This window comes from Moschus berezovskii, chromosome X (assembly GCF_049115385.1).
Source record: "Moschus berezovskii isolate FMDL1 chromosome X, NW_MosBer_1.0, whole genome shotgun sequence".
In the NCBI taxonomy this organism is placed as follows: Eukaryota; Metazoa; Chordata; class Mammalia; order Artiodactyla; family Moschidae; genus Moschus; species Moschus berezovskii.
The window spans coordinates 46,616,277-46,760,455 of record NC_142488.1 but is presented as its reverse complement, the minus strand read 5'-3'; the positions used below and the strand labels follow the sequence as shown (position 1 = coordinate 46,760,455).

Here is a 144,179-nt window from a genome sequence, read left to right as displayed (position 1 = left end):
AAACTGTGGAAAATTCTGAAATAGATGGAAATACCAGACCACCTGACCTGCCTCTTGAGAAACCTGTATGCAGGTCAGGAAGAACTGAACATGGAACAACAGACTTTTTCCAAATAGGAAAAAGAGTACATCAAGGTTGTATATTGTCACATTGCTTATTTAACTTATATGCAGAGTAAATCATGAGGAATGCTGGGCTGGAGGAAGCACAAGCTGGAATCAAGATTGCCGGGAGAAATTTCAACAACCTCAGATATGCAGATGACACCACCCTTATGGCAGAAAGTGAAGAGGATCTCAAAAGCCTCTTGATGAAAGTGAAACAGGAGAGTGAAAAGGTTGGCTTGAAGTTCAACATTCAGAAAACAAAGATCTTGGTATCTGGTCCCATCACTTCATGGGAAATATATGGGGAAACAGTGGAAACAGTGTCAGACTTTATTTTTGGGGGCTCCAAAATCACTGCGAATGCTGATTGCAGTCATGAAATTAAAAGACGCTTGCTCCTTGGAAGGAAAGTTATGAGCAACTTTGATAGTATATTAAAAAGCAGAGACATTACGTTGCCAACCAAGGTCCGTCTAGTCAAGGCTATGGTTTTTCCCGTGATCATATATGGATGTGAGAGTTGGACTGTGAAGAAAGCTGATCGCCGAAGAATTGATGCTTTTGAACTGTGGTGCTGGAGAAGACTCTTGAGAGTCCCTTGTACTGCAAGGAGTTCCAACCAGTCCATTCTAAAGGAGATCAATCCTGGGTGTTCATTGGAAGGACTGATGCTGAAGCTGAAACTCCAATACTTTGGGCACCGCATGTGAAGAGTTGACTCACTGGAAAAGACTCTGATGCTGGGAGGGATTGGGGGCAGGAGGAGAAGGTGATGACAGAGAATGAGATGGCTGGATGGCATCACTGACTCGATGGACATGATTGAACTCCAGGAGTTGGTGATGGACAGGGAAGCCTGGTGTGCTGTGATTCATGGGGTCGCAAAGAGTCAGACACGACTGAGGGACTAAACTGAAGTGAACTGGAAAAACAGTATCTTTGATTATATGGACCTTTGTTGGCAAAGTGATGTCTCTATTTCTTAATACATGATTTAGGTTTGTCACAGCTTTCCTTTCAAGGAACAAGCATCTTTCAATTTCATGCCTGTAGTCACCTTCTGAAGGAATTTTTCAGTCAAAAATAATAAAATCAGTCACTGCTACCACTTTGACTCCTTTTATTTGCCATGAAGAGATCGGGCTGCTTGTCATGATCTTAGATTTTCTAATGTACAGATTTAAGTCAGCTAAAGGAGAATTTAACAGCCCATTCACACAAATGGACAAATCATCCAAACAGAAAATAGGGAAACACAAGCTTTAAATGACACATTGGACCAGAAGCCCTAATTGAGAGCTATAAGACATTTCAACCCAAAACAGTAGAATAAACTTTTTTTTTTCTCATATGAACATGGAAAATTCTCCAGGATAGATCACAGACTGGGTCACAAATCAAGCCTTGGTAAATTTAAGAAAACTGAAATTTTATCAAGCATTTTTTCTGACGCCAATGTTATAAGATTAGATAGCAATTACAGTAAGAATCACTGGAGAAGGCAATGGCAAACCCCTTCAGTATTTCTGCCTTGAGAACCGCATGAAGAGTATGAACAGGCAAAAAGATAGGACACTGAAAGATGAACTCCCCAGGACGGTTCAGTTCAGTTCAGTTCAGTTCAGTCGCTCAGTCGTGTCCGACTCTCCGGGACCCCATGAATCACAGCACGCCAGGCCTCCCTGTCCATCACCAACTCCCGGAATTCACTCAAACTCATGTCCACAGAGTCGGTGATGCCATCCAGCCATCTCATTCTCTGTCGTCCCCTTCTCATCCCGCCGCCAACCTTTCCCAGCATCAGAGTCATTTCTAGTGAGTGAACTCGTTGCATGAGGTGGCCAAAGTATTGCAGTTTCAGCTTTAGCATCAGTCCTTCCAATGAACACCCAGGATCGATCTCCTTTAGAATGGACTGGTTGGATCTCCTTGCAGTACAAGGGACCCTCAAGAGTCTTCTCCAACACCACAGTTCAAAAGCATCAATTCTTCGGCGATCAGCTTTCTTCACAGTCCAACTCTCACATCCATACATGACCACGGGAAAAACCATAGCCTTGACTAGACAGACCTTGGTTGGCAAAGTAATGTCTCTGCTTTTTAATATACTATCAAGGTTGGTCATAACTTTCCTTCCAAGGAGTAAGCTTCTTTTAATTTCATGACTGCAATCAGCATCTGCAGTGATTTTGGAGCCCCCAAAAATAAATTCTGACACTGTTTCCCAGGATGGTAGGGCCCCTGAAAATGCTACTGGAGATCAGTGGAGAACGAAGGAAGAGATGGAGCCAAAGCAAAAACAACATCCAGTTGTGGATGTGACTGGTGATGGAAGTAAATTTAGATGCTTTAAAAAGCAATATTGCATATGGTCCATGAAACAAGATAAATTGGAAACGATCAAACAAGTGAAAACAAGAGTGAACATTTACATTTTAGGAATCAGTGAACTAAGATGGACTGGAATGAGTGAATTACACTTAGATGACCATTATATCTACTACTGTGTGTGAGAATCCCTTAGAAGAAATGGAGTAACCATCATAATCAACAAAAGAGTCCGAAATGCAGTACTTGGATGCAATCTCAAAAGCAACAGACTGATCTCTGTTCCTTTTCAAGGCAAACCATTCAATATAACAGTAATCCAAGTCTATGCTCCGACCAATAATACTGAAGAAGCTGAAGTTTAACGGTTCTATGAAGACCTACAAGATCTTCTAGAACTAACACCCAAAAAAGATGTCCTTTTCATTACAGAGGACTGGAATTCAAAAGTAGGAAGTCAAGAAATACCTGGAGTAACAGGCAAATTTCACCTTAGAGTACAGAATGAAGCAGGTCAAAAGGTAATAGAGGTTTGTCAAGAGAATGAACTTGTCTTATCAAACAAAGCCTTCCAACAACACAAGAGAAGACACTACATGTGGACATCACCAGATGGTCAACACCGAAATCAGATTGATTTTATTTATTGCAGCCAAAAATGGAGAAACTCTATACAGTTAGCAAAAACAAGACCGGGAGTTGACTGTGGCTCAGATCATGAACTCCTTATTGCAAAATTCAGACCTAAACTGAAGAAATTAGGGAAAACCACTAGATCATTCAGGTATGACCTAAATCAAATCTCTTATGATTACACAGTGGAAGTGAGAAACAGATTCAAGAGTGCCTGAAGAATTATGGACAGAAGTTCATTACATTGTACAAGAGGCAGGGATCAAGACCATACCCAAGGGAAAAAAAATGCAAAAAGGCAAAATGATTGTTTGAGAAGGCCTTACAAATAGCTGTGAAAAGAAGAGAAGTAAAAGACAAAGGCAAAAAGGAAAGATATACCTATTTGAATGCAGAGTTCTATAGAACAGGAAAGAGATATAAGAAAACCTTCTTCACTGATCAGTGCAAATAAATAGAGGAAAACAATAGAATGGCGAAGAATAGAGATCTCAAGAAAATTAGAGACACCAAGGGAACATTTCATGCAAAGATGGGCACAATAAAGTACAGAAATGGTAAGGACCTAACAGAAGAAGAAGATATTAAGAAAAGGTGCTAAGAATACAAAAAAGAACTATTAAAAAATGATCTTCACGACCCAGATAATCACAACTGTGTGATCACTCACCTAAAGCCAGACATCCTGGAATGTGAAGTCAAGTGGGCCTAAGAAAGCATCACTATGAACAGAGGTAGTGGAGGAGATGGAATTCCTGTTGAGCTATTTCAAATCCTGAAAGATGATGCTGTTAAAGTGCTGCACTCAATATGCCAGCAAATTTGGAAAACTCAGCAGTGGCCACAGGACTGGAAAAAAAAAATAAAATTGAACAGTCAAGCAAAGTTCAATAATGTAATAACTGAAATGAAATATACACTGGAAGGAATCAATAACAAAATAAGTGAAACAGAAGAAAAGAATCAGTGAGCTGAAAGATAAGAAAAAAAAAATTGAAAGAAATAAGGGCAGTTTAAGATACCTCTGGGACAATGTCAAATGCACCAACATTCACATTACAGGGGTGCCAGAAGTGAGAAAGAAAGGACTCAATAAAATATTTGAAGGAATAGTAGCTGAAAACTTCCCTAACATAGGAAAGGAAGCAGTTTCCCAAGTCCAGGAAGCAGAGAGTTTCATACAGGATTTAAACCAAGGAGGAACATTCTGAGACATGTATAAATCAAATTAATAAAAATTAAATATAAAAAGAAAATGTTAAAATCAACAAGGGAAAAACAACAAATAACATAGAAGGAAATCTCTATACAGTTACTAGGTGATCCCTATACAAAAACTTTTCAGCCTAGAAAGAAGGGGTATGATACATGCAAGTGATAAAAGTGAAAAACATACAACCAAGAATACTGTACCCAGCAAGGCTCTTGTTCAGATTGGCAGAGAAATCAAATGCTTTAGAGATAAGGATAAACTAAAAGAATTCAGAACCGCTAAACAAGTTTTACAAGAACTGCTAAAGAAACTTCTCTAGGCAGAAAAAAAAACAAAGAAAGAAAGAAAGAAAAGAAATGACCACAAATATAAACAAGAAAGTGAGGAAATGGGAAAGTTCACTAGTAAAAGCAAACATACAGTAAGGGTTGAAATCATCCACACAAAAATATGATATTTTAGCCAGTAGTTTTAACAGGTTATTGTTGTTCAATCACTAAGTATGCCCAACTCTTTGTGACTTCATGGACTGCAGCATGTCAGGTTCCTCTGTCCTCCACTATCTCTTGGATTTTGTTCAAATTCATGTTCATAGAATTAGTGATGTTATCTTTCCAAGCACTGAGGTCTTTTCCAATGAGTCAGATCTTTATATCAGGTGGCCAAAGTATTGGAGCTTCAAATTGTGGGCGGAAGTGTATATAAATTCAAGATATTGAAAAAGCATTTGAAATTAATAAAACAGCAACTTCAAAAAATTATACATGTATAGACTTGCTATAAAAAACTCATGGTAACTGCAAATCAAAAATTTATAATAGATTCATACACACACAAGGAATTCAAACACAACATTAAATAAAGTCATCAGATCATAACTAAAAAGAACAAAGTAAGAAAGGAAAAAAAAAATAAGACCTACAAAACAATCCAGAAAACAAAAGAAAACTGGAGAGTAGTGATAATCATATCAGACAAAATCAAACTTTCTCCAGAATAGATTGCATGCCAGGTCACAAAGCAGCTTTACTTAACACAATACTATGAAAGTTAGCTACAAGAAAAAAAAAAGGCAAGAAAGAAACACGTGGATGCTACAAAATATACCACTAAAAAAACAACAGATCACTGAAAAATTTAAAGAGGAAAGAAAAAAATGTAGAGATTAGTGAGAACTGAAATATGAAAATCCAAAACCTATTGAATAGAGAAAAAGTCATCATAAGAATGAAATTTATAGAAATAGGGCCTTCAGCAAAAAGGAAAAATCTCAAGTAAACAACTTAACCTTATAGTGAAAACAACTAGAGAAAAACAAACAAAACCCAAATTTAGTAGAAGAAAAGAAATCAGAGCAGAAATAAATGAAATAGAGCCTAAGAAAAGAGTATAAAAGATGAAAGTATAAATTGGTTGTTAGAAAAGATAAACAAAATTGATTAAACACTAGCCAAACTCAACAAGAGGAAAAGAAAGGGCTCAAATAAATACAATTAGAAATGAAGAAGCTGTTATAATTGACACCAGAGAAAAACAAAAGACCATAAGAGGCTATTAGAAGCAACTGTATACCAATAAATGAATAGCCTAGAAGAAATGGCCAAATTCATAGAAAAGTACAATCGCCCAAGACTGAACTAAGAAGAAATTAAAAAATAAATGAACAGTTCAATTACAAGCACTGATTGAATTTGTGATGAAAAGCTCCCAACAAAGAAAAGTCCAGAACCAGATGGATTCAGAGGCAAATTCTATTATTCATTTAGAAAGGAGTTAACACCTATATTTCTGAAAATATTTCCCCAAATTGTAGTGAACGAAACACTTCCAAACTCATTCTATGAGAACACAATCACCCTGATACCAAAACCAGAAAAAGACACAACAAAAAATAAAGTTACATGGAAACATGACTTATGAACATACACATAAAAATCTTCAACAATGTACTAGCAAACCAACTCCAACAATTCATGAAAAAGATAGTGCACCATGATCAAGTGGAACTTAGAGATGTAAAGATTTTTCAATATCTGCAAATCAATCAGCATGATATCCACATTAACAAAATGAAAATAAGTTTTATGATTATTTGGATAGATCTAAAATTTTTTTTTTGAAAACTTCAACATCCATTTATGACAAAAAACTCTCCAGAATATGGGTATAGAAGGAATCTAAGTTAACATAATAAAAGCCATATATGAAAAACCTACAGCTAACATCATACTCAATGGTGAAAAACTGAAAGAATTTTCTCAAAGATCAGGAGCAAGGTAAGGAGGCCCACTCTTTCCTTCTTTATTCAACATGGTTTTGGATGTCCTAGCCTCAGAAATCATAGAAGAAAACAAAAGGGATCCAAATTGCAAAAGAAGAAATAAAATTGTCATTGATTGCAGATGACATACTATACATAGAAAATCATAAAGATGCTACCAGAAAACTAAGAGTTAATCAATGAAAATTTGGTAAAGTAGCAGGATAAAAATTTAATACACAGATATACCTCACACATCTATACACAAATGACAAAAGAGAAAGAGAAAAAACAATACAATTTACCATTTCATCAAAAAGAATTAAAATATCTAGGAATAAACTTACCTGAGGATGCAAAATGTTGTACTATGAAAACTTTAAGACACTGATTAATGAAATCAAAGGTGACACAGATGGAAAGATATACTGTGCTCTTGGATTGAAAGAATCATTATTGTAAAACTGACTATACTACTGAAAGCAATCTGTAGATCAATGAAACTTACACAAAATTACCAATGGTATTTTTCACAGACCCGAACAAAAATTTTTGCAATTTGTATGGAAACACAAAAGACCCTGAAGAGTTAAAGCAATTTTGAGTAAAACACACAAAGATGGATTCCTCAGTATGGCTTCCTGAATTCAGACTATAGTACTAAGCTACTGTTATCAAAACAGTATGGTACTGGCACAAAAAATTTAGACCAAGGGACCAGGATAGAAAGTCCAAAGGTAAACCCATGCAACTATGGTCATCTAATCTATGACAAACAAGACAAAAACATGCAATTAAGAAGACAGTCTCTTCATTATGTGGTGCTGTGAAAACTGCTACATATAAAAGAATAAAATTAAATACAATAGTGCAAAGTAAAAAAAAATTAAAAAATAAAATAAAATGAAAAAAAAATTAGACCATTCTCTAACATAAACAAAAAATAAACTCGAAATGGAGTAAAGACCCAAATGTAAAACCAGATACTACGAAGCTCCTAGAGGAAAATGTAGGCAGGATACTTTGACATAAATCACAGTAATGTCTTTTTGGATCTGTTTTCTAAAGGAATAGCAATAAAAACAAAAACAAATAAATGGAACCTAATTAGGTTCAGGAGATTTTCCATAGTAAAGGAAACTTTAATCAAAGTGAAAATGCAACCTACAGAATGGGAGAAAATATTTGTAAATGATGAGCCTGACAAGGGATTAATCTTCAAAATATACAAGAAATTTATGAAGCTCAATATGAAAAAAAACATAAAATGGACATAAGATCTAAATACACTTTTCTCCAAAGAGATACCTATATCCAAAAGAGACATGAAAAGATGATAAGTTTTGCTAATCATTAGAGAAATGTAAATAAAAACTACAGTGAGATATCACCTCACATCAGTCAGTCATAATGCCCATCATCAAGTCTATAAATAATAAATGCTGGAGAGAGTGTGGGGAAACAGAAATCCTCCTACTCTGCTGATGGGAATGTATTAATAAATTGCTATAACCAGTATGGAGAACAGTATGGAGGTTCCTTCAGAAACTGAAAAGAGCCAACGTAAATTCCTGCAATCACACTCCTAGGTATATGTCTGGACAAAATGATAATTTGAAAACATGCATGTACCCCCAATATTCATTGCAGCACTATTTACAACATCCAAGACATGGAAGCAATTTATATGTCCATCAACAGAAACATGGATAAAGGAGATGTGGTATCAATATATACATAATGGAATATCACCCAGCCATAAAAAAAGAATGAAATAATGTCATCTGCAGCAACATAGATGGACTTAGAGGTTATCATATGAAAAGAAGTAATCAGACAAAGCAAATATGATATGATATGATATCACTTGTATATGGAATCTAAAGATGATACAAATGAACTTATGTTTTAAAAGTGATATAGAGACTTACAAGATGGCAGAGGACTAAGATTGGGAGATCACTTTGAAACTCACAAACATTATCAAAAATATTCCTACAGAACACATTCTGAACACTGGCAGAAGATGCCAGACTTCCAAAAAGAGAAGTCAATCACCTCAGAATGAGGCAGGGCAAAAGATTAAAAAAAAAAAAAAGGTAGACAAAGGATTCTGCAATGGGCACTTGCACCCTATGGAGGGAGTCTTGAAGGAGGAAAGGTTTCTACACAGTCAGAAACCCCCTCACAGGCGAGGTCGGGGGGAAATACAAAACCTCAGAAGTGAACACAGCAACAGGTACTTGGAAGGCAAAATGGAGAAAATTCACCACAGAGGTCATTTCCAAACAGCACTTTCCAGCCAAGAAATGGCTTTCATGCCCATGAAGAGTGAGGGCTGGGTGCTGAGGCTCAGGCTTGGGGTATGGGGTTGGACCCCAGGGAGAGGACTGGGATTGACTGCCATGAAGATACTCTGAGAGAGCTAGTACAACACAGCTGAGGGAGTCCAGGGAAAAGACTGGGTCTCCCAGAGGGGCAAGAGATCACTGCCACAAAGACCCTCTAACTTCGAGCACTTGCAGACAGTGGCTGTGTTCCCCAGTGGCTGCCAAAGCCAGCTGGAGTGCCAGTGGCAGAATTAGATGCAACTGCAGTTTATGATCACAGTGGGGGAAACATAAGCCAGGGAGAGTGCCCGAGGCAGCAGTTAAAATGCCACCACTGTGGTCCTGGCTCCAGAGGTGACAGTCCTCACCAAGCTGTGACTGCCCACACCTTACTGGAGCCTAAGCAGCTTTACTCTTCCTGTTCTGTTCTGTTCTGTCGCTCAGTCGTGTCCGACTCTTTGCGACCCCGTGGACTGTAGCCTACCAGGCTTCTCCGTCCATGGGATTCTCCAGGCAAGAATACTGGAGTGGGTTACTGTTTCCTTCTCCAGGGGATCTTCCCGACCCAGGGATCGAACCTGGGTCTCCCACATTGGAGGCAGACGCTTATACCTCTGAGCCACCAGGGAAGCCCTTACTCTTCCTAGGAACCCATAACAAGGGGCCAATTCCTCTTGACGAGCACAAAACTCCCTTCAGACTGTAGCAACATCCTGAAGGTCTCTACCACTGCAGGCACTCCCTGGTACTTCCTAATTTTGGCTAACATAACCCATCCTCTCCCCAGCCCAACAGAACACGTGAGCCCTAATAAGCATCATCCCTTGTCCCGTCTTGTCTTGGTGGGGATCAGACATCAGAAGGCAATCTACAATAAAGGCAGGCCCCAAACCAAAGCAGAACACTATGGGCTCTGTGACCAAAGAAGAGGAAGGAAATGAGCTCCTTCAGGTGCAGGTACAATAGATTTGTTATTGTTCAGTCACTGAGTCATGTCCAAATTTTGCAACCCCATGGACTGAAGCACACCAGCTGTCTCTGTCCTTTACTATCTCCTGGAGTTTGCTCAAACTCATCTCCATTAAGTCAATGATGCCAACCAATCATCTCATCCTCTGTCATCCCCTTCTCCTCCTGCCTTCAATCTTTCCCAACATCAGGGTCTTTTCCAATGAGTCGGCTCTTTGCATCAGGTGGCCAAGATATTGGAGCTTCAGCATCAATCCTTCTAATGAATATTCAGTGTTGATTTCCTTTAGAATTTATGGGTTTGATCCTAGTTCCTTTTAAATGTGGAGTCTCCCTCCCAAGGGTGGGTTGGGCCAGTGCCTGTGAAGGTTTCCTGGTTGGAGAAACTTGTTCCTGTGTTCTGGTAGATGGAACTTGATTTTTTTCTCACTGAAGTAGTGTGTTTTGGGGTATCTGTGAGCTTGGTATGGCTTTGGTCAGCCTATCTGCTAATGGAGAGGGTTGTGTTCCTAAATTACTGAAGGTTTGGCATGAGGTGCCTGGCACTGGAGTTTGCTGGCCTTTGGGTAGAGCTTGATTTTAGTGTTGAGATGGAGGGCTTTGAGAGAACGCTTGTCAATTAATTCTCCAGGTGTTGGGAGTTTTTTGATTGTCCAAAGTCCTAGACTCAGGTCTCCCACCTTGAAGGTTCAGGCCTAATTCCTTGCTGTAACACCAAGACTTTACAGGACACACAGCACAGGAAACAAACCCCAAGACTAATGGTGGAGGCAACAGTCCAGAACACACCCAAAGAAACTCGCACACTTACAAAAAGTAAAGGAGAGATGAAAAAGTTTTAAAAGAGGATAAAAACAGGGTGAAAAAAGAGAGAGCACTCAAGCCAGGAAACAAACCTATAAGTGAAAATTAACACTAAAAATTGGATTAGCAAAAATACAAACTCAAGAACATGGACAAAATGCAACATAACTAAAGAGTACTGTAAAAATAGGAAAAAACACAATGAAATGTATTCCTCTGTAGTGTACAGCATGATGAATATAATTAACACTGCCATATATTTTATATAAAAGTTAAGAGAGTAAATCCTAAGCATTCTCATCAAAAGGAAAATACTTTTTTTTTTACTTATATGAGATAATGGATGTTCACTAAACTTGTGATAATTATTGCATGAGGTATGCATGTCAAATCATTAAGTGTATATTTTAAGCTTAACAGTTCTATATGTTAACCATATCCCTCCAAAAAAAAAAAAAACTGGAAGAAAAAATAACATTCACTGTATTTCAATAGTATTACAAAACCAATGATACTCTGATACTGGTAGCTGATACCAAGAGCAAAGCATTCTTTTTTTTTTTGCTTTTAAACTGCCTCTTCAGAATAAAAATCTCTTCTAAAGTTGTCGATGACTTCATTGAAGAAAATAGGTGTGATTTAACAGCACACTGCAGTACCAATTACATTTTGTTCTAAAGAACATATGTGTTTCATGTGTAAACAAAAAAGGCAACACAATAATAACGAGGCTCTTTGTTCTCATAGACATATAAGGTCTCAGGTAATGACTGCATGTATCAGTATATATCATGGCATTTGTTTTGTAGTTGGCATATAGAAAATATGGATTGTTAGAAAAATAATGTTTTTATTCCCTGGAATTTTTATTAATTGAAAAAAAGATCTATATTAACATTTTCAAAACAGCTTATAAGTCAAATTTAGAGGGCATTATCTAGAATTTAATATCAAGAAAACTAACAAATATAGAAATTAATGTCATATTCTCTTTCATTTCTGATCATCATTTCTCTATTTTTCTTTTTGTATGTACCAAATAAAGCTATATCTTTTCATTCATTTCTTCAGGATCCATCCACTAAGCACTCATTTCACCCAATATGTTAACTATTAGGGAAACAGAGATGAGTAAGAACCAAGTCTATCTTGCAACATTTTTTCTTTCTCCTTTCTTCCTTAATACTATTTTTTACTTCATGCCCTTAACAGCAATCTACATGTGAAGACATTCACTAGCTCTGATATTTTTCACAAGTCTCAGGACCGTTTCAATCCTGCATTTCCAATATGTACCTCCTCAAAATGGAATTCATCATATATTCCACTATATATTTTTTTAATTTAAAAAATTGTAGTAAAACATACATAACATAAAATCTACAACTTTAACAATTTTAGCTGTATATTAATAGTTCAGTCTTATCATTGTTCAGTAGCTAAGTCATGTTTGACTCTTTGCAACCCTGTGGACTGCAGGATGCCAGGCCTCCCTGTCCTTCACTATCTCCCAGAGTTTGCTCAAACTCATCCATTGAGCCAGTGATATCATCCAACCATCTCATCCTCTCTCACCCCTTTCTCCTCCTGCCCTCAATCTTTCCTAGCATCAGGATCATTTCCAATGAGTTGACTCTTTGGTGGCTAAAGTATTGGAGCTTCAGCATCATTACTTCCAATGAATACTCAGGATTGATTTCCTATAGAATTGACTGGTTTGATCTCTTTGCTGTACAAGTAATTCTCAAGAGTCTTCTCCAGAACCATAGTTTGAAAGCATCAGTTCCTTGGTGCTTAGCCTTCCTTATGGCCTAATTCTCACATCCATACATGACTACTGGTAAAACCATAGATTTGACTATACAGACCTTTGTTGGCAAATGATGCCTAGGTTTGTCATAGATTTCATGGCTCCAATCACTATCTGCAGTGATTTGGGAGCCCAAAAAGAGGAAATCTGTCTCTGTTTCCACTTTTCCCCCTTTTATTTGCCATGAAGTGATCTTAGCTTTTTGAATGTTGAGTTTTAAGCCAGTTGTTTTCTCTCTTCTCCTTCACCATCATCAAGAGTTTCTTTAGTTCCTCTCAGTTTCTGCCATTAAAGTGGTATCGTATGCATATCTGAGGTTGTTTATATTTCTCCCAGCAATCTCTATTCCAGCTTGTAACTCATCCAGCCCAGCATTTCACATGAGTAATCTGGATACAAGTTAAATAAACAGGGTGATAATGTACAGCCTTGTCATACTCCTTTCCCACTTTTTGAACCAGTCCGATGTTCCATGTAAGGTTATAACTGTTGCTTCTTTACCCCATACAGATTGCTCAAGAGACAGGTAAGATGGTCTTGTACTCCCATCTCTTTAAGAATTTTCTAGTTTGCTGTGATCCAAGGGAATGGCAACCTACTCCAGTATTCTTGCCTAGAGAAAACTGTGGGAAGAGGAGCCTGTCCATGGCTCCTGGCTGCTGTTCATGGGGTCGCACGGAGTCGGACATAACTGAAGCGAATAGCATGCACACATGCATTGGAGAAGGAAATGGTGACCCACTCCAGTATTCTTGCTTGGAGAATCACAGAGACAGATGAGCCTGGTGGGCTGCCGTCTATGGGGCCGCACAGAGTCGGACACGACTGAAGCGACTTAGCAGCAGCAACAGGAATGCAGTCAAAAGCTTTAGCACAGCCAATTAAACAGAAGTAGACATTTTTCTGGAATTCCCTTGGTTTTTCTATGATCCAGCGAAAGTTGGATATTTGATTTCTGGTTCATGGCACAAGCCTCTTTGCTGCGACAAGGTGACAATGCATGAAAGGGAATATTATAGCTACTCTAGCACTATTTTGGTTATGATTTGCACAGAATAGGTTTGTCCACTCTTTGATTTTCAATTTATTTATGTCTTAGAATCTAAAGTGACGTTCTTATAGGCAGGATACAGTTGGATCATAATTTATTCATTCTATCAATCCGAGCCATTTAATTTGTGACTTTGATTCATTGCTATTTAAAGTAACTATTTACATCCAAGAATTCAGTCATTTTACTCTTTGTTTCCTAAATCTCTAATAACTTTACTCCTGAATTTTTCTATTACTTCCTTGTTTTCTGCTTAATTATTTTTCAAGTGTGATTGCTTTATTCCTTTATTTTTAGCTTTTTATGTATTTTGTTTATTTCTTAGAGTTTGTCCCCAAATTAAAAATAACATCTTAACATTATAAATACGTACCTTAAATTAATACCAACTTTTCTTCAACTGTATATAAAATATAAGTTTCTATACATCTCTCTCCTTCTACATTTTATGTTTTTATTGTCCCATATTACATGGTTATGTATTGAGTACCCATTAAATAGTTTCATAATTATTATTTTATGTCTTTATTTTTTACATTATATAGGAATAAAAAGCCCTGGAGGAGGAAATGGCAACCCATTCCAGCATTCTTGCCAGGATAATTACATGGACAGAGGAGCCTGGAGGGCTATTGTCCATGGGGTTGCATAGAGTTGGACATGACTGAGTGACTGAGCAGGCATGCAGGAACAAAAAGAGAAGTTAAAAACTAAAAATTAAATTCTACTGATTTTTGTATGTATCTTTGTATTTATTTTTACTCTTTTTCTTTATTTAACCATTTGGTTTGAGTTACTCTATATTACCCTTTTACTCCAAACTCAGTGCCTCCATATAGAATATGTAAGTTATGTCTGCTAATAATGAACAATTCCAAAACCAAAGTTTTAATTTATCTGGGAATTTCTGTTGTAACATTTTAATTTTTTTTAGTTTTTATTTGAAGTACAGTTGATTTACAATATTGTGTTAGTTTCAAATGTACATCACAGTGATTCAGTATTTTTGCAAAATCTTGGGATTTATCTTTTTTTAAAATTTTTGTTTTATGTTGGAGTATAGTTGATTAATAATGTGTTAATTTCAGGTGTACAGAAAAGTGATTCAGTTATACATATACATACACCTGTTGTTTTTCAAATTCTTTTTTCCATTTAGGTTGGTGCTTATCTATTTTATTTATAGAAGTTTGTATCTGTTAACAAACAAGTTTGTGTCTGTTAACCATACCCCTAATTTTTCCTTCCCCTCTTCTCTATCACTTTGGTAACCATTAAATTACTTTCTATTTATGTGAATTTGTTTCTTTTTATATATGTATTCATTTGTATTATTTTTATGATTCCACATATAAGTAATATCATACAGTATTTGTCATTCTTTGACTTATTTCACTATGTGTAGTATCTCTAGGCCAATTGACATCCCTAAAAATGGAAATATTCCAGTGTTTTTCATAGATGAGTGATGTTTCCTTGTATATATATACAATTGGCCAAAAACTGTGAGTTTTTCTGTACGATATTATGGGAAAATCTGAGCAAACATTTTGGTCAATCCTATATATGTGTGTATATATATATATATATATATCACATATTTTTAGTGCTATAATCTGTTGATGGACACTTGGGTTGCTTCCATGTCTTGACCATTGTAAATAATGCTAGTATAAACATCGGGGTGCAAACATATTTTCAAATTAGTGTTTTTTATTTTTTCTGGAATTATTTTTCAGTGGAATTGCAAGTAGTTCTATTGTTAGTTTTTAAGAAGAAGACTCCATAATTCTTTTTCATCCCCCCTAGAGACTGCATCAATTTACATTCCCAACAACAGTGTACAAGGGTTCTATTTTCCTACAGTCCTCTACAGTATTTATTATTTGTGAACTTTTTGATGATTGCCATTCTGACTGACGTGATGTGATACCTCATTGAGTTTTGATTTGTATTTCTCTAATAATAAGTGATGTTGATCATCTTTACATGTACCTGTTGGATATCTGTATGTCTTCTGTGGAGAAATGTCTATTCAGGTCTTCTGCCCATTTTGGGTTGGGTTGTTTTGTTTTCTGATATTGATCTGTATGAACTGTTGGTATAATTTGTATATTAATTCTTTGTTGATTGCATCATTTGCAAATATTTGCTTCCATTCCATAGGTTGTCTTTTTTTTTTTTTTTTTTTGGTTTACGATTTTCTCTGTTGTGCAAATGCTTTCAAGTTAAATTAGGCCCCATTTATTTATTTTTGCTTTTATTTCCACTACTCTAGAAGGCAGATTAAAAAAAAAAAAGCATTCCTTCCATTTATGTCAAAATGTGTTCTGCCTGTTTTCCTCTAGAAGTTTTATAGTCTCCAGTCTTACATTTATATTTCTAATGCATTTCAAGTTTATTTTTATGTATGGTATTAGAGAGTGTTTTAATTTCTTTCTTTAACATGTGACTGTCTAGTTTTTCCAATATCACATGTTGAAAAGACAGCATTTTCCCCATTGTATAGTGCCTCATTTGTTGCAGATTAGTTAACATACCTGTATGAGCTTTTATTTTATTTTATTTTTCCTTTCCCCCAGTACTCTCTATCCTGTTCCATTAGTTTAGGTGAAAATATCACACACTCTTGGTAACTGTAGCTTTGTTGTAAATTATGATGTCTGGAAGAATTATAGATCTAACTTTCATCTTTTTTTCCCCCCCTCAGGATTTCTTTGACAATTCAGGCCTCTTGTGGTCCAATATAATTCTTAGGGATTTTTTCCAGTGCTATGATAAATGTCCTCAGTATTTTGATATGGTTTGAATTAAATCTATAGGTTTCTTTGGATAATATATCCATTTAAATAATATTGATTCTTTCAATCCAAGAGTATAGAATTTTTTTTTTTCATTTCTATGAGTCATCTTCAATTTATTTTATCAATGCTTGTGGTTTTCAGTGTATAGTATATACACCTCCATAGTTAAGTTTATTTCATATATATTTTTATGTGATTCATAAATTGTTCTTTTTATTTATTTTTTTATTTTTAAATTTATTTTATTGGAGGCAAATTATCTTACATTAATATATTAACAGTTTTCTAACAAGCTAATATCTCTGAAGAATATAAATGCAAAAATCCTCAACCAAATATTGGCAAACTACATTCAGCAATATGTAAAAAGGATTATACACCGTGATCAAGTGGGATTTGTCCAAGTGATGCAGGGAGGTGGGAGGTGGGTTAAAGAAATTGTTCTTTTTAAAATTTCCCTTTCTGATAATTCATTATTACTGTATACAAACACAACAATTTCTGTATATTAATTTTATATCCTGAAACCTTGTTGAGTTCATTTATTTGTTCTAATAGTATTCCGGTAGAAACACTAAGGTTTCTATACAGAAAATCATGTCATCTGCAAATAGTGAAATTTTTACCTCTTGTCTTCCAATTTGAGCCATTTCATTTCTTATTCTTGTTTGATTGCTGTGGCTTGGACTTCCAATACTTTGTTAAATGAAAACAGTGAACGTGGATGTTCTTGTCTTGTTCCTGAATTCAATGAGAAGTCTTTCAGCATTTCACCATTGATTATTGAGGTGGCTATAGGGTTTATTGCATGTGCCCTTGATTATGTTGATATATTCCCTTTATAACTAGTTGGAAGATAGTTTTTATTGTGAATGGAGGTTGAATTTTCTCAAATTCTTTTTCTGCATCTATTGAGATGATCATGTGATTTTTATCCTTCTTTTTGTTACTGTGATATATCACATTTATTTCTGGATATTGTACAATGCCTGCATCACTTGGACAAATCCCACTTGATCACGGTGTATAATCCTTTTTATATATTGCTGAATGTAGTTTGCCAATATTTGGTTGAGGATTTTTGCATTTATATTCTTCAGAGATATTAGCTTGCAAACTTTTTTTTTTTGAAGTGTCTTTGTCTGGTTTTGTTATCAGGGTGATGTTGGATCCATAGAATGCCTTTAAGTATGTTCCTTCCACTTCAATTTTTTGAATTGGATTAGCATGAGAATGATATGTACGAGTTCTCCTTAATATATTTGGTAGTTTTTCCCTGTGGAGCCATCTCATCCTGGAATTTCATTTCCAGGAAGTTTAATTTTGATTTGAGATGTAATTTCACTTCTAATGATCAGTCTGTTCAAATTATCTATTGCTTTTTGACTCAGTGTTGGATGGCTGTAAAATTCTAGAAATTTGTTCATTTCTCTAGGTTGTCTAATTTGTTGTCACATAAAAGTTCTTAACATTTTTTTTTTGTATTGCTGTCGTATTGGTGGTTATTTCTCCTTTCCCATTTCTTATTTTGGACACTTGTTCTTGGGAGGGATCTGGATTTGGACAGAATGATTTGTCAATTTTATCTTTTCTTAAAAAAAAAGAACTCTTAGAAGATGGCAGAGAAGTAAGTCACAGGTATCACTTTTCTCCCCACAAATACATCAAAAACACATCTTCATGTGGAACTAAGAGGACAACAAGTAGAAGGCCAGAGGTCCCCAAGCAGCAGAAGGAAATAAACTGCAAGTGGCAGACTTTTTTTCCCCTTCTCTACACAGAATTAAAAGAGGCTTCTTGTAATTCTATGTTGACGACACCTGGTTCTGCCTTGAGGTAACCAATGTAGTTTTCTTATGGAAATGCTTTTCTTGAGCTACATTAATGAACCTATGTATTTCTTTGGAATTTGCCTTTCTTCAAAATCGTTCCACCTAAGACTAACCTTTTGTTCTTTTCTCAAACTTTGGGTTGATAATGGCTCAACAAACAAGTATCCATACCAACTGTTTTATACCAGGGGGATGACACACCTCATGCCATCATATCTCAAAAATGCATGTTGTGGGTGAAACTCCCTCAGCTTTGAGGTGTCTCTCTTATCTGATTAACAGTTTTCTAACAAACATAAAGCACCTTGCTAAAAACTGGTAAGAGGGCACTCTTTCTGTCCCCTTCTGATGTCTATGTCAGAAACTTTCCCTATCTCTATTATACTTTAATACAATTTTTCTACACAAAACTTCAAGTGGTCAAGCCTCATCTCTGGCCCCAGATCAAATTCCTCTCATCCAGAGGCCATGAATCCCTGCATAACACACAGCTTGCAGCAGCATCCTTTCACCTCAGGGGGCTCATCTGGGATCTTCAAGACAAGGTAAGGATGCTTGGCGCTCTAGTTCTTTGCTCTCCTAGTAAACACATTTTCTGCTGTACTTTACTAACTCTATGGTGTGCCTGTCTGTGTGAAAACAGCATGAATGTGACGTGGAATTGCCCATGAAGCAATCATTGAGCCATGCTCTGCAATTTTGCGAGGCAGACAATGTCAAGAGGCACCCATTGTCCCTGCAAGGGGAGCGGCCAGAAATGGGCAAAGCTTGTGGACTGAACTTTTCTTTCTTGGCCACTTTGACCATTTCATAACTGCCGGAGGAATTAGAACTAATAACCAAGCCTGTCAAATCACAGACTTTTAAGGGACTTGCGATACATGCTGTTGGTTGTTTTATCATGCACTGCAGACAAGAGCACGATCAGTAGCTAGGTGGAGCTCTAGCTCCAAGAATGTCCCTCAGGCTAGAAGTTGCTCTCTAAACTGCCTGTTTCAGTGGCTAGCGACATGAAAGTGAATATTTATCACATCTGAGCTTCCAGTCTATGTGGATAGGAGCACTGCTGGTGACCATGAGGTTTCTGAGGACACAGATCTGGAATCCCAGGATCTGGTCAGATTGGAAGTGCAATGGGCTTCTTCCTTTGGTAGCGCTAGCTCTTAGTGGGCCAGAGGTGGCTTTGGAAGGATTGGCCCTAATAGCTTGAGGACAAAAATCACTTTTCCTTCATGGCCGGATCTTTACCAACTATTTTGCTATCACATATACTGGTGTGGTGACACTCAAAAGGAACATCTTGGGTTTTATGTTTGCCCTTTTGTGATTTACCCATTCTATTGTGGTCAGGAATATACTCAAGACTGTGCACAGGCATGCAGCAGATGGATGTTTTCTCTGGAAGTCTTAGCTTGGGAGGAATTCTGGAAGGCTACTCTGTTGCACCCCAGGTGGCATCAGAGGAGGAGCAGAAATAAGACAAAGGGTTTAATGGTGAGGAACTGGACATCAGTCTGGTATGCCACCAGGTCTACCCCTGGTGCATCTCCACCCTGCCTCAGTGGTAGAATGGGGACGGACAGTAGTGGGACACCTGCGTCGGTAAGGGACAAGTTAACTCTGGCTAGGAAAGGAGGCTTAGGTGGAAGACCTATCTTCACCACCATCAAAAGCAGGAAGAGATGTCTCTGGTAGAAAAGGCCACTGGACGCTGCTTTTCTCTCTTACAGATGGAAGCTAAAAATTTCAGCCTCACTGCCTTGAACTGCATCCTGAAAAATTGAGATAAATTCGACCCCCAGAGCTTAAAGAAGACAAGCTTGATCTTCCTATTGATACTGAATGCCCAAGGTATCCATTGAAGTATGGTGAACAGTGGACAGTTGGAGGGTCTCATAATTTTAACACTGTCATACAATTAGACGAGTTCTGCAGAAAGCAAGGGAAATGGCTAGAAGTAACATATGTGCTGCCTTTTATTTCTCTCCATGAGACATGCCAGATTTATACCCTAAGGATATACATTTGGGTGTGAATACAGCTCCCTCCTGTCCTCCTACTTTGCCTCATATCCAGGGTTTCCAACTGAGCAAACTGAAAGTCAGGGCATCCCTCAAGAAAAGATTTCCTCAGTCTTGGTAGAAAATCAAACGGAAATTCAAACTGCTCCAGTCTCAGTTGTCTAAACTCCAGTCTCAATATGACCTCAGACTACTTTATTTTCAATTGAAATTCAGACAATCGAAGTAAGAGAAGCTCAGACAGCTAAAAATTAAGGATGAAATACAGGATGAGACAGAGGACAGGAGACAAAGAGATAAGGAAAAATAGGATTCTCCAATCTATCCCTGGGAACATATGCAAAGGGCAGCCAGAGAGGTTGAGGAACAGCCACACAAGCTGTTGCCTCTCCATGAAGCAACTAACAAGAAAAATAATCAATCTATGAGAGTTAATAAGTCCTTTTCTTATCAAGAAATACAAAGAATCAAAGAAGGTCTTGGAGACTTTATTTGGAGGACCCAGAAAATATATTAGAGCCTTTAAGTGTGTTACTCTGCTGTGTTACCTTACTTGGAAGGATGTGATGTATATCCTGGGGCAGACACTAACTCCTGACTCAGAAATTCGAGTTTGGGAGAAAGCCTATGGAGATGAAAGCCTATGGAGATGAATGGCTTGGTAATGAATCAACAGGAAAGAGGGAGGATGAGATAGCCACCCTTCCTACTGAGAAACAGGCTGTCCCAACTATAGAACCAGACTGGAACTATAACACGGCTAAAGGAAAGTGGGATCAGAGTCATTTTGTCAGATGTATTCTTGAAGGACTTAGGCGAGCATGTGCTAAGACTTTAAACTATGCCAAACTGGCAAACATAGAACAGAAAGAGAAGGAAGCACCTGGTAAATTCCTACGTAGACTGTGAGAAGCCCTTCGCAGATTCACTGAGATTGATCCTGAAAGTGAAGAGGGAAGATTGATCTTAAAGAATAGATTTCTCACTCAGTGGGGAACAGATATCCATCGTAAGCTACTAAAACAGACATATGGACCAAATCAGTCTTCAGACAACTTGTTGCAACTGGATCAGACAGTTCATTATCAGAACCATTCTGAGACAGCCTGAGAAAAGTGCCCAGAGGAACCCAGGTGGAAAGGGATAGATTTTCTATTACTGTGGAAAGGAGGGGTACCACAAGTGGGATTGTACTCAGGCTTCTAAGCTTCCCCTGGGTCCATGTCCAGTCTGCAAAGGACCACATTGGAGGAGAGACTTCCCCCAGGGGCAAAGGCCCCAGGAGTTGGGCTCTCAGGACAATCAAGACTGAAGCTGCCTGGGGATCACCATACAAGTTTCTAACCTAATTACTCCTGAGGAATGACAGATATTAATAATGGGAGGGATATACTGAGCAAGCTGCATGACTTTGTTTTCATGAATATTCTCTTTCTCTCCTATTGGTTGAACAAAATATAAATCCTAGAGTGTGGGCTAATGTAAAAACTGGGTTGAACACAAAATGCTATTCCTGTTGATGTCAGGCTCAAAGACCCACATATATTTCCACATCAAAAGTAATGTCCTCTAAAACCCGAGGTTAAGGAGGGGTTAAAACCCATAACTGAAAATTTAAAGGAGCAGGGGCAATTAATTCCCTGTTACAGTTCATGCAACACTCTTATTTCGGGTATGAAAATGCCAAATGATAAATGGAGACTAGCTTAAAATTTATGAATGATAAATGAGGCTGTGGTCACTTTACATCCTGTGGTGTCTAATCCTTATACTCTATTGTCTGAAATTCTTAAACCAGCCAAATAATTTTCAGTAATTGATTTAAATGATGTTTTCTAGTCTATACCATTGGTGGAGGAAAGCAAATTTTTATTTGCCTTTGAAGACCCTACCCAGCCAGCTTCTCAGTTAACCTGGAGAGTTTTATTCAGACAGAGTTTGTCACAGGATCTACAAAGCTTTAATAACCCCGAGGCAGCAATGTTACAATAAATAGATGATATTTTGCTCTGTGCTGAGGCAGAGAAATCTTTCTCACAAGCCTCAGAAGACTTTGTAAACTTTTTGGCTGGCTGTGGTTATAAGGCATCAAGGGAAAAGGCTCCACTTTGTCAACAATCTGTTAAATAGCTGGGCCTAATCATATCCGAAGAGACAAGGGCAATAGGCCCTAAGAGAATTAAGCCTATACTAAATCATCCCCTACTTATGTAGCTCAGCTGATAAATAATCTTCCTGCAATGTGGGAGACCTGGGTTCAATCCATGGGTTGGGAAGATCCACTGGAAAAGGGAATGGCTGCCCACTCCATTACTCTGGCCTGGAGAATTCCATGGACTGTACAGTCCATGGGGTCACAAAGAGCTGGGTACAACTGAGCTACTTTCACCTATGACTTTAAGATAATTGAGAGGATTATCTTAAAGCTACTGCCACATTTGGATTCTGGGTTATGGGGAACTTGCCCAGCCTTTATATATTCTTAAAACTGAAATTCAACAAGCCCAAACTGACAAGCTGGTTTGGTGTCCAGATACACAAAAGGCTTTTAAGGCTCTTTAAACAGGGCTCCAAAATCACTGCAGATGTTGATTGCAGCCAGAAAATTAAAAGACGCTTACTATAGGCGGTGGCAGCGTGGGCACAGGAGGGCCGAGAGGAGCTACTCCACGTTCAAGGTCAGGAGGGGTGGCCTTGAGGAGATACCCCTCATCCAAGGTAAGTAGCAGTGGCTGCGCTTTCTTGGAGCAGCTGTGAAGAGATATCCCACGCCCAAGGTAACAGAAACCCAACTAGGATGGTAGGTATTGCAAGGGGGCATCAGAGGGCAGACACACTGAAGTCATAATCACAGGAAACTAGTCTATCTGATTACATGGACGACAGCCGAATGTGGTCCACTGGAGAAGGGAATGGCAAACCACTTCAGTATACTTGCCTTGAGAACCCCATGAACAGTATCAAAGGGCAAAATGATAGGCTACTGAATGAGGAATTCCCCAGGTCGGAAGGTGCCCAGTATGCTACTGGAGCTCAGTGGAGAAATAACTCTAGAAGGAATAAAGGGATGGAGCAAAAGCAAAACCAATACCCAGGTTTGGATGTGACCAGTGATAGAAGCAAGGTCCGGTGCTGTAAAGAGCAATATTGCATAGGAACCTGGAATGTTAGGTCCATGAATCAAGGCAAATTGGAAGTGGTCAAACAGGAGATGGCAAGAGTGAACATAGACATTCTAGGAATCAGTGAATTAAAATGGACTGGAATGGGTGAATTTAACTCAGATGACCATTACATCTACTACTGTGGGCAGGAATCCCTTAGAAGAAATGGAGTAGCCATCATGGTCAACAAAAGAGCCCGAAATGCAGTACTTGGATGCAACCTTGAAAACAACAGAATGATTTCTGTTTGTTTCCAAGGCAAACCATTCAATATTACAGTAATCCAGGCCTATGCCCCAACCAATAACGCTGAAGAAGCCGAAGTTGAATGGTTTTATGAAGACCTACAAGACCTTTTAGAACTAACACCAAAAAAAGATGTCCTTTTCATTATAGAGGATTGGAACGCAAAAGTAGGAAGTCAAGAAACACCTGGAGTAACAGGCAAATTTGGCCTTGGAGCACGGAATGAAGCAGGGCAAAGGCTAATAGAGTTTTGCCAAGAGAACGCACTGGTCATAGCAAACACCCTCTTCCAACAACACAAGAGAAGACTCTACACATGGACATCACCAGATAGTCAACACCGAAATCAGATTGATTATATTCTTTGCAGCCAAAGATGGAGAAGCTCTATACAGTTAGCAAAAACAAGACCAGGAGCTGACTGTGGCTCAGATCATGAACTCCATATTGCCAAATTCAGACTAAAATTGAAGAAAGTAGGGAAAACCACTAGGCCATTCAGATATGACCTAAATCAAATCCCTTATGATTATACAGTGGAAGTGAGAAATAGATTTAAGGGATTAGATCTGATAGACAGAGTGCCTGATGAACTCTGGATGGAGGTTCGTGACATTGTACAGGAAACAGGGACCAAGACCATCCCCAAGGAAAAGAAATGCAAAAAAGCAAAATGGCTGTCTGAGGAGGCCTTACAAATAGCTGTGAAAAGAAGAGAAGCGAAAAGCAAAGGAGAAAAGGAAAGATATAAGGATATGAATGAAGAGTTCCAAAGAATAGCAAGGAGAGATAAGAAAGCCTTCCTCAGTTATCAATACAAAGAAATAGAGGAAAACAACAGAATAGGAAAAATAAGAGACCTCTTCAAGAAAATTAGAGATTCCACGGGAACATTTCATGCAAAGATTGGCTCAATAAAGGACAGAAATTGTATGGAATTAACAGAAGCAGAAGATATTAAGAAGAGGTGGCAAGAGTACACAGAAGAACTGTACAAAAAAGATCTTCATGACCACGATAGTCACGATAATGTGATCACTGACCTAGAGCCAGACATCTTGGAACGTGAAGTCAAGTGAGCCTTAGAAAGCATCACTACGAACACAGCTAGTGGAGGTGATGGAATTCCAGTTGAGCTATTTCAAATCTTGAAAGATGATGCTGTGAAAGTGCTGCACTCAATATGCCAGCAGATTTGGAAAACTCAGCAGTGGCCACAAGACTGGAAGAGGTCAGTCTTCATTCTAATCCCAAAGAAAGGCAATGACAAAGAATGCTCAAATTACCGCACAATTGCACTCATCTCACACGCTAGTAAAGTCATGCTCAAAATTCTCCAAGCCAGGCTTCAGCAATATGTGAACCGTGAACTCCCAGATGTTCAAGCAGGTTTTAGAAAAGGCAGAGGCACCAGAGATCAAATTGCCAATATCCGCTGGATCATGGAGAAAGCAAGAGAGTTCCAGAAAAGCATCTATTTCTGCTTCATTGACTAGGCCAAAGCCTTTGACTGTGTGGATCACAATAAACTGTGGAAAATTCTGAAAGAGATGGGAATCCCAGACCACCTGACCTGCCTCTTGAGAAACCTGTATGCAGGTCAGGAAGCAACAGTCAGAACTGGACATGGAACAACAGACTGGTTCCAAATAGGAAAAGGAATACGTCAAGTTTGTATATTGTCACCGTGCTTATTTAACTTATATGCAGAGTACATCATGAGGAACGCTGGGCTGGAAGAAGCACATGTTGGAATCAAGATTACCGGGAGAAATATCAATAACCTCAGATATGCAGATGACACTACCCTTATGGCAGAAAGTGAAGAGGAACTCAAAATCCTCTTGATGAAAGTGAAAGAGGAGAGTGAAAATGTAGGCTTGAAGCTCAACATTCAGAAAACGAAGATCATGGCATCTGGTCCCATCACTTCTTGGGAAATAGATGGAAAAACAGTGGAAGTAGTGTCAGACTTTATTTTTGGGGGCTCCAAAATCACTGCAGATGCTGATTGCAGCCATGAAATTAAAAGATGCTTACTTCTTAGAAGGAAAGTTATGACCAACCTTGATAGTATATTAAAAAGCAGAGACATTACTTTGCCAACCAAGGTCCGTCTAGTCAAGGCTATGGTTTTTCTCGTGGTTATGTATGGATGTGAGCGTTGGACTGTGAAGAAAGCTGATCGCTGAATAATTGATGCTTTGTAACTGTGGTGTTGGAGAATACTCTTGAGAGTCCCTTGGACTGCAAGGAGATCCAACCAGTCCATTCTAAAGGAGATCAATCCTGGGTGTTCATGGGAAGGACTAAAGCTGAAACTGCAATACTTTGGCCACCTCATGCAACGAGTTGACTCGCTGGAAAAGACTTTGATGCTAGGAAAGGTTGGGGGTGGGAGTAAAAGGCGACGACAGAGAATGAGATGGCTGGATGGCATCACTGACTCAATGGAGGTGAGTTTGAGTGAACTCCGGGAGTTGGTGATGGACAGGGAGGCCTGGCGTGCTGTGATTCATGGGGTCGCAAAGAATCAGACATGACTGAGCGACTGAACTAAACTGAACAGAAAACTGCTCTCCTGCAAGCTCTTGTTTTGAGCTTGCCCACAGGGTCCGAGTTTAGTTTGTTTATCACTGAAAGAAAAGACATGGCCTTGGGAGTTATGACACAGCCCCAAGCGCCTCACTAGAAACATAAAGGATACCTGAATAGAGAATTAGACATAGTGGCACTTTGTCTAAAAGTAATTCCTTATATTGCTTTATTAGTGCCTGAAGCTCTTAAGTTCATTAAAGGGTGAAATCTTACTGTTTCTGCCTTCTCATGATGTGAGTGGAATCTTAAACTCTAAAGTTAATATTTGGATGACAGACAGTCGTCTTCTTAAATATTAGTCATTGTAGTTAGAAGGACTAATAACTAAGCTTAAAGTTTGTGGCAACTTTCAGCTTTCCAATAGATATTATGTAAACTCTGGAATTCGGCTCCTGACCCAGCCTCTTAGACAAAAGAGCTGCTGTTTGAGCCAAGAACCACGGTCCTGATAAAGACATTGGGATTTGGGGTCAATCTCTCAAGCCCCTCTGGGAAGGCCCTTACCAGGTTATTCTTTCTTCTCTCACAGCTGTCAAGGTGCCAGGAATTAATTCATAGGTGCATCCTGACCTAGTCATTTTATGGTTTTATTCTCTATGTTTTCACTTTTTTACTTTTCAGATGGGCTTGATAATCTATGTGGGCTTGCTGTTGCTGACTCCAAAAATCCTGAGACTGCCATTTGACTCTCATGACAATGTCTTCCTATCCTGGGATCAATCCTAAGCCACATTCCACAATCAGTCTAATTGCTGGGTCTGTGGAACATGCTTCTCCTCATCAGTAGAAGGCTTCCCATCATAGGTGTCTCCACTTCAGGGAAAGGACTTTTTCCAAGTCTGTGACTACCTTCAACAACAGCAATCATATGTGATGCCTCTTCTTAATCTGATGACATCTAACAATCCTAAAATGGACTGTAACACTTTGTACCTTAACTATGGACATAATGTGACTTTTAACTTTGATTATGCTTTGTCTTGGTTTAATGGCAAGTTTGCTGCACGTAAGACAAACGGATCTAGATCTGATGGTTTTTTACCCAATGTTTGTCAAATATGAGATGAGGTCATATGGCTAACTCCTGAAAAGGGATGCCTAATGTCCATTTCCCCCATATGCTAGGAACAAATAGAGCCATTCCCAGAAGTTAGCCCACAACTAAGTTATAATCACTGGAAACAACTGGGATTTTTGCCTCAAGAAATATGCATTGTAATTATTCCTGTGTTTTCTAACCCCAGTTCAGGTCCTCCTTTTGCCTGGCCAGGCACTGATTGGGACTGGATCTCTCAGTCACACTGGCTTGCTCCAAACCGGACCTACTGGATATATGGTTCTTACCTATGGGCGTCACTTCCCCTGGCTGGATAGGGAGTGCACCCTAGGTCTAGTTTTTACTCATGGTTTCATATTATCAGAAGTTCCAGAGATGCCTGCTATTTTGCCACACCTTAGAACTCGTTGGACCAAGTCTGTATTTCACTGGTATGATTATTTGGCTGCAATTTTCGTTCCCTCTCTGGGAGCTACAGATGTTATGCTACAAGTTGATGCTCTGACTAACTACTCAACAGGCTTTAAAAGATTCTCAAAAAAACTCTTTCAGCCCTTAATTCTGAACAAATACAAACTAGAAAGGTGGTTTTACAAAACAGATTGGCTTTAGATATTCTGACAGCTGCATAAGGAGGAAATGGTGCCATTATTCATACCCAGTGCTGTACATATATACCTGATATGAGCACTAATGTTACTCACTTTACTAAGCACATGAACAAGATGACTCAAGCTATGGATATCCCTGAAGCCTCGGGCACTTCACATTTGGATATGTTATCTAGTTCCCCAAGGTGGCAAACTATCTTAATTGTAATAATTCTGATTGTTCTACTTTTGCTGTTTGCTCCCTGCATCTGCAACTGTGTACCTGGATTTATTTCTAGCTACATAAAGCTTTTAAGGTGTAGATGGTTGTCCAAACTCCTATGGGTGCCACAGCTTCTTCCAACTACTACTTGGGACCTCTGGATCATAGACCTATAAATATGAGGGTTAGGAGAATATGTTGCCTCACCAATTTAGGGACGATGCCCCTTATCAGTTCAGAAGCAGTTATGGAATGAGAATGCTGCCCTATTCCCTAGGCAACATAATTCTCCTAAAAGAAAAGAGGAAATGAGAGGATAATAGACAGGAAGGCCTAAGGTCCCCAAGCGGCAGGAGGAAATATACTGTTAATGGCAGACTTTTTTTTTTTTTTCCTTCTCTACACAAAATTAAAAGAGGCATCTATTAGTTATACGTTGATGACACCTGGTTCTACCTTGAGGTAACCAATTTATTTTTCTTGTGGAAGTACTTTTCTTAAGCTATGTTAATGAAGCTATGTATTTGCTTTGGAATCTGCTTTTCTTCAAAATGGTTCCACCTAAGACTAATTTTTTGTTCTTTTTTCAAACCTTGGGTTGATAATGGCTCAACAAACCAGTATTCATGTCAATTGTTTTATGCCCAGAGGATGATACAACTTATGCCATCCTAACTCAAAAATGCATATTGTGGGAGAGAGGCCTGATGAAACCCCCTCAGCCTTGAGGTGTCTCTCTTATCTGATTAATAACTTTTTAACAGAAATAAAGCTCTTGCTAAAAACTAGGAAGGGGACACTATTTCTGTCTCCTTCTGATGTCTATATCAGAAGCTTTTCCTATCTCTATTATACCTAAATAAAATTTTGCTACACAAAAGCTCCAAGTGGTCAAGCCTCATCTCTGGCCCCAGATATCTCTCCTCCAGAGGCCATGAATCCTGGCCTAACACATGGCTCTCAGCATCAACCTTTCAGAACAACTTCTACAGAACACCTTCTGAACACTGGCATACATGCTAACTCACTTCAGTCATGTCTGACTCTTTGTGACCCTATGGACTATAGCCTTACAGGCTCTTTTGTCCATGGGATTCTCCAGGCAAGAATAATGGAGTGGGTTGCTGTGCCCTTCTTCAGGGGATCTTCCTGGCCAAAGGATTGAACTCATGTCTTCTGTGGCTCTGGCATTGCAGGCAGATTCTTTACTGCTGAGCCACATGGGAAGCCTCCTGAACACTGACAGAAAACCCCAGACTCCCCAAAATGCAAGCTAATCACTGTAAAACAAAGTATGACAAAGGATATAAGAAAAGAGACATGAAGGAGGAAGTTTCCACACGCTCAGAAACCCCCTTACGTGGGGACAAGGGAGCTATGGGACCTCAGAGGGAAATGCAGCAAGGGGTGCTCAGAAAGCAAAAAGGAGAGAATTGTCCACAGGGATCATTGCCGACCAACACTTCCCAGTTGACATGCTGGGAAGGCATCATGCGCAAAGCAGCAAGAGGGGGTGGGTGCTGAGGCTCATGTTTTGGGAGTTGGACCACAGGAAGAGGACTGGGGTTGACTTATATGAAGATACTCTGATGGGACTAATATAACACAGCTGAAGGAGTCCAGGGAAAAGCCTGGGCCAACCAGAAAGGGCAAAAAAATTATTGCCATGGGAGCAGTATAACTCCATTCACTCACAGACTTCAGGACCCCACTTCCATGAGTGCCATAGGTGGGATGAGCTGGGGCTGTGGAATGTGAACCCAGATGTAGAAAAAAATGACAAAGCCAGTGTGAGTACTAGAGGTTGGACTACCCACAAATGCAGTTTTCAATCCCAACGGGGGGCAGTGTGGGGCACTTGGCTGCCACCAGCGCTGGTGAGGGTGCCAGAGGAAGAGGTCATGAGGCTGTTGTAGTCCAAATCCCAGGGGTTTCGTCTTCTGCCATGTGTTAAGCAGGCACAGTTCACTGCCTACACATTCCTAGGAGCCTGTGTAGATTGTCTCTGCCAGTGGAACCACAGCCTGGGACATAATCCCCAGGGGAGGTCCACAACCCATCTCAGACTGTGGCGACTTAGCATAGCCCTTGGCTGTAGAGGCCACTCACCACACATCACAATTGTGTCTGCCATACTCCTCTCTATCCCCAGCCCAACTGAGCAAGTGAGCCTTAATAAGCTCTTACTTTTGTCCCCTTTGTCTGGGTGGGGAACAGACATCAGAGGGTAGCCTAAAACATAGGAAGGTTCACAACCAAAGCTGAGCACCAGGGACTATGTGATCAAAGAAGTGGAAGTGAATTCACTCCTGTAGTGCAGGTACAGCAGATTTAATCTCCACAATTAGCCTGAGATTGTGGACTTTGTAGGCCATTGTGGACTTTGGAAGCAAGTATAAGCTGGAGTAAGGCCATATCTGAGTCTGAGCTGACTGCACAATGCCAACAGCAGATCCAGAGATCTTTCTAGAAATATCAGAGGGCTTCCTGAGTAGGCAGATTTACTGGTTTTCACTGTGTGGCAAGGGCAACGGAAGACACAGAAGGACATTTTTCTTATTACCATTCTCCCCTTGCTTCTCTCTCTTCTCTCTGTCTATTTATGTGTATATATATATATATACACACACACACACACACACACACACACATGAAGTCTTTTATCTTTTTCATATTGTTGTATTGTTCCTTATTATGACTTTAACATTTTTAACTCACTTTATCCTTTTCAAAAAGCTTTAAAAGCTTTATTCTTTTTTAAAATCATTTTTTAAAAGCTTTATTCTATTTTATCGTATTATTACAATACTCTTTTATATTGCATTTTTCCATGTTTTTGATTTTGTATTTTTGCTACATATGTTTTTAGTATTCATTTTCACATACAGGTTCACCTATTGGCTTTATTGCTCTCTTTTTTTGGTCCTTGCTTTTTCTTTTTCCCTCTTCTTTTCTCATTGTAAGTATGTGAGTTTCTTAGGGTGTTCTTTTCTGTTGAATGCTGCTTACATCAATTGTCTTGGGGCTTTGTCCATTCTTTTTGTTTGTTTGTTTGTTTGTACATTTGTTTGACTTCCTCTTTTTTCTTTTCTCTATTTCTTTCTTTCTCTCTTCTGTGCTGTGTGGCTTGTGAAGTCTTGGTGCTACGTTAAGGGGTCAAACCAGAACCTCTGTGGTGGGAAATCTGATTCCAAGATGTTGGACCAACAGAGAACACCTGGCCCGTGGAACAATAATTAGTTTGAGCTCTCCCAAAGGCTTACATCACAACACAAAGACCTGGCCCACTCAAAGGCCAGCAAGCTCCAGCACCAGATATCTCGCACCAAATCATCAGTAAAACAGGAATAAACCCTGCCCATTAGCAGATAGGCTTCCCACAGCTATCTCAAGCCCACAAACACCATAAAAACACACCACTGGATGCAGCACTGCCTTTCAGAGAGCCAAGATACAACTCCACCACAAGAAGATAGGCAGCAGTCCTCCCAATCAGGAAATCTTCACAAGACATTGGTATATAACCATACACTGGGAGAAGAATCCAAAAATAAGAGGAACTACCCATCCTTATGGCAGAAAGTGAAGAGGAACTAAAAAGCCTCTTGATGAAAGTAAAAGAGGAGAGTGAAAAGGTTGGCTTGAAGCTCAACATTCAGAAAACAAAGATCATGGCATCTGGTCCCATCACTTCATGGCAAATAGATGGGGTAACAGTGGAAACAGTGTCAGACTTTATTTTTTTGGGCTCCAAAATCACTGCGGATGCTGATTGCAGCCAGGAAGTTAAAAGACGCTTACTCCTTGGATGGAAAGTTATGACCAACCTAGATAGCATATTAAAAAGCAGAGAAATTACTTTGCCAACCAAGGTCCGTCTAGTCAAGGCTATGGTTTTGCCTGTGGTCATGTATGGATGTGAGAGTTGGACTGTGAAGAAAGCTGATCGCCGAAGAATTGATGCTTTGAACTGTGGTGCTGGAAAAGACTCTTGAGAGTCCCTTGGACTGCAAGGAGATCCAACCAGTCCATTCTAAAGGAGATCAATCCTGGGTGTTCATTGGAGGGACTGATGCTAAAGCTGAAACTCCAATAATTTGGCCCCCTCATGCGACGAGTTGACTCACTGGAAAAGAGTCTGATGCTAGGAGGGAGTGGGAGTGGGAGGAGACGGGGACGACAGAGACTGAGATGGCTCGATGGCATCACCGACTCGATGGACATGAGTTTGAGTGAACTCCGGGAGTTGGTGATGGACAGGGAGGCCTGGCGTGCTGTGATTCTTGGGGTCTCAAAGAGTCGGACACGACTGAGCGACTGAACTGAACTGAACTGATGACCTGGCAAGCTTCAGAAAGAAGACTTCAAACAGTAAATCAAATTAAATGAAAAGACAGAGAAACAGATAGCTAATGAAGGAACATGGCAAAAACCCACAAGACCAAACAAATAAAGAGGAAAGAGGCAATCTACCTGAAAATGTATTCAGGGTAACAATAGTAAAGATAATCCAAAATCTTGGAAATAAAATGTAAGCAAGATGAATAGAATGGAGGCATAGATCTAGAATACACAAGAAATTTTTAACAGAGACCTAGAAAAAATAACGGAGAAGGCACTGGCGACCCACTCCAGTACTCTTGCCTGGAAAATCCCATGGACAGAGGAGCTTGGTAGGCTGCAGTCCATGGGGTCGCTGAGAGTCGGACACAACTGAGCGACTTCACTTTGACTTTCATGCATTGGAGAAGGAAATTGCAACCCACTCCGGTGTTCTTGCCTGGAGAATCCCAGGGACAGGAGAGCCTGGTAGGCTGCCGTCTGTGGGGTCGCACAAAGTCAGACACGACTGATGTGACTTAGTGGCAGCAGCAGCAGAAAAAATAAAGAATAGACTATCAGCAATAAACAACACGGACTCCACTGTTGGCTCAGTAATAAAGAATCTGTTTGCAATGCAGGAGATGCAGGTTTGATCCCTGGGGCAGGAAGATACCCTGAGGAATGAAGTTACATTGCACTTCTGTATTCTTGCCTGGGAAATTCCATGGACAGAGGACCCTTGTGGGTTAAAGTCCATGGGGTCACAAAGAGTCAGACAAAGCAGCGACAGAGTGCACACACACAATGAACAATGCAATAAAAAAGATAAAAGCACACTGCTGCTGCTAAGTCACTTTAGTCGTGTCCGACTCTATGCGACCCCATAGACGGCAGCCCACCAGGCTCCCCTGTCCCTGGGATTCTCCAGGCAAGATCACTGGAGTGGGTTGCCATTTCCTTCTCCAATTCATGAAAGGGGAAAGTGAAAGTGAAGTTGCTCAGTCGTGTCCGACTCTTAGCGACCCCTTGGACTGCAACCCACCAGGCTCCTCCATCCATGGGATTTTCCAGGCAGAAATACTGGAGTGGGGTGCCATTGCCTTCTCCAAAAGCACACTAGAGGTAACCAATAGCAGAAAAACTAAGGCAGAAGAACGACTAAGTGAACTGGACGATAGAATGGTGAAAATAACTAAAGCAGGGAAGAATAAAGAAAAAGAATGAAAATAACTGAGGACAGACTCAGAGTCCTCTGGGACTTCATTAAAGCTCATCAACATTCGAATTATAGTGATCCAAAAGAAGAGAAAAAGAAAGGGTATTAGAAAATATTTGAGGAGATTATAGTCATAAACCGGAGAAGGCAATGGCAAGCCACTCCAGTACTCTTGCCTGGAAAATCCCATGGATGGAGGAGCCTGGTGGGCTGCAGTCCATGGGGTCGCTATGGGTCGGACACCACTGAGTGACTTCACTTTCACTTTTCACTTTCACACATTGGAGAAGGAAATGGCAACCCACTCCGGTGTTCTTGCCTGGAGAATCCCAGGGACGGGGAGCCTGGTGGGTTAGCAGCATAGTCATAAACCTCCCTAACATGGGAAAGAAATAGCCACTCAAGTTCAGGAAGCCTAGAGAGTCCCATACAAAAGAAATCCAAACAGAAACACACCAAGACACATATTAAGCAAACCAATGAAAATTAAACACAAGGAAAAAAAATTAAAAGCCACAAGGGAAAAGGGACAAATAACATATAAGGGGATCCCCATAAGCATAACAGATAATCTTTCAACAGAAACTCTCCAGACCAGAAGGGAGTAGCAGGATATACTTAAAGTGATAAAAGGAAAATATTTACAACCAAGATTACTTTCCCAGTTAGTCTATCATTTATATTCAATGGCAAAATTAAAAGATTTACAGATAAGCAAAAGTTAAGAGAATTCAGCATAGTCAAATCATATAACAAATGCTAAGGAACTCTTTAGGCAGGAAACACAAGAGAAAGAAAAGACCTACAAAAACAAAGCCAAAACAATAAAGTAAAATCCTTATATGGTCATACATATCCAAAAGACATAGACTGATCCCATGGATACAAAACAAAGATCCCTATAAATGTTGTTTACAAGAGACCAAATTCAGACCTAGAGATACATACAAACTGAAAATGAGTGGGTGTAAAAAGGTATTCCATGGAAGTAGAAATCAAAAGAAAGAAGAAATAGCAACACTCATATCAGATAAAATAGACTTTAAAGCAAAGACTGTTGCAAGAGAGAAGGAAGGATCATAATGATCAAGGGATCAACCCAAGGAAGATATATCAATTATAAGTATATATGCACCCAATCTAGAAGCAACCTCAATACATAAGGCAAATTCTAACAACTATTAAAGGGGAAAACAACAGCAACAAAATAATAGTTGGGGACTTTAACATCCCACTCACACTGGTGGGCAGATCGTCTGGACAGAAAAGTAATAGTAAACATAAGCTTTAAATGATGAATTGGACAAGATAGACCTAATTGCTATCAATAGTGCATTTCACTTAAAAATAAGAGATTTCACTTTTTTGTCAAGTGGACATGGAACATTCTCCAGGATATATTGTATCTTTGGTGACATATTAAGCCTTGGTAAATTATAAAAAAAAAAAAATTATGGGGCAGTCCTAAGATGGCAGAGGAACAGGACAGGAGACCACTTTTCCCCCCACAAATTCATTAAAAGATCATTTGAATGCTGAGCAACTTCCACAAAACAACTTCTGAATGCTGAGGGAGGAAACCAGGCACCCAGAAAGCCAGCCCATTGTCTTTGAAATGGAGGTAGGACAAAATATAAAAGACAAAAAGATGAAAGAGTTAGGGATGGCGACCTGTCCTGGGCAGGGAGTAGTGAATGAGAAGTTTCCAAACACCAGGAAACCCTCTCGCCAGCGCATCTGTAGGAGTGTTAGATTCTCATAGAGCAACATAACTGGGAGGAAGAAAAAACAAAACAAAACAAAACAGAAGACGCACCTAACCGAAACTCCCAGTGGAGAAGTAGCCCATATGCTTGCATCCGCCAAGAGTGAGCGGGGACTGAACAGCGAGGCGCAGGTTGCATGCTTAGGGTAAAGACAGGGCCTGAATGCCCTGAGGAAATCTGAAGGAGATAACATGAGATAGCAACCCACCCTGTAGGATAGCCAGAGAGAGAAAAAAAGAGAGAGAGCGCTATCCCTCATGAAGCTCTAACCTAAGGTACAGCCTGGCCTGCTCACAGAACAAAGGATTGAATGAACACCAGAGGAGAGCTAGCCGGCTGCAGATGGGCCCATCCCCCCACTGGAGGCAGACAGGCAGGTGGGCAGTAGCCAGAGTCAGAAGGCAAGGGGGAATCTCTGCCACGGAGATGGCATATTCCACCAAATTGTGAGCAGTTTCCCAGTTGCTAACCAAGTCTTCCTGGGATCCTGGACGGTTGACGTCTGCCAGGAGGGTCGCAGCCAGAGATCAGCTCCCCAGAGGAGACACACAGCACACTTGAGAAGGCACTCTTGTGGCGCACCCAGGAAACCGAGTGGCTGGGACTGGGGAGATGATTAAGATGCACAGCCCACATGGGACAGTGTGCTTACCAAGCACCTGGTCGTCTGAGTTGCTCAGACCTGGGAAGGGCACAAAATGCATCCAGAACTGAGTCTGTGCCTTTGTGGAGTACCCAAGAACATGAACCTGAGTAGCTTAGACCTGGGAAGTGCACAAAATCCAGGGCCCACTTTGGACAGTTCCCGTGCACAGCAACCTGGAGACAGAGCAGTGTAGACTGGGAAAGCACATGTGCCATGAGCTGGGACAAACCCAGTGTGGTACACACACTGTGAGCACTCCCCACGCACACGAGTGATATTTGTTTTTAGTGCTCCTCCCTCCCCACAGCACAACTGATCAAGTGAGACAAAATAAGTGACTACCTTTGCCCGCTTGTGTCAGGGTGGAAATTAGACACAAAAAGACTGGCAAACAGAGGAAGCCAAAATAAAGAAAGAAAAGGAAACCATTTAGGCAGTGACAGGTACAACAGATTAAAACCCTGTAGTTAGCAATGACTACGCATTGGAAGGGGCTTATAGACCTCGAGAAGAAGTATAAGCTGGAACAAGGAACTATCTGAAACTGAATTGACCCCACACTGCCCTCAATAGCTCCAGAGAAACTCCTAGATATATTTTCCTATTATCATTAAAATTTTTTGTTTTACTTTTAAGTTCTTTATTATTCCTTTAATTTTCATTTTTATAACCTACTTTTATCTTGTGGAAAAAGGACCCTATTTTTGAAGTAAATTTCATAAATACATATTATAATTTTTATGAATTTGTTTTTATTTTTAATATTGTAATTTTGAGAGTCTAACATCTACTCTAGGTTTTCAATCTTTGCTTTTTGCTATTTGTTATCAATTTTGTACCTTTAAGAAACTAATCTTCAGTACCCATTTTTACTTAGGGGTGTGATTACAGGCTTGATTGCTCTCTCTCCTTTTGACTCTACTTTTTCTCCCCCAAGTCACCTCTATCTCCTCCCACAAACTTTGCTTTTCCACATAATTCTGTGAACCTCTTTGGGTGTGCAGGGCTGTGGAGAACACTTAGGGAACTGATTACTGGCTGGATTGATCTCTCCCTTTTGACTCCCCCTTTTCTTCTCCTGGTCACCTCTATCTCCTTCCTCCATCTTCTCTTCTCTATGTTACTCCATGAACCTCCCTGAGTGTTCCAGACTGTGGAGAGTACATAGGGAATTGATTACTGGCTAGATTGCTATCTCCCCTTTTGATTCCCCCTCTTTTCTTCCTAGTTACCTCTATCTCCCTCCTCCTTCTTCTCTTCTCCATGTAACCCTGTGAACCTCTCTGGGTGTCCCTCAATGTGGAGAATCTTTTCACCATTAACCAAGACGTTTTATCATTGTTCTTATGGATGGAGAAGTCTTGAGGCTACTGTAAGAATAAGACTAAAAGCCAGAGGCAGGAGGCCTAAATGCAAAATTTGAGAACACCAGAAAACTGACTCCAGTTCAGTTCAGTTCAGTTCAGTCGCTCAGTCGTGTCCGACTCTCCGCAACCCCATGAATCACAGCACAACAGGCCTCCCTGTCCATCACCAACTCCCGGAGTTCACTCAAACTCATGTCCACAGAGTCGGTGATGCCATCCAGCCATCTCATTCTCCGTCGTCCCCTTCTCCTCCCGCCCCCAACCCTTCCCAGCATCAGTCTTTTCCAGTGAGTCAACTCGTCGCATGAGGTGGCCAAAGTATTGGAGTTTCAGCTTTAGCATCAGTCCTTCCAATGAACACCCAGGATTGATCTCCCTAAGAATGGACTGGTTGGATCTCCTTGCGGTACAAGGGACTCTCAAGAGTTTTCTCTACACTGCAACCAAGCTCCACTTAAGAGCCAACAAGATTCATAGCAAGGTATAGCAAGCTAATTATCTAGCAACACAGGAATATAAATCTAAGCATTAAAACACAGGTGTCCAAAAGTCACGTCAAACCCATAGGCACCTAAAAACTCACTACTGGACACTTCATTGCACTCCAGAGAGAATAGATCCATCTCCACCCAGCAGAACACCAATGCAAACTTCCCTAACCAGGAAACCTTGACAAGCCACCCTTCTAACCCCACCCACATGGAGGAACCTCCTCAATAAAGTGGAAGCAGAAACTTCCGGCATACAGAAAGGCCACCCAAAACACAGCAACTTAAACAAAATGAAAAGGCACAGAAATATCCAGTAGGTAAAGGAACATGACAAATGCCTACAAAACCAAACAAAAGAGGAGGGATAGGGAGTCTACCTGAGATAGAATTCTGAATAGTGATAGTAAAAATCAACCAAAATCTTGAAAATAAAATGGCGTTACAGATGAATAGAATGGAGACAAGGAACGAAAGGATTCAAGAAATGTTTAGCAAGAACCAAGAAGAAATTTTTTTTAAAAAAGAGTCAATCAATAATGAATAATGCAATGACTGAGATCAAAAGCACTCTGGAGGGAACCAACTGCAGAATAACTGAGGCAGAAGATAGGATAAATAAGGGGGAAGACAGAATGGTGGAAATAAATGAAGCAGAGAGGAAAAAATAAAACAGGATTAAAAGAAATGAGAACAACCTCAGAGACCCCCGGGACAATGTCAAACATCACAACATTCGAATCATAGGAGTCTCAGAAGAAGAAGACAAAAATAAAGGCCATGAGAAAATACTTGAGGAGATAATAGTTGAAAAATTCCCTAAAGTGTGGAAGGAAATAGCCACCCAAGTCCAAGAAACCCAGAGAGTCCCAAACAGGATAAACCCAAGGCGAAACACCCAAAGACATATATTAATCAAATTAATGAAGATCAAACACAAAGAACAAATATAAAAAGCAGCAAGGGAAAAGCAACAAATAACACACCAGGGGATTCCTATAAGGATAACAGCTGATCTTTCAATAGAAACTCTTCAGGCCAGAAGGGAATGGCAGGACATACTTAAAGTGATGAAAGAGAAAAACCTACAGCCCAGATTACTATATCCAGCATGGATCTTATTCAAATGTGAAGGAGAAATCTTTACAGACAAGCAAAAGCTGAGAGAATTCAGCACCACCAGACCAGCTCTTCAACAAATGCTAAAGGATCTTCTCTAGACAGGAAACCAAGAAAACACCAAAATAAATGGCAACGGGATCATACTTATCAATAATTACCTTAAATGTAAATGGGTTGAATACCCCAAGCAAAAGATAAAGAATGGCTGAATGGATACAAAAACAAGACGCCTATATATGCTGTCTGCAAGAGACCCACCTCAAAACAAGGGACACATACAGACTGAAAGTGAAGGGCTGGAAAAAGATATTTCATGCAAATGGAGACCAAAAGAAAGCAGGAGTAGCAATACTCATATAAGATAAAATAGACTTTGAAATAAAGGCCATGATAAGAGACAAAGAAGGACACCACATATTGATCAAAGGATCAATCCAAGAAGAAGATATAAAAATTATAAATATATATGTACCCAACATAGGAGCACCTCAACGCATAAGGCATTTAAATGCTAACAAATTTGAAAGGGGAAATGAGCAGTAATGCAATAAGAGTGGGAGACTTTAATATCCCACTCACACATATGGATAGATCAACCAAGCAGAAAATTAGCAGGGAAACACAAACTTTAAATGATACAATGGACCAGTTAGACCTAACTGATATCTATAGGACACTTCACCCCAAAATAATGAATTTCACCTTTTTCTCAAGTGCACACAGAACATTCTCCAGGATAGATCACATCCTGAGCCATCAATTTAGCCTTGGTAAATTCAAAAGAAAATGAAATCATTTCACACATCTTTTCTGATCACAATGTGGTAAGAGTAGATATCAACTACAGAAAAAAAAGCATTAAAAATACAAACATATGGAGGCTAAGCAACACACTTCTGAATAACCAGCAATCACAGAAGAAATCAATATATACATAGAAACTAATGAAAATGAAAACACGACAGAACAAACCCTATGGGATTCAGTAAAAGCAGTGCTAAGGGGAAGTTCATAGCATTACATGTTTACCTCAAGGAACAAGAGAAAAATCAAATAAAAAACCTAATTTTACACCTAAAGCAACTATAAAAAGAAGAAATGAAGAACCCCAGGGTTAGTAGAAGGAAAGATATTATAAAAATTAGTGCAGAAGTAATTGAAAAAGAAACAAAGGAAACAATAGCAAAAATAAAAATAAAAACTAAAAGCTGGTTCTTTCAAAAGATAAATAAAATAGCCAAGCCATTAGCCAGTCTCATCAAGTAAAACAGAGAAGAATCAAATCAACAAAATTACAAATGAAAGTGGAGAAACCACAACAGCCAACAAAGAAATGCAAAGGATCATAAGAGACTACTATAAGCAACTATATGCCAATAAAATGGACAACTTGGAAGAAATGGACAAATTCTTATAAAAGTATAACCTTCCCAAATGGAACCAGGAAGAAATAGAAAATCTTAACAGACCCATCATAAGCATGGAAATAGAAACTGTCATCAAAATTCTTCCAACAAACAAAAGCCTAGGACAAGAAGGCTTCACAGGTGAATTCCACCAAACATTTAGAGAACAGTTAACACCTATCCTATTCAAACTCTTCCAGAAACTTTCAGAGTTCCAAACTCATTCTATGAGGCCACCATCACCTTTATACCAAAACCAGATAAAGATGCCACAAAAATAGAAAACTACAGGCCAATATCATGGATGAACTAGATGCAAAAGTTCTCAACAAAACTCTAGCAAACAGAATCGAACAATATATTAAAAAGATCATCATGAACAAGTGGGCTTTTTCCCAGGGATGCAAGGACTCTTCAATATTCACAAATCAATCGGTGTGATAAACCACATTAACAAATTGAAAGATAAAACCATAGGATTACCTCAATAGATGCAGAGAAAGCGTTTAACAAAATTCAACATCCATTTACGGTAAAAATCCTCCAGAAGGTAGGCATAGAAGGAACATAAGTCAACATAATAAAAACTATATATAATAAACCCACAGCAAATATTATCATCAATGGTGAAAAATTGAAAGCATTTCCCCTAAAGTCAGGAAGAAGACAAGAGTGTCCACTCTCACCACTACTATGCAACATAGTTTTGGAAGTTTTAGCCACACTAATCGGAGAAGAAAAAGAAAAGAAAGGAATACACGTTGGAAAAGAAGAAATAAAATTCTCACTGTTTGCAGATGACAAGAAGAACTGAACTGAAAGGCATCACCAGAAAATTACTAGAGCTACTCAATGAATATAGAAAAGTTACAGGATATATAATTAACACACAGAGATCCCTTGCATTCCTATAAAATAACAATGAGAAAACAGAGAATTTAAGGAAACAATTTCATTCACCATAGCAATGAAAGAATAAAATAGTTAGGGATAAGTCTACCTAAAGAAACAGAAGACCTATATATCAGTTTCATTCAGTTCAGTCGCTCAGTCGTGTCCGACTCTTTGCAACCCATGAATCACAGCATGCCAGGCCTCCCTGTCCAACACCAGCTCCCGGAGTTCATTCAAACTCATATCTATCGAGTCAGTGATGCCATCCAGCCATCTCATTCTTCGTAGTCCCCTTCTCCTCCCGCCCCCAATACCTCCCATCATCAGACTCTTTTCCAGTGAGTCAACTCGTCGCATGAGGTGGCCAAAGTATTGGAGTTTCAGATTTAGCATCAGTCCTTCCAATGAACACCCAGGACTGATCTCCTTTAGAATGGACTGGTTGGATCTCCTTGCAGTCCAAGGGACTCTCAAGAGTCTTCTCCAACACCACAGTTCAAAAGCATCAGTTCTTCAGCGATCAGCTTTCTTCACAGTCCAACTCTCACATCCATACATGACCACGGGAAAAACCATTGCCTTGACTAGACGGACCTTGGTTGGCAAAATAATGTATCTGCTTTTTAATATGCTATCTAGGTTGGTCATAACTTTCCTTCCAAAGAGTAAGTGTCTTTTAATTTCATGGTTCCAATCAGCATCTGCATTGATTTTGGAGCCCCCAAAAATAGTCTGACACTGTTTCCACTGTTTCCCCATCTATTTCAAAAGAAGTGATGGGAAAAGGTGCCATGATATTTGTTTTCTGAATGTTGAACTTCAAGCCAACCTTTTCACTCTCCTCTTTCACTTTCATCAAGAGGCTTTTAAGTTCCTCTTCACTTTCTGCCATAAGGGTGGTGTCATCTGCATATCTGAGGTTATTGATATTTCTCCCGGCTATCTTGATTCCGGCTTGTGCTTCTTCCAGCCCAGTGTTCCTCATGATGTACTCTGCATATTAGTTAAATAAGCAGGGTGACAATATACAACCTTGACGTACTCCTTTTCCTATTTGGAACCTGCTGTTCCATGTCTAGTTCTAACTGTTGCTTCCTGACCTGCATACAGGTTTCTCAAGAGGCAGGTCAGGTGGTCTGGTATTCCCATCTCTTTCAGAATTTTCCACAGTTTATTGTGATCCACAGAGTCAAAGGCTTTGGCATAGTCAATGAAGCAGAAATAGATGTTTTTCCTGAACTCTCTTGCTTTCTCCATGATTCAGCGGATGTTGGCACTTTGATCTCTGGTGCCTCTGCCTTTTCTAAAAACTGCTTGAACATCTAGAAGTTCACTGTTCACATGTTGTTGAAACCTGGATTGGAGAATTTTGAGCATGACTTTACTAGCATGTGAGATGAGGGCAACTGTGCAGTAGTTTGAGCATTCTTTGGCATTGCCTTTCTTTGGGATTGGAATGAAAACTGACCTCTTCCAGTCCTGTGGCCACTGCTGAGTTTTCCAAATTTGCTGGCATATTGAGTGCAGCACTTTCACAGCATCATCTTCCAGGATTTGAAATAGCTCAACTGGAATCCCATCACCTCCACTAGCTTTGTTTGTAATGATGCTCTCTAAGGCCCACTTGACTTCACATTCCAAGATGTCTGGCTCCAGGTGAGTGATCACACCATCGTGATTATCATGGTCGTGAATATTTTTTTTGTACAGTTCTTCTGTGTATTCTTGCCACCTCTTCTTAATATCTTCTGCTTCTTTTAGGTCCATAACATTTTTGTCCTTTATCGAGCCCACCTTTGCATGAAATGTTCCCTTGATATCTCTAATTTTCTTGAAGAGATCTCTCGTCTTTCCTATTCTGTTGTCTTCCTCTATTTCTTCCTCAGATCGCTGAGGAAGGCTTTCTTATCTCTCCTTGATATTCTTTGGAACTCTGCACTCAGATGCTTATATCTTTCCTTTTCTCCTTTGCTTTTCGCTTCTCTTCTTTTCACAGCTATTTGTAAGGCCTCCTCAAACAGCCATTTTGCTTTTTTACATTTCTTTTCCATGCGGGTGGTCTTGGTCCCTGTCTCCTGTACAATTTCACGAACCTCCGTCCATAGTTCATCAGGCACTCTGTCTATCAGATCTAGTCCCTTAAATCTATTTCTTACTTCCACTGTATAATCATAAGGGATTTGATTTAGTTCATATTGGAATGGTCTAGTGGTTTTCTCTACTTTCTTCAATTTAAGCCTGAATTTGGCAATAAGGAGTTCATGATCTGAGTCACAGTCGGCTCCTGGTCTTGTTTTTGCTAACTGTATAGAGCTTCTCCATCTTTGGCTGCGAGGAATATAATATAGAAAACTATAAACCACTGATGAAAGAAATCAAAGAGGACACAAAAAGTTGGAGAAACATACTATGTTCATGGACCGGAAGAATCAATATAGAGAAAATGATTATACTACCCGAAGCAATCTATTGATTCAATGAAATCCCTATCAAGCTATCAAAGGTAATATTCAGAGAACTATAACAAATAATTTCACAAATTGTATGGAAGTACAGAAAACCTTGAATAGCCAAAAAAAGCTTGAGAAAGAAGAATGGAACTGGAGGAATCACCTTGTTTGACTTCAGACTATACTACATAGCTACCATCATCAAGACAATATGGTACTGGCACAAAGAGAGAAATATAGATCAATGGAACAACATAGAAAGTCCAGAGATAAATCCATGTAGCCATGGACAACTTATTTTTGAGAGAGGCAAGAATATACAATAGAGAAAAGACAATGTCTTTAACATGTGGTGCTGGGAAAACTGGTCAACCACTTGAAAAAGAATGAAACTAGAACACTCTCTAACACCATACACAAAAACAAACGCAAAATGGATTATAGATCTAAATGTAAGACCAGAAACTATAAAACTCCTAGAGGAAAATATAGGCAAAACACTCTCTGACATAAATCACAGCAGGATCCTGTATGACCCACCTCCCAGAGTATTGGAAATAAAAACAAAATTTAAAATATGGGGCCTAATTAAACTTAAAATCTTTTGCACAGTGAAGGAAACTATAAACAAGGTGAAGACAGCCTTCAGAATGGGAGAAAACAATAGCAAACGAAGCAACTGACAAAGCATTAATCTCAAAAATATACAAGCAACTCCTGCAGCTCAATTCCAGAAAAAGTAATGACCCAATAAAAAGATGGGCCAAGGAACTAAACAGACATTTGTCCAAAGAAGACATACAGACGGCTAACAAACACATGAAAAGATGCTCAACATCACTCATTATCAGAGAAATGCAAATCAAAACCACAATGTGGTACCACCTCACGCCAGACAGAATAGCTGCTATCAAAAGGTCTACAAACACTAAATGTTGGATAAGGTGTGAAGAAAAGGGAATCCTCTTACACTGTTCTTGGGAATGCTTACTAGTACAGCCACTATGGAGAACAGTGTGGTGATTCCTTAAAAAACTGGAAGTAGAACTGCCATGTGACCCAGCAAACCCACTGCTGGGTGTACACACAAGGGAATGAGAATTGAAAGAGACACGTGTATCCCAATGTTCATCGCAGCACTGTTTACAATAGCTAGGACATGGAAGCAACCTAGGTGTCAATTTGCAGATGAATGGATAACAAAGTTGTGGTGCATATGCACAATGGAATATTACTCAGCTACTAAAAAAAATGCATTTGAATCAGTTTTAATGAGGTGGATGAAACTAGAGTCTATTATACAGAGTGAAGTAAGTAAGAAAGAAAAACACCAATACAGTATATTTACACACTTATATGTAATTTAGAAAGATGGTAACGATGACCATATATGCGAGACCACAAAAGAGACTCCAGTGTAAAGAACAGACTTTTGGACTCTGTGGCAGAATGAGAGGGTGGGATGATTTGAGAGGTTAGCATTGAAATATGTATATTATCATATGTGATATAGATTGCCAGTCCAGGTTTGATGCATGGGACAGGGTGCTCAAGGCCAGTGCAGTGGGATGACCCTGATGGATGGGATGGGGAAGAGGTGGGAGCAGAGTTCAGGATGGGGAACCCACGTATACCCATGGCTGATTAGTGTCAACGTATGGAAAAACCACTACAATATTGTAAAGTAATTAGCCTCCAATTAAATTAATTAAGTAATTAAAATAAATCAATTACCTTAGCTGGTGAAACTTATATATGTCAGCTTATTTCATATACAGCCAGGTAGATATGTCTTATTAAAGGAAAAATCTGACAATTTATTTAGTTTGTTCTCTGTAGGCATTAGAATCATGACTTCATTATTTAGCTTAAATTTCAATAATAATGTATATTATCGTATGTAGAATTAGATAGCCAGTTAATATTTGCTATGACTAAGAAAGCTCAAATTCAGTGTTCTATCACTGCCTAGAGGGGTGGGATAAGGTGGGCAGGAGGGTGGAAGTTCATGAGGGAGCGGACCTATGTATACCAGTGACTGATTCATGTTGATATGTGGCAGAAATCAACACAGTATTATAAGCCAATTATCCTCTAATTAAAAATATATAAATTCAAAATATGAACTTGTATTAAACATTTTTTTCTGACCATAACACTATAAGATTAGATATCAACTACAGGGAAAAAATTGTAAAAAAAACAAACACATGGAAGGTAAGCAATACACTTCTGAATAACCAAAAGGTCACCAAGGAAATCAAAGAAGAAATTATAAAATAATAAAAACAAGACAGTTCAAAGCCTATATGATGCATTAAAAGCAGTGCTAAGAGACAAGTTTATAGCAATACAAGCCTACTTGAAAAAAAATCAAATAAATCCCCTCACATTACACCTAAATCGACTAAAAAAAAAAAGCAACCCAAAATTAGTAGAAGGAAAGAAATCATAAAAATCAGAGCAAATATAAGTTTAAAAAAAAATGAAGGAAACAATAGCAAAGATCAATAAAACTAAAAGCTGGTTCATAAAGAAGATAAGCAAAATTGACAAACCATTATCCAGACTCTTATGAAAAAGAAAAGCAGAGGGGAGAAGACTCAAATCAATAAAATTACAAATGAAAACGAAGTTACAACATACAATGCAGAAATACAAAGGATTAAAAGAGCCTATTATGAGAAACTGTATGGCAATAAAATAGACAACCTGGAAGAAATGGATAAATTCTAAGAAACTGACAACCCTCTAAGACAGAAGGAAAGACTAGAAAATATGAAAAGATCAATGACTATTGCAATTGAAACTGTGATTAAAAAAAAAACTTCCAACAAACAAAAGCCCAGAGCCAGATGGTTTCACAGGTGAATTCTACCAAATGTTTAGAGAAGAAACAAAAGGTATCCTGCTCAAATTCTTCCAGAAAATTTCAGAACTCCCAAACTCATTCTACCAGGTCATCATCACGCTGATAAAAGAAACCCAAAAGAGGGAAATAAGACACCACCAAAAAGACAAAATTACAGGCAAATATCATTAACAAACAGAGGTGCAAAAATCCTCAAAAACTTCTGGAAAATAGAATCCAGAAGCACATTAAAGAGGATCATACAACATGATTAATTGGGGTTGATCCCAGGGATACAAGGATTCTTCAATATGTGCAAACCAATCCATGTTATACACCATATTAAGAAACTGAATGATGAAAACTATATGATCATTTCAAGGAGAAGGAACAAGATGGCGGAGGAAGAGGATGGCGAGACCACTCTCTTCTCCACAAATTAATCAAAACAACGTTTGAATGCAGAGTGAAGTCCACAAAACAAATTCTGAATGCTGGCAGAGGACATTAGACACGCAGAAAAGCAGCCCATTGTCTTCGAAAGGAGGTAGGAAAAAACATAAAAGATAAAAAGAGAGACAAAAGAGGTAAGGACGGAGCTCCGTCCTGGGAAGGGAGGCTTTAAAAAGAGAGAAGTTTCCAAACACCAGGAAACACTCTCACTGACAAGTCTGTGGCGAGCCTTGGAACCTCAGAGGGCCACATAACCAGGAGGAAAAAGAAAGAAATAATTAAAACCCACAGATAACCCACCAAATAGTAACTCCCAGCGGAGAAGCAGCGCAGACGCCTGCATATGCCATTAGAAGGCAGGGGCTTGGCAGGGAGGAGCCAGCTGAACTGCTTAGAGAGAGGACTGGGTTTGAATACTGCGAGAACAATCTGAGAGAACTAACAGGGGATAGCAAAGCAGACTGGGATAGCTTCCCCACGAAAAGGTGGAAAGCTTTAACCTAGGACTCCGTCAGCCCCGCTCACAGAACAAAGGGCTGAGCAGAGCAAGCCAGCTGCAGGCGGCACATCCCCCATCTCCTGCCGAGACAGGCAGGGAGGTCAGCCAGAGCCAGAGGGGGAAACCGTGGCCCCAGAAAGGTATCCGATACAAACTGCAGGCAGGCTTGTTGCTAATCAAAACTTCTTGGGCTCGGGCTAGTCAATATCCACCTGAGAAGCTGCGCCAGTTGTACACCCAGAAAACCAAGTGGCATGGACTGTGGAGGCGATAAGTCACAGCAACCACGCTCGCCAAACACCTGGTCACCTGAGCAGCTCAAACCAGGGAAGGCACAAAACGCAGGCCCAACCAAGTCTGCGCCTTTGTGGAGTAACCAAGAAACTGAACTTCAGACGATCAGACCTGGGAAGTGCATACACCCCAGCACCAGCCTCGGAGAGTTCCTGGCAGAGCACCCTAGAGCCTGTGCAGTGTAGACTGGGACAACACACACGCTGTGAGCAGGGGCAAACCCAGTGTGGCTGAGACGCTACAAGCACTCCCAACAGACGCCAGAGATATTTGTCTGCAGCATTCCTCCCTTCCCAGAACAGGACTGAACAACTGAGCCTTAAAAAGTGTTCACCTGCCCCCTAGGATCAGGGTGGAAATTAGACACTGAAGAGACCAGCAAACAGAAGCTAAAACAGAGGGAACCACCTTGGAAATGACAGATAGAGAAGTCTAGAAACGACTCCAAGAATCAGACCAAAAACCAGAGGCAAGAGGCTTAAGCCCGGATCCTGAGAACACCAGAGAACTCCTGAATCCAGGGAACATTAATCGATAGGAGCACATCAAACACCTCCATACCCACACTAAAACCAAGCACCACCCAAGGGTCAACAAGTTCCAGAGCAAGACATACCACGCATATTCTCCAGCAACACAGGAAAATAGCCCTGAGCTTCAATATACAGGCTGCCCAAAGACACTCCAAACCCACTGACATCTCATAACTCATTACTGGACACTTCAGTGCACTCCAGAGAGAAGAAATCCAGCTCCACCCACCAGAACACCGACACAAGCTTCCCTAACCAGAGAATCTTGACAAGTCACCCATTTGACCCCACATACAGAGAGGAAACTACATAATAAATAGAACTCCACAAACTGCCAGAAGAGGGAAAGGCCACCCCAAGCAAAGCAATATAAGCAAGATGAAGAGGCAGAGAAATACCCAGCAAATAAAGGAACAAGAAAAATTCCCAACAACACAAATAAAAGAGGAAGATATAGAAAATCTACCTGATAAAGAATTTCGAATTTTGATGGTGAAAATGATTCAAAATCTTGAAAGCAAAATGGAGTTACAGATAAATAACCTGAAGAAAGGATTGAGAAGATGGAAGAAAGGTTTAATAAGGATTTAGAGGAAATAAAAGAGTCAATATACAATGAATAATGCAATAGATGAGATCAGAAACACTCTGGAGGGAACAAACAGTAGAATAACAGAGGCAGAACACAGGATAAGTGAGCTAGAAGATAGAATTGTAGAAATAAATGAAACAGAGAGGAAAAAAGCAAAACGAATTAAAAGAAATGAGGACATTCTCAGAGACCTTTGGGACAATGTTAAACGCTCCAACATTCGAATCATAGGAGTCCTAGAAGAAGAAGACAAAAAGAAGGACGATGAGAGAATACTTGAGGAGAAAATAGTTGAAAACTTCCCTAAAATGGGGAAAGAAATAATCATCCAAGTCCAAGAAACATAAAGAGTCCCCAACAGGATAAACCCAAGGTGAATTACTCCAAGACACCTATTAATAAAATTAACAAAGATCAAACGCAAAGAACAAAAATTAAAAACAGCAAGAAAAAAGCAGCAAATAACACACAAATAATATCCATAAGGATAACAGCTGATCTTTCAACAGAAACTCTTCAGTCCAGGAGGGAATGGCAAGACATACTTAAAGTGATGAAAGAAAATGACCTACAGCCCAGATTACTGTACCCAAAAAGGATCTCATTCAAATATGAAGGAGAAATCAAAAGCTTTACAGACAAGCAAAAGCTGAGAGAATTCAGCATCACCAAACCAGCTCTCCAACAAATGCTGAAGGACCTTCTCTAGACAGGAAACACAGAAAGGGTGTATAAACTCGAACCCAAAGCAACATAGAAAATGGCAACGGGATCATACTTATCAATAATTACCTTAAACGTAAATGGGTTGAATGCCCCAACCAAAAGACAAAGGCTGGCTGAATGGATACAAAAACAAGAACCCCATATATGTTGTCTACAAGAGACCCACCTCAAAACGAGGGACACATACAGACTGAAAGTGAAGGGCTGGAAAAAGATGTTCGATGCAAATAGAGACTAAAAGAAAGCAGGAGTAGCAATACTCATATCAGATAAAATAGACTTCAAAACAAAGGCTGTGAAAAGAGACAAAGAAGGAAACTACATAATGATCAAAGGATCAATCCAAAAAGATACAACAATTATAAATACTTATGCACCTAACATAGGAGCACCGCAATATGTAAGACAATTACTAACAAGTATGAAAGGGGAAATTAACAAAAATGCAATAATAGTGGGAGATTTTAATACCCCACTTCCATCTATGGATAGATCAACTAAACAGAAAATTAACAAGGAAACACAAACTTTAAATGATACAATAGACCAGATATACCTAATAGATATCTATTGGACATTTCACCCCAAAATAATGAATTTCACCTTTTTCTCAAGTGCACAAGGAACCTTTTCCAGGATAGATCACATCCTAGGCCATAAATCTAGGCTTGGTAAATTCAGAAAAATTGAAGTCATTCCAAGCATCTTTTCTGACCACAATGCAGTAAGATTAGATCTCAATTATAAGAGAAAAACCATTAAAAATGCCAACATATGGAGACTGAACAACACGCTGCTGAGTAATGAACAAATCATAGAAGAAATCAAAAGAAAAATAAAAATATGCATAGAAATCAATGAAAATGAAAACACAACAACCCAAAACCTCTGGGACACTGTAAAAGCAGTGCTAAGGGGGAAGTTCAGAGTAATACAGGCACATCTCAAGAAAGAAGAAAAAAGTCAACTAAATAACCTAACTCTACATCTAAAGAAACTAGAAAAGGAAGAAATGAAGAAACCCAGGGTTAATGGGAAAAAATCGTAAAAATTAGGGCAGAGATAAATGCAAAAGAAACAAAAGAGACCATAGCAAAAATCAAAAAGCCAAAAGCTGGTTCTTTGAGAAGGTAAATAATATTGACAAACCACTAGCCAGACTCATCAAGAAACAAAGGGAGAAGAATCAAATCAATAAAATTAGAAATGAAAATGGAGAGATCACAACTGACAACGCAGAAATACAACAGATTATTAGAGAATACTATCAACAATTATATGGCAATAAAATGAATAACCTGGAAGAAATGGACAAATTCCTAGAAAAGTACAACTTTCCAAAACTGAACCAGGAAGAAAGAGAAAATCTGAACAGACCCGTCACAAGTATGGAACTAGAGGCTGTAATCAGAAATCTTCCAGCAAACAAAAGCCCAGGTCCAGACGGCGTCACAGCTGAATTCTACCAAAAATGTAGAGAAGAGCTAACACCTATTCTACTCAAACTCTTCCAGAAAATTGCTGAGGAAGGGAAACTTCCAAACTCATTCTATGATGCCACCATCGCCCTAATCCCACAACCTTGTAAAGATCCCACAAAAAAAGAATACTACAGGCCAATATTACTGATGAACATACATGCAAAAATCCTTAACAAAATTCTAGCAATCAGAATTCAACAACACATTAAGAAGATCATACATCATGACTATGTGGGCTTAATCCCAGGAATGCAAGGATTCTGCAATATCTGCAAATTAATCAACATAATACACCACATTAACAAACTGAAAAATAAAAATCATATGATTATTTCAATAGATGCAGAGAAAGACTTCGACAAAATTCAACATCCATTTATGATAAAAACCCTCCAGAAAGTGGGAATAGAAGGGACATATCTCAACATAATAAAAGCTACATATGACAAACCCACAGCAAACATGATCCTCAATGGTGAAAAACTGAAAGCATTTCCCCTAAAGTCAGGAACAAGACAAGGATGCCCACTCTCACCACTACTATTCAACATAGTTCTGGAAGTTTTGGCTACAGCAATCAGAGCAGAAAAAGACGTAAAAGGAACACAAATTGGAAAAGAACAAGTAAACCTTTCACTGTTCGCTTATGACATGATCCTATACACAGAAAATCCTAAAGACTTTACCAGAAAACTACTAGAGTTAATCAATGAATACAGTAAAGTTGCAGGATATAAAATCAACACACCGAAATCCCTTGCATTCCTATACACTAATAATGAGAAAATAGAAAGAGAAATTAAGGAAACTATTCCATTCACTGTTGCAATGAAAAGAATTAAATACTTAGAAATATATCTACCTAAGGAAACAAAATACTTGTTCATAGAGAACTATAAAACACTAGTCAAAGTGATCAAAGAGGATATTAATAGATGGGGAAATATACCGTGTTCGTGGATTGGAAGAATAAATATTGTAAAAATGAGTATACTACCCAAAGTAATTTATACATTCAATGCAATCCCTATCAAGCTACCAAAGATATTTTTCACAGAACTAGAACAAATAATCTCACAATTTGTATGGAAATACAAAAAACCTCGAATAGCCAAAGCAATCTTGAGGAAGAAGAATGGAACTGGGGGAAGTAACCTGCTGGACTTCAGGCTCTACTACAAAGCCACAGTCATCAAGACACTATGGTACTGGCATAAAGACAAATATAGATCAATGGAACAAAATAGAAAGCCCAGAGATTAATCCACGCACCTATGGACACCTTATCTTTGACAAAGGAGGCAAGAATATAAAATGGAGAAAAGACAGTCTCTTTAACAAGTGGTGCTGGGAAAACTGATCAGCCACTTGTAAAAGAATGAAACTAGAACTCTTCCTAACACCATACACCAAAATAAACTCAAAATGGATTAGAGAGCTAAATATAAGACCAGAAACTATAAAACTCCTAGAGGAGAACATAGGCAAAACACTCTCCGACATAAATCACAGCAGGATCCTCCAAGACCCACCTCCCAGAATATTGGAAATAAAAGAAAAAATTAAAAAATGGGACCTATGGTATGGACCTAACAGAAGCAGAAGATATTAAGAAGAGGTGGCAGGAATACACAGAAGAACTGTACAAAAAAGATCTTCACGACCAAGATACTCACGATAACGTGATCACTGACCTAGAGCCAGACATCTTGGAATGTGAAGTCAAGTGGGCCTTAGAAAGCATCACTACTAACAAAGCTAGTGGTGGTGATGGAATTCCAGTTGAGCTATTTCAAGTCTTGAAAGATGATGCTGTGAAAGTGCTGCACTCAATATGCCAGCAGATTTGGAAAACTCAGCAGTGGCCACAGGACTGGAAGAGGTCAGTCTTCATTCCAATCCCAAAGAAAGGCAATGCCAAAGAATGCTCAAACTACCACACAATTGCACTCATCTCACACGCTAGTAAAGACATGCTCAAAATTCTCCAAGCCAGGCTTCAGCAGTATGTAAACCGTGAACTCCCAGATGTTCAAGCAGGTTTTAGAAAAGGCAGAGGCACCAGAGATCAAATTGCCAACATCCGCTGGATCATGGAGAAAGCAAGAGAGTTTCAGAAAAACATCTATTTCTGCTTCATTGACTATGCCAAAGCCTTTGACTGTGTGGATCACAATAAACTGTGGAACATTCTGAAAGAGATGGGAATCCCAGACCACCTGACCTGCCTCTTGAGAAACCTGTATGCAGGTCAGGAAGCAACAGTTAGAACCGGTCATGGAACAACAGACTGGTTCCAAATAGGAAAAGGAGTGCGTCAAGGTTGTATATTGTCACCTTGCTTATTTAACTTATATGCAGAGTACATCATGAGGAACGCTGGGCTGGAAGAAGCACAAGCTGGAATCAAGATTGCTGGGAGAAATATCAATAACCTCAGATATGCAGATGACACTACCCTTATGGCAGAAAGTGAAGAGGAACTCAAAAGCCTCTTGATGAAAGTGAAAGAGGAGAGTGAAAAGGTTGGCTTGAAGCTCAACATTCAGAAAACAAAGATCATGGCATCTGGTCCCATCACTTCATGGGAAATAGTTGGAAAAACAGTGGAAACAGTGTCAGACTTTGTTTTTTTGGGCTCCAAAATCACTGCAGATGCTGATTGCAGCCATGAAATTAAAAGACGCTTGCTCCTTGGAAGGAAAGTGATGACCAACCTTGATAGTATATTAAAAAGCAGAGACATTACTTTGCCGACCAAGGTCCGTCTAGTCAAGGCAATGGTTTTTCCCGTGGTCATGTATGGATGTGAGAGTTGGACTGTGAAGAAAGCTGATCGCCGAAGAATTGATGCTTTTGAACTGTGGTGTTGGAGAAGACTCTTGAGAGTCCCTTATACTGCAAGGAGATCCAACCAGTCCATTCTAAAGGAGATCAATCCTGGATGTTCATTGGAGGGACTGATGCTAAAGCTGAAACTCCAATACTTTGGCCACCTCATGAGACGAGTTGACTCACTGGAAAAGACTCTGATGCTGGGAAAGGTTGGGGGCGGGAGGAGAAGGGGACGACGGAGAATGAGATGGCTGGATGGCATCACCGACTCTGTGGACATGAGTTTGAGTGTACTCCGGGAGTTGGTGATGGACAGGGAGGCCTGGCGTGCTGTGATTCATGGGGTCGCGGAGAGTCGGACACGACTGAGCGACTGAACTGAACTGAACTGAACTGAATTAAAATCAAAAGCTTCTGCACAGCAAAGGAAACTCTAAGCAAGGTGAGAAGACAGCCTGCAGAATGGGAGAATATAATAGCAAATGAAGCAACTGATAAAGGATTAATCTCCAAAATATACAAGCAGCTCCTGCAGCTCAATTCCAGAAAAATAAATGACACAATCAAAAAGTGGGCCAAAGATCTAAACAGACATTTCTCCAAAGAAGACATAAAGATGGCTAACAAACACATGAAAAAATGCTCAACATCCCTCTTAATCAGAGAAATGCAAATCAAAACCACAATGAGATACCATTTCACACCAATCAGAATGGCTGCTATCCAAAAGTCTACATGCAATAAATGCTGGAGATGGTGTGGAGAGAAAGGAACCCTCTTACACTATTGGTGGGAATGCAAACTAGTTAAGCCACTATGGAGAACAGTGTGGAGACTCCTCAAAAAACTGGAAATAGAACTGCCATATGATCCAGCAATTGCACTCCCGGGCATACACACAGAGGAAACCAGAATTGAAAGAGACACCTGTACTCCAATGTTCATCGCAGCACTGTTTATAATAGCCAGGACATTGGAAGCAACCTAGATGTCCATCTGCAGACGAATGGATAAGAAAGCTTTGGTACATATACATAATGGAGTATTACTCAGCCATTAAAAAGAATGCATTTGAATCAGTTCTAAAGAGGTGGATGAAACTGTAGCCTATTATACAGAGTGAAGTAAGCCAGAAAGAAAAACACCAATACACTACACTAACGCATATATATGGAATTTAGAAAGATGCAAATGATAACCCTGTATATGAGACAGCAAAAGAGACACGGATGGATAGAACAGTCTTTGGGACTCTGTGGGAGAGGGTGAGGGTGGGATGGTTTGGGAGAATGGCATTGAAATATGTATATTATCATATGTGAAACGAGTCGCCAGTTCAGGGTCGATGCATGTTACAGGATGCTCGGGGCTGGTATGCAGGGATGACCCAGAGGGAGGATAAGGGGAGGAGTGAGGTGGTAGGGGGTTCGGGAGGGTGAACTCATGTACACCCGGGGTGGATTCATTTCAATGTATGGCAAAACCAACCAATATAATACTGTAAAATAATTAGCCTCCAATAAAAATAAAAATAACAATTAAAAAAAACCTATATGATCATTACAATAGATGCAGAGAAAGCTTTCAACTAAATTCAACCGCATTCATAATAAAATTTTGGAAAGTAGGTATAGAAGGAATATAATAAAGGCCATATATAACAAACCCACTGAAAATATTCTCAATAATTTAAAACTCCACTGAGCATTTCCGCTGAGATCAGGGAAAAGACAAGTGTGCCCACTCTCATCACTATTATTTAATATAGTTTTGAAAGTCCTAGCCATGGCAATCGGAGAAGAAAAAGAAATAAATGGAACACATCTTGGAAAAGAAGAAGTAAAACTCTCACTATTTGAGGATGACAAGTAAATCTACATAGAAAGACTGAAAGATGCCACTAAAAAAATCATTAGAATTAATCAATGAATGTAGTATAATCAGTTCAGTTCAGTCACTCAGTCGTGTCCGACTCTCCGCGACCCCATGAACCACAGAACGCCAGGCCTCCCTGTCCATCACCAACTCCCGGAGTACACTCAAACTCATGTCCACAGAGTCGGTGATGCCATCCAGCCATCTCATTCTCCGTCGTCCCCTTCTCCTCCCGCCCCCAACCTTTCCCAGCATCAGAGTCTTTTCCAGTGAGTCAACTCGTCGCATGAGGTGGCCAAAGTATTGGAGTTTCAGCTTTAGCATCAGTCCCTCCAATGAACATCCAGGATTGATCTCCTTTAGAATGGACTGGATGGATCTCCTTGCAGTATAAGGGACTCTCAAGAGTCTTCTCCAACACCACAGTTCAAAAGCATCGATTCTTCGGTGATCAGCTTTCTTCACAGTCAAACTCACATCCATACATGACCACGGGAAAAACCATTGCCTTGACTAGACGGACCTTGGTTGGCAAAGTAATGTCTCTGCTTTTTAATATACTATCAAGGTTGGTCATAACTTTCCTTCCAAGGAGCAAGCGTCTTTAAATTTCATGGCTGCAATCAGCATCTGCAGTGATTCTGGAGCCCAAAAAAATAAAGTCTGACACTGTTTCCACTGTTTTTCCATCTATTTCCCATGAAGTGATGGGACCAGATGCCATGATCTTTGTTTTCTGAATGTTGAGCTTCAAGCCAACCTTTTCACTCTCCTCTTTCACTTTCATCAAGAGGCTTTTGAGTTCCTTTTCACTTTCTGCCATAAGGGTAGTGTCATCTGCATATCTGAGGTCATTGATATTTCTCCCAGCAATCTTGATTCCAGCTTGTGCTTCTTCCAGCCCAGCGTTCCTCATGATGTACTCTGCATATAAGTTAAATAAGCAAGGTGACAATATACAACCTTGACGTACACCTTTTCCTATTTGGAACCAGTTTGTTGTTCCATGTCCAGTTCTGACTGTTGCTTCCTGACCTGCATACAGGTTTCTCAAGAGGCAGGTCAGGTGGTCTGGGATTCCCATCTCTTTCAGAATTTTCCACAGTTTATTGTGATCAACACAGTTAAAGGCTTTGGCATAGTCAACGAAGCAGAAATAGATGTTGTTCTGAAACTCTCTTGCTTTCTCCATGATCCAGCGGATGTTGGCAATTTGATCTCTTGTGCCTCTGCCTTTTCTAAAACCTGCTTGAACATCTGGGAGTTCACGGTTTACATATTGCTGAAGCCTGGCTTGGAGAATTTTGAGCATGACTTTACTAGCGTGTGAGATTACTCATACATAAAAAGGAATGGATTTAAGTCAATTGCAGGGAGGTGGATGGAACTAGAGCCTGTTATTCAGAGTGTAGTAAGTCAGAAAGAGAAAAATAAATATTGTATCAGTTTAGTTCAGTTCAATCGCTCAGTCCTGTCCGACTCTTTGTGTCCCCACGAATCACAGCACGCCAGGCCTCCCTGTCCATCACCAACTCCAAGAGTTTACTCAAACTCATGTGCTTATAGTCGATGATGCCATCCAGCCATCTCATTCTCTGTTGTCCCCTTCTCCTCCTGCCCCCAATCCCTCCCAGCATCAGAGTCTTTTCCAATGAGTCAACTCTTTGCATGAGGTGGCCAAAGTATTGGAGTTTCAGCTTTAACATCAGTCCTTCCAATGAACACCCTGGACTGATCTCCTTTAGAACGGACTGGTTGGATCTCCTTGCAGTCCAAGGGACTCTCAAGAGTCTTCTCCAACACCACAGTTCAAAAGCATTGATTCTTCAGTGCTCAGCTTTCTTCACAGTCCAACTCTCACATCCATACATGACCACTGGAAAAACCATAGCCTTGACTAGATGGACCTTTGTTGGCAAAGTAATGTCTCTGCTTTATAATATGCTATCTAGGTTAGTCATAACTTTCCTTATGGTAAGACATATATTTGGAATCTAGAAAAATGATAGTGATGAACCTATTTTCAGGGGAGGATTAGCGATTCAGAATGAGAAAACAGATTGTGGACCCAGTAAGGGAAGGGGAGGTTGGATCCAAAAGATAAAATAACACTGACATATGTACAGTATCATGTGTAAAATAGAAAGATGGTGGGAAGTTTCTGTATAATACAGGGAGGCCAGTCTGCTGCTATGTGATGATCTAGTGGGAAGAAATATGTGAAGGGGATGGAGGCCTACAAGGGAGGGTATATATGTATAATTATGGCTGATTCATGTTATTCATAGAAACAAGCATGGTATTTTATTTTATTTTATTTTTTTTACTTACTTATCTGATTTATTATTTCTTTTTTTTTTTATTTCTAAAAAAGAATTTTATTAAAAAAGCACAAATGCAAAGAAATGAACAGAGGAAAATTTATGCGTCGAACCTGGACTGGTCACTTATGATAATATACATGCTACAATTCCATTCTCTCCAATCATTCCACCTTCACCCTCTCCCACAGAGTCCCAAAGACTGTTCTAAATGCCTATGTCTCTTTTGCAGTCTCTTATACAGGGTTCAGGTTACCATTTTTCTAAATTCCATATATATGCGTTAATATATGGTATTGATGTTCTTCTTTCTGGCTTACTTCACTCTGTATAATTGGCTCCAATTTCATCCACCTCATTAAAACTGATTCAAATGCATTCTTTTTGATGGCTGAGAAATACTCCATTGTGTATATGTACCAAAGCTTTCTTATCCATTCATCTGAAGATGGACATCTAGGTTGCTTCCATGTCCTGGCTATTATAAACAGTGCTGCAATGAACATTGGAGTACATGTGTCTCTTTCAATTCTGGTTTCCTCGGTGTGTATGCCCAGGAGTGCGATTGCTGGATCATATGGCAGTTCTATTTCCAGTTTTCTGAGGAATCTCCACACTGTTCTCCATAGTGGCTGTACTAGTTTGCATTCCCACCAACAGTGTAAGAGGGTTCCCTTCTCTCCACACCCTCTCCAGCACTTATTGCATGTAGACTTTTGGATAGCAGCCATTCTGACTGGTGTGAAATGGTATCTCATTGTGGTTTTGATTTGCATTTCTCTGATGATGAGGGATGTTGAGCATTTTTTCATGTGTTTATTAGCCATCTTTATGTCTTCTTTGGAGAAATGTCTGTTTAGTTCTTTGGCCCATTTTTTGATTGGGTCACTTAGTTTTCTGGAATTAAGCTGCAGGAGCTGCTTGTATAATTTGGAGATTAATCCTTTATCAGTTGCTTCATTTGCTATTATTGTCTCCCATTCTGAAGGTTGTCTTCTCACCTTGCTTAGAGTTTCCTTTGCTGTGCAGAAGCTTTTGGTTTTAATTAGGTCCCATTTGTTTATTTTTGCTTTTATTTCCAATATTCTGGGAGGTGGGTCTTGGAGGATCCTGCTGTGATTTATGTCGGAGAGTGTTTTGCCTACGTTCTCCTCTAGGAGTTTTATAGTTTCTGGTCTTACATTTAGCTCTCTAATCCATTTTGAGTTTATTTTGGTGTATGGTGTTAGGAAGAGTTCTAGTTTCATTCTTTTACAAGTGGCTGACCAGTTTTCCCAGCACCACTTGTTAAAGAGACTGTCTTTTCTCCATTTTATATTCTTGCCTCCTTTGTCGAAGATAAGGTGTCCATAGGAGCGTGGGTTTATCTCTGGGCTTTCTATTTTGTTCCATTGATCTATATTTCTGTCTTTATGCCAGTACCATACTATCTTGATGACTGTGGCTTTGTAATAGAGCCTGAAGTCCGGCAGGTTAATTCCCCCTGCATGGTATTTTAAAGCAAACTTCCTCCAGTTAAAAAATAAATTAAAAGATTAAAAGCTTTTATCTTCCTTGATATTTCTATTGCTTTATTTTGGTTTCTATTTTATTTATCTTTTCTCTGATTTTTCTGCATTTCCTTCTGCTGGCTTTACTGCTTTGTTTTTTCATCTTTTTCTAATTTTAAACATAGTAGGTTAAGGATGTTACTTGGATGTTACTTATTTCTTGAGCAAGACCTGTGCACTATGAACATCCCTCTAAGAACTGCTTTTGCTGCATCCCATAGATTTTATAACATATTTTCATTTAGTTCATCTTCAGGTGTTTTCTGATTTCTTCTTTGATTTCATTGTTATACACTGGTTTTGTAGTGGCCTATTTTTAGTGTCCACATGTTTGTTCTTTCCCAGATTTATTTCTGTTGCTGTTGTTCAGTCATTCAGTTGTGTCTGAATCTGTGTGACACCATGGATTGCAGCACACCAATCTTCTCTGTCCTGAAGTTTGCTCCAACTTATGTCCTATCTCCTGAAGTTTGCTCCAACTCATGTCCATTGAGTCAGTGATGCCATCAAAAGATCTCATCCTCTGTCGTCCCATTCTCCTTCTGCTCTCAATATTTCCTGGCATCAAAGTCTTTTCCAGTGAGTTGGCTCTTCACATCATATGGCCAAAGCATTGAAACTTCAGCTTCAGCATCAGTCCTTCCAATGAATATTCAGGGTTGATTTCTTTTAGAATTGACTGGTTTGATCTCCTTTCTATCCAAGGGAGTCTCAAGAGTCTTCTCCAGCACCACAATTCGAAAATATAAATTCTTCAGTGCTCAGCCTTCTTTATTGTCCAATTCTCACATTTATACATGACTACTGAAAAAAAACATAGATTTGACTATACAGACTTTATGGGCAAAGTGATATCTCTGCTTTTTAATATGATATCTAGGTTTTTCATAGTTTTTCTTCCAAGGAGCAAGCATCTTTTAATTTGACGACTGCAGTCACCATCTACAGTGATTTTTGAGCCCAAGAAAATAAAGTGTTCTAATTTCATTTTGTTGTAGTCAGAACTTATGCTTGATGTAACTTCTATGCTCATGAGTTTGTAGAGGTTTGTTTTGTGACATATTATGCTCTCTTTTCTGGAGAAAGTTCCATGTGCACTTGAGAAGAGTGTGTATTCTTTTTATGGATGCTGTGTCTTGACTTAATATCAATTAAGTCCATCTGCTCTAATATGTCATATAGGATTTCTGTTGTCTTGCCAATTTTCTACCTGGATAATATGTCCACGGATGTCAGTGGGGTACTAAAACCTCTTACTATTATTGTCTTATTGTAAATTCCTCTCTTTATGTTTGTTAGCATATGATTTATGCATTTAGGTGCTCCTGTATTGGATTTGTGTATGTTAACAAGTGTAATATCCTTTTTTTCTTATTGATCTTTTCAACATTATATAATCTTTCTTTGTCTTTCTTTATATCATTTGCTTTAAAGTCTATTTTATCTGATATGAATGTTGCTATCTCACTTTCTTATTTTCATTTGCATCATATATCATTTTCCTTCCCCTCACTTTCAGTCTGTGTGTTTTTCACTCTGAAATAAATCTCTTGTAGGCATATTATTGGATCTTGCTTCCTTATCCAACTAGCCACTCTATATCCACTCCAGCATTCTTGCCTGAAGAATCCCCTGGACTATGGAACCTGGCAGGGTGCAGAACATAGGGTTGTAAAGAGTCAGACACGACTGAAGGAATTTAGCATGTACATACATCTTTCGACGTAGCATTTAGTTCATAAGATTCATGTCAATGTATGGCAAAACAAATACAATAATGTAAAGTAATAAAAAAATGAATCAAACCAAAAAAAAATAAACAAAATAAAATTGATTTTACTTCTAGTAAGAAAAAATGATTACTGATAGGTATGAACTTATTTCCATTTTGGTACTTGCTTTCTGATTTATTTTTGCATTTCTTTTCTATTCTTTTAGTCTCTTCCTATATGGTTTCATAATTTTCTTGAATGGAATGCTTGTGACTCTTCCTCTCTTGTTTCTGTTTATCTGTTGTAGGGTTTTGATTTGTAGTTACTATGGAGTTTATGTATGTTTATCTGTAGCTATGTCTAATTGTTTTAAACTAATAATCAACATCAATCATGTTCTCAATGACCTCCTTATTTTTTACTCCTATCCACTACATTTTGTGTTTTTCATGTGCTAGTTTTATACCTTCATGCTTATGCTTGTACTGTTTCCTGTAGAAAGAATCTCTTCTATAATTTTTGTTGTTGTTTTTAATCTATTTACTAACTTTTTAGTGTGAACTTCAAGCCTTACTATATATTTGACTTTCCTATTGGGATTTTCCCTTTCTATACATTCTAGTTTATTTTCAACTTAAAGAAGACCCTTCAACATTTCCTTTAGGGAAGGTTTATTATTGATGAATTATTTTAATTTCTGCTTGTCTGAGAAAGTGTTTATCTCTCTTTTTTTTTTTTTCTAAATTATAATTTTGTTCGGTAGAATATCCTGTGTTCAGGTTTTTCCCTTTCAGGACTTTGAATATATCATGCCATGACCTTCTGTCCTATTAAGTTTCTGTAGAGAAATCAGCTGATAGAATTATAGAGACCCCCTTGAATATGACTCTTTGCATTTCTCTTGCTGCATTTGGAGTATACTCTTTGCCTTCAATTTTTGCCATTTTAAGTATAATATGTCTTGCTGTGGGTCTGTTTGGGTTAATTTTGCTTGGGACCCTCTGTGCTCCTTATTCCTGGATATCTATTTCCTCAGGACTTTGGTTTGGGAAGGTTTCAGCCATGATTTTGTCAAATGTATCTTTAATTCACTTCTCTCTCTCTTCTTCTGGAACATTTTACATGAGCCCATAGATCTTGTATCTTGCTTTCAGGTGTTTTTTTGTTTGTTCCATTTGTTTTTCTGTCTGCTGTTTTGATTGTATGATTTTAATTTTTCTCTTTCTGATCATTTACTCGTTCTTTTGTGTCTTTTAATCAGCTATTCAATGTTTCTAGATCACCTTTTATCTCAGAAATTGAATTATCTATTTTTGATTCGGTCATCCTCATAGTTAAGAATGTCTTGTTACAATGATCTGAGTTTATATTGGTAATCTTCCTAATTCAGTTAACACTTTTATTACCTCTTTTTGGAACTCAATGTCTCATAGACTGACAACATCTGTTTCATAATTTAGTCTCAGGTTTTTTCTCTTACTCTTTTACTCAGGATTCATTCCTCTGCCTTTGTATTTTACTCCACTTTTTTTTTCTTGAATTTAGGTGAAAAGTATGTCTACTGTAGTTTTGAAGGTGTGCGTTTATCTGGGAGTGTTCTTATGTCGACTGCATGTATCCAGTATCTTTGTGGCAAAACTGGTTTTGATGTGGACCCCAGCTATGTCTTTCCTCAGGATATGTTGGCCACTATCACCTTGACAGTGAGTGTAGCTGGTGTTGAAGGATGCAAAGTCTGTGCAGAGTGTGAGGCAGGACTTCCTCTTTACTCCATAGATGTTTGCACCCTCTCAGGGTTGGGTTCTGCTCCCTACTTACTGTAGCAGAAACATTGAGGGTCATGCTTGAACTGACTCTCTCTCTTCTGAGTGCATTTTCTGCCTCAAAGAGTAGAGTGCTGATGTAAGCGTGGCTTATGCACTCACAGAGATCTGATGCATTGCCTGTATAAGTGTTTGTATCTCCACACCAAGATGTAGTTCAAAGTTGTATCACTCCTCCTGTTCTGGTCATCTCTGATCTAGTGCAAACTTGTGGCATGGTGTCTGTAAGATTGCAGCATTTGCTAGGCTGGGACTGGGATTCAGGACATTGTGGTGCAAGTAATTGAAGTGGCTACAGTGCTGTCGGAGATCTGGGCTGCTTCTGTGGTACTGATGGAGTCAGTGCCGACACTGGCTGCTGTCACCCCACCTGAACCACATCCCAGGAATCCAGCCATCCCTCTGTCCCTAGATCACATCTTTTCCCAGGATCTGTCTTCCTTAGACCCATCATCAACCTGTGGCTTGTGGGTGGGTGGGTCCAGAACTTTTTTTCAAATGGGAGCTGTGAACAAGTTGTGGAGGTCATTAGTGATTCTTGAGGTACCACTTGAATAAGTGCCAACAATGGTCACCACTGATCCATTTGATCACACATCAGGTCTTTGGACTGTCTATGTGTAACTAGGCCAAATGTTTTTCCAGGGCCTGTGTAGCACAGGCCCCATGCCAAGCTGCAGTGTATAATAATCAGGCCTGAGGTATTCATTCCTCTTATATTGGAGAGTGAGGTGAGGTGGCAGTCACTAGTACAAAGTTGTCTCCACCCTTTTAATTGTCAAGTCAGCACCCTCATATTATGGAAGTGGAATTTAGCCTTCTCCATCACTTATATCTGTTCAAGCAATTATTCTAGCAGCTAAGGGGTTTGTATCCTTTGCATAGAACCCCAGGTCTGGGCCATGTAGTCTTTGGCTCCACCTGGTCACTCTCCAACGATATGCCTTTGCATAATTTCTCTTCCTTTCAGATCCTTTCCAAGAGCAGAAATCCCAATCCTATGTCCTTTTTCCTTCCTACCTAGTTACTTGGAAATCTTTCTTGCAGCTTTGGTTGTATAGGAGTTTTGCCATTTTCATCTTTTCCCCCATAATAACTGTTCCACATGTAGATGTAATTTTGATGTGTTCATGGGAAGGAGGTACATTTCATACTCTTCCACTTCACCATTTTGATATGACACCCTCTTCTTATTTCTAGTATCCATAGTAGTTTTTACCTCTTAATCTCCTACCTCTATCTTGTCCCTCATCTATACTTCTATCCTTTGGGAACCACAAGTTTCTTCTCTATGTCTGGAAGTTTCTGCTCTTATGAAGTAGTTTGTATTATTTTTAAGATTTCACATATAAGAGATAACGTACAGTATTTGTCTTTGTCTGATTCATTTCACTAACTACAGTAACCTTCAGTTCCATTCATGCTGTGGCAACTGGAAAAAAATATCATTCTTTTTATTGCTGGGTCATATATGCGTGTGTGTACACACACACACACACACACATGGCTTCCCAGGTGGTGCTAGTGGTAAAGAACTCACCTGCCAATACAGGAGACATATGAGGCACAGGTTCGATCACTGAATCAAGAAGATTCCCTGTAGGAGGGCATAGGAACCTACTCCAGTATTCTTGCCTGGAGAGCCCCGTGGATAGAGAAGCCTGTGGGCTACAATCGATACAGCCACAAAGACATGACTGAAACAACTTAACACACATGAACAGATGCATGTACCATAGCCTTTTTATCCAGTTACCTGACATGTGCTGTTTTCATATCTTGGCTGTTAGAAACAATACTGCTATAAAGATTGAGGTGCATGTACATTTTAAAATTATTATTATTTTTTATTGGAGGCTAATTATTTTACAATATTATATTGGTTGATTTTTCCATACATTGACATGAATCCTCCCCGGGTGTGCATGAGCTCTCCTTCCTGAACCCCATTCCCACTTCCCTCCTCCCCTTATCCTCCCTCTGGGTCATCCCCGTGCAACAGCCCCAAGCATCCTTTATCATGCGTCGAACTTGGACTGGTGATTTGTTTCACATATGATAATATACATGTTTCAATGCCATTCTCCCAAATCATGTTACCCTCGCCCTCTCCCACAGAGTCCAAAAGACTGTTCTATACACCTGTGTCTCTTTTGCTGTCTCATATACAGGGTTATCATCACCATCTTTCTATATTCCATACATATGAGTTAGTATACTGTATTGGTGTTTTTCTTTCTGGCTTATTTCACTCTGTATAATAGGCTCCAGTTTCATCAACTTCATTAGAACTGATTCAAATGCATTCTTTTTAATGACTGAGTAATACTATTAAGAAGAGGTGGCAAGAACACACAGAACTGTACAAAAAAGATCTTCACGACCAAGATACTCACGATAACGTGATCACTGACCTAGAGCCAGACATCTTGGAATGTGAAGTCAAGTGTGCCTTAGGAAGCATCACTACGAACAAAGCTAGTGAAGGTGATGGAATTCCAGTTCAGCTATTTTAAATCTTGAAAGATGATGCTGTGAAAGTGCTGCACTCAATATGCCAACAAATTTGGAGAACTCAGCAGTGGCCACAGGACTGGAAGAGGTCAGTCTTCATTCCAATCCCAAAGAAAGGCAATGCCAAAGAATTGTCAAACTACTGCACAATTGCACTCATCTCACATGCTAGTAAAGTCATGCTCAAAATTCTCCAAGCCAGGCTTCAGCAATATGTGAACTGTGAACTCCCAGATGTTCAAGTTGGTTTTAGAAAAGGCAGAGGCACCAGAGATCAAATTGCCAACATCCGCTGGATCATGGAGAAAGCAAGAGAGTTCCAGAAAAACATCTATTTCTGATTCACTGACTATGCCAAAACCTTTGACTGTGTGGATCACAATAAACTGTAGAAAATTCTGAAAGAGATGTGAATACCAGACCACCTGACCTGCCTCTTGAGAAACCTGTATGCAGGTCAAGAAGCAACAGTCAGAAATGTACAAGGAACAACAGACTGGTTCCAAATAGGAAAAGGTGTACGTCAAGGCTGTATATTGTCACCTTGCTTATTTAACTTATATGCAGAATACATCATGAGGAACGCTGGGCTGGAAGAAGCACAAGCTGGAATCAAGATTGCTGGGAGAAATATCAATAACCTCAGCTATGCAGATAACACTACACTTATGGCAGAAAGGGAAGAGGAACTAAGAAGCCTCTTGATGAAAGTGAAAGAGGAGAGTGAAAAGGTTGGCTTGAAGCTCAACATTCAGAAAACAAAAACCATGGCATCTGGCCCCATCACTTCATGGGAAATAGATGGAAAAACAGTGGAAACAGTGTCAGACTTTATTTTTTTGGGCTCCAAAATCACTGCAGATGCTGATTGCAGCCATGAAATTAAAAGATGCTTACTCCTTGGAAGGAAAGTTATGAACAAACTTGATAGTATATTAAAAAGCAGAGACATTACTTTGCCAACAAAGGCCCATCTAGTCAAGGCTATGGTTTTTCCCGTGGTCATGTATGGATGTGAGAGTTTGACTGTGAAGAAAGCTGATCACCGAAGAATCGATGCTTTTGAACTGTGGTGTTGGAGAAGACTCTTGAGAGTCCCTTGGACTGCAAGGAGATCCAACCAGTCCATTCTAAAGGAGATCAATCCTCGGTGTTCACTGGAAGGACTGATGGTAAAGCTGAAGCTCCAATACTTTGGCCACCTCATGCGATGACTTGACTCACTGGAAAAGACTCTGATGCTGGGAAAGGTTGGGGGCGGGAGGAGAAGGGGACGACCGAGAATGAGATGGCTGGATGGCATCACCGACTCTGTGGACATGAGTTTGAGTGAACTCCGGGAGTTGGTGATGGACAGGGAGGCCTGGGGTGCTGTTATTCATGGGGTCGCAGAGAGTCGCACATGACTGAGCGACTGAACTGAACTGAACTGAACTGAATACTCCATTGTGTATATGTACCAAAGCTTTCTTATTCATTCATCTGCAGGTGGACATCTAGGTTGCTTCCATGTCCTCGCTATTATAAACAGTGCTGCGATGAACATTGGAGTACATGTGTCTCTCAATTCTGGTTTCCTCGGTGTGTATGCCCAGGAGTGTGATTGCCGGATCATATGGGAGTTCTATTTCCAGTTTTTAAAGGAATCTCCATACTGTTCTCCATAGTGGCTGTACTAGTTTGCATTCCCACCAACAGTGTAAGAGGTTTCCCTTCTCTCCACACCCTCTCCAGCACTTATTGCATGTAGACTTTTGGATAGCAGCCATTCTGACTGTTGTGAAATGGTATCTCATTGTGGCTTTGATTTGCATTTCTCTGATTAAGAGGGATGTTGATAATTTTTTCATGTGTTTTTTAGCCATCTGTATGTCTTCTTTAGAGAAATGTCTGTTTAGTTCTTTGACCTGTTTTTTGATTGGGTCATTTATTTTTCTGGAATTGAGCTGCAGGTGCTGTTTGTATATTTTGTAGATTAATTGTCAGTTGTTTCATTTGCTATTATTTTCTCCCATTCTGAAATCTGTCTTTTCACCTTGCTTATAGTTTCCTTTTCTGTGCAGAAGCTTTTAATTTTAATTAGGTCCCATTTGTTTATTTTTGCTTTTATTTCCAATATTCTGGGATGTGGGTCATGGTGAAAGTAATCAAAGAGGACACTAATAGATGGAGAAATATTCCGTGTTCGTGGATTGGAAGAATAAATATTGTCAAAATGAGTATACTACCCAAAGTAATTTATACATTCAATGCAATCCCTATCATTCTACCAACGATATTTTTCACAGAGCTAGAACAAATAATCTCACAATTTGTATGGAAATACAAAAAACCACGAATATCCAAAGCAGTCTTGAGGAAGAAAAATGGAACTGGGGGAATCAACCTGCCAGACTTCAGGCTCTACTACAAAGCCACAGTCATCAAGACAGTATGGTATTGGCATAAAGACAGAACTACAGATCAATGGAACAAAATAGAAAGCCCAGAGATAAATCCATGCACCTATGGACACCTTATCTTTGACAAAGGAGGCAAGAATATAAAATGCAGAAAAGACAGTCTCTTTAACAAGTGGTACTGGGAAAACTGGTCAGCCACTTGTAAAAGAATGAAACTAGGACACTTCTTAACACCATATACAAAAATAAACTCAAAATGGATTAAAGATCTAAATGTAAGACCAGAAACTATAAATCTCCTAGGGGAGAACGTAGGTAAAACACTCTCTGACATAAAATTATTAATAGTTTTTTGTTATTTTTTTTCCTTCAGGTAAATACCTAGGAGTGGAATTGCTAGACCATATGGTATTTCTGGACACTCACAGACAAGTCTGGGTAAGTCCCTTGTGGGTTCACTGTTCCTTTCTCCTGGGTCCTAGTGCACACAAGGTTTTGTCTATGCCCACCAAGAGCCTGTTTGCCCAGTACTGTGTAAGTTCTATAATCAAATCCCACTGGCCTCCAAAGTCAAATTCCTTGGGGGTTCTCAGTCCCTTTGTCAGATCCCCAGGTAGGGAAATCTGTTGTGGGTCATAGAACGTTCTTAACAGTGCGAAAAATTATTTTGTATAATACTTCTGCAGTTTGTGGGTTTTATGCTTGGAGGCTTTATAGTGGGATTAATGGCAACCTCCTCCAAGAGGGCTTATGCCACATACTGTGTGACCCAGGTCTGCTGCACCCATAGCTTTTGCCCCTGTGGCAGGCCACTGCTGACCCATACCTCTGCAGGAGACACTCAAAGGCAGGTCTGGTTCAGTCTCTGTGGGGTTTCTGGGTCTTAGTGCACACAAGGTTTTATTTGAACCCTCTGAGTATCTCTTGCAGGTATGGGGCTTGATTCTAAACAGGATTTTGACCCTCCTACTGTCTTGCTGATCGCCAAAGAATTAATGCTTTTGAACTGTGGTGTTGGAGAAGACTCCTGAGAGTCCCTTGGTCTGCAAGGAGATCCAAACAGTCCATTCTAAAGGAGATCAGATCACTGGAAAATCCTGATGCCTGGAAAGATTGAAGGCAGGAGGAGAAGAGGACAACAAAGAATGAGATGCCTGGATGGCATCACCAACTCAATGAACATGAGTTTGATTCTGTAATAATTATAAATTAACTGGAAACAGGTATAAGGATAAAACTGGAAACAGAAGAGAGTCATAATGTGGAGGAATAAAGCTATCACCGGTTGAGGAACAAGATGGCGGAGGAATAGGACGGCGAGACCACTCTCTCCTCCACAAATTCATCAAAAGAACTTTTGAACGCGAGTAAAGTCCACAAAACAACTTCTGAATGCTGGCAGAGGACGTCAGGCACCCAGAAAAGCAGCCCATTGTCTTCGAAAGGAGAACAGGACTGAACAACTGAGCCTTAAAAAGTGTCCACCCACCCCCTAGTATCAGGGCGGAAATTAGACACTGAAGAGACCAGCAGACAGAAGCTAAAACAGAGGGAACCACATTGGAAATGACAGATAGAGACATCTAGAGACTACTCCAAGAATAAGACCAAAAACCAGAGGCAAGAGGCTTAAGCCCTAATCCTGAGAACACCAGAGAAGTCCTGACTCCAGGGAACATTAATCGATAGGAGCTCATCAAACGTCTCCATACCTACGCTAAACCCAAGGGTCAACAAGTTCCAGAGCAAGACATACCACGCAAATTCTCCAGTAACACAGGAAACTAGCCCTGAGCTTCAATATACAGGCTGCCCAAAGTCACTCCAAACCCACTGACATCTCATAACTCATTACTGGACACTTCAGTGCACTCCAGAGAGAACAAATCCAGCTCCACCCACCAGAACACCAACACAGGCTTCCATAACCAGGGAACCTTGACAAGTCACCTGTCCAACCCCACACACAGCAAGGAAACTACATAATAAAGAGAACTCCACAAACGGCCAGAAGAGGGAAAGGCCACCCCAAGCAAAGCATTATAAGCAAGATGAAGAAGCAGAGAAATACCCAGCAAGTGAAGGAACAAGATAAATGCCCACCAACACAAACAAAAGAGGAAGATATAGGGAATCTACATGAAAAAGAATTTCGAATTTTGGTGGTGAAAATGATTCAAAATCTTGAAAGCAAAATGGAGTTACAGATAAATAACCTGGAGAAAAGGATTGAGAAGATGGAAGAAAGGTTTAATAAGGACTTAGAGGAAATAAAAAAGAGTCAATATACAAAGAATAATACAATAGATGAGATCAGAAACACTCTGGAGGGAACAAACAGTAGAATAACAGAGGCAGAAGACAGGATAAGTGAGCTAGAAGATAGAATTGTAGAAATAAATGAAACAGAGAGGAAAAAAGAAAAACAAATTAAAAGAAATGAGGAAAATATTAGAGACCTCTGGGACAATGTTAAACGCTCCAACATTCGAATCATAGGAATCCCAGAAGAAGAAGACAAAAAGAAAGACCATGAGAGAATACTTGAGGAGATAATAGTTGAAAACTTCCCTAAAATAGGGAAAGAAATAATCACCCAAGTCCAAGAAACCCAGAGAGCCCCCAACAGGATAAACCCAAGGCGAAATACTCCAAGACACATATTAATCAAATTAACAAAATCAAACACAAAGAACAAATATTAAAAGCAGCAAGGGAAAAACAGCAAATAACACACAAGGGGATTCCCATAAGGATAACAACTGATCTTTCAACAGAAACTCTTCAGGCCAGGAGGGAATGGCAAGACATACTTAAAGTGATGAAAGAAAATAACCTACAGCCCAGAATACTGTACCCAGCAAGGATCTCATTCAAATATGAAGGAGAAATCAAAAGCTTTACAGACAAGCAAAAGCTGAGAGAATTCAGCATTACCAAACCAGCTATCCAACAAATGCTAAAGGATCTTTTCTAGACAGGAAACACAGAAAGGGTGTATAAACTCGAACCCAAAGCAATAAAGAAAATGGCTACGGGATCGTACTTATCAATAATTACCTTAAACGTAAATGGGTTGAATGCCCCAACCAAAAGACAAAGGCTGGCCGAATGGATACAAAAACAAGGCCCCCATATATGTTGTCTCCAAGAGACCCACCTCAAAACGAGGGACACATACAGACTGAAAGTGAAGGGCTGGAAAAAGATATTCCATGCAAATAGAGACCAAAAGAAAGCAGGAGTAGCAATACTCATATCAGATAAAATAGACTTTAAAACAAAGGCTGTGAAAAGAGACAAAGAAGGAAACTACATAATGATCAAAGGATCAATCCAAGATGAAGATATAACAATTATAAATATTTATGCACCCAACATAGGAGCATCGCAATATGTAAGACAATTACTAACAAGTATGAAAGGGGAAATTAACAATAATGCAATAATAGTGGGAGATTTTAATACCCCACTTACATCTATGGATAGATCAACTAAACAGAAAATTAACAAGGAAACACAATCTTTAAATGATACAATAGACCAGTTAGACCTAATTGATATCTATAGGACATTTCACCCCAAAACAATGAATTTCACCTTTTTCTCAAGTGCACATGGAACCTTTTCCAGGATAGATCACATCCTGGGCCATAAATCTAGCCTTGGTAAATTCAAAAAAGTTGAAATCATTCCATGCATCTTTTCTGACCACAATGCAGTAAAATTAGATCTCAATTATGGGAGAAAAACTATTAAACATGCCAACATATGGAGGCTGAACAACACGCTGCTGAACAATGAACAAATCATAGAAGAAATCAAAAGAGAAATCAAAATATGCATAGAAATGAATGAAAATGAAAACACAACAACCCAAAACCTCTGGGACACTGTAAAAGCAGTGCTAAGGGGGAAGTTCATAGCAATACAGGCACACCTCAAGAAACAAGAAAAGAGTCAACTAAATAACCTAACTCTACATCTAAAGCAACTAGAAAATGAAGAAATGAAGAACCCCAGGGTCAGTAGAAGGAAAGAAATTGTAAAAATTAGGGCAGAGATAAATGCAAAAGAAACAAAAGAGATTATAGCAAAAATCAACAAAGCCAAAAGCTGGTTCTTTGAGAAGGTAAATAAAATTGACAAACCACTAACCAGACTTATCAAGAAACAAAGGGAGAAGAACCAAATCAATAAAATTAGAAATGAAAATGGAGAGATCACAACTGACAACACAGAAATACAAACGACTATTAGAGAATACTATCAGGAATTATATGGCAATAAAATGAATAACCTAGAAGAAATGGACAAATTCCTAGAAAAATACAACTTTCCAAATCTGAACCAGGAAGAAATAGAAAATCTGAACAGACCCGTCACAAGCAAGGAAATTGAAACTGTAATCAAAAATCTCCCAGCAAACAAAAGCCCAGGTCCAGACGGCTTCACAGCCGAATTCTACCAAAAATTTAGAGAAGAGCTAACACCTATTCTACTCAAACTCTTCCAGAAAATTGCTGAGGAAGGGAAACTTCCAAACTCATTCTATGAGGCCACCATCACCCTAATCCCAAAACCTGGTAAAGACCCCACAAAAAAAGAAAACTACAGGCCAATATCACTGATGAACATAGATGCAAAAATCCTTAACAAAATTCTAGCAATCAGAAACCAACAGCATATTAAGAAGATTATACATCATGACCAAGTAGGCTTTATCCCAGGAATGCAAGGATTCTTCAATATCCGCAAATCAGTCAACGTAATACACCACATTAACAAACTGAAAAATAAAAATCATATGATTATCTCAATAGATGCAGAGAAAGCCTTCGACAAAATTCAACATCCATTTATGATAAAAACCCTCCAGAAAGTGGGAATAGAAGGGACATACCTCAACATAATAAAAGATATATGACAAACCCACAGCAAACATTATCCTCAATGGTGAAAAACTGAAAGCATTTTCCCTAAAGTCAGGAACAAGACAAGGGTGCCCACTCTCACCACTACTATTCAACATAGTTCTGGAAGTTTTGGCTACAGCAATCAGAGCAGAAAAAGACATAAAAGGAATACAAATTGGAAAAGAAGTAAAACTTTCACTGTTCGCTGATGACATGATCCTCTACACAGAAAACCCTAGAGACTCTACCAGAAAACTACTAGAGCTAATCAATGATTACAGTAACGTTGCAGGATATAAAATCAACACACAGAAATCCCTTGCATTCCTATACACTAATAATGAGAAAATAGAAAGAGAAATTAAGGAAACTATTCCATTCACTGTTGCAACGAAAACAATTAAATACTTAGGAATATATCTACCTAAGGAAACAAAAGACTTGTACATAGAAAACTATAAAACACTACTGAAAGCAATCAAAGAGGACACTAATAGATGGAGAAATATACCATGTTCATGGATTGGAAGAATAAGTATTGTAAAAATGAGTATACTACCCAAAATAATTCATAAATTCAATGCAATCCCTATCAAGCTACCAAAGATATTTTTCACAGAACTAGAACAAATAATCTTACAATTTGTATGGAAATACAAAAAACCTCGAATAGCCAAAGCAATCTTGAGGAAGAAAAATGGAACTGGGGGAATTAACCTGCCGGACTTCAGGCTCTACTACAAAGCCACAGTCATCAAGACAGTATGGTACTGGCATAAAGACAGAAATATAAATCAATGGAACAAAATAGAAATCCCAGAGATAAATCCACGCATCTATGGACACCTCATCTTTGACAAAGGCGGCAAGAATATAAAATGGAGAAAAGACAGTCTCTTTAACAAGTGGTGCTGGGAAAACTGGTCAGCCACTTGTAAAAGAATGAAACTAGAACTCTTCCTAACACCATACACCAAAATAAACTCAAAATGGATTAGAGAGCTAAATGTAAGACCAGAAACTATAAAACTCCTAGAGGAGAACGTAGGCAAAACACTCTCCGACATAAATCACAGCAGGATCCTCCATGACCCACCTCCCAGAATATTGGAAATAAAAGCAAAAATAAACAAATGGGACCTAATTAAAATCAAAAGCTTCTGCACAGCAAAGTAAACTATAAGTAAGGTGAAAAGACAGCCTTCAGAATGGGAGAAAATAATAGCAAATGAAGTAACTGATAAAGGATTAATCTCCAAAATATACAAGCAGCTCCTGCAGCTCAATTCCAGAAAAATAAATGACCCAATCAAAAAATGGGCCAAAGAACTAAACAGACATTTCTCCAAAGAAGACATAAAGATGGCTAACAAACACATGAAAAAATGCTCAACATCCCTCATAATCAGAGAGATGCAAATCAAAACCACAATGAGATACCATTTCACACCAGTCAGAATGGCTGCTATCCAAAAGTCTACATGCAATAAATGCTGGAGAGGATGTGGAGAGAAAGGAACCCTCTTACACTGTTGGTGGGAATGCAAACTAGTACAGCCACTATGGAGAACAGTGTGGAGATTCCTCAAAAAATTGGAAATAGAACTGCCATATGATCCAGCAATCGCACTCCTGGGCATAGACACCGAGGAAACCAGAATTGAAAGAGACACGTGTACTCCAATGTTCATTGCAGCACTGTTTATAATAGCCAGGACATGGAAGCAACCTAGATGTCCATCTGCAGACGAATGGATAAGAAAGCTTTGGTACATATACACAATGGAGTATTATTCAGCCATTAAAAAGAATACATTTGAATCAGTTCTAATGAGGTGGATGAAACTGAAGCCTATTATACAGAGTGAAGTAAGCCAGAAAGAAAAACACCAATACAGTATACTAACACATATATATGGAATTTAGAAAGATGCAAATGATAACCCTGTATACGAGACAGCAAAAGAGACACAGATGTATAGAACAGTCTTTGGGACTCTATGGGAGAGGGTGAGGGTGGGATGATTTGGGAGAATGGCATTGAAACACGTATGTTGTCATATGTGAAACGAATCACTAGTTCAGGGTCAATGCATGTTATAGGATGCTCGGGGCTGGCATGCGGGGATGACCCAGAGGGAGGATAAAGGGAGGAGGGAGGTGGGAGGGGGGTTCAGGAGGGGGAACTTATGTAAACCCGGGGCGAATTCATGTCAATGTATGGCAAAACCAACCAATATAATATTGTAAAATAATTTGCCTCCAATAAAAAATAAATTAATTACATTAAAAAAAAATAAAGGAGATCAGTCCTGGGTGTTCATTGGAAGGACTGATGCTAAAGCTGAAACTCCAATACTTTGGCCACCTCATGCGAAAAGTTGACTCACTGGAAAAGACTCTGATGCTGGGAGGGATTGTGGGCAGGAGGAGAAGGGGACGACAGAGAATGAGATGGCTGGATGGCATCACCGACTCGATGGACATGAGTTTGAGTGAACTCCAGTAGTTAGTGATGGACAGGGAGGCCTGGCATGCTGCAATTCATGGGGACACAAAGAGTCGCACATGACTGAGCGACTGAACTGAACTGTCTTGCTTGGGCTTCTCCTTTGCCCTTGGACATGGGGTATCTTTTTTTGGTGGGATCCAACATTCGCTAGTTGATGGATGTTCAGCAACAAGTTGCAATTTTAGAATTCTCTAAGGAGAAGATGAATGCACGTCCTTCTACTCCACCATCTTGTGTAGTCTTGTAATCTATAAGGAATTGTAGGTCTTCATAGAACTGTTCAACTTCAGCATCTTCAGCATTCTGGTAGGGGCATAGACTTGGATCACTGTGATATTGAATGGATTGCTTTGGAAACGAACTGAGATCATTCTATCGTTTTTGAGAGTGCACCCAAGTACTGTGTTTCAGACTCTTTTGTTGACTATGAGGGCTACTCCATTTCTTCTAAAGGAGTCTCGCCCACAGTAGTAGATATAATGATCATCTGAATTAAATTCACCCATCCCAGTCCATTTTAGTTCACTTATTCTTAAAATTTTGAGGTTCACTCTTGCCATCTCCTGTTTGACCATTTTCAATTTACCTTGATTCATGAACCTAACATTCCAGGTTCCTATGAAGCATTGTTCTTTACAGCATTGGACTTTACTTCCATCACCAGTCACATCCACAACTGAACATTGTTTATGATTTGGCTCCATCTCTTCTTTCTTTCTGGAGTTATTACTCTACTCTTCTCCAGTAGCATATTGGACACCTATAGAGCTGGGGAGTTCATCATTCAGTATCATATCTTTTTTTCCTCTTCGTACTGTTCATGGGGTTCTCAAGGTAAGAATACTGAAGTGGTTTGCCATTGTCCAGTGGACCATGTTTTGTCAGAACTCTCCACCATGACTTGTTCATCTTGGGTTTCCCTACACAGCATGGCTCATAGTTTCATTGAGTTAGACAAGGCTGTGGTCCATGTGACCAATTTGATTAATTTACTGTGATTGTGGTTTTCACTCTGTCTCCCGTCTAAAGGTTATGGATAAGAGGCTTATGGAAGCTTCCCAATGGGAGAGACTGTGAGGGAAACTGGGTCTTGTTCCAATGGGCGGGTCCATGCTCAGTAAATCTTTAATTAATTTTTAAATGATGGGTAAGGCTGTGCTCCCTCCGTTTTATTTGACCTGAGACCAAAATATAGTGGAGGTAATGAAGATAATGGTGACATACTTCAAAAGGTCCCTGCAGGAATTGCCACACACAGTGCCCCTGATCCTGCAACAGGCCACCACAAAAGAATGCCTCTGTTGGAGACTGCTGGACATTCAAGACAAGTCTGTAAGAGTAGGAAGTCAATAGATACGTGGAGTAATAGGCAGATTTGTCTTGGAGTACAAAATGAAATAAGACAAAAGCTAACAGAGTTTTTCCAAGAGAACACAATGGTCATAGCAAACATCCTCTTGCAACAACACAAGAGAAGACACTACACATCAACATCACCGGATACTCAATATTGAAGTCAGATTGATTATATTCGTTGCAGCCAAAGATGAAGAAGCTCTATCAGTTCAGTTCAGCTCTATAGAGTCACCAAAAACAAGACTTGGAGCTGACTGTAGCTCAGATCATGAACTCCTTATTGCAAAATTCAGAGTTAACTTGAAGAACATAAGGAAAACCACTAGACCATTCAGGTATGACCTAAATTAAATCCTTAATGATTATCTAGTGGAAATGACAAATAGATTCAAGAGATTAGACCTGATAGACAGAGTACCTGGAGAACTATGCACAGAGGTTCATGAGATTGTACAGGAGGCATTGATCAAGATCATGCCCAATAAAAAGAAATGCAAAAATATTAAATGGTTGTTTGAGGAGGCCTTGCCAATAGCTAAAAAAGAAGAGAAACTAAAGGCAAAGGAGAAAAGGAAAGATATATCCATTTAAAGGCAGAGCTCCAAAAACACCTAGGAGAGATAAGAAAGCCTTCCTCAGTGATCAATGCAAAGAAATAGAGAAAAACAATAGAATGGGAAAAACTAGAGATCTCAAAATAAGTCAGAAAGAAAAACACCAATACAGTATATTAATGCATATATACGGAATATATGGAATTTAGAAAGATGGTAACAATGCCCCTATATGTGAGACAGCAAAAGAGACATAGATGTAAAGAAGAGACTTTAGGTCTCTGTGGGAGAAGGCGAGGGTGGGATGATTTGAGAGAATAGCATTGAACCATATATATTGCTATGTGTGCAATAGATCACCAGTCCACGTTTGATGCATGAGACAGGGTGCTCAGGGCCGGTGTACTGGGATGACCCTAAGAGATGGGATGAGGAGGGAGGCGGGAGGGGGATTCAGGATGGGGGACACATGTACACTCGTGGCTGATTCATGTCAACGTATGGCAAAAAACACTTCAATATTGTAAAGTAATTAACCTCCAATTAAAATAAATAAATTTAAATTAAAAGAAAATTAGAGATATCAAGGGAACATTTCATGCAAATTCAGTTCAGTCGCTCAGTCGTGTCTGACTCGTTGTGACCCCATGAACCACAGCACGCCAGGCCTCCCTGTCCATCACCAACTCCCAGAATTCACCCAAACCCATGTCCATTGAGTTGGTGATGGCATTCAACCCATTTCATGCAAAGATGGGCACAATAAAGGACAGAAGAGTTATGGATCTAATAGAAAAAGGGTAGATTAAGAAGAGGTGTCAAGAATATACAGAAGAACTATACAAAAAAGATCTTCATGACCCAGATAACCACGATAGTGTGATCACTGATCTGACAACCTGGAATACGAAGTCAAGTGGGCCTTAGAAAGCATCACTAAGAACAAAACTAGTGGAGGTGATGGATTTCCAGTTGAGCTGTTTCAAATCCTAAAAGATTGTGCTGTGAAAGTGCTGCACTCAAAATGCCAGAAATTTGGAAACTCATCAGTGTCCACAGGACAGGAAAAGGTCAGGTTTCACTCCAAACCGAAAGAAAGGCAATGCCAAAGAATGTTCAAACTATGACACAATTGCAGTCCTCTTACAGATTACCAAAGTAATGCTCAAAATTCTCCAAGCCAGACTTCAACAGTATGTGAAACAAGAGCCTCCAGATATTCAAGCTGCATTTAGAAAAGGGATAAGAACCAAAGATGAAATTGTCAACATCCGTTGGATCATTGAAAAAGCAAGAGAGCTCCAGAAAAACGTACTTTTGCTTATTGACTATGACAAAGCCTTTGACTCTGTGGATGACAACAAACTGTGGAAAATTCCTAAAGAGACAGGAATACCAGACCACTTTACCTGCCTCCTGAGAAATCTGTATGCAGGTCCAGAATAAACAGTTAGAACCAGACATGTGAAAACAGACTGATTCCAAATTGGGAGAGGAGTACAGAAAGGATGATATTGTCACACTGCTTATTTAAATTATATGCAAAGTACATCGTGCTAAATGCTGGGCTGGATGAAGCACAAGCTCGAATCAAGATTACCAAGAGAAATATCAATAACCTAAGATATGCAGATGACACCACCCTTATGGCAGAAAGTGAAGAGGAACTAAAGAGCCTCTTGATTAAAGTGAAAGAGGAGAGAGAAAAAGTTGACTTAAATCTCTACATTCAAAAAACTCAGGTCATGGCATACAGTCCCATCACTTCATGGCAAATAGATGGGGAAACAATGGAAAGAGTGACAGACTTTATTTGGAGGGGGGCAAAATTACTGCAGATGGTGACTGCAGCCAGGAAATTAAAAGATGCTTGCTCCTTGGAAGAAAAGCTCAGAGCAACATAGACAGCATATTAAAAAGCAGAGACATTACTTTACTGACAAAGGTTTATCTAGTCAAAGCTATGGTTTTTCCAGTAGTCATGTATGGATGTGAGACTTGGACTATAAACAAAGCTTAGCAGCGAATAATTGATGCTTTTGAACTTGTGGTGTTGGAGAAGACTCTTGAGAGTCCCTTGGACTGCAAGGAGATCAAGCCAGTCAATCCTAAAGGAAATCAGTCCTCAATATACATTGGAAGGACTGATGCTGAAGCTGAAACTCCAATACCTTGGCCACCTGATGAGAAGAACTCACTCATTGGAAAAGACCCTGATGCTGGGAAAGACTGAAGGCAGGAGGAAAGGGGACAACAGAAGATGAGAGGGTTGGATGGTATCACTCACTCAGTGGACATGAGTATGAGCAAGCTATGGGTGTTGGTGGCGGACAGAAAAGCCTGGTGTGCTGCAGTACATGGCATCACAAAGAGTCAGAAACCACTGAGTGACTAAACTGACCTATCGGTATTTGTATTTTTAGTTGTTTTCTGAGGAAGCTCCATGCTGTCTTACTTAATGGGTACTCCATTTAATATTCCCACCAACACGTGCTAGGGTTCCCTCTTCTCCACATCCTTGTCAACATTTGTTAACCATGGCCTTTACATGGTCCTTGTTTTTTTCTTTGATCTTTATTATTTTCTTACCTCTGCTGACTTTGGCTTTTTGTTGTTGTTGTTGTTGTTATTCTTTTCTTAATTCTTCTGCTCCTTCTTCATTTCCTAATTCCTTTTATGAGAGCTGTTACTAATTTAACTAAGCTTGAAATTCATGCATACTCTAAATACACAAAGAATGAACTTTATCATGTTGGAAATCTTTGTAATTCCTATACCTGAAAATCTGCTTCCTTCTTCAGCTTCAGGAAGTTTCATGCATAACTTCATCAAATAAACTTCTACCTCTTTCTGTCTTCTTCTAGGACCCCTGTAGTGAGAATGTTAATAAGCTTGGTGTATCATGATTGCCAGGAGAAATATCAATAACCTCAGATATGCAGATGACACCACCCTTATGGCAGAAAGTGAAGAGGAACTCAAAAGCCTCTTGATGAAAGTGAAAGAGGAGAGTGAAAAGTTTGGCTTGAAGCTCAACATTCAGAAAACAAAGATCATGGCATCTGGTCCCATCATTTCATGGGAAATAGATGGGGAAACAGTGGAAACAGTGTCAGACTTTATTTTTTTGGGCTCCAAAATCAATGCGGATGCTGATTGCAGACATGAAATTAAAAGACGCTTACTCCTTGGGAGGGAAGTTATGACCAACCTAGATAGCATATTAAAAAGCAGAGACATTACTTTGCCAACAAAGGTCCGTCTAGTCAAGGCTAAGGTTTTTCCCGTGGTCATGTATGGATGTGAGAGTTGGACTGTGAAGAAAGCTGATCACCAAAGGATTGATGCTTTTGAAGTGTAGTGCTGGAGAAGACTCTTGAGAGTCCCTTGGACTGCAAGGAGATCCAATCAGTCCATTCTAAAGGAGATAAATTCAGGGTGTTCATTGGAAGGACTGATGCTAAAGCTGAAACTCCAATACCTTGGCCACCTGATGAGAAGAACTCACTCATTGGAAAAGACTCTGATGCTGGGAGGGATTGGGGGCAGGAGGAGACGGGGGTGACAAAGAATGAGATGGCTGGATGGCATCACCGACTCGATGGACATGAGTTTGAGTGAACTCCGGGAGTTGGTGGTGGACAGGGAGGCTTGGTGTGCTGTTATTCATGGGGTTGCAAAGAGTCTGACGCAACTGAGCGACTGAACTGAACTGAACTGAGTGTTAGAGGTCTTTTAATCTATCACTTTTGTTTTTCTTTTTTCTGTTCTCATTGTGTGTTTTCCATTATTTTATCTTCCATATTTATATAATCTGTATAAATGAACTTATGTGTCATCTAGGCTACTAATTCATTATAGTGTGTTTCTCATTTAAGTTATTCTTCACTTCTGACTGTTTTTTTTTTAATATTTTCTAGACTCTTCTTAAAATTCTCATTGAGTTCATCTATTTTTTCCCCAAGTTCAGTTAGTATATGTATTACTAATACTTTGAACTCTATCAGGTAAACTATCTCTGTTTCACTAGTGTTGGTTTTTTTTTTTTTTCAGTTTTTTTCCCCTTGTTCATCTTTTTTTTGTTTGTTTGTTTTTCTTTGCCACACTTCAAAGTTTGTGGGATCTCCCCTGACCAGGAATAAACCTGAGCCATGGCAGTGAAAGTGCTGAATGCTAACCACTAGCCCATCAGGGTACCCCAGGCAAGGGCACTTCTTTCCTATTGGGCAGTAGTGCTGGAGTAAGAGGGACTCAAGTGCAAATATGTCCTGAATTAGGGTGCATTCTTGGATAGTTACAGCAAGTCATTTAAAACCCTAGGTAATTTACAATCTCCTGACTGTGTGTTCACCAGCAACAGCTGCCTTCATCTCATTTGGAGGTATGGCTGTGTCTGAGCTTGCTCTGCTTCCTCCTAGCACTTTCACCTCTCCTCAACAATGTCACATTCACCCCAGTAGAGGGCTTAGACAAAGGAAGAGGGACTGGAGAACAGGTCAAGAGCTGGAATGGTCCCAGCAGACTAGTCAGTCTCGAGTAGCTCCTTATCTGCTGATTCCGAATGCTTACTGGCAATGGCTGCCATTTCCCTGTTCAGAGGCAGAGCCAAGTCTGAGCTAGCTTTGTTCCCCTCAGTGCAAAATCTCCTGGGCAATGGCAGCCTTTGTCCTACTAGAGAGCTGAATTGGAGCAAGAGTGTCTGGAGCAGGCACTTGGTATGGCTTAGGGGTATGTTGGAATGGTCCTGTGAAACCAGCCACAGTCCCAGGCCATTTTAAATCTGCTTCCCCTACTTTATTCTTGGGAATAAGCAAGCTTGTGTATGTTCTGCTCATGAGCAGACTCTCAATTTTTCACAGCCCTTTAGTAACTCCTACTGGTTTGCAAACCAGCTAAGGGGACTGGTCTGCCCAGTGTCAGACCCCAAAGCTGTGAAGCCCATTTTGTGTCTCAAACCTATAACTCCCCAGGGATCATTCCCAAGCCTGAGCTATCCACTTTGTCTTCTGTATTTCCTGCTAGGGACACAGGTCCTAACCTGATCATCTTTTCCTTTCCTAACCGAGTCCTTGTGCATCTTCCTTTACAGATATGGTTATAGAATAGCTTTTCTGACAGCCTCCAGCTTGTTTTCAGTGAGAGTTTCCCCATGTTTAGATGCATTTTTGATGTTTTTGGGGAGAGGTGAGCTCAGAGTCCTCCTACTCAATCATCTTGATCTCCATTTAGAAAGTGAATCCTCGGGAGCACGGGAAGATGGCAGAGGAATAGGACGGGGCGACCACTTTCTCCCCCACAAAATCAGCAAAAGAACATTTAAACGCTGAATAAATACCACGAAACAACTTCTGAATACCGGCAGAGGATATCAGGCACCCAGAAAAGCAGCCCATAGTCTTCGAAAGGAGGTAGGAAATGGTATAAAAGATAAAAAGAGAGACAAAAGAGGGAGGGATGGAACTCTGTCCTGGGAAGGGAGGCTTAAATAAAAAAAAAAAAAAGAGAGAGAGAAGTTTCCAAAACACCTGGAAACATGGGCGAGTCTGTGGCGAGTCTTGGAACCTCAGAGGGCCACATAACTGGGCGAAAAAAGACATAAATAATTAAAACCCACAGGCTAAGTGCCCAGAGGAAACTCTCAGAGGAGAAGCGATGCAGACGCCCACAACCCCCACTAGCAGCTGGGGGCTGGGCAGGGAGGTGCAGCGGCAGCCCTTAGAGAGAGGACCGGGCCTGAATGCCCCAAGGGCAAGATGAGGATGCTAACGGGAGGCAGCTAAGCAGACTGTGCAGCGAAAAGCCCCAACCTAGGACCCTGACAGCCCCACTCACAGAACAAAGGACTGAGCAGAGTGAGCCGGCTGCAGGCGGCCCAGCCCCCAGCCCCCACCGGGACAGGCAGGGAGGGCGACCAGCGCCGGAAGGGGCAGCCGTGGCCCCAGAGAGGCTTCCCATACCAAGCTGCAGGCAGGCTTCATTGATAACCAAGACTTCTTTGGTTCAGGCTGATCGATATCCGCCTGATAAGGTACACCGGTTGTACACCCAGAAAACCGAGCGGCAGGGACCGGGGAGGTGATAAGTCACAGTGAATGTGCTCGCCAAAAGCCTGGTCACCTGAGCTGCTCGGACTGGGGAAGGCACAAAACGCAGGCCCAGCCAAGTCTGTGCCTTTGTGGAGTACCCGAGGACCTGAACCTGAGCTGCTCAGACCTGGGAAGTGCATGCAACCCAGCGCTGGCCAGGGACAGCTCCCAGCAGAGCAACCTAGAGCCTGAGCAGCATAAACAGAGAAAGCACACACACTGCGAGCGGGAGCATTCCCAGAGTAGTCAAGACACTGCGAGGACTCCCCACAGATGCCAGTGATATTTGTTAGCAGCGTTCCTCTCTCCCCACAGCACAACTGAACAGGTGAGCCGGAAAAAACGTGTCCACCACCGCCCCCTGGTGTCAGGACGGGAATTAGACACTGAAGAGACCAGCAAACAGAAGAACTTTTACAAAAGAAGGAACTGCCTTGGAAGTAACAGAGGGAGAAGTCTTGAGCTTACTGCAAGAATAAGACTGAAAACCAGAGGCAGAGGCTTAAGTCCAAATCCTGAGAACACCAGAGATCTCCTGTTCCAGGGAACATTAATTGATAGATGCTCATCAAATGTCTCCATACATACACTGAATCCAGGCACCACTGAAGGGTCAACAAGTTTCAGTGAAAGACATACTATGCAAACTCTCCAGCAACACAGGAGAATAGCACTGAGCGTCAATATACAGTCTGCCCAAAGCCACTCCAAAACCACTGACTTCTCAAACTCATTACTGTACACTACATTGCACTCCAGAGAGAAGAAATCCAGCTCCACTCACCAGAATATCAACACAAGCTTCCCTAACCAGGGAACATTGACAAGATACCCATCCAACTCCACACACAACGAGGTAACTACATAATAAAGAGAACTCCACAAACTGCCAGAAGACGGAAAGGCCACCCCAAGCACAGCAATATAAGCAAGATGAAGAGACAGAGAAATACCCAGAAAGTAAAGGAACAGGATAAATGCGCACAAAGACAAAGGAGGAAGACACAGGGAACCTACCTGATACAGAATTTTGAATTTTAATTGTGAAAATGATTCAAAATCTGGAAAGCAAAATGGAGTTACAGATAAATAAAGTGGAGAAAAGGATTGAGAAGATGCAAGAAATGATTAATAAGGAATTAGAGGAAATCAAAAGAGTCAATATACAATGAATAATGCAATAGATGAGATCAGAAACACTCTCGAGGAAACAAATAGTAGAATAACAGAGGCAGAAGACAGGATAAGTGAGCTAGAAGATAGAATTGTAGAAATAAATGAAACAGAGAGGAAAAAAAGAAAAATGAATTAAAATAAATGAGGACAATATTAGAGACCTCTGGGACAATGTTAAACGCCCCAACATTCGAATCATAGGAGACCCAGAAGAAGAAGACAAAAAGAAATACCATGAGAGAATACTTGAGGAGATAATAGTTGAAAATTTCCCTAAAATGGGGTAGGAAATAATCACCCAAGTCCAAGAAACCCAGAGAGTCCCCAACAGGATAAACTCAATGCAAATTATTCCAAGACACATATTAATCAAATTAACAAAGATCAAATACAAAGAACAAATATTAAAAGCAGCAAGGGAAAAGCAACAAATAACACACAAGGGGATTCCCATAAGCATAACAGCTGATCTTTCAACAGAAACTCTTCAGGCCAGGAGGGAATGGCAAGACATACTTAAAGTGATGAAAGAAAGTAACCTACAGCCCAGATTACTATACCCAGCAAGGATATCATTCAAATATGAAGGAGAAATCAAAAGCTTTACACACAAGCAAAAGCTGAGAGAATTCAGCATCACCAAACCAGCTCTCCAACAAATGCTAAAGGATCTTCTCTAGACAGGAAACAGAGAAAAGGTTTATAAACTTGAACCCAAAACAATAAAGTAAATGGAAACGGGGTCATACTTATCAATAATCATCTTAAACGTAAATGGGTTGAATGCCCCAACCAAAAGACAAAGGCTGGCTGACTGGATACAAAAACAAGAACCCCATATATGTTGTCTCCAAGAGACCCACCTCAAAACGAGGGACATATACAGACTGAAAGTGAAGGGCTGGAAAAAGACATTCCACGCAAATAGAGACCAAAAGAAAGCAGGAGTAGCAGTATTCATATCAGATAAAATAGATTTTAAAACAAAGGCTGTGAAAAGAGACAACGAAGGACACTACACAATGCTCAAAGGATCAATCCAAGAGGAAGATATAACAATTATAAATATTTATGCACCCAACATAGGAGCACCGCAATATGTAAGACAATTACTAACAAGTATGAAAGGAGAAATTAACAATAACACAATAATAGTGGGAGACTTTAATACCCCACTCACACCTATGGATAGATCAACTAAACAGAAAATTAACAAGGAAACACAAACTTTAAATGATACAATAGGCCAGTTAGACCTAATAGATCTCTATAGGACATTTCACCACAAAACAATGAATTTCACCTTTTTCTCAAGTGCACATGGAACCTTTTCCAGGATAGATCACATCCTGGGCTATAAATCTAGCCTTGGTAAATTCAAAAAAATTGAAATCATTCCAAGCATCCAAGCATCTTTTCTGACCACAATGCACTAAGATTAGATCTCAATGACAGCAGAAAAACGGTTAAAAATGCCAACATATGGAGGCTGAACAACACGCTGCTGAATAATGAACAAATCATAGAAGAAATCAAAAGAGAAATCAAATATGCATAGAAATGAATGAAAATGAAAACACAACAACCCAAAACCTCTGGGACACTGTAAAAGCAGTGCTAAGGGGAAGGTTCATAACAATACAGGCACACCTCAAGAAACAAGAAAAAAGTCAACTAAATAACATAACTCTACATCTAAAGAAACTAGAAAAGGAAGAAATGAAGAACCCCAGGGTTAGTAGAACAAAAGGAATCGAAAAAATTAGGGCAGAGATAAATGCAAAAGAAACAAAAGAGACCATAGCAAAAATCAACAAAGCCAAAAGCTGGTTCTTTGAGAAGGTATATAAAATTGACAAATCACTAGCCAGACTCATCAAGAAACAAAGGGAGAAGAACCAAATCAATAAAATTAGAAATGAAAATGGAGAGATCAAAACCGACAAAAGAGAAATACAAAGGATTATTAGAGAATACTATCAGCAATTATATGGCAATAAAATGAATAACTTGGAAGAAATGGACAAATTCCTAGAAAAGTACAACTTTCCAAAACTGAACCAGGAAGAAATAGAAAATCTGAACAGACCCGTCACAAGCACGGAACTAGAGGCTGTAATCAGAAATCTTCCAGCAAACAAAAGCCCAGGTCCAGATGGCTTCACAGCTGAATTCTACCAAAAATGTAGAGAAGAGCTAACACCTATTCTACTCAAACTCTTCCAGAAAATTGCTGAGGAAGGGAAACTTCCAAACTCATTCTATGAGGCCACCATCACACTAATCCCAAAACCTGGTAAGGATCCCACAAAAAACAGAAAACTACAGGCCAATTTCACTGATGAACATAGATGCAAAAATCCTTCACAAAATTCTAGCAATCAGAATCCAACAACACATTAAGAAGATCATACATCATGACCAAGTGGGCTTTATCCCAGGAATGCAAGGATTCTTCAATATCTGCAAATCAATCAACATAATACACCACATTAACAAACTGAAAAATAAAAATCATATGATTATTTCAATAGATGCAGAGAAAGCCTTTGACAAAATTCAACATCCATTTATGATAAAAACCCTCCAGAAAGTGGGAATAAAAGGGACATATCTCAACATAATAAAAGCTATATATGACAAACCCACAGCAAACATTATCCTCATGGTGAAAAACTGAAAGCATTTCCCCTAAAGTCAGGAACAAGACAAGGGTGCCCACTCTCACCACTACTCTTCAACATAGTTCTGGAAGTTTTGGCTAAAGCAATCAGAGCAGAAAAAGACATAAAAGGAATACAAACTGGAAAAGAAGAAGTAAAATTTTCACTGTTCGCTGATGACATGATCCTCTACACAGAAAACCCTAAACACTCTACCAGAAAACTACTAGACCTAATCAACGAATACAGTAAAGTTGCAGGATATAAAATCAACACACCGAAATCCCTTGCATTCCTATACACTAATAATGAGAAAATAGAAAGAGAAATTAAGGAAACTATTCCATTCACTGTTGCAACGAAAAGAATTAAATACTTAGGAATATATCTACCTAAGGAAGCAAAAGACTTGTACATAGAGAACTATAAAACACTAGTGAAAGTAATCAAAGAGGACACTAATAGATGGAGAAATATACCGTGTTCGTGGATTGGAAGAATAAATATTGTAAAAATGAGTATACTACCCAAAGTAATTTATACATTCAATGCAATCCCTATCAAGCTACCAAAGATATTTTTCACAGAACTAGAACAAATAATCTTACAATTTGTATGGAAATACAAAAAACCTCGAATAGCCAAAGCAATCTTGAGGAAGAAGAATGGAACTGGGGGAATTAACCTGCTGGATTTCAGGCTCTACTACAAAGCCACAGTCATCAAAAGAGTATGGTACGGACATAAAGACAGAAATATAGATCAAAGGAACAAAATAGAAAGCCCAGAGATTAATCCACGCACCTATGGACACCTTATCTTTGACAAAGGAGGCAAGAATATAAAATGCAGAAAAGAGTCTCTTTAACAAGTGGTGCTGGGAAAACTGGTCAGCCACTTGTAAAAGAGTGAAACTAGAACACTTCCTAACACCATACATCAAAATAAACTCAAAATGGATTAGAGAGCTAAATGTAACACCAGAAACTATAAAACTCCTAGAGGAGAACATAGGCAAAACACTCTCCGACATAAATCACAGCAGGATCCTCCATGACCCACCTCCCAGAATATTGGAAATAAAAGCAAAAATAAACAAATGGGACCTAATTAAAATCAAAAGCTTCTGAACAGTAAAGGAAACTATAAGCAAGGTGAAAAGACAGCCTTCAGAATGGGAGAAATTAATAGTTAATGAAACAACTGACAAAGAATTAATCTCCAAAATAGACAAGCAGCCCCTGCAGCTCAATTCCAGAAAAATAAATGACCCAATCAAAAAATGGGCCAAAGAACTAAACAGACATTTATCCAAAGAAGACATAAAGATGGCTAACAAACACATGAAAAAATGCTTAACTTCTCTCATAATCAGAGAAACGCAAATCAAAACCATGATGAGATACCATTTCATAGCAGTCAGAATGGCTGCTATCCAAAAGTCTATATGCAATAAATGCTGGAGAGGGTGTGGAGAAAAGTGAACCCTCTTACACTGTTGGTGGGAATGCAAACTAGTATAGCCACTATGGATAACAGTGTGGAGATTCCTCAAAAAACTGGAAATAGAACTGCCATATGATCCAGCAATCGCACTCCTGGGCGTACCCACCGAGGAAACCAAAATTGAAAGAAACACATGTACTCCAATCTTCATTGCAGCATTGTTTGTAATAGCTAGGACATGGAAGCAACCTAGATGTCCATCTGCAGATGGATGGATAAGAAGGCTTTGGTACATATACACAATGGAGTATTTTTCAGCCATCAAAAAGAATGCATTTGAATCAGTTCTAATGAGGTGGATGAAATTGGAGCCTATTATACAGAGTGAAGTAAGACAGAAAGAAAAACATCAATACAGCATAGTAACGCATATATATGGAATTTAGAAAGATGGTAAACATAACCCTGTATACGAGACAGTAAAAGAGACATAGGTGTATAGAACAGTCTTTGGTACTATGTGGGAGAGGGTGAAGGTTGGATGATTTGGGAGAATGACATTATAGCATGTATATTATCATATGTGAAATGAATCACCAGTCCAGGTTCGACGCATGATACAGGATGCTTGGGGCTGGTGCACGTGGATGACCTGGAAGGAGGATTTGGGGAAGAGGGAGGTGGCAGTGGGGTTCAAGAAGGGGAACACATGTACACTCGGGGCAGATTCGTGTCAATGTATGGCCAAACCAACGAATATATTAATGTAAAGTAATCTGCCTCCAATTAAAAAAAAAGAAAGTGAATCCTCTAGCACCTCTTTCAGAGGTATCAGCTGATAGTCTCTTTACTGTGTGCGCCTCCAATGTTCCTGGTGCCTTGCTGTTTCCAGTGTCACTGCTGTTATTGCTGAATTTTCTGCCTTGGGCACAAGTATGACAAATGCTGTGCATCCAGGTTGTCCTGTCTCACAACTCCACAGCTTCAGGGTGAGGGTAGTGATTGACGGATAGCGAGAATCATGGTTGTCTTTGCCATGTCTTGCATCATCAGGTTCATAGGCGCCACTGCTGTGATGGGGTTAGGGGAGTAGATTCATGGGCACCTCTTTATCTAGATAGACAGGACTGCATGACCAGCTGCTGCTGCTGTCCAGTTCTTTGTGGCCACAGGTCATGCTGCAGCTGGGATATGGGATGTGTGTTTACCACTCTGTCTATCCTGTACTGTTACTGGAATTTCTGGGGCTGTGGGCTCAGCTATAGCAGCCAGGGATACAAGATCACAGGTACTACCTCTGCTATCTCCTTTGGTTCCACCTCTTGTATGTGTTCCTGTACACCCACCTTTAAATGCACAGTTGTGGGAAATTCCCCAGATTCTTTGTGTGTAGGGCAGAGACATCTTTGTTAGTTGTAGATGTAGGGGGAGGAAAATGGAGTGTCTCATGCTTCCACAATGCCAATGACATTCTTTTTGTAAATAATCTTCATCTTTAGTCAATAATGGCTTCCTTTGTGGCTCAGCTGGTAAAGAATCCACTGGCAATACAAGAGACTTGGGTTGGGAAGAACTCCTGGAGAAGCGAAAGGCTACCCACTCCAGTATTCTGGACTGGAGAATTCTGTGGACTGTATAGTCCATGGGGTCACAAAGAGTCAGACACAACTGAGTGACTTTCGCTTTAGTCAATAATGCTTTTATGTTATTTGGAAAGAGTTATATTTTCAGGTCTTAATTTTAACTTTGTTAGGAAGAGCTGGAGAAGAATTTAGTCTATAATTAATTTTCACCATGACTGAGGCAACACCCTTTTGACTTTTCCAAAGATTGTGTTGTATGCACAAGGAATTCCACTCTAACTGGGGAGAGAATGAACACTTCAATGAACTGTGTAAAGCAGAGGTAGTCAAGATTTCACAAAAGAAGTTCTACTGAATAGCTTTTGCAGGATGGGTAAAAAATCGTGCACGAAGATGTATAGTAAGAGTATGGGTGAATCCTCACAGTGGCAACTATTCACAATCATTGTGGATTGAAACTCTATGGTGAATTTTGGGGAACTATAAGCCCCATGATATGGACAAAGGAATGACTATGATAAAAAGTTCAAGTTTCATTCTGTAGGAAATGATTCACTGAATCATGAAAATAAATCAGATTTTGTTTTAGATACATCACTCTGAAATCAGTATGAAAGAAAGATTAAAGAGTATGGAAAAGCTGTGGAGAGTTTAGATCCAGAATAATCAGATGACTATTCTAATCATTCAAGCAAGAAATAGAGAGAACCCAAAATAAAGGAATAAAAAAAAATGTCAACGGGAAGTTTTAAAAAAAGAGATGCATAACAGTATCTATGTATCTATATATCTCTCTATGTATCTTGAATAGAAGATTCTCAGCTCTCAAGACCAACTAAATGTGAAGTTTGAGAAGAGGAACTATGATGTGATGGTTATGATTCACAGATATCTGATTCTTTTTGGAAATTTGATAGATGATTATCCCATTAACTAAGAAAATGGGTTAAGAGAATGAATCATTTTGGAAAAGAAATATGAATTCAGCATTAAATATCCTCAATTTAAAGAATCAAATGAATTTTTAGATTAAAAATTAAGTTGAGAATTGACTGTGAATTAATTTCATACAAGAAAGATGATCAAGATGGAGGCATAGCTAATTCTATTATGATTGCTTTATTGTACTTCACAGATACTGCTATTTCTTTTAACGATGCAGAATGACATTTGTGGCAAACCTGCATTAAGCAAGACTATTGACACCATTCCCCCAACAGCATTTACTTATTTCATGTCTCTGTGTCACATTTTAATAATTCTCACGATGTTTCAAACTTTTTCATTATTATTTTATTTGTTATGGTGATCTATGATCAGCCATCTTTGATGTTATTACTTTGACTCACTGAAGGCTCAGGTGGTTGTTAACATCTTTTAGCAGTATTTTTAATTGCACACTTAGACTACATTATTATGCATTGGGAAACAAAAATAAAAAAATCATGTGACTCACTTCATCGAAATATTTACTTTATTGTGATGGTCTGGAACTAAACCCAAACTATTTCTGAGGTATGACTGTATATAAATTTTGGATCTATTAGTATTCAGTTTATAGTAAAATAATGTGAATGTGAGTTAAAACACTCATATTAAAATGAAACAATAAGGTCAAGAAGAGTACCTTGGAGAAAAATGACTTTTATGGGTGGTTGGAGAATAAAGACCTAAAAAAATACCAAGAGTAGGTGAATCCTAAGAGTAAAGTACTCAAAAGCTAAGTAAAAATTTTTGTATGTTTTTTATTATCATTTTGTCTATTACAAGGTGATGTTTCATTTTTTTTTAGTTAGAGGATAATTTCTGTACAATATCGTGTTGGTTTCTGCCATACAACAATGTGGATCAACCATAAGTATACATATGTCACCTCCCTCTTGAAACACCTTCCTACCCCCATCCCCATTCCACCCGTCTACATTGTCACAGAGTACCAGGTTGAGCTTCCTTTGTTATACAGCAATTTTCCATTAGCTATTTTACATATGGCCATGTACATGTTTCAATGCTATTTTTTCAATTCGTCCCACCCTCTTCTTACTTCACTGTGTCCACAAGTCTGTTCTCTAGGTAGGTGTCTCTATTCATGCCCAGCAAATAGGTTCATCAGTACCGTTTTTCTAGTCTCTAAGTTCATCCACCTAACTAGAACTTACTCAAATTCATTCCTTTTTATGACTGAGTAATATTCCATCCTATAGATGTACCAAGACTTCTTTATCCATTTATCTGTCAATGGACCTCTAGGTTGCTTTCACATTCAGGGTATTGTAAATAGTGTTGCTATGAATATTAGGGTACACGTGTCTTTTTTTTCAATTATGGTTTTCTCAGGGTATATGCCCAGTAGTGGTATTGCCATGTTATATGGGAGTTTTTAGTCCTAGCTTTCTTTTTTTTTCTTAAGGAATCTCCATACTATGCTCTGGACTTCGCAGGTAGCACTAGAGGGAAAGAACCCATCTGCCAATGCAGGAGACATAAGAGACGTGGTTTAGTCCCTGGGTGGTTCGGGAAGATCTCGTGAAGGAGGACATTGCAATCCACGCTAGTATTCTTCCCTGGAGTATCCCATGGACAGGAGAGCCTGGTGGGCTAAAGTCCATAAAGTCACAAAGAGACATGACTGAAGTGACTTAGAATGCATATAATGTTCTCCATAGTGGTTGTATCAATTTACATTCCCACCAAAAGCGCAAGAGGTTTCCCTTTTCTCCACACCCTCTCCAGAAATTATTGTTTGTAGATTTTTTGATGATGGCCATTATGATTGGTGTGAGGTGATACCTCATTGTAGTTTTGATTTCCATTTCTATAATAATGAATGATGTTGGACATCTTTTCATGTGTTTATTGGCCACTTATATGTCTTCTTTGAAGAAATGTCTGTTTAGGTCTTCCATTCATTTTTTTTTTTATTAGTTTGCTTTACTGGTATTGAACCTCATAAGCTGCTTTTATATTTTAGAGATTAATCCTTTGTCAGTTGTTTAATTTGCAATTATTTTCTTCCATTCTGAGGGTTGTATTTTTTATCTTGTTTAGAGTTTCCTTTGTTGTGTAGAAACTTTTAAGTTTAATTAGGTCCCATTTGTTCCTTTTTACTTTTATTTCCATTACTCTAGGAGGTGAGTCATAGAGGATCTTGCTGTGATTTATGTCAGAATGTTCTGCCTATGTTTTCCTCTAATAGTTTCTGGCCTTAAATTTAGGTCTTTAATCCATTTTGATTTTATTTTTGTATACGATGTTAAGAAATATTCTCATTTCATTATTTTACACATAGCTGTCCAGTTTTTCCAGTACCACTTATTGAAAAGGATATCTTTTCTCCACTGTATATTCTTGCCTCCTTTGTCAAAGATAATGTGCCCATAGGTGTGTGGGCTTATCTCTGGGCTTTCTATCTTGTTACACTGATCTATATTTCTGTTTTTGTACCAGTACCATATTATCGTGATTCTTGTGGCTTTGTAGTATAGTCTGAAGTAAGGAAGGTCGATTCCTTCAGCTCCATTTTTCTTTTTCAAGATTGCCTTGACAATTTGGGGTCTTTTGTGCTTTCATGTTAATTGTGAGATTTTTTTGTCCTATTTCTGTGAAAAATGCCATTGGTAATTTGATAGAGATTGTGTTATTTCTGTAGGTTGCTTCAGGTAATATATTCATTTTCACCATATTGATTCTTCCAAATGCAAGAAAATTATATTTCTCTCCATTTGTGTCATTTTTTATTTCTTTCATGATTGTCTTATCGTTTTCTTTATACTTTTTTTTTTTTAATCTCCTTGTTCCTGTTCCATCGCTCAGTCGTGTCCGACTCTTTGCGACCCCGTGGACTGTAGCCTACCAGGCTTCTCCGTCCATGGGATTCTCCAGGCAAGAATACTGGAGTGGGTTATCGTTTCCTTCTCCAGGGGATCTTCCCGACCCAGGGATCGAACCCGGGTCTCCCGCATTGGGGACAGACGCTTTAACCTCTGAGCCACCAGGGAAGCCCTTAGGTAGGCTTATTTCTAGGTATTTCATGTTTTGTTGTTGCTGTTGAAATGGAGAGTGGAATTGATTTCTTAATTTCTCTTTCTGAGTTTTTGTCATTAGTGTATAATAATGCAAGGGATTTCTATTGGTTTTATATCCTGTGTCTTTAGCACATTCATTCATTAAAAGCTAAGGAAAGATTTTAAAGAAAAGGTCAACAGTATAAAATATATAGAAAAGGCAACCAGAGAGATAATCTTATCTGAATCTAACACTGAGTTAGGTACAAGGCAGAAGACTAAGTTGTTTTCTAAAATAACAAAATAAAATATGGTGTCTTATTTCTAATACACGTTACTATTCTGAAATTGGCATCCCATGAAGAAACATGCTATTGATATTGTTGTGGCAAGCCATTTAATAATAAAATTACTGTAGAGATAAGGTCCTATGTCAGTTTGCTAAGTATTATAGCTTAATGCTTCCTTTAAATTCACTTTTAATTACATAACTGTACAACTAAAGACAAAGGTAGGCAGAGATGGAGGAAAACTGAAAATTTAAAAGAAACCCAGAAAGCAATTAATAATTAGGCAGTTGTGAGTCCTGACACACCAAAATTCACTGTAAATAAAAAATGACTGAATGAATAATAAAAAGATACAGACTGACAAGATGGATAAAAAGACAGGATCCATCTTAGTGCTGCCCACAAGAGACTCTTCAGTTCTAAAGACATACACTCTAAAGTGAATACTTAAAGTGAAGTACAGTAAGTACCCTACATTGGAACAAGTTCTGTTCTGAGAGTATGCTCATGACTCCAATTTATTCATAAGTCTAAGAAAGTTATCCTAGGTATCCAACTAACACGATTGGCTATATAATATTAATTCATTGTCCGTTGATTCATTTGCTATTATTTTCTCCCATTCTGAAGGCTGTCTTTTCACCTTGATTATAGTTTCCATTATATCTACTACTGTGGGCAGGAATCCCTTAGAAGAGATGGAGTAGCCATCATGGTCAAAAAAAGAGTCTGAAATGCAGTACTGGGATGCAATCTCAAAAACGACAGAATGATCTCTGTTTGTTTCCAAGGCAAACCATTCAATATTACAGTAATCCAAGCCTATGTCCCAAACAGTAATGCTGAAGAAGCTGAAGTTGAACAGTTCTATGAAGACCTACAAGACCTTTTAGAACTAACACCTAAAAAAGATGCCCTTTTCATTATAGGGGACTGGAATGTAAAAGTAGGAAGTCAAGAAACACCTGGAGTAACAGGCAAATTTGGCCTTGGAGCACGGAATGAAGCAGGGCAAAGACTCGTAGAGTTTTTCCAGGAGAACGCACTGGTCATAGCAAATACCCTCTTTCAACAACACAAGAGAAGACTCTACACATGGACATCACCAGATGGTCAACACCAAAATCAGATTGATCATATTGTTTGCAGCCAAAGATGGAGAAGTTCTACACAGTTAGCAAAAACAAGACCAGGAGCTGACTGTGGCTCAGATCATGAACACGTTATTGCCAAATTCAGACGTAAATTGAAGAAAGTAGGGAAAACCACTAGACCATTCAGGTATTACCAAAATCAAATCCCTTATGATTATACAGTGGAAGTGAGAAATAGATTTAAGGGACTAGATCTGATAGATAGAGTGCCTGATGAACTATGGATGGAGGTTCATGACATTGTACAGGAGACAGGGACCAAGACCACCCCCATGGAAAAGAAATGCAAAAAAGGAAAATGGTTGTCTGAGGAGGTCTTACAAACAGCTGTGAAAAGAAGAGAAGTGAAAAGCAAATGAGAAAAGGAAAGATATAAGCATCTGAATGCAGAGTTCCAAAGAATAGCAAGGAGAGATAAGAAAGCCTTCCTCAGCGATCAATGCAAAGAAACAGAGGAAAACAACAGAATAGGAAAAACAAGAGATCTCTTCAAGAAAATTAGAGATATCAAGGGAACATTTCATGCAAAGATGGGGTCAGTAAAGGACAGAAATGTATGGACCTAACAGAAGCAGAAGATATTAAGAAGAGCTGGCAAGAATACACAGAAGAACTGTACAAAAAAGATCTTTACTACTAATATAATCACGATGGTGTGATCACTCACTGAGAGCCAGACATCCTGGAATGTGAAGCCAAGTGGGCCTTAGAAAGCATCACGATTAGCAAAGCTAGTGGAGATGATGGAATTCCAGTGGAGCTATTTCAAATCCTGAAAGATGATGCTGTGAAAGTGCTGCACTCAATACGCCAGCAAATTTGGAAGACTCATCAGTGGCCACAGGACTAGAAAAGGTCAATTTTAATTCCAATCCCAAAGAAAGACAATGCCAAAGAATGCTCAAAGTACTGCACAATTCCACTCATCTCACACGCAGGTAAAGTCATGTTCAAAATTCTCCAAGCCAGGCTTCAGCAATAGGTGAACCGTGAACTTCCAGATGTTCAAGCTGGTTTTAGAAAAAGCAGAGGAAACATAGATCAAATTGCCAACATCTGCTAGATCATGGAAAAAGCAAGAGAGCTCCAGAAAAACATCTATTTCTGCTTCATTGACTATGCCAAAGCCTTTGACTGTGTGGATCACAATAAACTGTGGAAAATTCTGAAGGCAATGGGAATCCCAGACCACCTGACCTGCCTCTTGAGAAACCTATGTGCAGATCAGGAAGCAACAGCTAGAACTGGACATGAAACAACAGACTGGTTCCAAAGAAGAAAAGGAGTACGTCAAGGCTGTATATTGTCACCCTGCTTATTTAACTTATATGCAGAGTACATCATGAGGAACGCTGGGCTGGAAGAAGCACTAGCTGGAATCAAGATTGCCGGGAGAAATATCAATAACTTCAGATATGCAGATGACACCACCCTTATGGCAGAAAGAGAAGAGGAACTAAAAAGCCTCTTAAGGAAAGTGAAAGAGGAGAGTGAAAATGTTGGCTTGAAGCTCAACATTCAGAAAACGAAGATCATGGCATTTGGTCCCATCACTTCATGGGAAATAGATGGGGAAACAGTGGAAACAGTGTCAGACTTTATTTTGGGGGCTCCAAAATCACTGCAGATGCTGATTGCAATCGTGAAAGTAAAAGACACTTACTCCTTGGAAGGAAAGTTATGACCAACCTAGATAGCATATTAAAAAGCAGAGACATTACTTTGCCAACCAAGGTCCATCTAATCAAGGCTATGGTTTTTCCAGTGGTCATGTATGGATGTGAGAGTTGGACTGTGAAGAAAGCTGATCGCTGAAGAATTGATGGTTTTGAACTGTGCTGTTGGAGAAGACTCCTGAGAGTCCCTTGGACTGCAAGGAGATCCATCCAGTCCATTCTAAAGGAGATCAGTCCTGGGTGTTCATTGGAAGGACTGATGCTAAAGCTGAAACTCCAATACTTTGGCCACCTCATGCAAAGTGTTGACTCACTGGAAAAGACTCTGATGCGGGGAGGGATTGGCGGCAGGAGGAGAATGGGACGACAGAGAATGAGATGACTTAATGGCATCACCAACTCGATGGAGGTGAGTTTGAGTGAACTCCGGGAGTTGGTGATGGACAGGGAGGCCTGGCGTGCTGTGATTCATGGGGTGGCAAAGATTCGGACACAACTGAGTGACAGAACTGTACTGATAGTTTCCTTTGTTGTACTGAAGCTTTTAATTTTAATTGGGTCCCATTTGTTTATCTTTGCTTTTATTTCCAATATTCTGGGAGGTGTGTCATAGAAGATCTTGCTGTGGTTTATGTTGGAGAGTGTTTTGCCTATGTTTTCCTCTAGGAGTTTTATAGTTTCTGGTCTTACATTTAGATCTGTAATCCATTTTGTCTTATTTTTGTGTGTGGTGTTAGAAATTAATCTGGTTTCATTCTTTTACAAGTGGTTGACCAGTTTTCCCAGCACCACTTGTTAAAGAGATTGTCTTTTCTCCACTGTATATTCTTCTCTCCTTTGTGAATGTTGCATAACTCCCTGGTCTATACATTGGATGAACAATGTAGTATTCAGATGCACTACTTTGATGTTAGGATGAAAATCATCGATGAATGGATAGGGTGGTGTGGGGTTGCCTGGAGCATTGTCAAGCAGCAAAATAATGTTGAATGGGATGTCCTTCTCAAAGAGGTATTTCTCTACATCTGGCATAAAGTGGTGGAAAAACCAGTCCTGTAAAATATCCAGTGTAACCCAGGCTTTGGGGTTACTCTTTCACATAACAGAAAAAGAGACTTTGGCTATATTTTAAAGGGCTTCTTTGAATGATTAACTAAGAGAGGCTTCAGCTTCATATTGTCAGAAGCATTGCTACCAAACAAAAGATTTAGCATATGCTTTGCTGATGTGTAGCTTGGCATCAGCTTTCCTCCTTACTGGTGTAATTTCAGTCTGGCATACTCTCCCAGTACAGTCCTGTCTCATCCACATTAAAATCTTGCTTAGCTTAATATTCACCTTCATCAATAATTTCTCAAAGGATTTCAGGAAATTTCCAGGCAGCAATCATATCTGCATTTGCTGCCTTGTCACTTACTTTTACATTGTGAAAGTTAGCTCTAGCCTTGAACAAATGAAATAAGTCATGGCTGGCATTAAAAAGTGCCCCCTCCAATTCCTCATTGTGTTTCTTCTTCAATTCTTAATAAAGACTTTAAACTTTCGCTTGAATCAGCATTACGCCGAGCAGGATTTGATGCTTACGCTGATCCTGTATCCACATATCAAGAAGTTTCCCCTCCTCCTCTATTACATTTCAGAGCCTCTTCAATATCATTGTCAACATCATTGGCACAGCAGACTTCATATGCTCCATGATCTTGTCCTTGTTCATTAGAATCATGCCAATGGATGAACAATTAATGTTATAAGACTGAGCAACATCTACCACCTTTTTGCCTCTCCACTCTCAATTTTTTTTTCACTTTCATTTCTATTGTTATCACTTGGCACTTCTTAGCAGTACCAGCTATATCATCACTGCTTTTATGCTTGCTTCCAGACAGCCTGGGATGAAATAAAGATCCTGAACAGTACTATACAGTACTGTACAGTAAAGTACACAAAAGCATCACCACTTATAGAGAATGTATTCAAGTGACAATATAGCCAGACATGTGATTGAACATGTAGATGCATGTTTGCATCTTTGAAAGATCGCAACTTGAATATTTATGTGTAGGGGACTTACTGCAATAAAAGAAGATAGTCCATGCAAGTGTAAATGGAAAGAAAATGCAGATACTCATATCAAACAAAAAGGACTTTAAGCCAAAAACACTAACAAAAGACAAGGTTATATATAATGATAAATGGACAATATATAAAGATGACATAACAATCATAAAGATATACGCACCTATCAGAGCACTTAAATATGTTAACCAAATACTAACAGATCTAATGGGAGAAATAGACACAATACAAAAATAGCAGGGGACTTCATATCCAAGTATCAACAACTGATAGATTATTCGCACAGAAAATCAACAAAGAAATGTTGGAATTGAAACATAATTTAGACCAACTGGACTTAGACATATATAGACTATTCCATAAAGCAGCATCAAAATACACACTCTTCTCAAGTGCACATGGAAAACTTTCCAGTAAAGGTCATGTGACAGAACACAAAATAAATCTCAGCAAATTTAAGAAGAGATTCATACCAACGATCTTTTCTGACAACAATAATATAAAACTAGAAATCAACAAGAGAAAAGATAGAAAATCTACACATATGTGGAAACTAAAATAACACTTCTGAAGAACAATGGGTCAAAGAAGAAATAAAAAGGGAAATATAAAACTATTTCAGTCTGCCCATGGACCACTGAGAGTCACCTTCCTTACCCCAATCTTGGATAAAGCAGCCTCTTGCTTGCCAAGAAGTTTGTATGGCAGGGACCTGGCACATGAGTTATGTCTAGCAACCCAGGGTTGCAGCAAGATCCCTCAGAGTGTGTTGCTGGGACAGGAATTTGCCCTGTATCTAGGGCTCTAGGCATGTGTGCTGAGAGGTGCCTGTGCCCATTCTGAAGTGCAGAGTGAATAAGCAGCTGTAGCTTCCAGTGAGGATGGAACTCAGGTTTCTTAAGGTGACTGTGCTCCTAGAAAATGCTGAGGAACCTGGAGGGTTGCATGAGTCATTGTTGCTTTTGAACTAGAAATGCCTTCCTTGGCATTAGATGGAACAGGGAGAATAATGATTATCTCATAGGACCAGAGTGGCTGCTCCAGTAATAGAAAAGTTCTTTTGAGATGTTGTGATACACAGATGGACTCGGAGTTTGTTACTGGTGGAGTTCTTTGGGATGAACAGCAAATGAGAGAGAGAGGGAGGAGTCAAGATGGCAGAATAGGAGAATGTGAAATTCATCTCTTCTCACAAGTACATCAAGAATACATCTACAAATGGAACAATTCTTACAGAGCACCTGCTGAACATTAGTGGAAAACTTTGGACAACTAAAAGGACAAAAAAAAATCCCCTTGCAACCAAATAGGATGAAAGAAATAAAAGAGGAACCAAAAAAGGGAACTATAACCCTGGCAGGAAGCTGAATGTAAGGAGAGGTCCCCACACTGAGAAAAATCCCCTCTCAGTGGGGAAATCAGCTGGGACAGAAAGGGATCTTCAGGGGACCAAAGAAGAATACAGCAGACAGTCTGTGGAAGGCAGTACAAAGTAAGAACTGCACACCTTGTCTGTGCCACAGCCCTGTGCACCACAGCCTGAGTCCTGTGTCTCGTGTTGTGGAGGGGGGCTGCATGCTGAAAAGTAAAGTTTGGAGAATGGACCCAGGGAGGGAATGTTACAACCAAAAAAAGTAGGAATGAGTTTTTTTCTCTCCTGAGAACAAGGAAAATAAAGGGGATAGTAAACAGGCTAGAGAAAAAACATAAACAGGCCTGACAGAGTTGATCATTCCTAATTTATTTTAACTGTTACTAATCTGTAGAGTCTGTAACTACATTTGCACTTCACAAAGCTAACCTATCACTCCCTGACACTATGTAAATCATATCCTGCACCCATCAGCTAAGACTGTGTGAGTTACATCCTGCACCTATCACCCTTTGCTGCTGCTGCTAAGTCGCTTCAGTCGTGTCCGACTCTGTGCAACCCCATAGACGGCAGCCCACCAGACTCCTCTGTCCCTGGGATTCTCCAGGCAAGAACAATGAAGTGGTTGCCATTTCCTTCTCCAATGTATGGAAGTGAAAAGTGAAAGTGAAGTCACTCAGTCGTGTCCGACTCTTAGCGACCTCATGGACTATAGCCTACCAGCTCTTCCGTCCATGGGATTTCCCAGGCTAGAGTACTGGAGTGGGGTTCCATTGCCTTCTCCATACCACCCTTTAACTTTATGCAAATTATAACCTATACATGTGTTTACAATCCCTGCACTCTCTTGTAACAGACCACCCCTTGTAGCTTGTTGAATTTCAGAAAAAAATGTTCCCAGGTGACAAACCAGAGACAAAGGAACCCAATTACCAGGTTGTTGGGCCCAATAACCAGGCTACCTTATGTCACTTCTGAATGTTTTGAAATGATGCAAGAGGAAGAAAAATGCAAGACCCTCACTACTTTGTTCCTTATCATATCCTCTGGACTGTGAGTCCTGCCTATAAGATATGCTCTGATTTCCTGGGAAGAAGGCCACATTTTTTGAGGTGCTAGCCTGCTATGTTTTCCCCTGTGCCTTGGAGAAGAGTAAAGTCATCTCTCTCTTCTCTTCTCACAAATCTTTGTCTCTTATTTCTGTTTGGCATCGGTGCACAGGGTGCAAATATTTTGGTGTCAGGGACAGCTGTTGGCTGTGAAAATACACCCTGAAATGATAGGAGTAAGAAGCTCCACAATGAAGAAAGTTTGTGGAAAAAGACAAGGACACCATAGAAGCAAGACATCATTGTTAAGTGGCATGCAAGGGGCATGGCCACAACTGTAACTCCCTTCCCCACCCACTGGCTTGTTTAGCTTCCTTGGGCATTAATGGGGCACCCATTTGAGTGGGCTTGCCTGCTCCTCAAGCCAAGAACTCCTCTGTCTGCAGAGGCTCCAGGGTCCTGAGAGCCAGTCATCTCAAAGCTTCCTTTGGAGTCAGCCCTGGGTGCTACCGCCTGAGATGGGAATCAGCCAATGCTGGTGGGAATGAATTGTTAAATCGTAAGGTTAAGGGAGAAGACCAGGTGAGAGGACTGCTGTTGGCTATGTGGATACGGTGGAGGGGATAAGCGTGAGGGGCTGCACAGCTAAGAATCACCCTAGAGGAAATGTGGTCTGCCTGGGAAATGAGGTGCCATTTTTAGTTATGTGAAGGGGGTAGAGTGGTTGCTGCCCCCCATATGCCAGCTTCTGCCTTCTTAGGCACTGAGATGAACTCCCACCTAAGCATGTGTGACCCAGTCTGTTTAGACTATCTGTTGGTCTGTGCTGCCACGAGTAGTGCACATGAGTAAGTGTGCCCAAATCAGCTGCCACTTTTTCTCCCTCTTGCCTGGGCAGGGAGCAGATGCCTGACAGTTAAGGCACAGAAGTGGGGTCAAAACCAAAACTGAGCACCAGGGGTGGAGCAATTAAGGAAGAACAAAAATCTCTCCAGCTTTATAACAAATGCTAAAGAAACTTCTTGAGGTGGGAAACACAAGAGAAGAAAAAGCCTACACAAACAAACCCCCCAAATAAGAAAATGGTAATAGAAGCATATGTATCAATAACCACTTTAAATGTAAATGGATTAAATGCTTTCACCAAAAGACACAAATGGCGGAATGGATACAAAAACAAATAAAGTATATATTCTGTCTTCAACAGACCCAGATCAGACGACCTAGGGACACATACAGATTGAAAGTGAAGGGATGGAAAAAGATCAGCTCAGTTCAGTTCAGTTCAGTCACTCGGTCATGTCCGACTCTCCACGACCCCATGAACCACAGCACGCCAGGCCTCCCTGTCCATCACCAACTCCCGGAGTTCACTCAAACTCATGTCCACAGAGTCGGTGATGTCATCCAGCCATCTCATTCTCTGTCGTCCCCTTCTCCTCCCGCCCCCAACATTTCCCAGCATCAGAGTCTTTTCCAGTGAGTCAACTCGTCGCATGAGGTGGCCAAAGTATTGCAGCTTCAGCTTTAGCATCAGTCCCTCCAATGAACATCCAGGATTGATCTCCTTTAGAATGGACTGGATGGATCTCCTTGCAGTATAAGGGACTCTCAAGAGTCTTCTCCAACACCACAGTTCAAAAGCATCGATTCTTCGGCGATCAGCTTTCTTCACAGTCCAACTCTCACATCCATACAGGACCACGGGAAAAACCATTGCCTTGACTAGATGGACCTTGGTTGGCAAAGTAATGTCTCTGCTTTTTAATATACTATCAAGGTTGGTCATAAAGATACTCAATGTAAATGGAAATATAAAAGAAGCATGGAGTACCAATACACATATCAGAAAATAGACACATTAAAATAGACTATTTCAAGAGACAAGAAAGGACACTACATAATCATAGAGGGATCAATTCAGAAAGAAGAAGATATAACATTTGTAACTATTTATGAACTCAAAATAGGAGCACCTCAATACATAAAACAAATGCTAACAACCATAAAAGGAGAACTCGATAGTGACATAGTAACAGTGGGGGAATTTAACATCCCACTTGTATCACTGAATGGATCATCCAGACAGAAAATAAGTAAACACAAGCCTTATATGACACATTACACAATAAATTCTTAATATATATTACAGGACAAAAATATCTAATATGAGGAGACCTTACAAACAGCTGAGAAAAGGAGAGAAGTGAAAGGAAAAGGAAATATATACCCATTTGAATGCAGAGTTCCAAAGAATAACAAGGAGAGAAAAGAAAGCCTTCCTCAGTGATCAATGAAAAGAAATAGAGGACAATAATAGAATGGGAAAGACTAGAGATCTCTTCAAGAAAATTAGAATTACCAAGGGAACATTTCATGCAAAGATGGGCTCAATAAGGGCAGAAATGGTTCGGATCTAACAGAAGCAGAAGATATTAAGAAGAGGTGACAAGAATTCACAAAAGAACTATACAAGAAAGATCTTCATGACCCAGATAACTGCGATGGTGTGGTCACTCGCCTAGAGCCAGACATCCTGGAATGTAAAGTCAAGTGGGCCTTAGGAAGCATCACTACAAACAAAGCTAGTGGAAGTGATGGAATTCCAGTTGAGCTATTTCAAATCCTGAAAGATGATGCTGTGAAAGTGTTGCACTCAAAATGCCAGAAATTTGGAAACTCAGCAGTGGCCACAGGACTGGAAAATGACAGTTTTCATTCCAGTCCCAAAGAAAAGCAATGACAAAAATGCTCAAACTACTGCACAATTGCACTCACCTCACACACTAGCAAAGTAATGCCCCAAATCCTCCAAGATAGGCATCAAAAGTATGTAAACTATGAACTTCCAGATGTCCAAGCTGGATTTAGAAAAGGCAAAGGAACCAAAGATCAAATTGCCAACATCTGCTGGATCATTGAAAAAACAAAAGAGTTCCAGAAAAAACGTTTACTTCTGCTTTATTGACTACACCAAAGCCTTTGTGTGAATCACAATAAACTGTGGGAAATTCTTAAAGAGTTGGGAATACCAGACCACGTTACCTGTGTTCTGAGAAATCTGTATGCAGGTCAGGAAGCAACAGTGAGAACTGGACATGGAACATCAGACTGGTTGCAAATCAGGAAAGGAATATGTCAAGGCTGTATACTGTCACCTTGCTTATTTAACATATATGCAGAATACTTCATGTGAAATGCCAGGCTGGATGAAGCACAAGCTGGAATCAAGACTGCCAGGAGAAATATCAATAACCTCAGATATGCAGATGACATCACCCTTATGGCAGAAAGTGAAGAGGAACTAAAGCGCCTCTTGATGAACATAAAAGAGGAAAGTGAAAAAGCTGGCTTAAAGCTCAACATTCAGAAAATGAAGATCATGGTATCTGGTCCCATCACTTCATGGGAAATAAATGGGGAAACAGTGGAAACAGTGTCAGACTTCATGTTTTGGGGCTCAAAAATCACTGCAGATGGTGACTGCAGCCATGAAATGAAAAGATACCTACTCCTTGGAAGAAAAGTTATGACCAACCAACACAGCATCTTAAAATTTAGAGATATTACTTTGCCAACAAATGTCCGTCTTTTCAAAGCTATGGTTTTTCCAGTAGTCATGTATGGATGTGAGAGTTGGACTATAAAGAAAGCTGAGCGCCAAAGAATTGTTGGTTTTGAACTGTGGTGTTGGAGGACTCTTGAGTCCCTTGGAATGCAAGGAGATCCAACCAGTCCATCCTAATCAGAAGGACTGATTTCATTAGAAGGACTGATGCTGAAGCTGAAACTCCAATACTTTGGCCACCTGATGTGAATGAAGATCTGACTCATTTAAAAGACCCCGATGCTGGGAAAGATTGATGCTGGGAGGAGAAGGGGATGACAGAGGATGAGATGGTTGGATGACATCATTGACTTGATGAACATGAGTTTGAGTAAGCTCTGGGAGTTGGTGATGGACTGGCACACCAAAGTGTTGGAAACGACTGAGCGACTAAACTGAACTGATAGGACGAATTCCATGCAAAAGCAATAGAATACACTTTCTTCTCACGCAAATGGAACATTCTCTAAGATAGATCCCATCTTGGGACACAAGATAAGTCCTGGTAAATTTAAGAAAATTGAAGTCATATTAAGCTTCTTTTCTGACCATAATTCAGTTCAGTTCAGTCACTCAGTCGTGTCCGACTCTTTGTGACCCCATGAATCACAGCATGCCAGGCCTCCCTGTCCATCACCAACTCCCAGAGTTCACTCAAACTCATGTCCATTGAGTCGGTGATGCCATCCAGCCACCTTATTCTCTGTCGTCCCCGTCTCCTCGCACCCCCAATCCCGCCCAGCGAAATCAACTATAGGACAAAAACTGGAAAAATCACAAACACATGGATGCTAAACACTATGGTACTAAATAACCAAGAGATAACTGAAGAAATCAAGGAGGAAAGAAAAAAATGTCAGAAAAAAATGGCGATGAAAATATGATCCCCCTAAAACCTATGGGATGCATCAAAAGGAGTTTTAAGATGGAAGTTCACAGCCATAGAATCTTACCTGAAGAATCCCAAAAAAGTTTTAAATATACGACCCAAACTTACATTGAAGCAGCTAGAGGAAAAAGAACAAATAAAACCCAAATTTAGTAGAAGGAGAGAAATCATAATAATCAGAGCAGAAACAAATGATATAGGAATGATGAGCGAAGTAAGTCAGAAAGAAAAACACCAATACAGTATATTAACGCATATATATGGAATTTGGAAAGATGGTAACGATGACCGTATATGTAAGAAAGCAAAGGAGACACAAATGTAAAAACAGACTGTTGGACTCTGTGGGATAAGTCGACGGTGGGATGCTTTGAGAGAATAGCAATGAAACATGTATATTATCACATGTGAAATAGATCTCCAGTCCAAGTTCAATGTATGAGGCAGGGTGCTCAGGGCTGTGGCACTGGGATGACCCTGAGGGATGGGATGGGGAGGGAGGTGGGAGGAAGTGTCAGGATGGGGAACACATGTACACCCATGGCTGATTCATGTGAATATGTGGCAAAAATCACCACAATATTGTAATTAGCCCCCATTTAAAATTAAAAAAAAAAAGAAACGCACGAGGGAAAATCAAGCCTTTCCAGCTGGGACCCACAATATGCCTGAGTTAAGGAGCTATAACTCTGAGTTTAAGAATACAAAAATATCCATTTCCCAAAAAGGTAAAATTAACCATTTTTGCATCCAATCAAAACTTACCAAGTATATTAATTTGCTAGGGTTTGGATAATAAAGTAACACCAATTGGTTGGCTTAAGTAACAGAAATTTATTGTCTCACAATTCTGAGGCTAGAAATCTGAGATTAAGGTGTTGGCAGAGTTGGTTCCTTCTAAGCAATGAAAGGATGTTTCAGGTCTTCTTTCTTGACTTGTAGATGGCCACTTTCTCCTTGTGTTTCTTCACTTGACTAATTATGTATGTGTCTTTAAATTTCACCTTTTGGGAAGAACACCAGCCCCGGCGCAAAAGCAGAGACATTACTTTGCCAACCAAGGTCCGTCTAGTCAAGGCTATGGTTTTTCCCGTGGTCATGTATGGATGTGAGAGTTGGACTGTGAAGAAAGCTGATCGCCGAAGAATCGATGCTTTTGAACTGTGGTGTTGGAGAAGACTCTTGAGAGTCCCTTATACTGCAAGGAGATCCAACCAGTCCATTCTAAAGGAGATCAATCCTGGGTGTTCATTGGAAAGACTGATGCTAAAGCTGAAACTGCAATACTTTGGCCACCTCATGCGACGAGTTGACTCACAGGAAAAGACTCTGATGCTGGGAAAGGTTGGGGGCGGGAGGAGAAGGGGACGACGGAGAATGAGATGGCTGGATGGCATCACCGACTCTGTGGACATGAGTTTGAGTGAACTCCGGGGGTTGGTGATGGACAGGGAGGCCTGGCGTGCTGTGATTCATGGGGTCGCGGAGAGTCGGACACGACTGAGAGACTGAACTAAACTGAACTGAATGACTTCTTTCTAACTTGACCAACTCTGTTTTAACCCTATCTCCAAATAAAACCACATTCTGAGGTATTAGGGGTTAGAACCTCAACATATAAACCTGGATAAGGAGGGGAGAGGGTGTACACAATTCAGTCTATAAAACCAAGTGTACAAATAAACAGCGAAATATACACCATACTGGGAAAATTCAATCAATTGAAATGAAACAATAGGGACAATAGAATTAGTATTTGATAAAGCCATTAGAGAAATTATATATTAAAAAATACCTGTATACCACTTGTTCAAGAAGTTAGAGGAAAGTGGATTGTTGCATAGACTTGGAAGATTATAAAAGAACTCAATTGAAACTTCTAGAGTTGTAAAAATATAATGTGTGAGATGAAAAATACACTGGAAGGAATTAATAGCAGATTAAACAAAGCAGAAATAATAATTACTGAACTTGAAAACACCACAACAGAAATTATCAAAAGTGGAACTCAGAGGAAAAATGACTGGGAAAAAATGAGCAGAGTATCAGTGATCTGTGAAACAGCTTCAAGCAGCCTAATATCTGGGCAAATAAACTGCCAAAAGAGAGGTGAAAGAGAAAAAAAATTAAAAAAAAGAATGAAGAAAACTATAGCAAAGATCAATGAAACTAAACATTGTTTTTTTAAGAAGGTATACAAAATTAATAAACATTTAGCCAGACTCATCAAGAAATAAGGGAGATAACCCAAATCAACATAATCATAAATGAAAAAGGAGAAGTCAAAATGGACACCACAGAAATACAAAGGATAATAAGAGACTACTGCAAGTAATTATAGACCAATGACATGGCAAAAATGGACAAATTATTAGAAAAGTTCAGTCTTCCAAGACTGAACCAGAAATTGAAAATATGAGCCAAACAATGACAACAACTAAAACTGAACATGTGATTTAAAAAAAAAAAAATCGTCCATAAAAAAAACAAAACAACAGGGCCAGATGGCTTCACAGGGAAATTCTCAAACATTTAGAGAATACCAAACACCTGTCCTCAAATTCTTCCAAAAAATTTCAGAGGGAGGAACACTCCTAAAGTCATTCTACAATGCCATCATCACACTGATACCAAAACCAAAGACAACACAAAATTAAGAAAAAAAAAATTAAAGGATAATATTACTGATCAACCAGCAATCCTAAAGGAAATCAATCTTGAATATTCAGTGAAAGGACTGATGCTGAAGCTGAAGCTCCAATACTCTGGCCACCTGATGCAAAGAACTGATTCAGTAGAAAAGACCTTGATGCTGGGAAAGATTGAAGGCAGGAGGAGAAGTGGATGTCAGAAGATGAGATGGTTGGATGGCATCCCCAACTTGACAGTCATGAGTTTGAGCATGTTCCATGAGTTGGCAATTGACAGGGAAGTCTGGCATGCTGCAGTCCATGGGGTCACAAAGAGTGGGACACGAATGAGTGCCTGAACAGAACTGAATATCACTGATGAACAAAGACGCAAAAATCTTCAACAAAAGTACTAGCAAACTGAGCCTTTATTTTTATTATTCAGTTCAGTCGCTCAGTGAATAACACATTAAAAGGATCATACACCATGATCAAGCAGGAGTTCTCTGATGAATGCAAGGATTCTTCAACACACACAAGTAACTAAATCTGACACACCATATTAAAAATTGAAAGGTAAATAACATTATCATCTACAGATGCAGATAAAGTTTTCAACAAAATTCAACACCCATTTATTATCAAATTTCTCTAAAGAATGAGATTAGAAGGAACCTATCTCAAAATAATAAAGTCCATATATGACGAACACACTCCAAACATTATTCTCAATGATGAAAAAATGAAAGCATTTCCTCTAAGATCAAGAATAAGATAAGGTTACTCACTCTTATCACTATTATTCAATGTAGTGTTGGAAGTCCTAAACATAATAATCAGAAAAGAAAAAGGAATAAAATGAATCCAGATTGAAAAAGAGGAAGTAAAACTCTGTTTGCAGATGACATGATACTGTACATAAAAATAAACCTTAAAAATGCCACCAAAAAGTTACTAGAGCTAATGAATGAATGAAACTAATGAAGCAAGGACTTTAGTAAAATTGAAGAATATAAAATTGATGAACAGAAATCCCTTTTTTTTCCTATTTAATAACAATGAAAACCCCCAAAAAGTAAATTAAAGAAATGTTCCATTCACCATTGCAGCAAAAAGAGTAAAATACTTAAGAATAAACCTACCTAAAGAGACAAAAGACCTGTCTGCAGAAGGCTATAAGACAATGATGATAGAAATCAAAGATGACACAAACATATGGAGAAGTTTACCAAGTTATTGAATTGGAAGAATCACTACTGTGAAAATAACTGTATCACCCAAAGTAATCTACAGGTTTAATACAATATCTATCAAAGTCCCAATGGCATTTTTCACAGAACTAGAACAAAAAAAAAATTACAATTTGTATGGAAACACAAAAAACCCTAAATAGATGAAGCAAACTTGAGGAAAAACAAACCTGGAGAAATAAACTTTCCTGACTTCAGACTGTACTACACAATTGCATTCATCAAGATAGTATGGGATTTCTGGTTTAAGATGACGGAGAGGGACGTGTGCTCATCTCCTCCTGTGAGAGCATCCAAATTGCAACTAGCTGTTGAACACCCATCAACAGAAGGATGCTGGAACCCAACAACAACAAAAAATCCCATGTCCAAAAACAAAGAAGATGCAACAAGACAGTATGAGGGGCACAATCACAATAAAATCAAATCCTATAACCACCAGGTGGGAAACCCACAGACTGGAGAACAATAATACCAAAGCAATTATCTCACTGTTGTAAAGGTTCTGAGACCCACATCAGACTTCCCAGCCTGGGGATCCAGCAAAGGGAATAGGAATACCCAGGGTATCTGACATTCAAGACCAGCAGGATTTGATTACCAGACTTTCACAGGATTGTCAAAAACAGAAACTCTGGTCTTGGAGGACACACACAAAACCTTGTGTACACCAATTTCCAGGGGAACAGAGAAGTGACCCTACAGGAGACTAAACCAGACCTACCTTCTAGTGTTAAAGGATCACCTGTCGAGGTGTTGGTTGGCAATGGCTTACCACAGGGATGGGAGCTCTGGCAGCAGCAGTCCTGAAAGGCATCACCCTTGGCATAAGTCCTCTTGAAGGTCATCATTAACCCTACCACAGAGCCCATAGACCCCAGGGGTGGGTCACCTCATGGAGGGAGTGTCACCCCACCCATCTTTAGATAATTGGATTAAAGCTTTACTGAGCACAGCCCTGCCCACCAGAGCAAGACCCACTTTTTCCGAACACCAATCCTCCATCAGGAAGCTTACACAAGCCTCAGCCTCATCCACCAGTGGGCAGAATAAGCAAGAAGAACAAAATCCCACAGTGGCTAAAATGAAAACCACATTACAAGAAGTTAGTCAGGATGAAAAAGTAGAGGGCTTTGTCCCACCTAATGGGACAAGATAAAATCCCAGAAAATCAACTACATGAAGTGGAGAGAGGCAAGCTTCCAGAAAAGGAATTCAGAACAGTGCTAGTGAAGATGATCCAGGATTCTGAAAAAAGAATGGAGGCAAAGTTTGAAGAAGAAAGAAATGTGTACCAAAGACCTAGAAGAACTAAAGAACAAACAAACAGGTGAGCAACACACTATACGGAATTAATAGAAGAAAAACTGAATAAGAAGAATGAATAAATGACTTGGAAGACAGAATGTTGGAAATCACTCCTTCAAAACAGAATATAGAAAAAAAAAATGGGAAAAAAATGAAAACAGCCTAAGACCTCTGGGACAACATTAAATGCACCAACATTCGCATTATAGGGGAACCAGAAGGAGAAGAGAGAAAGAAAAGACATGAGAAAATATTTGAAAAATTCCCCAACATGGGAAAGGAAATAATCAACCAAGTGCAGAGTCTCAGGCATGATCAAACTAAGGAGGAACACAGCAAGACACATAGGAATCAAGCTAACAAAAATAGAAGACAAAGATAAAATATTAAAGCACAAAGGGGAAAATAACAAATTACAAGTTACCCCCATAAGTTTATCAGCTGATCTTTCAACAGAAACTCTACCAGCCAGAAGGGAATGGCATGATACTGTTAAAGTAATGAAAGGGAAGAGCCTACAACCAAGAATACTCTACCCAGCAAAACTCTTGTTCAGATTGGATGGAGAAATCAAAAGCTTTTCAGACAAGCAAAAGTTAAGATAATTCAGTGCCACAAAACCAACGTTAAAACAAATCCTAAAGGAACAACTCTAGGCAGCAAGCACAAGAGAAGGAAAAGACCTACACAAAATAAACCCAGAACAATTAAGAAAATGGTAATAGCATCATACATGCTGATGGTTGATTTAAATGTAAATGGATTAAATGCACCAACCAAAATACAGACTGGATGGGTAGATGAAAACATGTACATGTATACACTTTCAATTACCACACCATTCCACTTATATGTAATAATTTCATATTGTAGAGTTAATCATATTTCCATTATGACTTGCAGCTATAATTATATTTTATTTTTGTGTGGCTATTGATGGTGAAAATGGATAAACATCTTTTGCTATTGTGATTATGTAACTATTATTCACCTAATAACATAGTATCATGATTGGTCAACAGAAAATAATAGAATTCAATACCACTAAAACTACCATCTAATAGAAAAACCTGTAATCACTTTTAAAATCCAGAGGTATATTAGAATTATCCTGAAGTGTTTTGAAAAATGCAAATGTCCAGGTAGTGATTTCTTTTCCCCCAAAGCTCCAGATGTGTTTCTAACGAGCAATCATATTTAAAAACAACTTGACTATTTGGTGGTCTTTTACTTTAATCTAGTTTGATTCACTTTTTCTATTTCATATTCAGTGCTCCATTTCATTTAGTTGATGTTATCCAGCTTCTTCACCCTTTCTCTGTTTGATGTTCCTTTTCTTACCTTTATCAAGCATAGTAGAAAATATTTTGCATACATATGTATATATATATATATACAATGTATAATATATATATTTTAGACAACTTATTAATTTTTTCTTAGCTGAAAACTTTATGACATTTTGATTCCACTTGTTTGACTTAGATGAATAGAATGCTAGATTTAGATACACAATAAGCAACAAAGGTTTACTGTATAGCACAGGGAACTATAGCAAATATCTTGGAATAAATTATAATCAAAAATAATCTGAAAAATAATATGTAAGTATATTTATAATTGAGTCACCTTGCTGTGTATCTGAAATATTGCAAGTACACTATACTTCAATAAAATATATATGATATATTTTTTAAATATTTAAAAATCGTGATAATGGCACAAAAAACAGAAATATATACCAATGGAACAAGATAGAAAGTTCAGAGGTAAACATGCACATCTATGGGCAATTTATTTTTGACAAAGGATGCAAGAATATACAGTGGTGGAAAGAAAATCTCTTCAATAAGTGGTGCTCATAAAACTGGACATCTAAGTATAAAAGTATGAAATTAGAATACTTCTTAATACCATACATAAAAAGAAACTCAAAATGGATTAAATGCAAGGTCAAAAACTGTAAAACTCTTAGAGGAAAACATAGGCAGAACATTCTTTGACATATATCACAGCAAGATTCTTTTTGACAGACCTCTTAGAGTAATGAAAATAAAAATAAACCAATGGGACCTAATCAAATTTAAGAGCTTTTGCAAAGCAAAGGAAACTAAAGATGAAATGACAACTCTCAGAACTGGAGAAAATAATTGCAAATAAAACAACTGACAAAGGATTAATCTCCAAATATACAAGCAGCTCATGCAGCTCAGTATCAGATAAACAACCCAATCAAAAAATGGGCAGAAAACCTTAACAAACATTTCTCCAAAAGAGACAAACAGATGGCTAATAAACACATGAAAAGATGCTCAAATTTTCTCATTATTAGAGAAATTCAAATCAAAACTACAATGAAGTATTACCCCACACCAGTGAGAATGGCCATCAACTAAAAAAACACAAAAATAAATAAATAAATAAATAAATGCTGAAGAAATTGTGGAGCAAAGGGAAAACTTTTGCACTGTTGGTAGGAAATAACTGCTATGGAGAACAGCATGGAGATACCTTTGAAAACTAGGAATAAAAGTACCATATGACCCAGAAATCCCACTACTGGACATATACTCTGAGAAAGTCACAATTCAAAAGACACATTAACCCCAGTGTTCGTTGTAGCACTATTTAAAATAGCCAGGACATGGAAGCAACCTAGATGTTCATTGACAGATGAATGGATAAAGAATCTGTGGTGTGTGTATGTGCATATATATATATATATATATGTATTTGCATATGTATATGTATATATATATATACACCCATATACAATGGAATAATATTCAGCCATAAAAAGAACACATGTGAATCAATTTAACTGATGTGGATGAACCTAGAGTCTGTCATAGAGAGTGAAATAAGTCAGAAATATAAAAATAACTATCGTGTATTAATGCATACATATGGAGTGCAGAAAAATTTATAGGGAAAGAGTGGAGATGCAGACATAGAGAATGGACTCATGGACACAATGAGGGAAGGAGAGGGTGGAATGAATTGAGTGTACCATCCAAACTTATATATTTCCACATATATAATAGATAGCTAGTGGGAAGTTTCTGTATAACATAGGAAGCTCAATCCAGTGCTCCAGGACATCATAGAGTGATTGGATGAGGAAAGTGGGAGGGAACGTCAAGAGGGAGGAGCCATATGTATACTTATGGTTAATTCACATTGTTTTATGTAGAAACCAATACAACATTGTAAAGAAACTATCCTCCAATTAAAAATAAATTCTAAAATAGATGCAGAAAAAGATTTTTAAAAAAATTCAACAACCACTTATGATAAAAGTCTTCATAATGTGGACAGAGGGAAGCTACCTCAACATAGTAAAGGCCATACATGACAAACCCACAGCAAACATTAATCTCAATGTTTAAAACATGAAAGTATTTCCTTTAAGATCAGGAACAAGAAAAGATGTCCAATTTCACCACTATTATTCAACATAGTTTTGGAAATTCTAGCCAGGAAATCAGAGAAGAAAAAGAAATACAGGAATCTAAATTACGCAAGAAGTAAAATTGCCACTGCAGATGACATATACTATATATAAAACATCCTAAAGAAGCCAACAGAAAACTACTAAAGATAATCAATTACATTAATAAAGTTGCAGGATAGAAAATTGTCACACATGTATGTCATGCATTCCTATACAATAACAACAAAACATCAGCAAGAGAAATGAAGACTATAATCCCATTTACAATTGGAGTAAAAACGACAAAATACGTAGGAATTCAGTTCAGTTCAATTCAGTCGCTCAGTTGTGTCCGACTCTCTGCGACCTCATGAATTACAGCACGCCAAGCCTCCCTGTCCATCACCAACTCCCGGAGTTCACTCAAACTCATGTCCATCGAGTCAGTGATGCCATCGAGCCATCTCATTCTCTGTCGTCCCCGTCTCCTCCCACCCCCAATTCCTCCCAGCATCAGACTCTTCTCCAGTGAGTCAACTCGTCGCATGAGGTGGCCAAAGTATTGCAGTTTCAGCTTTAGCATCAGTTCTTCCAATGAACACCCAGGATTGATCTCCTTTAGAATGGACTGGTTGGACCTCCTTGCAGTCCAAGGGACTCTCAAGAGTCTTCTCCAGCAACACAGTTCAAAAGCATCAATTCTTCGGCGATCAACTTTCTTCAAAGTCCAACTCTCACATCCATACATGACCACGGAAAACATCGATAGCCTTGACTAGACGGATGTTGGTTGGCAAAGTAATGTCTCTGGGTTTTAATATGCTATCTAGGTTGGTCATAACTTTCCTTCCAAGGAGTGAGCGTCTTTTAATTTCCTGGCTGCAATCAGCATCTGCAGTGATTTTGGAGCCCCCCAAAATAAAGTCTGACACTGTGTCCACTGTTTCCCCATCTATTTCCCATGAAATGATGGGACCAGATGCCATGATCTTTGTTTTCTGAATGTTGAGCTTCAAACCAAACTTTTCACTCTCCTCTTTCATCAAGAGGCTTCTGAGTTCCTCTTCACTTGCTGCCATAAGGGTGGTGTCATCTGCATATCTGAGGTTACTGATATTTCTCCCGGCAATCTTGATTCCAGCCTGTGCTTCTTCCAGCCCAGCGTTCCTTATGATGTATTCTGCATATAAGATAAATGAGCAGGGTGAAAATATACAACCTTGACGTACTCCTTTTCCTATTTGGAGACAGTCTGTTATTCCGTGTAGGAAGCATTCTCCAAGCCAGGCTTCAGTAATACATGAACCATGAAATTCCAGATGTTCAAGCTGGTTTTAGAAAAGACAGAGGAACCAGAGATAAAATTGCCAACATCTGCTGAATCATGGAAAAAGAAAGAGAGTTCCAGAAAAACATATATTTCTGCTTTATTGACTATGCCAAAGCCTTTGACTGTGTGGATCACAATCAGTTCAGTTCAGTCGCTCAGTCGTGTCCGACTCTCCGCCACCCCATGAATCACAGAACGCCAGGCCTCCCTGTCCATCACCAACTCCCGGAGTACACTCAAACTCATGTCCACAGAGTCAGTGATGCCATCCAGCCATCTCATTCTCCGTCGTCCCCTTCTCCTCCCGCCCCCAACCTTTCCCAGCATCAGAGTCTTTTCCAGTGAGTCAACTCGTCGCATGAGGTGGCCAAAGTATTGCAGCTTCAGCTTTAGCATCAGTCCTTCCAATGAACACCCAGGATCGATCTCCCTTAGAATGGACTGGTTGGATCTCCTTGTGGTACAAGGGACTCTCAAGAGTCTTCTCTAACATCACAGTTCAAAAGCATCAATTCTTCGGCGCTCAGCTTTCTTCACAGTCCAACTCTCACATCCATACATGACCATGGGAAAAACCATAGCCTTGACTAGACGGACCTTGATTGGCAAAGTAATGTCTCTGTTTTTTAATATATTATCAAGGTTGGTCATAACTTTCCTTCCAAGGAATAAGCGTCTTTTAATTTCATGGCTGCAATCAGCATCTGCAGTGATTTTGGAGCCCCAAAAAATAAAATCTGACACTGTTTCCACTGTTTGTCAGGAAGCAACAGTCAGAACTGTACATGGAACAACAGACTGGTTCCAAATAGGAAAAGGAGTGCGTCAACACTGTATATTGTCACCTTGCTTATTTAACTTATATGCAGAGTACATCATGAGGAACGCTGGGCTGGAAGAAGCACAAGCTGGAATCAAGATTGCCGGGAGAAATATAAATAACTTCAGATATGCAGATGACACCACCCTTATGGCAGAAAGTGAAGAGGAACTCAGAAGCCTCTTGATGAAAGTGAAAGAGGAGAGTGAAAAGGTTGGCTTGAAGCTCAACATTCAGAAAACGAAGATCATGGCATCTGGTCCCATCACTTCATGGGAAATAGATGGGGAAACAGTGGAAACAGTGTCAGACTTTATTTTTTGGGAGGCTCCAAAATCACTGCAGATGCTGATTGCAGCCATGAAATTAAAAGACGCTTACTCCTTGGAAGGAAAGCTATGACCAACCTAGATAGCATATTAAAAAGCAGAGACATTTCTTTGCCAACCAACGTCCTTCTAGTCACGGCTATGGTTTTTCCAGTGGTCATGTATGGATGTGAGAATTGGACTGTGAAGAAAGCTGATTGCTGAAGAATTGATGCTTTTGAACTGTGGTGCGGGAGAAGACTCTTGAGAGTCCCATGGACTGCATGGAGATCCAACCAGTCCATTCTAAAGGAGATCAGTCCTGGGTGTTCACTGGAAGGGCTGATGCTAAAGCTGGAATTCCAATACTTTGGACACCTCATGCAAAATGTTGACTCACTGTAAAATACTCTGATGCTGGAAGGGATTGTGGGCAGGAGGAGAAGAGGACGACAGAGAATGAGATGGCTGGATGGCATCACCGACTCGATGGATATTAGTTTGAATGGACTCCGGGATTTGGTGATGGACACGGAGGCCTGGCATGCTGTGATTCATGGGGTCGCAAAGAGTTGGACATGACTGAGAGACTGAATTGAACTATACTGAACTGAAGGAAGCAAAAGAACTCTACTCAGAAAACTGTAAGGAATTGATGAAAGAAACCAAATGTGACAGAAACAGATGGAGAGTTATACAATGTTCTTGGATTAAATGTATTAATATTGTGTGAATGATTGTACTACCCAAAGCAATGGGCAATCCTTATCAAATTACCAATGACATTTTTCACAAAATTAGAACAAAAAGAAAATTTTACTTCTAATGGAAACAGCAAAGTCCGTGAATAACCAAAAGAATCTTGAGGAATAAAAAAGGACCTGGATGAGTCAATCTACCTGACTTCAGACTATACTACAAAGCTATAGTAATTAAGACAGTATGGTACTGGCACAAAAACAAAAATATAGATAAATGGAACAAAATAGAAAGCCCAGGGATAAACCCATGCACTTATGGTCACCTAATCTATAACAAAGGAGGCAAATGCATAGAATGGAGAAAATATATTCTCTTTAATAAGTGAAAACTGGAGCACAGTATGTTAAAGAAGGAAATTAGAATACTCCCTAACACTATACACAAAATAACCTGAAAATGGATTGAATACATAAATGTAAGCCAGACATTATAAAACTCTTAGAGGAAAACATAGGCAGAACATACTTTGACATAAGTTGTACAAATCTTTTTCAACCCACTTCCTAGAATAATGGAAATGAAAACAAAAATAAACAAGTTGGACCTAATTAACCTTAGAAGCCTTTGTATAGCAAACAAAACCTTGAACAAGATGTAAAGACAATCCTCAGAATAGGATAAAATTCTTGCAAAAATGGCAAGTACAAAGAATTAATCTCTAATATATACAAAGAGCTCATGCAGATCAATGTAAAAAAAAAAAAAACAATCAAAAAATGGGCAGAAGATCTAATTAGGCATTTATCCAAAGAAGACATATATGTGGCCAATAAACACATGAAAAAGTAATCAACATCACTAATGATAAAGAAATATAAATCAAAACTACAATGAGGTATAACCTCACACAAATCAGAATGACTATCATAAAAAACATTTACAAACAACATATACTGGGGATGGTGTGGAGAAAAAGGAATGCTCTTTCACTGTTGGTAGTAATACAAATTGGTACAGCCACTATGGAGAATAGTATATAGATTCCTTAGAATCTAAAATTAGAACTACCGTAAGACCCAGCAATCCCACCCCGGGCAGATTCCTAGAGAAAATTATACTTAAAAAAATAATATATATATATATATATATATATATATATATATATATACATCACAATGTTTATCATAGCACTAATAACAATATCCAGGACATGGAATCAACCTAAACGTCCATCAAGATAGGAATTGTTGAAGAAGATGTGGCACATTTATAAAATGGAATATTATTTAGCCATAAGAAGGAATGAAATTGAAGAGACATGGATGGACCTACAGACTGTCATACAGAGTGAAGTTAGTTAGAAAGAGAAAAACAAACATCATGTATCAATGCATATATGTGGAATCTAGAAAAGTGATATAGACAATCTTATTTACAAAATAGAAATAGAGACGCAGATGTAGAAAGCAGATATACGAATATCAAGAGGAAAGAAGAGGGTAGGAAGAATTTGGAGATTCGGATTGACATATATATATACTATTAATACTATGTATAAAATTGATAGCTCATGAGAACATACTGTATAGTACAGGGAACTCTGCTCAATGCTCTTTGGTGACCTAAATGGGAAGGAAATCCAAAAAAAGATGGGATATATGTAAACAGAACTGATTCACTTTGAAGTACAACAGAAAGTAACACAACATTGTAAAGCAACTATATGCCAATAAAAATTAGTTTTAAAATAACTTGCAAGTGATCAAATCCCAGATTTGATCCTGTGAGGTGTGGCTACATGAACAGGTTGAGCTCATCTATCAGCTTAAAATGGAGAAGCTTCAGGAGCAGGCCTAACAGCTCTACTGGTTACTGGCCACTTCAATTGCTTTATTAATCAACTGAAGTGCACCCCAAACATCTATCCTATCACGTCTCCATGTGCCTGGAGAGACTGGGAAGTTTTGCTCTCAAACCTAAAGATTCAACTGTCCTACTCTTTGAAGCAAAACTGCCCTGTACCAGGTCATCACCACACTTGGGTCTCTCAAAACCATTCCAAATTGAGCACATGATGTTTCATGCTGGTTCATCAAATATTGGATTCTGTCTGGAGAAAAGATGCTGTATCACATTTCCAGAGCAGAAGTCAGCATCCAGCACCATAGTTGTCCCTCACAGCAAATGGCTCCTTTGAAAGGGATCAAACCTACCAATGGTCACCAGGCTCCCTAAATACCCAGAACTAGTCTCCAGGATGAGCTCACTCAAAAGTAGACCTTGTCAAAGAGTCAGAATTCTTCCAGAGCCTGAAATTTCTTCAGTAATGTCTGAGTCAACCTTAAGTGCTTGGAAAATTGACTCCACAAGAGTCAGAAACAAAAAGTTTCTGAAAAAACAAGTTACCAAAGTGCAATGGCTATTCTATTACCAATTCTTCATTGAAACTGAAAACGCTGGATGTCTCGGGCTTATTAGTCAAGATGAAATAGACATTTCTGATTGTCTGATAACTCCCCAGGAATCACATAATCTTGAGGAGCCTGGGAATGATAGCTATGAAACCAGTGAGAAGTTTAAGTTCTTGTTCTAGGTGATTCCAGCAGTCCTACAGTATGAATGATTGGCTTGTCAAGCCTGATTCCTGTACCAGTTGTCAGAGTAAACAGCCTTAAAGGTGGGGAGACTGGAAAGCTGGGCAATCTGAAGTGCCTGAATGGCCATCTGGAGGCCACGAAACCCATGTTTACTCCAAGTGTGATTACTTAAGATTGGCTTGTCCAGAACTGTCAGGATCCATACAAAGTAGAGGAGGTCAACAAAGCCAATGAAGAGATTGTACTGTGGCAACTGATTGTGTACTCAGAAGAAAACCTGAGTGTTGAGCCTGCTGGAGAGGCAAGGCACCATTATTAGGGGGAGGACAAGGACAGGAGTGGAACCACCATAAATGCTCCTTTCCCTGTGAGCGTTCCCAGGCAACAATACACTGCCTAAAGGAGCACCAGGAGTGGGAATGAGACACTGCTGTCATTACAGGCTCCAGAGACAGGCAACATTGCTTCCATGAGACCCATAAACAGGCAGCAGGCCCTCTTCCAATTGTCTTGGGAGGGTATGTATAGTACTCAACCCTAAGAAACTCACGAGCAAGCAGTAGGCCTTGCCTCCACTTTTCCAGAAAGGCACACATAGCACCTACGTATAGGAAAGCCACAAACAGGTGTCAAGCCCAGCCCCTGAAATCCCAGGAAGGTGCAGATGGCACATGTGCCTAGAAAATCCATGAGCAGGTGGCAGGCCTAGCCATCACTGTTGCAGGAAAGCATACATAATGCCTGCCTTTAGGAGAGCCATAAGAAGGTGACAAGCCCTGCACCCACTGTCCTGGAAGGGTGTGAATAAAGCCTGCACTTAGAAAAACTGCAAGCAGACAGCAGAGCCAGCCCCCACTGTTCCAGGAGGGTGCAGATAGCACCCACACCAAAGAAACCGGTTAATAGATGCCAGGCCATGTCCCCACCATCCCAGGAGGACACATTGTGCCTGACACTAAGAAATTCATGAGCAGGTACTACGCCATGTCCCCATTATCTTGAGAGAGTGCAGAGATGAACCACCCATAGGAGATCCTCAAGCAGGTGCTAGGTCCTACCTCCAGTGTCCTAAAAGCATCTGCACATCCTATATCAAGGGAATAATGGCCAGACACACTGAGGAAAGAGACATCAAATGTCCAAACTAAAAGCAGCCCTTCGATTTCATGAAAGAGGGCTGAGTAGAGGACTTGAGCTCACTTCCTCTCAGGAAAATGGCGAAATCACAGCTGTTGAACAACCATTGATAAAAATGACTGGAACCTACAAAAGAGATATTTTACAGTCAAAGGAAAAGAAGAAATAAAAAAGAGATAGGCAGAGAGGAGCTTTAGCAACATAATCAAACCTCATATCTGCCAGGTGGGTAACCACAAACTGGAAAATAATTATATCACAGAGGTTCTCTCACAGGAGTGAGATTCCCAATCCCAACATGTGTCTGCCCATCCTGAAAGTGTGGCAACAGGAGAAATCCCCAAAGCATTTGGCTTTGAGGGCCACCATGGCTTAAGTGCAAAAGTTCCACAGGATTGAGAGAAAGACTACATTCATGGAAGGCATGAACAGGGTTTCATGGACACAGACCCAGCACAAAGCAGTAGCTCTATTGGAGACTGAGCTGGAACTACCTATGAGACTTGGACGGTCCCTGAAGCGGGTTGATTGTGTTAACTTTTAGAGGACAAAGACACTAGTAGCAGAGGCCCAAGAAAATATTAATTGGTGTGAGCTCCACAAGAGGCCACCATTTTGGCATTAAGACTTGGCCCTACCCAACAGTTTACAGGATCCAATGCTAGAATGCCTCAGACCAAACGATCAGCAGGGTAAGAACACAGACCCATTCATTAACAGACAGGGTGCCTAAAGCCATACTAAGCTCACAGTCATTAAACACACCTCTTGACACACCTCTGCTCACCAAAAGGACAAGACCCAGCTCCATGCACAAGTGAGCAGACACCAGTTCCTCCCATCAGAAAGCCACCACAAGACTCAGGACTAATCTAACCCACCAATGGGAAGATACAAGAATCCAAGAGGAGCAACACTCCTTCAGACAGCAGAAAGGAGCCCACAAACACAGAAAGTCAGACAAAACAATATAGCAGAGCAATATGTTTCAGGATGAAGGAACAATATTAAAACCCAAGGAAACAAGTGAAACTAAATAAAAAGGAGATAGGCAACCGACCTGAACAAGAATTCAGAGTAATGATAGTATAGATGGTCTAAGATCTCAGAAAAAGAATGGAAGGACAGCCCCAAAAGTTATGAGATGTTTAACGAAAAGCAAGAATATGTAAAGAACAAGTAAAAAGAGTTGAATGATACTGTAACTGGAATGAAAAATATACCAGTACAAATCAATAGCAGAATAACGGAGGCAGCAGAACAAATAAATGAGCTAGAAGACAGAAAGTTGGAAATCACTGCCACAGAACAGAATAAAGAATGAAAAGAAATAAGGAGAGTCTCAGGGGTGTCTGGGACAACATCAAATGCATCAACTTTTGCATTTTATAGAAGGAAAATATTGAAAGAACCTGAGAAATATTGGAAGAAATTATACCCAATAATTTCCCTGACATGAAAGATGAAAGACTCACTCAAGTCCAGGAATGGAAGAGAGTCCTGCACAATATAAAACCAAAGAGGACCATGCAGAGACATATATAAATTAGACTGACAAAAATTAAAGATGAAAAATAAAGAATACTGGGGAGGTCAAGATAGTTGAAAAGTAAATGGACACGGAGTAGGTGGACACTGGGACAACTCTCCCAGTGGATGCATCGGGAACACATCTTGAGATGAAGAAGTTCTGAGAACCACACAGACAAATCTCCCAGAACAAAACAGTGGCATGGAGCTAGAGCATAGGGATTGAAGAGCAATCCCAGGTTGAGGACTGCTGTTGACTGCAGGGAGATGATCTGAGAGGACTGGTGGGAGGAAATCTGCCTAAGGGAATGACTTTGGAGGAAAGCCAGGCGACAACGGAGACAGGGTGCTACTGCTGAGTCATGTGCAAGGAGTGGAGCCATCACTGTAGCCTTTCACTCTCCACATACTGGCACCAGTAGCTGACCAATAGAGAAAAAAACCCAGCGAGGGTGACACTTGGAGCACCTGATGCGCCAAGCAATAAAGAAGGACTCCAGTCAGGGCTGTCCTTTTAGTGCCTGCTACACTGAGCAATAGAAAAGGACCAGCCAGGGAAGCCCTCTGAGTGCCAGCTACCAGAGGCTAGCAACAAATCCTAAATGTGGTCCAAGCAGCCATGCTATCTCCATACCTGGTCCTCATTAGGGTAGACCCCAAATCTCCAGGGAACCCTCAGTATCACACTCCTGTGAGTAACCCACATGAAGAGGTAAGAATAAAGGCACAGTTGAGCTTCAGGGGTGGAGAGACTAAGGAAAAGATCGAAACCCTTCCACCAGCTATACAAGCTGCAGAAGAAATCCACACAATCCACTGGGTAGATTCAGTGTTTATGGAATTATAAAAGGACAGAGAGTGTTCACACAGAAGAAAGAAAAAAAAAACTCTAATACTGAAAGCAATTAGATATTTGTGATATTTGAAGCAAAAACACACAGGAGTAGGGCCAGATTAAAATCTAAACTGTGCCCATTGCAGGTCAAGAGACCAGCACTGGAAGGCCTCCTAGGGAGGTGGAGGTGGGTTATGGTTCAGAGTGGGGGAAAGGATGCTAACAGTTGAGCCTTGAGAAAAACATTTATTATAATTCTTTTTTTTCTTTGTTTTAAATTTATTTATTTTAATTGGAGGCTAATTACTTTAAATTATTGTGTTGGTTTTGCCATACACTGACATGAATCTGCCCCGGGTGAACATGTGTTCCCCATCTTGAACCCTCCTCCCACCACCTTCCCCATCCCATCCCTCTGGTTCATCCCAGTACACCAGTCACGAGCATTCTGTATCACGAATCGAATCTGGACTGGTGGTTCATTTCACATATGATAATATACATCTTTCAATGCCATTCTCCCAAATTATCACACCCTCGCTTGCCCTCTCCCACAGAGTCCAAAAGACTGTTCTATACATCTGTGTCCCTTTTGCTGTCTCGTATACAGGGTTATCATTATCATCTTTCTAAATCCCATATGTATGCATTAGTATACTGTACTGGTGTTTTTCTTTCTGACTTACTTCACTCTGTATAATAGGCTCCACTTTCATCCACCTCATTAAACTGATGCAAATGCATTCTTTTTAATTGCTGAGTAATACTCCATTCTGTATAGATACCAAAGCTTTCTTATCCATTCGTCTGCATATGGACATCTAGGTTGCTTGCATGTCCTCGCTATTATAAACAGTGCTGCGATGAGCATTGGAGTACATGTGTCTCTTTCAATTCTGGTTTCCTCAATGTGTATGCAAAGGAGTGCGATTGCTGGGTCGTATGGCAGTTCTATTTCCACTTTTTTAAGGAATCTCCACACTGTTCTCCATAGTGGTTGTACTAGTTTGCATTCCCACTAACAGTGTAAGAGGGTTCCCTTTTCTCCACACCCTCTCCAGCATTTATTGCTTGTAGACTTTTGGATTGGAGAAGGCAATGGCAAGTCACTCCAGTATTCTTGCCTAGAAAATCCCATGGATGGAGGAGCCTGGTAGGCTGCAGTCCATGGGGTCGCTAAGGGTCAGACAGGACTGAGCGACTTCACTTTCACTTTTCACTTTCACACATTGGAGAAGGAAATGGCAACCCACTCCAGTGTTCTTGCCTGGAGAATCCCAGGGAAAAGGGAGCCTGGTGGGCTTCCGTCTATGGGGTCACACAGAGTCGGACAAGACTGAAGTGACTTAGTAGCAGCAGCAGCAGACTTTTGGATAGCAGCCATTTTGACTGGCGTGAAATGGTACCTCATTGTGGTCTTGATTTGCATTTCTCTGATTATGAGTGATGTTGAGCATCTTTACATGTGTTTGTTAGCCATCTGTATGTCTTCTTTGGAGAAATGTACGTTTAGTTCTTTGGCCCATTTTTTGATTGGGTCATTTATTTTTCTGGAATTGAGCTGCAGGAGCTGCTTGTATATTTTGGAGATTAATCCTTTGTCAGTTGTTTCATTTGCTATGTTCTCCCATTCTGAAGACTGTCTTTTCACCTTGCTTATAGTTTCCTTTGCTCTGCAGAAGCTTTTAATTTTAATTAGGTCCCATTTGTTTATTTTTGCTTTTATTTCCAATATTCTGGGAGGTGGTCATGGAGGACCTTGCTGTAATTTATGTCGGAGAGTGTTTTGCCTATGTTCTCCTCTAGGAGTTTTATAGTTTCTGGTCTTACATTTAGATCTTTAATCCATTTTGAGTTTATTTTTATTTACGGTGTTAGGGAGTGTTCTAGTTTCATTCTTTACAAGTGGCTGAACAGTTTTCCCAGCACCACTTGTTAAAGAGATTGTCTTTGCTCCATTGAATATTCTTGCATCCTTTGTCAAAGATAAGGTGTCCATAAGTGCATGGATTTATCTCTGGGCTTTCTATTTTGTTCCATTGATCTATATTTCTGTCTTTATGCCAGTACCATACTGTCTTGATGACTGTGGCTTTGTAGTAGAGCCTGAAGTCCAGCAGGTTGATTCCCCCAGTTCCATTCTTCTTTCTCAAGATTGCTTTGGCTATTCGAGGTTTTTTGTATTTCCATATAAATTGTGAAAGTATTTGTTCTAGCTCTGTGAAAAATACCATTGGTAGCTTGATAGGGATTGCATTGAACTTATAAATTACTTTGGGTAATATGTTCATTTTCACAATATTTATTTTTCCAATCCATGAACACAGTATATTTCTCCATCTATTAGTGTCCTCTCTGATTTCTTTCACCAGTGTTTTATAGATATCTATATACAGGTCTTTTTTTACTTTAGATAGATACATTCCTAAGTATTTTATTCTTTCGTTACAACAGTGAATGGAATTGTTGCCTTAATTTCTCTTTCTATTTTCTCATTAATAGTGTTTAGGAATACAAGGGATTTCTGTGTGTCGATTTTATATCCTGCAACTTTACTGTATTCATTGATTAGCTCTAGTAATTTTCTGGTAGAGTCTTTAGGGATTTCTGTGTAGAGGATCATGTCATCTGCAAACAGTGAGAGTTTTACTTCTTTTAAAATCTGGATTCTTTTTATGTCTTTATCTACTCTGATTTTTCTGGCCAAAGCTTCCAAAACTATGTTGAATAGTAGTGATGAGAGTGGGCACCCTTGTCTTGTTCCTGACTTTGGGGGAAATGCTTTCAATTTTTCACCATTGAGGATAATGTTTGCTGTGGGTTTGTCATATATAGCTTTTATTATGTTGAGGAATGTTCCTTCTATTCCCGCCTTTTGGAGTGTTTTTTATCATAAATGTATGTAGAATTTTGTCAAAGGCTTTCTCTGCATCTATTGAGATAATCATATGGTTTTTATTTTTCATTTTGTTAATGTGGTGTATTACATTGATTGATTTGTGGATATTGAAGAATCCTTGCATCCCTGGGATAAAGCCCACTTGGTCATGATTTATGATCTTTTTAATGTGTTGTTGGATTATGATTGCTAGAATTTTGTTAGGGATTTTTGCATCTATGTTCATCAGTGATATTGGCCTGTAGTTTTCTTTTTGGGGGGATCTTTACCAGGTTTTGGGATTAGGGTGATGGTGGCCTCATAGAATGAGTTTGGAAGTTTACCTTCCTCTGCAGTTTTCTGGAAGAGTTTGAGTAGGATAGGTTTTAGCTCTTCTCTAATTTTTGGTAGAATTCAGCTGTGAAGCCGTGTGGACCTGGGCATTTGTTTGCTGGAAGATTTCTGATTACAGTTTCAATTTCCGTGCTTGTGATATGTATGTTAAGATTTTCTATTTCTTCCTGGTTCAGTTTTGGAAAGTTGTACTTTTCTAAGAATTTGTCTATTTCTTCCAAGTTGTCCATATTACTGGCATATAATTGCTGATAGTAGTCTCTTACGTTCCTTTGTGTTTCTGTATTGTCTGCTGTGATATCTCCATTTTCATTTCTAATTTTACTGATTTGGTTTTTCTCCCTTTGTTTCTTGATGAGTCTGGCTAGTGGTTTGTCAATGTTATTTACTCCCTCAAAGAACCAGCTTTTAGCTTCGTTGGTTTTTGCTATGGTCTTTTTTTGTTTCTTTTGCATTTATTTCTGCCCTAATTTTTAAGATGTCTTTCCTTCTACTCACCCTGGGGTTCTTCATTTCTTACTTTTCTAGTTTCTTTAGGTGTAGAGTTAGGTTATTAGTTGAATTTTTTCTTGTTACTTGAGGTATGCATGTATTGCTATGAACCTTCCCCTTAGCACTGTTTACAGTTTCCCACAGGTTTTGGGTTATTGTCTTTTCATTTTCATTCGTTTATATGCATATTTTGATTTCTCTTTTGATTTCTTCTATGATTTGTTGGTTATCCAGCAACGTGTTGTTCAGCCTCCATATGTTGAAATTTTTAATAATTTTTCTCTTGTAATTGAGATCTAGTCTTACTGAATTGTGGTCAGAAGAGATGCTTGGAATGATTTCAATTTTTTTGAAATTACCAAGCCTAGATTTATCGCACAGGATGTGATCTAACCTGGAGAAAGTTCTCTGTGCGCTTGAGAAGAAGGTGAAATTCATTGTTTTTCGGTGAAATGTCCTATAGATACCAATTAGGGCTAATTGATCTATTGTATCATTTAACGATCACTGAGGAAGTCTTTCTTATCTCTCCTTGCTATTCTTTGGAACTCTGCATTCAGATGCTTATATCTTTCCTTTTCTCCTTTGCTTTTCGCTTTTCTTCTTTTCACAGCTATTTGTAAGGCCTCCTCAGACAGCCATTTCGCTCTTTTGCATTTCTTTTCCATGGGGATGGTCTTGGTCCCTGTCTCCTTTACAATGTCACGAACCTCTGTCCAGAGTTCATCAGGTACTCTATCAATCAGATCTAGACCCTTAAATCTATTTCTCACTCCCACTGTATAATCATAAGGGATTTGATTGAGGTCATATCTGAATTGTCTAGTGGTTTTCCCTACTTTCTTCAATTTAAGTCTGAATTTCGTGGTCATGTATGGATGTGAGAGTTGGACTGTGAAGAAAGCTGATCACCGAAGAATCGATGCTTTTGAACTGTGGTGTTGGAGAAGACTCTTGAGAGTCCCTTATACTGCAAGGAGATCCAACCAGTCCATTCTAAAGGAGATCAATCCTGGATGTTCATTGGAGGGACTGATGCTAAAGCTGAAACTGCAATACTTTGGCCACCTCATGCGACGAGTTGACTCACTGGAAAAGACTCTGATGCTGGGAAAGGTTGGGGGCGGGAGGAGAAGGGGACGACAGAGAATGAGATGGCTGGATGGCATCACCGACTCTGTGGACATGAGTTTGAGTGAGGTCCGGGAGTTGGTCATGGACAGGGAGGCCTGGCGTGCTGTGATTCATGGGGTCGCCGAGAGTCGGACACGACTGAGCGACTGAACTGAACTGAACTGATCATTTAACGTGTGTGTTTCCTTGTTAATTTTCTGTTTAGTTGATTTATCCATAGGTGTGAGTGGGGTATTAAAGTCTCCCACTATTATTGTGTTATTGTTAATTTCCCGTTTCATACTTAGCATTTGTCTTACATATTGCAGTGCTACTATTTTGGGTGCATATATATTTATAATTTTTTATCTTCTTCTTGGATTGATCCTTTGATCATTATGTAGTGTCCTTCTTTGTCTCTTTTCACAACCTTTGTCTTAAAGTCTATTTTATCTGATATGAGTATTGCTACTCCTGCTTTCTTTTGGTCTCTCTTTGCATGGAATATCTGTTTCCAGCCTTTGACTTTTAATCTGAATGTGTCCCTCGTTTTGAGGTGGGTTTCTTGTAGACAACATATATAGGGGTCTTGTTTTTGTATCCATTTAGCCAGTCTTTGTCTTTTGGTTGGGGCATTCAACCCATTTACATTTAAGGTAATTATTGATAAGTATGATCCCGTTGCCATTTACTTTGTTGTTTTGGGTTCGAGTTTATACACTCATTCTGTGTTTCCTGTCTAGAGAAGGTCCTTTAGCATTTGTTGGAGAGCTGGTTTGGTGATGCTGAATTCTCTCAGCTTTTGCTTGTCTGTAAAACTTTTGATTTCTCCTTCATATTTGAATGAGATGCTTGCTGGGTACAGTAATCTGGTCTGTAGGTTATTTTCTTTCATCACTTTAAGTATGCCCTGCCATTCCCTCCTGGCCTGAAAAGTTTCTATTGAAAGATCACCTGTTATCCTTAGGGGATCCCCTTGTATATTGTTTGTTGCTTTTCACTTGGTGCTTTTAATATTTGTTCTTTGTTTTTGATCTTTGTTAATTTGATTGATATGTGTCTTGGGGTATTTTTGCCTTAGGTTTATCCTTTTTTGGACTCTCTGGGATTCTTGGACTTGGGTGATTATTTCCTTCCCCATTATAGGGACATTTTCAACTATTATCTCCTCAAATATTTTTTCATTGTCTTTCTTCTTGTCTTCTTCTTCTGGGACTCCTATGATTCGGATATTGGGGCATTTATCATTGTTGCAGTGGTCTCTGAGATTGTCCTCATTTCTTCTAGTTAGTTTTTCTTTTTTCCTCTCTGTTTCATTTATTTCTACCATTCTATCTTCTAACTCACTTATTCTATCTTCTGCCTCCATTATTCTACTGTTGGTTCTCTCCAGAATGTTTTTGATCTCATCTATTGCATTATTCATTGTATATTTACTCTTTTTTATTTCTTCTAGATCCTTGTTCAGCATTTCTTGCATCTCCTCAAACTCTGTCTCCAGGTTATTTATCTGTAACTCCCATTGTTTTCGAGATTTTCGTTCATTTTCACTATCATTACTCAGAATTCTTTATCAGGTAGGTTCCCTGTCTCTTCCTCTTTTATTTGTGTTGGTGGGCATTTATCCTGTTCCTTTATTTGCTGGGTATTTCTCTGACTCTTTGTCTTATATTGCTGTGTTTGGGGTGGCCTTTCCGTCTTCTGACAGTTTGTGGAGTTCTCTTTATTGTGGAGTTTCCTCGCTGTGGGTGAGGATGGATGGGTGGCTTGTCAAGGTTCTCTGGTTAGGGTAGTTTGTTTCGGTGTTCTGGTGGGTGGAGCTGGATTTCTTGTCTCTGGCATGCAATGAAGTGTCCAGTAATGTGCTTGGAGTGATTTTGGGCAGCTTGTATTTTGAAGCCCAGGGCTATTTTCCTGTGTTGCTGGAGAATTTGCGTGGTATGCCTTGCTCTGGAACTTGTTGACCCTTGGGTGGTGCTTGGTTTCAGTGTAGGTATGGAGGCGTCTGAGCTCCTATCGATTAATGTTCCTTGGAGTCAGGAGTTCTCTGGTGTTCTCAGGATTTGGACTTAAGCCTCCTGCCTCTGATTTTCAGTCTTATTCTTGCAGTAGCCTCAAGAGTTATCCATCTGTCACTTTCAAGTTGGTTCCCTCTGGTTTAGCTTCTGTTTGCTGGTCTCTTCAGTGTCTAATTTCTGCCCTGACACTTGGGGGCGGTGGTGGACACTTTTTAAGGCTCATTTGTTCAGTTGTGCTGTGGGAAGGGAGGAGTGCTGCAGACAAGTATTTCTGGCATCTGTGAGAAGTGCTCGCAGTGTCTCGGCCACACTGGGTTTGCCCACACTCACGGCGCATGTGCTGTCCCAGTCTACACTGCACAGGCTCGAGGTTGCTCTGCCGGGAACTGTCTGAGGCTGGCGCTGGGTTGCATGAACATCCCAGGTCTAAGCCACTCAGGTTCAGGGTACGCCACAAAGGCGCAGACTTGGTTGGGCCTGTGTTTTGTGCCCTTCCCCAGTCCGAGCAACTCAGGTGACCAGGTGTTTGGCAAGTGTGGTCGCTGTGACTTATTGCCTCCCTGGCGGCACAGACACGAGAGACGCCGGCCCCAGCGGCACAGACGCGAGAGACGCTGGCCCCAGCGCAACTAACCACGCAAAGAGGTGCGGCCGTGAGGAGCTACCCCACGCCTGAGGCCAGGGTCGGCGGCCGAGAGGAGCTACCCCACGTCCAACAGGCGGTGGCTGCGCGGGTGCAGGAGGGCCGAGAGGTGCTACTCCGCGTTCAAGGTCAGGAGGGGCGGCCTTGAGGAGATACCCCTCGTCCAAAGTAAGGTACAGCGGTTGCACTTTGCTGGAGCTGCTGTGAAGAGATTTTCCATGACCAAGGTAAGAGAAACCCAAATAAGACGGTAGGTATTGCAAGGGGGCATCAGAGGGGAGACACAATGAAATCATAATCACAGGAAACTAGTTGATCTGATCACATGGACCACAGCCTAATGTGGTCCACTGGAGAAGGGAATGGCAAACACTTCAGTATACTTGCCTTGAGAACCCCATGAACAGTATCAAAGGGCAAAATGATAGGATACTAAATGAGAAATTCCCCAGGTCGGTAGGTGCCCAGTATGCTACTGGTGATCAGTGGAGAAGTAACTCTAGAAGGAATAAAGGGATGGAGCAAAAGCAAAACCAATACCCAGTTGTGGATGTGACCAATGATAGAAGCAATATCCGGTGCTGTAAAGAGCAATATTGCATAGGAACCTGGAATGTTAGGTCCATGAATCAAGGCAAATTGGAAGTGGTCAAACAGGAGATGGCAAGAGTGAACATAGACATTCTAGGAATCAGTGAATTAAAATGGACTGGAATGGGTGAATTTAACTCAGATGACGATTATATCAAGTATTGCGGGGAGGAATCCCTTAGAAGAAATGGAGTAGCCATCATGGTCAACAAAAGAGTCCGAAATGCAGTACTTGAATGCAATCTTAAAAACGACAGAACGATTTCTGTTCGTTTCCAAGGCAAACCATTCAATATTACAGTAATCCAGGCCTATGCCCCAACCTGTAACGCTGAAGAAGCCGAAGTTGAACGGTTCTATGAAGACCTACAAGACCTTTTAGAACTAACACCCAAAAAAGATGTCCTTTTCATTATAGGAAACTGGAATGCAAAAGTAGGATGTCAAGAAACACCTGGAGTAACAGGCAAATTTGGTCTTGGAGCATGGAATGAAGCAGGGCAAAGGATGGCAGAGTTTTGTCAAGAGAATGCACTGGTCATAGCAAACACCCTCTTCCAACAAAACAAGAGAAGACTCTACACATGGACATCACCAGATGGTCAACACCGAAATCAGATGGATTATATTCTTTGCAGCCAAAGAAGGAGAAGCTCTATACAGTTAACAAAAACAAGACCAGGAGCTGACTGTGGCTCAGATCATGAACTACTTATTGCCAAATTCAGACTTAAATTGAAGAAAGTAGGGAAAACCACTAGACCATTCAGACATGACCTAAATCAAATCCCTTATGATTAAACAGTGGAAGTGAAGAATAGATTTAAGGGACTAGATCTGATAGATAGAGTGCCTGATGAACTCTGGACGGAGGTTCGTGACATTGTACAGGAGACAGGGACCAAGACCATCCCCATGGAAAAGAAATGCAAAAAAGCAAAATGGCTGTCTGAGGAGGCCTTACAAATAGCTGTGAAAAGAAGAGAAGCAAAAAGCAAAGGAGAAAAAGAAAGATATAAGCATCTGAATGCAGACTTCCAAAGAATAGCAAGGAGAGATAAGAAAGCTTTCCTCAGTGATCAATGCAAAGAAATAGAGGAAAACAACAGAATGGGAAAAACAAGAGATCTCTTCAAGAAAATTAGAGATTCCAAGGGAACATTATATGCAAAGATGGGCTCGATAAAGGACAGAAATGGTATGGACCTAACAGAAGCAGAAGATATTAAGAAGAGGTGGCAAGAATACACAGAAGAACTGTACAAAAAAGATCTTCATGACCAAGATAGTCACGATAATGTGATCACTGACCTAGAGCCAGACATCATGGAATGTGAAGTCAAGTGGGCCTTAGAAAGCATTACTACGAACAAAGCTAGTGGAGGTGATGGAATTCCAGTTGAGCTATTTCAAATCTTGAAAGACGATGTTGTGAAAGTGCTGCACTCAATATGCCAGCAAATTTGGAAAACTCAGCAGTGGCCACAGGACTGGAAAAGTTAGTCTTCATTCCCATCCCAAAGAAAGGCAATGCCAAAGAATGCTCAAACTACCGCACAATTGCACTCATCTCACACGCTAGTAAAGTCATGCTCAAAATTCTCCAAGCCAGGCTTCAGCAATTATGTGAACCGTGAACTCCCAGATGTTCAAGCAGGGTTTAGAAAAGGCAGAGGCACCAGAGATCAAATTGCCAACATCCGCTGGATCATGGAAAAAGCAAAAGAGTTCCAGAAGAGCATCTATATCTGCTTCATTGACTATGCCAAAGCCTTTGACTGTGTGGATCACAATCAACTGTGGAACATTCTGAAAGAGATGGGAATACCAGACCACCTGACCTGCCTCTTGAGAAACCTGTATGCAGGTCAAGAAGCAACAGTCAGAACTGTACATGGAACAACAGACTGGTTCCAAATAGGAAAAGGAGTACGTCAAGGCTGTATATTGTCACCTTGCTCATTTAACTTATATGCAGAATACATCATGAGGAACGCTGGGCTGGAAGAAGCACAAGCTGCAATCAAGATTGCTGGGAGAAATATCAATAATCTCAGATATGCAGATGACACTACCCTTATCCAGAAAGTGAAGAAGAACTCTAAAACCTCTTGATGAAAGTGAAAGAGGAGAGTGAAAAGGTTGGCTTGAAGCTCAACATTCAGAAAACGAAGGTCATGGCATCTGGTCCCATCACTTCATGGGAAATAGATGGAAAAACAGTGGAAACAGTGTCAGACTTTATTTTTGGGGGCTCCAAAATCACTGCGGATGCTGATTGCAGCCATGAAATTAAAAGACGCTTACTCCTTGGAAGGAAAGTTATGACCAACCTTGACAGTATATTAAAAAGCAGAGACATTACTTTGCCAACCAAGGTCCGTCAGTCAAGGCTATGGTTTTTCCCGTGGTCATGTATGGATGTGAGAGTTGGACTGTGAAGAAAGTTGATCGCCGAAGAATTGATGCTTTTGAACTGTGGTGTTGGAGAAGACTCTTGAAAGTCCCTTGTACCGCAAGGAGATCCAACCAGTCCATTCTAAGGGAGATCGATCCTGGGTGTTCATTGGAGGGACTGATGCTAAAGCTGAAACTGCAATACTTTGGCCACCTCATGTGACGAGTTGACTCACTGGAAAAGACTCTGATGCTGGGAAAGGTTGGGGCGGGAGAAGAAGGGGATGATGGAGAATGAGATGGCTGGATGGCATCACCCACTCTGTGGACATGAGTTTGAGTGTACTCCGGGAGTTGGTGATGGACAGGGAGTCCTGGCGTTCTGTGATTCATGGGGTTGCAGAGAGTCAGACATGACTGAGTGACTGAACTGAACTGAACTGAACTTGCCTCTCCTACTCGGTTTTCTGGGTGTATAGCCGGCACACCTTCTCAGTTGGATGTCAACCGGCCAGAAACGCAAGAAGTCTTGGTTAGCAACAAAGCCTGCTTCCAGTTTGGTATCGGATGCCTCACTGGGGCCATGATTGTCCCCTTCCGACTCTGGCTGCTCTCCCCTGCCTGTCTCGGCGGGGGGGTGGGCCGTCCACAGCTGGCTAGCTCTGCTCAGTCCTTTGTTCTGTGAGCAGGACTGGCGGTGTCTTAGGTTAGGGCTTTTTGCGTTTTCGCGGGGTAGCTATCCCACAGTCTGCTTTGCTATGGCTCTCTCAGATTGCTCTCGGGGCATTCAGGCCGGGTCCTTACTCTAAACAATTCAGCCTGCTCCTCCCTGCCCAGCCCCCGCTTGCTAATGGCGTATGCATGCGTCTGCGTTGCTTCTACGCTCGGAGTTACTGTTCGCCACGTAATCTGTGGGTTTTAATTATTTATTTCTTTTTCCTCCCAGTTATGTGGCCCTCTGAGGTTCCAAGGCTCGCCACAGACTCGCCAGTGAGAGTATTTCCTGGTGTTTGGAAACTTCTCTCTTTTTTAAGCCTGTCTTCCCAGGACGGAGCTCCATCCCTACCTCTTTTGTCTCTCTTTTCATCTTTTATATTTTTTCCCTACCTGCTTTCGAAGACAATGGGCTGCTTTTCTGGGTGCCTGATGTCCTCTGCCAGCATTCAGAAGTTGTTTTGTGGAATTTACTCAGTGTTCAAATGTTCTTTTGATGAATTTGTAGGGGAGATAGTGGTCTCCCCGTCCTATTCCTCCATCATCTTGTTCCCTCCTCTCTATAATTCTTAAATTTTGTTTCATTCTGTAGTTGATTCTGGATTATTTTCCCCTTTTTTCCCTCTCTCGTTGTGTTTTTCTTATTTATTACTATTATCTCCATTTGAGAATTTTTTTAAAAAAATCAAACTTTTATTTCTTTATGTATTTCTACTACTACTTTTTCTGTGTGTCTATGTTTTTTATTTTTTATTTTGGTTCTTGTACTTTTTCTTTTATATATATAGATATATAAATGTTTTTATGTACTTCTATTTAATTTTGCTATTATGTTTTTTTTTTTTTATTTCACCATGTGGTTTTATTCGTTTTGCTTGCTTTATTCCTCAGTTGTCACTCTACTTTGTTCTTGTTTTCTGTTTTAGTTTTGTTTTTAATTGGTCTTTACCATTTTTGGTTTCTTGCTCTTCAGGAAAGTCCTCTGTACTTTTTTATCCTTGGTGTGTTTCAGTTTCTTTGTGTGTACATGTGTGTGTGTGTTCCTTTGTTTTGTTTTTATTCATTTGATGTAATTTTAAAGAGTCATATAGGTTTGTTTTTCTGTTTCTTTTTATTGTTTTGTTTTGTTTCTTTGTTTTAATCCCCTTTACTGCCCCAAAATTGGCCTGTAAGATATTGGTTCCCCAACAAGAAGTCAGGCCTGAGCCTCTAGCATGTTAATGCTGAGTCCAGAACACCAGACTGTCAGAAAATTCCTAACCCCAAAGAGTATTATTCAGTGAGCACTCCCACAAAGGCTTACACCTAAATCTAAGACCCAGCATCAGTCAAATGCTTTCAGCACCCAGTGATGGACACCTCATTCAAACGACAAGCAAGACATGAACACAAACCCAATCATCAGCAGACAGATTGTCCAAAGACACGCCCAGAGTAACCACCTAACATGGACTGACCATCAAAATGAAAAAACTCACCTCATCTCACAAGAACACAGGGACAAGTCCCTCACAACATGAAGTCTACAAAAGCCACTGGACCAACATCACTCACCAGGAATAGAGAGCAAAAGCAAGAAGATATACACACCAATAGCCTGGGAAAAGGGAACCTGAAATACATTAAGTTGGATAAAATGAAAAGACAGAAGTATGGTGCAGATGAAGGAACAAGATAAAAGTACACAATACAAAATAAACAAAGGGAAATATAGAAACTACCTAAAAAGGAATTCAGAATAATCACAGTAAAGATGATCAAAAATGTCAAAAGTACAATGGAAAAATGCAAGAATCATTGAAGACATTTAACAAGGACCTAGAAGAAATAATAAACAGTGATAAACAGTACAATTATGGAAAATAAATTATTCTAGAAGGAATCATTTGTAGAATAAATACTGAAGAAAATAGAATGACTGAGCTGAATATTTTAATAGAGTATTGGAAATAACTTTAGAAGACCAGCAGAAAGATAAAAGAATGAAAAGAATTGAGGATAGTCTCAAAGATAGTCTTAGAATTTAACAAAATATTTGATGAGGTTATAGTTGAAAACTTTCCTAACACAGGAAAGTAAATAGCCACCAAGTTCAGGAAGCCTAGAGAGTCCATACAAGACAAACACACCAAACACACATTAATCAAACTAACAAAAATGAAACACAAAGAAAAATATTAAAAGCAGCCAGGGAAAAAAATAATATACAAGGAAATCTGCATGAGGTTAACAGCTGATCTTTCATCAGAAGCTCTGCGGGCCAAAAGGAGTGACAGGATATAATTAAAGTGATGATAGGAAAAAACATACAATCAAGGATTACTCTATTCAGTAAGGATTTCATTCAGAATCAACAGAAGAATTAAAAAATTTTCAGATAAGCAAATTTAAGAGAATTCAGCACCACCAAACTAGCTTTACAACAAATGCTAAGGGAACTACTGTATATAAGAAACACAAGAGAAAGCAAAGGCCTACAAAAACAAACCCAAATCAATGCCGTAAATGGTAATAGGATCATACATATAAAAAGTAGCTTAAATGTAAATTGATTAAATGTTCCAATCGAAAGACAGAGACTGGTTGAATAGATACCAAAGCAAGACCCTATATATGCTATCTACAAGAGACACACTTTAGAGCTAGGGACACATACAGACTGAAAATGAGGGCTGGAAAAAGATAATCCATGAAACAAAATCGACAGAAAGTGGGAGTAGCAATATTAATATAAGATAAAATAAACTAAAAAATAAAGACTATTACAAGAGACAAGGAAAGACACTACATAATGATAAAGGGATCAATTCAAGAAGAAGATACATTAATTAAAACTATATATGTACCCAATATAGGAGCATCAAAAAACATAAGGCAACTGCTAACAAATATAAAGGAGGAAATCAACTGTAGCATAATAATAGTTGAAGGCTTTAAGATTCCATTCACATCAATAGACAGATCATCTGGACAGAAAATTAATACAGAAATATAAGCATTACATTACATATTGAACCAGATAAACCTAAATGATATCTATAGGACATTCAATCCAAAAACAGTTGAATACACTTTTTACTCAATTGCACATGGAACATTCTCCAGAATAGATCACATCTTGGACCACAAACTGAGCTTTGGTAAGAAAATTTAAGAAAATTAACATTATATCAAACAGTTTTTTCTGGCCACAATGCTATAAGATTAGCTATTAATTATATGAAAAAGACTGCCAAAAATATGGAGGCTAAACAATATGATTCTAAATAACCTAGAGGTCACAGAAGAAAAAAGAAATAAAAATATACTTAGAAACAAATGACAATGAAAATACAACTCAAAACCTATGAGAAGTAAAAGTAGTCCTAAGAGGGAACTTTATAGGTATTCAAGTCTATATTTTTTAAAAATTAAAAAATGAGAAAAATAACAACAACAACAACAACAAAAACCTAAGCTTACACCTAAAGAAACTAGTAAAAGTAGAACAAAATAACTCTGAAAGTTCATAGAAGGAAAGAAATTATAATGATCAGAACAGGAAAAAAACGAAAAAGAAACGAATAAGACAATAACAAAGATCAATAAAACTAAAGACAGATTCTTCAGGAAGATAAATAAAATGCATCAAGAAAAAAAGGGAGAAGACTGAAATCAATAAAATTACAAATGATGGAGGTTACAACAGACAATGCAGAAATACAAAGGATATTAGGAGACTAAAATGAGCAACTATATGCCAATAAAATAGACAACCTGGAACAAATGGACAATTCCTAGAAAATTACGAGTTTCCAAGAAAGAACTAGGAAGAAATTAAAAAAACATATGAACCAACCAATCACAAGCACTGAAATAAAAACGGGATCAAAAGTCTTCCAAAAGCAAAAGACCAGTTCCAGAAGGCTGAATAGTCAAACTCTATCAAATGATAAAGGAAAAACTAAAACGTACCCTGCTCAAAATCTTAGAGAAAGAAAATTCTGAAACTCATTCTACAAGGCCACCACCACCCTGATACCAAAACCAGACAAAGATATCATGAATATAGAAAATTACAGACCAATATTACTGATGAATATTGATGCAAGAATCTTGAACAAAATATAGCAAACAGAATACAACAGCACGTTAAAAGGATACTTCATGATCAAGTGGTGTTTATCCCAGTGATGAATATTTCTTTAATATACATGAATTAATCAGTGTGATATAACACATTAACAAGTTGAAAGATAAAAAACCATATGATTATCTCAATAAATGCAGAGAAAGCTTTTAAATACATTTAACACCCATTTATGATAAAATATCTTCAGAAAATGGGCATAGAAGGAACCTACACATCATAAGACAGGCCATATAAGACATACCCACAGCAAACATTATTTTCAACAGTGAAAAACTGAAAGCATTTCCTCTGAAATCAGATAAAAATCAAGGTTTCCCACTATCACCACTATTATTCAATATTGTTTTGAAAGTCCTAGCCACAGCAATCAGATAAGAAGAGAAAATAAAAGAATCCAGAATGGAAAAGAAAAAGAAAATTTCTTATGGTTTGAAGATAACATGAATCTATATATATAGAAAACTTTAAAATGCCACCAGGAAATTACTAGAACTACTCAATGAATTGAGTAAAGTCACTAGATATAAAATTAATACAGAGAAATAACTGGCTTTCCTATACACTTACAATGAAAAATAAGAAAGAGAAACTAAGGAAATAATTCCAATCACCATTGCAAGAAAAATAATAAAATACCTAGGACTAAATCTACTTGAAAAGACGCAAAAGACCTACATGCAGAAGACAGTTAGACACAGATGAAATAAATCAAAGACAACTCAAAAAGATATGCCATGCTCTTGGATTGGAAGAATCAATACTGTAAAAATATATAATATGCAAAGCAATCTACAGATTCAATGTAAGCTCTATCATATTCCCAATGACTTTATTCACAGAAATAGAATGAAAAACTTCAAAATTTATATCAGTTCAGTGTATTTCAGTTGTTCAGTGTTGTCTGACTATTTGTGACCTCATGGACTGCAACATGCCAGACATCCCTGTCCATCACCAAATGCCGGAGTTTGCTCAAACATATGTCCACCGAGCAAGTGATGTTATCTAACCATCTCATCCTCTGTCATCCCCTTCTCCTCCTACCTTCAATCTTTCCCAGCATCAGGGTCTTTTCCAGTGAGTCCGTTCTTTGCATCAGGTGGCCAAACTATTGGAGTTTCAGCCTCAGCATCAGTCCTTCAAATGAATATTCAGGACTGATTTCCTTTAGTATTGACTGGCTTGATCTCCTTGCAGTCCAAGGAACTCTCAAGAGACTTCTCCAACACCACAGTTCAAAGCCATCAATTCTTTGGTGCTCAGCTTTCTTTATAGTCCAATTCTCTCATCCATATATGACTACTGGAAAAATCATAGCTTTGACTAGATGGACCTTTGTCAGCAAAGTAATGTCGCTGTTTTTGAATATGTTGTCTAGGTTGGTCTTAGCTTTTCTAGCAACGATCAAGCATCTTTTAATTTCATGGGTGTAGTCACCATCTACAGTGATTTTGGAGCCCAAGAAAATAGTCTGTCACTGTTTCCATTGTTTCCCCATCTAATTGCCATGAAGTGATGCCATGATCTGAGTTTTATGAATGTTGAGTTTTAAGCCAACTTTTTCACTCTTCTCTTTCACTTTCATCAAGAGGCTCTTTAGCTCTTCTTCGCTTTCTGCCATAAGTGTCGTGTCATCAGCGCATCCGATGTTATTGATATTCATCCTGTCTATCTTGATTCCAGCTTGCTCTTCTCCCAGCCCAGCATTTTGCATGATGTACTCTGCATAAAAGTTAAATAAGCAGGGGAACAATATATATCCTTGACATATTCCTTTTCAAATCTGGAGACAGTCTGTTGTTCCATGCCAGTTATTACTGTTGCTTCTTGACCTGCATACAGATTTCTCACGAGGCAGATAAGGTGTTCTGGTATTCCCATCTCCTGAAGAACTGTCCACAGTTTATTGTGATCCACACAGTCAAAGGCTTTGGCATAGTTAATGAAAAAGTAGATGCTTTTCTGGAATATATTGTTTTTTTATGATCCAACAGATGTTAGCAATTTGATCTCTGGTTTCTCTGCATTTTCTAAATTCAGTTTGAACATTTGGAAGTGATCAACAGTTTGATCACTTAGGTTCATTTACTGTTGAAACCTGGCTTGGAGAATTTGGGGCATTAATTTGGTAGCGTGTGAGAGGAGGGCAATTGTGTGATGGTTTGGACATTCTTTGGCACTGCCTTTCTTTGGGATTGGAATGAAAACTGACATTTTCCAGTCCTGTGACCACTGTTGAGTTTTCCAAATTTACTGGCATATTAAGTACAGTGGAAACAGTGTCAGACTTTATTTTTGGGGGGCTCCAAAATCACTGCAGATGCTGATTGCAGCCAGGAAATTAAAAGACGCTTACTCCTTGGAAGGAAAGTTATGACCAACCTAGACAGTATATTAAAAAGCGGAGAAATTACTTTGCCAACAAAGGTCCGTCTAGTCAAGGTTATGGTTTTTCCTGTGGTCATGTATGGATGTGAGAGTTGGACTGTGAAGAAAGCTGATCGCCGAAGAATTGATGCTTTTGAACTGTGGTGTTGGAGAAGACTATTGAGAGTCCCTTGGACTGCAAGGAGATCCAACCAGTCCATTCTAAAGGAGATCAATCCTGGGTGTTCATTGGAAGGACTGATGCTAAAACTGAAACTCCAATACTTTGGCCACCTCATGAGATGAGTTGACTAACTGGAAAAGAGTCTGATGCTGGGAGGGATTGGAGGTGGGAGGAGACGGGGACGACAGAGAATGAGATGGCTGGATGGCATCACTGACTCGATGGACATTAGTTTGAGTGAGCTCCGGGAGTTGGTGATGGGCAGGGAGGCCTGCCGTGCATGGGGTCGCAAAGAGTTGGACACGACTTAGTGACTGAACTGAACGGAACTGAACAAAGTACAGCATTTTCACAGCATCATCTTTTAGGATTTCAAATAGTTCAACTGGAATTCCGTCACTTCCACTAGCTTTGTTCATAATGATTTTTCCTAAGACCCACTTAACTTCTCATTACAGGATATCCGGCTCTAGGTGAGTGATCACACCATCAGGTTATCAGGGCAATTAAGATATTTGTGTGTGTGTGTGTGTGTGTGTGTGTGTGTGTAGTTCTTCTGTGTATTCTTGACACCATTTCTTAATCTATTCTGTTTCTGTTAAGTCCATATCATTTCTGTCCTTTATTGTGCCCATCTTTGCATGAAATTTTCCCTTGGAAGCTCTAATTTTTGTGAAGAGATCTCTAGTCTTTTCCATTTTATTGTCTCCTCTATTTCTTTGCATTGATGACTTAGGAGGGTTTTCTTATCTCTCCATGCTATTCTTTGGAAGTCTGCTTTCAGATGGTTATATCTTTATTTTTCTCCTTTGCTTTAGATTCTCTTCTCTCAGCTATTTGCAAGCCATCCTTAGACAACCATTTTACTTTTTTGAATTACTTTTTCATGGGAATGGTCTTGGTCATTCCCTCCTATACAATGTCACGAAACTCTGTCCGTAGTTCTTCAGGCACTCTGTCTATCGAATCTAGTCCCTTGAATCTATTTTTCACTTCCATTGTAGAATCAAAAGGGATTTTATTTAGGTCATACTTGAATGGCTTAGTGGTTTTCCCTACTTTCTTCAATTTAAGTCTGAATCTTGCAATAAGGAGTTCATGATCTGAGCCACAGTCAGCTCCTGATCTTGTTTATGATGACTCTATAGAGCTTCTCCATCTTCATCTGCAAAGAATACAATCAATCTGATTTCGGTATTGACCATCTGGCGATGTCCATGTGTAGAGTCATCTCTTAAGTTGTTGTAAGAGGCTGTTTGCTATAACCAGTGCGTTCTCTTCACAAAATTCTGTTAGCCTTTGCCCTGCTTCATTTTATACTCCAAAACCATATTTTACTGTTATACCAAGGTATCTCTTGACTTCCTACTTTTGCATTCCAGTCCCCTATGATGAAAAGGAAATTTTTTGGGGTTATGGTTCTAGAAGATATTGTAGATCTTCGCAGAACCATTCAACTTCAGCTTTTTTGGCATTAGTGTTTTGGGTATAGACTTGGATTATTGTGATATTGAATGGCTTGCCTTGGAAAATGAACAGAGATCTTTTTATCATTTTTTATACTGCACACAAGGATTGCATTTCAGACTCTTTGGTTGACTATGAGGGCTACTCCATTTATTCCAAGAGATTCATATCCACAGTAGTAGATTTAATGGTCATCTGAATTAAATTGGTCCCTTTTAAAATTTGTATGGAAACACACACACACAAAAATTGCAAAAGGAATCTTTAACATAATGGAGCTGGACGAATCACCTTTTTGACTTCAGACTCTAACAAACCTACAGTTATCAAGACAGTATGGTTTTAGCAAAAGAACAGAAA

General features: G+C 39.4%; 1 pseudogene; it reads left to right on the top strand.

Moving 5' to 3' along the window:
* Positions 1–35,243: 35,243 nt before the first annotated feature.
* LOC129563868 (nuclear receptor coactivator 4-like) lies at positions 35,244–121,286 on the top strand (annotated as a pseudogene).
* Positions 121,287–144,179: the final 22,893 nt, after the last annotated feature.